Source organism: Camellia sinensis, chromosome 13, assembly GCF_055761805.1.
Source record: "Camellia sinensis isolate YWXY chromosome 13, ASM5576180v1, whole genome shotgun sequence".
NCBI classification, from domain to species: Eukaryota; Viridiplantae; Streptophyta; class Magnoliopsida; order Ericales; family Theaceae; genus Camellia; species Camellia sinensis.
The window spans coordinates 8,480,599-8,602,494 of record NC_138973.1 but is presented as its reverse complement, the minus strand read 5'-3'; the positions used below and the strand labels follow the sequence as shown (position 1 = coordinate 8,602,494).

General features: G+C 38.8%; 2 protein-coding genes and 2 pseudogenes across 4 annotated transcripts; 3 read left to right on the top strand and 1 right to left on the bottom strand.

Annotated features, from left to right (window-relative positions):
• Positions 1–17,235: 17,235 nt before the first annotated feature.
• On the top strand, positions 17,236–67,816 carry LOC114323752 (transcription initiation factor TFIID subunit 5-like; annotated as a pseudogene). Its single transcript, XR_014347817.1, has 21 exons — positions 17,236–17,644; positions 17,733–18,840; positions 57,080–57,253; positions 58,403–58,484; positions 59,799–59,877; positions 60,002–60,099; positions 60,184–60,240; positions 60,728–60,815; positions 60,937–61,043; positions 61,897–62,011; positions 62,469–62,620; positions 63,105–63,215; positions 63,308–63,377; positions 63,517–63,556; positions 64,481–64,645; positions 64,952–65,028; positions 65,955–66,071; positions 66,532–66,797; positions 67,082–67,177; positions 67,269–67,344; positions 67,437–67,816. The product of XR_014347817.1 is annotated as a transcription initiation factor TFIID subunit 5-like (transcript).
• Positions 67,817–76,328: 8,512 nt separating this feature from the next.
• LOC114307707 (putative U3 small nucleolar RNA-associated protein 7) lies at positions 76,329–93,026 on the bottom strand (annotated as a pseudogene). Its single transcript, XR_014348239.1, has 7 exons — positions 92,951–93,026; positions 81,094–81,183; positions 80,622–80,754; positions 80,057–80,175; positions 79,781–79,848; positions 78,765–78,813; positions 76,329–77,694 (listed from the first exon to the last, which is right to left on the bottom strand). The product of XR_014348239.1 is annotated as a putative U3 small nucleolar RNA-associated protein 7 (transcript).
• A 631-nt stretch (positions 93,027–93,657) lies between these two features.
• Positions 93,658–103,005, top strand: LOC114307709 (transcription initiation factor TFIID subunit 5). Its single transcript, XM_082901381.1, has 14 exons — positions 93,658–93,786; positions 94,485–94,566; positions 96,101–96,179; positions 96,264–96,320; positions 96,808–96,895; positions 97,016–97,122; positions 97,970–98,080; positions 98,538–98,689; positions 99,178–99,263; positions 99,538–99,576; positions 100,502–100,666; positions 100,999–101,075; positions 101,995–102,111; positions 102,590–103,005. Exons 2-14 carry the CDS (start codon positions 94,493–94,495, stop codon positions 102,893–102,895), a joined length of 1,458 nt encoding a protein of 485 aa, XP_082757507.1. The 5' UTR covers positions 93,658–93,786; positions 94,485–94,492; the 3' UTR covers positions 102,896–103,005.
• Positions 103,006–108,178: 5,173 nt separating this feature from the next.
• LOC114300340 (uncharacterized) lies at positions 108,179–110,224 on the top strand. Its single transcript, XM_082901382.1, has 5 exons — positions 108,179–108,298; positions 108,564–108,659; positions 108,751–108,826; positions 108,919–108,994; positions 109,688–110,224. Exons 2-5 carry the CDS (start codon positions 108,615–108,617, stop codon positions 109,854–109,856), a joined length of 366 nt encoding a protein of 121 aa, XP_082757508.1. The 5' UTR covers positions 108,179–108,298; positions 108,564–108,614; the 3' UTR covers positions 109,857–110,224.
• Positions 110,225–121,896: the final 11,672 nt, after the last annotated feature.

The following is a 121,896-nucleotide window of genomic DNA, read 5'->3' as shown; positions in this document are numbered from 1 at the left end:
CAAGTTTTCCTCAAAGCAATGGGCAAGCAGAAGCATCCAAACAAAGTAATCCTGGATGGAATAAAGAAGAGGCTGCAGGCAGCAAAAGGAAAGTGGGTGGATGAATTGCCCAACGTACTCTGGGCATATCGGACTACGCCGAGAAGATCAACAGGAGAATCCCCCTTTGCCATGGCTTATGGCACAGAAGCAGTCATCCCATTGGAGATTGGCATCCCAGGGATCAGAACCCAGGGAGTGGAGAATGGCACCAATGACATACTGTTAGCCCGAGACCTGGATTTATTGGAAGAACGAAGAGAGAAAGCTGCGATTCAGCTCGCAGTATACCAGCAACAGCTTGCCAGAGCTTACAACAAGAAGGTTAATCCAAGAGATTTTCAAGTTGGCGACCTAGTCTTAAGAAAAGTCGTCGGGAACAAGAAGGATCCCAGGGAAGGCAAGCTTGGCCCAAACTGGGAAGGACCCTACAGAGTCACTTCAGTATTAGGCAATGGAGCATATCGGCTTGAGGACAATGAGGGCAAAGCATTGCCCAGACCTTGGAATACTTGTAATTTGAAATTTTTCTATCATTAGAAAAACATCATTGTTTAGCCGATGTTATCAATAAAGTCTTTTCAGAATCCTTTCAACATGATCGATTGATAAAGTTATGCACGGATGTTTTTGAAGACATATCAAACTCAAAGCTAAGCTGATTCCTTAATCCACTTGTTGAAATTTGTAGCAATTTACAAGTTGGAATTAAGCTGATTCCTTATCTTCACTTGTTGAAATTTGTAGCAATTTACAAGTTGAAGTTAAGCCGATGTTATTCCTTAATCCACTTATTGAAATTTGTAGCAATTTACAAGTTGGAATTAAGCTGATTCCTTATCTTCACTTGTTGAAATTTGTAGCAATTTACAAGTTGAAGTTAAGCCGATGTTATTCCTTAATCCACTTGTTGAAATTTGTAGCAATTTACAAGTTGGAATTAAGCTGATTCCTTATCTTCACTTGTTGAAATTTGTAGCAATTTACAAGTTGAAGTTAAGCCGATGTTATTCCTTAATCCACTTGTTGAAATTTGTAGCAATTTACAAGTTGGAATTAAGCTGATTCCTTATCTTCACTTGTTGAAATTTGTAGCAATTTACAAGTTGAAGATAGGCCGAGGTTATTGCTTAAAGTTCTCATAGCAATATGTGGGTTGTTTAAACCTAAGGGAAGATGCTTAACACTTGTTGAAATTTGTAGCCATTTACAAGTTTATGTTAAGCCGACATATGATCACCCGCCGAGGTATAGAGTAAGTTACAGGTTAAAATAAAGACATAGTATATTGTTCATTACTTGTTAAAATTTGTAGCAATTTACAAGTAGGTAGGACTAAGATTGCCATTTAAATACTTGTTGAAATCTATGAAAAGATTGCAGGACAGTATCTTGCCGAAGTAAAAGTCTCATGGTTATACCCGAGGTATATAACCCCGAGAAGATTGCACAAAGGAAGCAACATGCAAAAGATTAAGCAGTCAACAGAATAGCGCAAGATCAAAAACATCCAAAAGAAAGAACTGTTACGGTTACATGTTGAAGAAACCACGTCGGCCAAAAGAAAGAGTTTTGCATTACCCAGAAAGTACAAAGTGCAAAGTATAGAAAAAAGAAGGAAAAAAGTACAAAAAACATTTTCAAGATTCTTCAGTATCAGCCACTGCAGGAACGGGGACCTCGGACGATTCAGGTGGAATCTCCTCGGCCACTTTCTCCGCTTGTATTTCGGCATCTATCTCTGCCAATGTTGTGTCAAGACTTCTTTCAGTCAGAAGGAGGTCAGATGATAGATACCCTTGAACAGACTCCCTGGGCACTTCCTCAGCATCATCACCCCCCTCATCTTGAATTAAGTCCATAACCAGCTCAGCGGGAGGAGGGGACTTGATTTCGGCAGCATTCTTGGGTTTTCTCACCAAGGCCTCACCATCATCTTTTTCTTCATCTTCCTCCTCGGCCTCGGACTCTGATTCACCTTCAGGAGGAGGTGGAGGAAATGGTAACGGAATAGCGTCGGCCTGACGCAATGGCGAGTCAGCAGGAAGGTCAAGTTTCTTTATCAAGGACATCCAACCAAGGGAAAATCCCCTGTTGCATGCCTGCCTGACTTGAAGCTTGTAGTCTTCTGCAACGTCGGCCATACCTTGAGCATAGGCCTTTTCATCGGCCTCTTTGATTTCGGCCTCTTTGGTGGCCAAAGCTTGCTGTAGTTCTTTCTCCGCTTGGGCCTTCTGAACCTCGGCCTCTCTTTTCTCGGCCTCAGCAACCTTTTTAACGGCCTCAGCAGCCTCGGCCTTCTCAAGAGCTAGAGTTTGAACCTTAGTTGCAGCCTCGGCTTGATCCTCCAATTTTTTCATTTTTGCTTCAAGAGACCTGATCTCTCTCTTCATAGAAGATGCTTCCCTCTTCATATCAACTAACCTTTGACGATTTTCAAAGGCTTGCATGGAAAAAGAGTGGGCATGCTGAATGGCCTGCAAAAAGAACAGAAATATGAGACAGTACTCTCAGTGAAGAACGGAAGAAATAATCACAAGTACAGACAAAAATACTTACTTGAGCAGAGTGTTGGAGCATCAGAGCGTAATTTTCATACTCACTAAACTTGGCATTTCGCTCCAAGTCATTTGGTAGAAGAAGAGCAGTGCTAAGGGCGACAGCAACGTTGATATCATCAGCACTTTCACTAGCCATGATAGGCCTGTCCTCCAGGGATAGATCAGGGGCCCAGGGGACGTCGGGCTTCTTCGAAGCCGAGGTCGCCGCAGACGATGACCTTGGCCTCTTTGTTTGTGTAGACCTTGAGGGTTGGCCCTCAGCAGACCTTTTGGTTGAAGTAGAGGCTGATTTTTTGCTTTCAGCTAGCTTCGAAATCGGCAGAGCATCCTCAGCCTCGGCATCTGTAGCCTTGGCCTTAGGCTGAGCCTTTTTTACCCTCTTCGGTTTGGGTGGAAGCATTGTTTGCGTTGGTGCGGCTTCAGCGTCAGTTGGAATGTCGGCGAGAAGATCTTGGACGACAGGCCTTGGACGAACCATTTCGGCTGTTTTTACAAGCTTTCTTCAGCGTTTACGTTCAGGAATTGGTACTAAGTAGGGGGCCGAAGTTGAGGGAAGATCGGCTGGGTCAGATGTGGATTCTTGATCTGTTCGGGATGTAGAAGCAGTTAAGGTTGTGGCTGTAGGTGGAGAGAGGCTCTTTTTCCTTTTTCTTGGGACGTCGGGTAAGGTGGATTTGTATGTAGGAATGAAGTTTAGTAATACTGGGGCTTTTCGTTTATGGATTGGGAGGCCAAGAAGTGTTTTCAGATCTGTTCCTGGGAAGAAGGATTGGCGAAAATTTTTCGGTGGCTGATGAAGATCTGCAAAGAAACGGGCGTCAGAAATAAAATATTAAAATCTTAAATAAAAACAACTAAGTGTTGACTCAGGGCTCTTACTCTTGCCCTCTGTAAGTGTTCGAGGAAGAGGGTAGAGGTGGACATCTTCATCTGGGGCAAATTCCCAATTTCCAGAAGCAATGAGAAAATCATCTCCAGCCCCCTTGTTGGAGTCTGGGAGGTCGGCTATAATTTTGTACTGAGTGGATCTCGGCTTAAGGTAATAGACAAAACCCCTATCCTTCAGATCGAGAGGGCACATGGTATAACAATATTGAAGGTCGGCTAGGGTGATTCTAAGGTTTTCTTGCCTGGCTAAGGCAATAATACCGTTAATTACCCTATAGGAATTGATAGTAAGTTGCATAGGGTTCAGCTTATAGAAATGGAGAACTTGACGAAAAAGGGGATCGAGTGGAAGCCGAAGTCCACATTCGGTAAAAGCAACTATTGGAAAGGGCATTGAATGATCTGTGGGCACGATGGTATCATTATCCCCAGCCAATTTAAGATGAACGTCGGCTGGGATCGAGAATTCTTGCCTAAAGTATTCAAGTTTTGTCGGGGTATTTACCCTATGCCTCCACATACCCATTATGTTGGATTAAACTAAGAGGAATATGTTTCAGAAGATGGGCGTTTTTCAGGTTTCCCTAAAGATTAAGGGTTCTATAGACAAATCCCAAATCTATAAGGTATGAAGATAAAAATCGAGGGCACAGATCTGGGGCAGATACAAAAAAGAGAAAACAAAGATGAAGTTTCAGATTCAAGAACAGAGGTATAGTTCTCAGAAACAATAGAAATACAGAAAAAATCAAGGACAGCGGCAAAGAGAATGATGAAACAGCATAGAAGTTCAAGGTAAAAGCCACAAATTCAAGATACAAATAAATCCAAGACCTCAAACAAGATCAGTAATGACAACAGACAGACAAAAGCACATAAAGAGAATGGAAAAATTAAAGAAGAAGATCTTACCAGGACAAATGAAGCCAAGGCTGTGCTCACCGAACTCAGAAATTGATTGCAACAGCAAAGAGGGCTTTTGCAAGAATTAAGAGCGGTTCCAGAAGAAAGAATGAGGCAATGGCAGATTCAAAGAAGAATGAGCTTTTCAGAGAGAGAAGGAGCGAGAAGATGGAATGCAAAAGTGAAGAAAAGATAGAGGCAAAAGAAAAGTTTTGTCAAAAATATGAAACGGCGGCAAAATTAGGGCAATCATTACGCCTAGGGTAACGCACGCGTCAAACGGCGCAGACGAAATGAACAGACAGCTTCAGGCGCGTCACTAACACGCTCCAATAAAGACGAAACACGTAAGAGAAACAGTTAGAGATGCATGACAGCTCATGCGCATGGGAGAATACGATCAAAGCCTTGTTCTCCGAAGAGAACACGTCGGCTGAAAGTAGATAAACTTGGCAAAATAGTTTTTGAGCCATTACTCAGGAAAGAAGCAATAAAATTTCGGAATAGGTTCCATCACCTCAGAATGCCGAGGAAATAGAACCTAGGGGGCAGTTGTGGGGATATATTTTCTGTATACCAACACGTGGCATGGTGACGCCGACGTGTCAGCCGAGGTGCCACGTGCCCTGGTAGTTAAGCCGAGGTAATCTCGGAGAAGCCGAGGTCATCTCCGAAGATATCGGAATCCGAGATATGGGGCAAGAGTCCTAAGGCACAAAAAGGATTGAACCAAGATAAGGATAAAACTCTCAAGGAGTTTATCTATATCATTTAAAAGAGTCCAGAGTAAACAGTGAACTAGAATCCATAGAAGTCATACTTCTAGTGGGACTTGGATTGAGTATATTATAAAAGAGAGGCACCCCCATGGGTCTAAGGTATGTAACTTATACTTTGAATATTCAATTTAGTACTTGATTATCTTTGAGAGATATACTGACTTGATCGTCGGAGTGCCGCCGGGTGGAAGAACCACCGCCGGAGCTTTTTCTTTCTGTTTCAGGTTACTTTAGCCATCTATTCTGCTTGTGCTCTCCAGCTGATCACTAAACGGGCAGTGTGGTCAGATTTTCACCCACACACAAACCTATAAGCCTTCGTTTAGAATCTGAGTTGGCTTTTTAGTTATTTTAGTCTGGTACTAAAAAGTTTTGTTTGGGATAGATTTTTAGGCTTTTTTTTAAACTTTTGTGATAGAAAAAATGAAATGATTATAATTTGAATGTGTCATTTTATTTTAGAGATATCTACTGGCCAATCCCATTAAATGAAATTAATTACTTATAAGTCCTGTTAACTTTTTAAATATACTGTTAACTCCTCAGCTGTCCATATTACCCTCACTTGAATATATTCTCTTATCTTCTCTCTCTCTCACACACACACACACATCTATTATCTCTCTACACCACCACCACACACCACCATTGTCACTACACCTATCGACACCATCCACCGTCGGCAACCATTGCTCACCTCAACCAACGTCCTTCTCTGTTGTCATCAACGGTGCTCGCATCAACCACTGTCCTCGTCCTCCTCCCTCACTGCCATCATCGCTCACCACACACCACTGTCATCCTCCCTCATTGATTGCCATCGACATCACCGTCGTTGCCACAATCCTTTATTACCAATCTATTGTCTTTGATGACAATTTTTGTCAATGGCTTCAGATCTAGGTATTTTCAATGTAGATCTACTATCTTCAACTTCGATATGGTACTATCCATGGTTGCTAATGAGATCAAGACTTTTTTAAGATCTCATTCCTTATCTCTTCTCTTTGTCTCTCTTTATTTTTCAAAGTATATCTACTGCATATTTCTTTATCAGTGATAAATTTATCAGTCTATTTTGTTATGTATGTGTATAAAAGGAGGTGTCTTGTGAGTAATGAGTTTGACTAAGTGAATTGGTCAGATTTGGCATATGTAATTTTTTTACAAATCACGTAGTGATAAATTTATCACTGAAATGTTTAGTGAAAATTATCACTAAATGTGTCTTTGATTATTTTCTTGATCTTGTATTGATCTATAGTGGTGAAAACTGGTTGTGAACATTTTTTTTTGTAAATTTTTTATTTTTTCTTCTCATCTGTGTGTGTGTGTGTGTGTTGTTGTTGTTGCTACCAAATCTGAGTAGATAGTGATTAAATCAGTGATAAATTGGTTTAAATCAGTGATAAATTGTAGTGTTGAATCTATGAGTAAAAATGAAAAATATTATTTTATTTTTTTGGGTAGGACCTACTGGGTAATAAGATCGGTCCATAGGATCGGCCTGTAACTCCCCCTTCATCTTATTAGCTTTTCAGTCTATTTTATCTTTTTGTGGCTATTTTAACCTAAAAAATTTATGCCAAACATAGTCTAAATATCAAAGTTTAAGTGTTGGCCATTAGAATAATTTGAAACATTTTCAACCAAACACATTATAAAAAATGTAGCATATAAACTGTCTCAGTTAAGGTTTTTTACATGTAAATTTAGTTCATTTTATTTATTCACTGTGTTTTAGTTTCCTAATTTGTGTAATATTTGGCATCTAAAAAATAAAAATAGTAGTGTCATGCTCAAATTAAGATAATGATATTAAAAAAAGAAGATTAATGCTTTTACCTTTCACTTTTTGAAATATTTTTCTAAAATTCTACATATCATTATGTCTTGCAATGATTACCAAAAATAGATTTATTTTAAGTTTAAATTTTAAACTTTCTACCGTTTGGGAAGAAGGTTTGTAGGCTTTTTTGATTATTTTAGCCACAAAAGATAAAATAGACTATTTTAACCACAACCAACAAAACATCACATCCAACCCATAATCATTATACTCTTCTCTCACAAAAAAAGTAAAAAAAGTCAAAAAATTCTTCCCAAACCAAGCTTTTTAGTCCAGACTAAAATAGCCAAAAAAACTAAAAAGCCAAAAAGCCAGCTCACTTCTCAAATCAACCCTAAAGGTGTCACTTTAAATATTATCATAATTTTTTTCCCCCAAAAATATACTGTCATAATTACATTGTCATCAATGTAATTTTTCTTTAATTATGTTAACATAATTATAATGATTTTTTATTATTTGTAAATGATTCTTAATTTAGAAAAGGAAACCTACATCTACAAAAATCAGTTTAAGAATAAAATTAATTTTAAATTAATACATTAATATGTGAGTGGAGTATATTATACTGACTTTATAATTTTCCTGTAATTATATTTCTCCAAACACTAATATGGGAAAAAAAAATTAAAATTGTATTTTAAATTCTTATATAGAAAGTACATATGTAACAAAATTTATTAACAATTATTTATTTATTTTATTAAAAATACACTTATTGGATTCGTTTGGTTTAATTTTTGAAAATTATTTTTGAATTTTCATTTTTTGTATTTTTTTTTTTGACTTTAATAATTGTTTTTCTTCATATTTTAATCAAATGCACCTAAAAAGTAAGATACTTATGATTTTTTTTTTTTAAATACTATAGACAAAAGATATACAAATTTGTCATTTTTTTTTTGTTTTTATTTTTTTACTGGTCTATTTTCATATTTTTTCACAAAGTTTATTTTTTAAGTGTATCTAGATTAAGTGTATTTAAAAAAAAAAATTAAAAACTATTGAAATTTGAAAAAATTTACAACAAAGATTAAAAAATGCAAAAAGAAAAAATTAAAAATTATATTTGAGTTTTTTTAGATGAAAAAATATATATATTTGAGTTCAAAAACCAAAGTGATTATGATCTTACCACTTTTGTTTTGTTTTGTTTTGTTTTGTCTATTTATTTGTTTGTTTTGTTTTTCTATAACAAGATTACATTATACTTATCAAAAATGACTTAGACCCCCAGCTAGGGGGAGTCCGGATCCTCGGCCGCCATACCCAGCGGCCCTTTCCAGCAGCGCCCCAAAACGACGTCGTTTTGGGGCCAATTTTCCAAAAAAAAAAAAGAAAAAAAAAGAAAAAGAAAAAAGAAGAACAGGGTCTGCTACTGGTTCATCCATATATATATATATATATATTTCCTTTGTAAATTTTCAAAAAGAAATGAAGAATGATCCAAATCTGGGAAGCATTCTTGGAAAATTTGGGGAAGCATTTAGTTCTTGAAGAATGATCCAAACACACCCGAGGTCTTTATCATCTACCAACATTCAGTTCATCTTCATCATCAAAAACGCACCTTCATCAACAACAACACAGAGGTCTTTATCATTTTTCAGATCAAAAAAAAAATAGATTGGTGACCAAATCAATTTTTGAATGCATAAAAAAACAGATCGGTGGTCAAAAAAAAAAAAACACAGAGGTCTTCAACACAGGAATCAATTTTTTTTCCCCCTTTAGATCCAGATTCAAATCAACTAGAAAAAAAAAAAAAAAAAGGTAGAGAAAGCAGAGGCCATCGGCGATCAAATTTTTTTTTGAACATCATCATCATGTTCAACATCATCATCAGCTTCATCATCTTCATCAACAATCAAATCCATTTTGAACAAATATTTTTTTTTTTTTTTGTTGATGATGAACCCAGCAGAACCCAGCAGCTCAACATCATCATCAGCTTCATCATCTTCATCAACAATCAAATCTAGATTTTGAACAATTTTTTTTTTTTTTTTTTTGTTGATGATGAACCCAACAGAACCCAGCAGCTCCTTCTTCCTCTTCTTCTCTTCTTCTTCTTCTTTTTCTTCATCTATAGATATAAAGATATATATATATATATATGGATGAACCAGTAGCAGACCTCGTTCTTCTTTTTTATTTTTATTATTTTTTTTTTTTGGAAAATTGGCCCCAAAACGACGTCGTTTTGGGGCGCTGCTGGAAAGGGCCGCTGGGTATGGCGGCCGAGGATCCGAACTCCAGCTAGGGGTGCTGGGGGTCGGCTCCTATTGGACAAAAAAAGCTTTTTCTTTTTTTTTTTTGATTTTCAACCAACCCCAGCGCGCCACGTCACTGGGGTCTGAAGCACCGCCCTATACTTATTAATGAACTTAGTTAGAATTTCAAATACCATAAATCACACCTTTATAAAAATAAATAAATAAATAAATCACATGTACGAATTTAGCAAATATTTGTGTAATGGTTTCGTTTGGGATTTTTTAGTTTTTTGTTTATTTGAGCTTAGGCTAAAATGTCCTTATTTGGGATTGACTTTTTAATTTTTTGTGACTTTTGTGAGAGAAAAAATAAAATGATTGTGGTTTGAATGTGACAACTTTTAGCCTGCAACTAAAAAGCCTATTTAATCTTTTGTGACTATTTTAAGCTCACCCCATCCCTAATCCACATGCCTTAACATTAATATTTTTAATTGCAAATGTTACAAAATTATGAGTTTGGTTCATTTTAGTTTTCTTTAATAATTTTTTTTAAGAAAATTGTACTTTTGAACTAAACAATATCTTTTGAAATAATTTATTTTAAACATTCTATCTGGTTACCTTAGGCCTTGTTTGGCCTTTACTAAAAAAGTCAAAAAGTCACTATTCTATTTAAGTCACATCATCTTATTTAAGTCACATCACCTCTCTACCACATCACTTCAAACCCAACCCATATTTCATAAAAAGTGAAAAAGTACACTTATTTAGAACATCCCAAACCACCTCTAATATTTTTTGAAATAATTGCAACTATTTTTGTTTTCATAAAAATTGCTTTATAAAGTTCAAATAAATACGATGAGTTATTTTTATTTTATAATATTTTGTATTAAAAAAAAGGGCTGGACCGTACTGTTGGGTCCGTGGAGGCCCACCACGGGTCTCGTTTTGATAATCTAAACCGTTCAATGTGTACAACTCGTCGAGTACTATAAACTTATAAAAAATCACGTTAATCGGATATCAGTAGCTATGTGATCAATTCAGTTTTGTATAAAAAAAAATGAACGGTGAATAAATTAACGGTGGACAAAAATCTGATTTGATCATATAACTACCGATATCCAATTAACGTGATTTTTTACAGGCTTATAGTACTTGACGAGTTCTACACATTGAACGGTTCAAATTATCAAAACGGGACCCGTGGTGGGCCCCCACGGACCCAACAGTACGATCCAGTCTGATTAAGGATTGGACAGAAGCCAACGCCTAAAAAAAATATGAAATTTTCATTCTATGCATAATACGAGTTTGCTATTAGTAATAATAATAATGAAGAAGCTTTTTATTTTTTACTTTTTACTATTTTTAGTCAAAAAGCTACTTATTTGGGGATTATTAAATAGAAACTAATGTTATCAAAGTAATAAAAATTGGTTTGCCTATTTATACAATTCTTTCATAAAAATCAAACTTCGGCAATACAAAACACTAACAACTTGCATAAATATCGGGTTGGGGTCGGCAATTATTTTGAATATTAAATTCTTAAAAAATCTCGATGTGGTGGTGAAAAAAAAAAAAGAAGTTGAAAGGCATACACATATATGTCTACAAACTATGATTACAATTTATAATTTATTAGTTAAAATAATATTTTTTAAAAATAGTCGATCAATAATGTTTTTTTTTTTTTTTTTTCTTCATCCTTTAGCTCTTACTCTTTGGTTGTTTGAAAGAAAACTTAAACATGACGCGTGTACATGTAGAGATGACATTTGATGCTTTTGGGACAATATTTTCAATAATCTTAGTAGCCGTTAATTCATGTGAGATAGTTGTTATATATGCATAAGGCCTAATTGAATCACGGGGCATTACTCCAAACATAGATAATGCTTTTTGTTTGTAAATTATTTTTGTAAAATATTTTATTTATACTAGGATTCAAAATTGATGGTTTTATTTTGCCAAAAATTAAAGTAAAATTTGTATCAAAATATATTTTAAAAAAAATTCACGGAGATTTATTTCGCAATGTGTTGACTTTTTGGCTTTCGAAAGTTATTTTTGTAATTGTGAGCGTGCCAGTAAGGATCAATTAGGCTTTACAGAAAATTAATTGTCAACCAATTATCAGACGATTGTGTTTTAGTTCTTTCAGCCTCAATGAAGAGGACTTTTACTGGTAGCTTAACTTAGGAGAATTAAACAAATAACAATGAATTGAAGAACAGTTGAAGTATTTCATTAAGATGAAAAAACTTACAATGATCCAAACTCAGCCTCGTAAAGATTTACAGCAAATCTACTTGGAACTACTCCTATGAAACGAAGTACAGTGCAGGAATTTTAAAGTACAGTAATGTAAAGAACCGCAAATGTAAGACTGTAAATATAAAACTGGAAAGGAAAAACTAGAAAGGAATTAAAGTAGAATAAGACTGGTTTTTTGGATCTGAGTTTGAAGGCTTTTTCTGGGGCCTTCTCTGCTATTTATACTGCTCAAGGATGACCATCGAATTGCATTTCCAACCGTCGAACTGCTCCTCCATGATCGCTGATCGTGTTGCCCCAATATTAACTCCATTACGCCATTACTTGCAGTTAGGCTTCCCTCCTAAATTTGAATTTGAAATGCGAGTAACCGTTGAAGACACATCACCTTGCATTCTCTTTGTTGATCCACTGCTACTCAGATCTCGTAATAACCAATACTAACTGCCATGTGTATGATCAGGATCGAAAACTTGAATAGTCTTCCTATATCACCCTTATTTTGCCACACGTCGAATTGTAATTGGCTTGTACAAAATATGTAACCAATATTACCCCCCGCACTAATATACCCAATACTTGGTGAGAGGGAGATTTATGATCTGGAATTGGGCCGAGGTAACGGCCGAGCAAGTTGAGAGCCTAATGGTGCATGGGGCCGAGATGACCGGCGATCCGCCTGGAGATGGGCTGCCAGGACTTGGGCCGGGCAAGAGTTGGGCCACGTATGTGCCGCCCCCGACCCTAAGGAAACTGCTCGGCAGGGCAGTGCTCGGTTGGACCGAACTGCTTGAGCAGGCGATGGTGGAGCCAGTTAAGCTGAGCGACCGGCGCCCGGAAAAGCGTGGTTAGCCGAGGTAATCGTTTGATCGGCAGGAAGGCCGACCACAAGAGGTGCCCCGGGCTAGGCTTTGCCGAGATGCCGCCTAGCCCGGTCTTCCTTGGGCTTAGCCAGTGAAGTGCTTGGGAATGAAGCATAGCACGACCGTAGATAGAGAAGCTCGGCTGCCGAGCTCCAGCTGAGAAGGCAGACAGTTGAGATTAGGTGACGTTCGGCAAGGTTTATGCTGACAGATGGGATAGCGGAGCCATGTGTCAGGAGATGACTGGGAGTGGATATGGGGCGCAGAAGGTATATAAGCATGTCTGCGCCCTCCATACGAGACAGATGAACATTCTGTAAGGAAATTCTTACACTTAAACACTCCTCTCTCTCTCTCTCTCTATCGTAAGGTGTGTGCTAACTTGATCGTTGGAGGGTTTTTCCGGCCACACACTGTCGGGCAGCTCACCGTTATTTGCTCGCAGGTGATCGGACATAAACAGAGCTTGGAAGAAAGGAGTACGGGCTTGCCGGAATATTTGCTCCCCGTACACTTGGTGATATTAGTGGATCAAGGTCTTTTTCCCACGTCTTAGAACGTGCATGGATTTTGCATTCTTCCAGAAACGCAACTATCATTCATTATCTGCATTAAACTCTCCTTCAATTTTTTGAACACCTCCACCACCTTAACATTCGAACGGACTGATACATTTTATGGCCAAATCAATTTTCTCCTCCAATGATCGAGCACACGAAAAGTCATATGACGATGCTGTTCCTCCTCGAAAGAACCTCTATGCATTAGTTAGCCACCTTTACCCCCCTTTCTATATTCAGGTCATGGATGCCTTTGCAAATTATCAACCCTTGGACTTCGAACATATTGCCCTTAATCCTTCGATTCATAAACTTACAAATATGGACATAGGAAGTTCTTCTTCTGCCTTACCCTTGGACTACGAACAAACTGCTCTCAATCCTTTGATTCAGAAAGTCGCAAATATGGACATGGGAAGTTCTTCTTCACGAACCTCTGCATGGGATAAGGCTGCAGCTTCTTTCTATTCTGGGGCTTCTGGCTGGACAAGTTGGTCAAAGCCTGCGGCCTGTGATTTGAGGGAACGAATCAACCATCACTTTGTCGAGTTTACTGACCCTTTAAAGTTCCCTTCCTATGCGCGAAGCTTGGTGGTATATCCCTACGTGCCTATCGACCATTGACGCAGTTTGGAGGAGAATCTGTTTGTGACATGGTATACATCCTCCATGCTTACAAAGATAGTGCACACTGCCCGACATCTAGAAGAGGCATAAGGGTACCATCCATCATTCTTAGCCCAGAAGGCAAAGATTTGTTCTTCTGACTGGCTTGATTATATTAATGCCTTTGTTCCTTCTGCCCTTGCTTCATCTCCTGAAATAGAAACATCCACAACTTCTCCTCCGCCCAATCTTTGCTGGACAGAGAGACTGAGGCTTGCCCTCTCCACGGATAAGGTCTTTCCACCTTACAAGCCTCCACCTTCCCCTACTTCGGTTGAGCGGAAGCAAGCTCAACTTTTGCTCGCGACTTTCTCCCACTTGCCCTTCAATGTTCTTGAGGACGAAGTCCCTCTTAAGAACTTTCGATGGGCTTGTGATATTCTGACTCGGGGTCATGTCCTCGATCCCCTCACCCAAGCAGAGCTTCACATGTTTTTGGACCAACTTCCATTGCTTCTCTACTAGCATTGGACCTCTATGGCCACCACACAATCTTTAGACCAACTCTCGTCCCTTCGAGTTCATGCCCAGTACGAAGCAGAGAACTTCATTGAAGAATTCGATGATTTCAAGAATAAAGATTCTGCGTACTGGGATGACTTAGATATAGACAAATTGGAACAAGGATTGAGAGAAACAGCTTTCGAAATAAAAGCTGAAGAGCTCTTTTACGAAGTGAGAGCACATCAACTCATGCAGCCAATGTTAGAAGAAATAGAGGACAGAATAAAGAAAGAACAGAAACTCATTGATCATAGTTGGACTAAATTTCATGATCTTGTTATTTATTCCATTCTCTATTTTTATGAGCTTGAGTTTGTACCCAAATAGGGCCATTCGATATAACTGCTTTTGCTTTAATACCATTAAGACTTTTCTTTTTTTGGTATGGTTTGATCTTGTCTCCATTTGTCTTTAAAAGCAATTTCAGAGCTTTGAACTGAACGATCTTATCCTTCGAACTTGGGCTCAATCGTTTTAAATGAACATTAACAAAAACGACCATGAACTTTTCCAATTTATGGAATGTAGTTGATAGTTTTTGATGATTTTCATTCAGGATCCATGCTTCGAATCTAACAACCTTACCCTTCAAAACTTGTTTTAATCATAACCAACATATGGTCAATGATTTAGTATGATCAATCAGTTTTAAATTGATCCTTTTTCCTTGAACAACAGTCCATACTTTCAAAATATGGAAACTCCTTTTGAGGGCTGCACTATTTTAGTTTGAAAAGACAATTTTTCTGAATATATATAAACCAACTATTGGTTTTGATGTTTCGAATACCAATTTCCATTCTTAAGGGATCTCTAGTTTTCCTTCGAAGAACATTACTTTCATTGAGAAACCTAAAACAGGTCTTTAATCCCTTTGAAGTAAATGAATACTTGAGCATTCTTGCATCCATTAGGTATGGAATGTGCTTCGAAGTCGACTTCGTAGTTTCGAAGCCGTTGTTATTTGACTTTTGGCGCCAAAATCTAGTTTCGAAGCCAAATATTTTACTTCGAAGCTGGTATTAACATATAGGCTGTGTTTTTCCCTCCAAAAGTATCAATATTGAAGGAAACTCTTCGTATTCGTACTTTTCGTACTTAACGAATTACGCGATATATTTTCCAGACACAAAGGCTTTTAAAACCCTTGTATTTCGTGCTCTGAAATCACTCGCTCATTTAAAACACAAACCCTTCTCCTCTGTTAACCTTCTCTTCCTTGCCTCTTCCTTGCTGCTTGTTACCAATGGCTTCTTATTCTCTCAAAGTGTTTGCTAGTGATCGTATAAGCCCAACCATGGCTTTGAAAAAATGCATTAATGAAGAGATCGCCAAGTTAACAACTGGTGAGTCAAGCGCCATAGACGGCCGTCTCTTCCTTCCTCGCCACAGCAACAAACAAGAATACGTCTTGGGCCCATCTCTCGAGAGGCTCCTGCTCAATTTCCAACTTTATACCCTCGGCTGGAGGACCATTTTCTTCTCTACGAAGGAGGGCTCGACTGGGGAAATTGGAAGGTGACCCGACCTCATCGCTGCTGGCCGACATTGAGAGCTGAATGGGAAGAATGGTATGACAGAGTTGTACCTGCGCGAGAAGACGACCTGCAAGAGCTTTGTATTCTCAATGCCCTCCGTCTTTCCAGATTTATCATTCATGAAGACCCTTTCTTGATTCCTGCTGCTCGTTGTTTTTGGAACATGGCCTTCAATTTTTTCCAATTTCGATGTGGCATGATGGCTCCCACTGTTCTTGTTATTTGCCATCTTTTAGGGCTTTTACCCCTTGGCTCTCCTTTCACTCCCAGTTATCCAGACCTCTCTGTTAAGTTCTCCCTTCCACCCTTAAACTCCTCCTACAGTGATTTTGTAAAGGCCGAAAATAAAAGGGTAGGTCCCGTGAGGGATAGAGAACTTTTTTCCTTCATTTTGTACTGGTTGTGTAAATTCCTTTTTTGTACATCATCTCAGAGGATTATGTCTGAGTTCGCCCCACTTGCGAATGCACTTGTTTTGAAAAAACGTATGGCCCTGGCTCCTTACCTCTTAGGCCATGTTTATAGAGCATGTTACCAATTTTGTGAGAAACCTCTCAATGTGAACCAAGGAGGTCCCCTTTGGGTGCACCAACTTTGGCTCTTCGCCTATTTCACTGATCTGCATCCCAAATGCTTAAAATTCCTTATTCAGGACCCTAGCACTTATGGGGAGAAGTATGCTAGAATTGTTCTTTATCCTGCTTCCTTTGCTTATTACCTCACATTTTTTCACTAACTCCCTATTTCTCCATCTCCCACCTTCTTTTGCCCCTTTGATGCCAGCAAAGGACCTGCTTGGCTGCAAACCTTTTTGGCTGATAAAGAGTGTTCCACCTCACCTCACAAAGATATGTGGGTTTCTATTTTGCTACCAAGGGAGCTGTTTATTGGCACTTTAAACCTTCGAGCTTATAGATGTATAGCTGAGGTGTACTGCCCTTCTCAGTTTGCCAGGCAATTTGGGTTCACTCAGGGGATTCCTGTTCCACTTTGCAGTCTCTCGAATGTCCATCTCACGGCTAGAGACTTGAGAATACCCAGATCAAAGCTAGAGGCAGCTACATTTAGACTGCTGAAAGAATTGTATGAGTTCACATTTGTCCTCTTTCTTCCCTCTGGCTTGGTTTTGAAAAGATTCCAAAACTGGTGGTCAGTCAACATGGAAGTGCGCCTATTAGTGCACCCTCACGATTTACTGATAGGGTTAGGAGTGCCTTCTAGGGCTAAATCAACAATAGCCGAGAACATGCCTTCTCTTTCCACAGTTGCCCAAACTGTTCCTGCAGCCTCACCTCCTCCAGCTAGAGTCACTAGAGCTGCTTCAAAAAAGGGTAAGTATTTTGAGGTCACTTTTCTTTTCGACACTTTTGTTTGCTTCCTTTACACTCATACATTTCGGTACAGGATCTCCACAAGAAGAATCTCCTAAGAGGGCTGAAATTCTAGCCGCTCTCAAGGACAAACAACAGCAGAAAAAGAAAAGAAAGTTGGAACTTACTCCTGAAGAATCTGAATCCCACACCAAAGAGAGGGAGATTGAGAAAGAATAGGAGGTATCATTACAGAGGAAAAAGAGGAAGCAAATGACTGTCTCTTCTGCTAATTCAGTCGAAGACCCTACTCCTGGGACGGCTACCAAAGCAGCAGAAAAAGAACTTGCCCCTGAAGAGTCTGAATCCCATCTTGAAGAGAGAAAGGTTGAGAAAGAACAGGAAATGCCAGCACCAAGAAGAAAAATAAGGAAAACGACTGTCTCTCCTTCTGACTTGGTCGAAGACCCTGTTCATGAGGCGGCTGCTAAGGCAGTGGAACAAGAACATTCCAGGGCTATAATTGTCTTTGAGAGAGCTGAAAAGAGACGGCATCAGCAATTCTTAAGAGATGAAGCTGCTTCTGTTGATGCAATCCAGAGGGAGGCTACAAGAAGGCAACACATTGCTGAGCACTACTCCCTTCGAAGCTCTCCCATTGCTGCTATCACTTTTGAAACAAGTAACTTCTTTCAAGCCTCTACTGTTTCCCTCTTATCAAATTTTTGGTGTTGAACTTGACATTACTTTGTACTTCTCTTCTTTTGCAGCAACAACTACTGAGCCTATTCTTCCAATGAGGACTCCCTCAGTTTCAGTTGAAGTTGATCAGATGCAAAATGTGAGGACTCTTCAGATAATGCTCCCACTTCCTAGGCCTACATTCAATGTATCCTCCTTGAGGCCAAGCATTCCTGCATCTCTTTCTTTTGGATTAAATCCATATCTTCCTTGCTTGTCTTTGGATCCACCTCAATTCATTTCTCTTTCGAGTCTTGCTCTTCCCCCTCCTCTTAAGGAAGTTCCACCTGTTGCTCCATCTCTGATGGTAGCTAATTCCCCTACAGAGGGTGCTGGCAGCTCTCCAACCTATGATTTATTACCTTTACCTACTTCCAGCCCTTCTTCTCTTGACCTATTGGTGGCTAGGACTGTAGAGACTGCTGAAGATGCTCCACCCATTTCTCCTATCCCTATTCAGTTCTCTATGCCTTCCACCACTGCTCTTTCTGCACCCCTCATGTCTACGGATGAGGTAGATATCTTCGAAGCAAGACTAGCCAGTCTCTTTGACATGCCCTTTACCTCTCCAATAGCTAATGATGAGACTGAGCCATTAGTTCTGGCTGATTCCTTGTTAGAAATTCTTGAGAGCTCCTCTTCCTCCAGTAGTAAGCCTTCTGCACCTCTGATGGACTTAGACAGCTGTTTGGAATTATTGATACCTTTTTCAAGGATTCCTTTCGAGGCTTTACAAAGGCCTATAATAAGAAATGGTTTTCTTCAGTGCTGTAAAGTTGTTAAGCAATCCAGTATAACTGTCTCAAGTCATCTATCTCAAGCAGCAGCTACTATTGACTTCTACATCAACATTTGTCATACTGCCAAGGTTGCAGAGGAGAAATTAGTGAGAGATCAGAGCTTTGTTTCCACCGTTCATGCTGAAGTCTCAGGGCTAATGGAACAACATTCCTCTGTCTCCCATTTTCGTACTCAACTACTGGAGAGGAAAACTCAACTTGAGGAGGAGCTATCTCTAGTAAACCAGGCCTTAATTCGAACTGACACCAAACTGCAGATCACCAACCAAGGACTGGCCGATCGAAAGCAAGAAATGGCCCTAGCCATCCAATTGGTTTCTTCATTTAAGAATATGAAGTCTGTTGTAAAAGAACAATTAAGGCACTGTAATGATTTATGGGCCAATTTATGGCAAAATGTATTTAACTCTTTATGAAAAAATAAATTCTGATTTATCATTTGAGTACTCTTGTGTTCTTTTGCTTGACATTTATTCTATTCCTTGTGCTTCCAAAATAGTTGGAAAATAAGGCTTCAAATATCTGCCATTAATCTTTTTGGGATGTATGTATCCATTCAAATTTCTCAAATGGTATGCTTTAAAAGGCAGGACTCTATGAATTTGATATGGTCATTCCCAGTTAGGTGACCATTTACCAAACTTATGGCTTTTAATTCCTATTGGGAGTATTATTTTCCATACCAAATCACCTTCATCAAAGCCAATGTATTTGACTTTTTTATTGTAATTTTTGGCTGCTTTCTTCTTTTGAAAGAGAATGCCATTTAATGCCAAAATTCTGGCTTCATCTATGCCTTCTAATTCCAAGCACATACTCTAATGATATTGCTCAGGATCTAACTGGTCTTGGCATCTTATCCTCAAAGACTTGACATTAATTTCTACAGGTAACACTGTATCATGCCCATACACCAAGGCATAAGGCGTAACCCCTGTGCTTGACCTTGTGGAAGTTCTATAAGCCCACAATACATCCAACAATAAGTTATGTCAATCCCTAAGATTGTCTTCTACAACCTTTTGTATTCCTTTCTTCAAGGACTTATTGGATGATTCAGCTTGACCATTGCCTTGTGCATAATAGGGGGTGGAATTAACAAGGCTAATTCCAAACTCTGCCACAAAAGACTTCACCATTTTTCCATCGAACACAGTCTCATTATCAACAGTTATAGTTTGTGGGATACCAAATCTGTGGATTAAATCCTTGATGAATCCAATGACCTCAGTCTGGTCTACAGCCTTGTATGGCTTAGCTTCGACCCACTTAGTGAAGTAATCAGTGGCCACTAAAATGAAACAATGATGCTTCGAAGAGGGTGGGTGTATTTTCCCCATCATATCCATGGCCTATCTTCTGAATGGCCAAGGCTTTACTACTGCATGCAGGTCGATTATGGGCACATGCCTTATTGTGCCATGCTTTTGGCATGCCTGGCAACCTTTTGCATATTCTATGCAGTCTTTAAGGATAGTTGGCCAATAGTAGGAATGCCTTCGAAGCAACTACCTCATTTTTACACTAGGCTGATGAGCACCACAGATGCCTTCATGAACCTCAGCCATAGCTGTTAATGCTTCTTTTGGACCTAAACATTCCAGCAATAAACCATCTTCCCCCTTTTGTAGAGAGCATTGTGGTATATGATGTATTGCATAGATTGCAATTTAATTTTTCTGCTGGCCTTCGAGGATGGGCCAGCCAAGTACTGCATTATTAGATGCCTCCAATCTTGTTCCTGTAAGTCATTATGATTGACTTCTAGGACCACACTCCTTTTATTTAAGGGTGGTATAGATTTCTGGTATGTTGTTTGGCTTATGTTCCCTTGAGTATTATCCCTCCTCTTGAAATTCGAAGCTTTCTGAGCCACATCATTGGCTCTATTATTCAAAAATCTTAGGACATGAGTTACATTTGCTATTTGAAATTGAGAAAGCAGATGTAATGCAACAACATAGTATGGCAACATGCTTATATTTTGACATTCGAAAATCCCTTTCACTTGGTTAACCACTGTAGACACCTCATTTTTGATCGCCCTTAAGACTTGGGCACTATTGATGGTTTACTTGGTAGAGAAAGGTGTGCAAGGCAAAGGTTCAGTTTCTTCGGCAAGGAGAGAGTCAAATCTCAACTTCATACCCCTTTTTGGACCAAAAAAATCTTGATCAAAAGATTTTAGACCTAGAAACCCTCTCTTTCAAAATGTTTTGAAAATAAAGTTCCTACGATGTTCTGATGCTCGCATTTCGTTAAAAGTTGCACTTTTCGGTAAACCGAGCAAGGACGAAGTGGAAATGAATAAAAGAGAGTTGAAATCTTTGAAAAATCTTTAAAACACCTTGTTTAGGGGTTTGGAGTTGAGGAAAATTGGAGAAGAGGGAAGAAACCAAGTTGAAGAAGAAGGTGGGTATGAATTGCTAAGAGAGAGAGTCAAGCGGTCCTCGCTAAATCACGCCTGTCTCTCTATACACTTAGATTTTAGCTATGAGGCCACCACCGTTGGAAAGCTTACTTCCGAGGCTTCATTTTGCACTTAAGAATCTCCTAAAGCCAAGTCCGGATGGGGGAGATATGGTTGGTTGAAGTAGGGCATCAATCCGGTTGGACCGAAACTGCGCGGCTTCACCAAAACAGGCATAACTCTTTTGCACAGTTGGAATTTTGATGCAATGCTGGTGCCATTGGAAAGCTAACTTCTGGGGCTTCATTTTGGACACCTGGCCGACCACTTTTGGCCTTGTCAGCCATTGGTCGACCACCTTTCTTTCCGGGAGACCACTTTTTGTCCTGAAAAACCAGAAAAAGTAGCTGGCCGACCAGAGAAAGTGGCTGGCCGACCACTTTCTCATGAAAAGTGGCCGGCCGACCAGTGAAAGTGGTCGGCCGACCACCTTTTCTGGTCGACAGTATTCCCCTTGTTTTGTCTCACTGAGTGGATGCTAGCTGTGCCAGCTGGAAGGCACAGACTGGATCCTTCATACACGTGTATGGAGGATCTTCAACCTTAGTTTTTAGCTTCTTTGAGAAGCTTTGGTCCCTTTTGGATATAAAGGAGGGCCTCTCCCTCCTTTGTGAGGGTTCAGAAATTGGTTTAAGGCAAGACAATATATCCCTCTCTATATCTCACTATTTTGAGCTCAAGAGTGTGTTATTCTTAGCCCTTTGCATCACACCTCCTAGCCTAACACCCCCACCATTGTTACTGAGTTCTTGGAGAGTCTTGAGAGGTCTCAAAGGTTGAATTTTTGGTCCAGAAGGCTGCTGGTTTTGCTGAGCTACAAGAGTAACTCATTTTCCCTCTTTTTAAGCTTTATTTTGATCCATCTCTTAGTCTTATTTGCATGCATATTTGAGCTTTATTTTCAACTGAAAAAAGTCTTTTTTTGAGGTCCTTTTGATGTTTGTTTAAGGTCATTTTGTTGTTGGGGGTCATCTACCCCCTTGCATGCTTCATTTTGCCTTATTTTGAGCCATGCCTTAAGGCCATTGTTTTGATCTTTGCTTGGCCTTTTAGCCACTGAAATCTAGTAGATTTTCAGTGGTTGGCATGCTATTTTGAGGGCCAAAATCAGATAGGGGTGACCCTCTCTCTTTTGGCCTTGTTTGTTGGCATTTTTGGCCTTACAAAGGAGCCTATATTTTCACACTTCTAAGCCTTGGTTCAGGCCCTTTTTGGTGACTTTTAGGGCCTGCCTAGGCTCTGTCCAAATTTGGTTTTGTCATCTTTGGTGTGCCTCTTGCATGTGTAGAATAATCCCATTCATAGCTTATCAAAGGAGCATGTCATTCTTACATGCATTGATCATGTTTCAGTGGCTTTTTAGTCATTATTTGGCATGTCATACCTCTATCTTTTGCTAGTTTAGTGGTCTCTTGAATGCTTCATATGCTTGTAGTATAATCCATGTTCACTAGCTCACATTGCATGTTGTTTTGACCCTTGATTCTAGCATATTTTGGCCATGTTCTAAACTGATTTTATTCATGATTTGGGCTGCCTTAGCTCTGTTTTGAGGTCCCATGGTCGAATGATGCTTGCCATGCATGCTTGTAGTGTAATACCCTTGCCTAGCTTCGAGTTTTGAAGCCTCTTGCATGCTTAACTTGAGTTGTTTTCATGTTTTGGCATCATTGAACATGCTATTTCAGAGCTTATACTTGTGCCATATTCTCATGTTTTCCACTCTTTAAATGCGTTTGAGAGTTGTGCTTGTATGTCTCATTTTTGGGCTATTGCATGAGGTTCATTTTTGTGCATTGCAAGCCATCATTTTAGTCCATTTTGTCACTGTTTTAGGTCTGTATAGGGACTGTTTGGGGTTGATTTGGTCATTTGGACATCGCTTTGCATACCTCTAGTGTAATGCACTTCACTAGTTTCGGTAATTGTGCCATCCAACATGCATCGGGTGAGTTGTTTACATGATTCGAGACCATTTTGTATGTCATTTCAGAGCTGGAACATGTGTCATTATATGCCATATTTCATCATTGTCATGCTTTGGTAGAGTTGCACTTTGCTCCTTAGGTTGGGTCCCTTGCATTTGCGTATGTTGGCATGTACCTTGTTGCCTCATTTTCATTACATTGGCCACTGATTTGGGTGTGGCCGAGGCCCATCCATCTTGGTTTAAGTCCATCTTGCATTGTGTATGTCATATAGTCCATGTTATCGCATGTTCGATCATTGCGTTGCGTATGCCTCGTTCATAACATTGCGTATGTTAGTGCATTGTGTATGCATGCCATATAATCCATGTGCATTGAGTATGCCCTTGATTAGTCCATAGCATTGTGTATGCTAGTTGCATACTTGCATGTCATCCTTTGCATGCTTACATCACTTAATCACATTACATTTAGGATTGCATACTAGAGTTGCATTTGTACATGCCGTGCCATTCTACTTGTTGCATTGTGTTTGGAATAGGAGTTAGTCCAAACACGGGGAACGAGGAATGTTTCGTACTCAAAGTGACGAAATGTGCCTCAATTCCCAATCGTCGACACTCTTGACTATCCATGATAGAGTTGTTGGTTTTAGGTATTTATATGTGAATTCATTTCACATCGAGTCATGCAATTCGACTCCTCGGCCATCATGCATCGAGATGCGCAATTGGTGGCCCGAGGATCGAGGACTACACTCCTTAGAGCTTATGCAATGACGGGGGAGAGTGGTCGGGCACACATATGTTGAAAATACCTTGCTTTCTCTCTCTCTTGCCTTTGTTGCAGAAAACACAGAAACTAGGAGAAGAAACTGGTCGGCCGACCAGGTTTTCTGGCAGGCCGACCACCTTTTCTAGTTTTCACCACCAAGGGTGGTCGGTAGGTGGTCTTCAATGCCTATAACTGGTCAGCAGCCTTGCCACAGTCTTCCAGGGTGGAGTTTTATCTCTCTGGAGCTTCACGCAAGTTTCTGAAATCAATTGCAAACAAAAGTAAGATGAGGCATCGCGATGGATTTCCCAACAAGGCGATTCGAGCACGCATGCATTCTTTGTCATCCAAAACAGAGCTGGGGCAGCCCATTTGCATGCTAGTTTATTTGCTTACTTAGTTAATTTGTTGATTAATTAGAGTTGTGTAATAATTAGCTGTAACTGTTATTCATTTTGGTTTTGTATTATCTATTTGAACCCTCCGAGAGAGGGCCAACTGTTGTAATAAGTGTGCGTGCGTGTGATGCATGTCTTCCAATCCCACGTCTTTCTCCCTTTTATTTACCAGCTTATGATGGTTAGTTTTAGGACATGTTTCAATTAGCATTTATATGTTCACATGCTTGCATTCATTCATCTGTATTGCATGCACCGGGCTCGGCGCATCATGCTAACTGCATTGTATTTCAATTCCAATTTGAATACATGTATCGATTGCTGCATCTCATAAGTCATCTTAGAATAGCCGAGCCTATTGTAATTGCATTTTTGCATGTGTTGTATTAGGCATCTCAGCATAGTTGGGATTCATGCATGTTTTCTAATTAGCTTTTTTCTTTGGCACGGAGTACTCGGTAAGTGTTTATGCTTTAGCATCCTTGCGTGCGTGTGAGTGACTGCCATGATAGCATGCTTACCATGAGGCTATGTGCTTATGTGATATAACTGCCTGAATGCCTGTGGGTGAAGGTTGGGTTGCTTGAATTGGAATAATTCGTCGAAACTTGTGTTTTAGCCTACTTGCGAGTAGCAAACTTCAATCCATTTCCAAAACAAACGGATATGCGATGCTTTGTTCCAACTTAGGCAATCTAATCTATACTTGTATGTTGTGCACATCACATAGTAATTCTAGGTTAATAACCGGAATAAGAGCACATGTCTTTTAAAAATAAGATATCATGCTTAGTAGTGGCCGATCTTTGATCGGGCGAGCGGGGGTGCTCATGAAATGACCTTCTCCAATCGTACCCAAGTTCCCGAGCCAAGACAATTTGGTGATGACATGTGACCTTAGGCACGAGTCAGGGTTTTCTAAATTCCCCCACAATAAAATATTTAGGTAGCGACTCTGTATCTGGCAAAGCAGTCCATGTTTGGCACTTCTTTCTAAAAATCAATTTTTCAAAATGATTTGCCGAATTTGGACTATTTGGTGATTTATTGATCTTGCATTGCACTTTGCGAGATTAGATTCAGAACCATGACATCGAGTCCGAACTGTAGTGAGTCCAATGAACAAAACGGGATTTTCTCGGGACGTTCAGGGACGTCTACAGTTTCTACCAATTGAGAATCTCTAAATATGTCAACTGCATGAACTTGTAATCCAATAAGAATTTTCAATTCCACTATTAAGGCTTCATATTTAGCTTGATTATTAGAACAAGTAATTTCATCCACTCTGAAACCATGTGTGGTTTCTATTCCTTATGGTGACTTAATCACTATACTAATTCCAATTAGGCCATTGGCTTTCGATCTATCGAACCACATTTGTCATAGCTCAACACTAGCCATACCAAGTTCCATTATCTCTTGGCTTTCTGTTTGAGATGGATGGTCTACTAAAAAATTGGCTAAAACTTGTCATTTCACTGCCTTTTGAGGAACATATTCTAAATGAAATTCTGATAAGGCTAATATCCATTTGCTAATTCTTCCCCTCAATATAGGTCTAGATAACATGTACTTAACCAAATCCGTGGTTGCAATTACCAAGACAGTTGTAGGCAAAAGATAGTATCTTAATTTCATTGCAGCAAAATACAATGCAAGGCACAACTTTTCTACAGCTGAATATTTACATTCACAAGAATTTAAAAACCTACTAAGGTAATAAACAGCTTGCTCTTTACCTTCTTTATTGTCTTGAGCTAAGAAAGCTCCCAATGAATCTTCTGCTGCAGCTGTGTACAACTTCAAGGGCTTATCACCCTTTGATGGCATCAGTATTGGAGGGTTGGCCAAGTAGGCTTTGATACCTTCGAAAGCAATTTGATGCTCTGCTGACCACACAAATTCCTCTTCATCTTTTAGTTTTAATAAGGAAGAAAATACTTTAGTTTTCTCTGCAGTGTTAGAAATGAATCTTTGAAGAAAATTAACATGTCCAAGGAACTTTTGTAATTCTTTTTTACTTGATGGAGGTCTGGCTTCAATGATGGCTTTGGCTTTATTCTGGTCAATCTGTATTCCTTTCTTGTGTACTACATAGTCCAAGAAGTTTCCAAATGATATGCCAAAAGCACACTTAAGAGGATTGAGTTTCAACTTGAACTTTCTCATTCTTTCAAAGGCTGCTTCTAAGTGAAACAAATGTTCCTCCATGGATTGGGATTTAACTACAATATCATCAATATAACACTCTAAATACCCTCCGATGAGGTCATGAAAGATAGTGTTCATAGCCCTCTGATATGTAGACCCAGCATTCTTCAGGCCAAATGGCATTTTAACCCATTCGAAGGTCCCAATATTCCCAGGACATCTGAATGCTGTCTTGTGAACATCTTTCTCTGCAATGCAGATTTGGTTATAACCAGAATGCCCATCCATCATTGATAAAATTTGATGCCCTGCTGAACTGTCTACCAACAAGTCTACTATAGGCATAGAATATTCATCTTTTGGAGTTGCTAGATTTAAGTTTCTGAAATCAATGCATACCCTCATTTTACCATTCTTCTTAACTACAGTCACAATATTGGATAGCCATTCAACATACTTGGCTGTGCTGATAAAGCCTGCCTTGAGTAGTCTAAGAATTTCTTCCTTAACTTTCTGAATCACTCCTGGACTCATTCTTCTTAGCTTTTGCTTGTATGGCTTAAAGTTAGGCCTCATAGGGAGCCTATGTTCCACTAATGACCTATCCAATCCTGATAGTTCATTATAAGACCATGCAAAACAATCTTTGTATTTCCTCAGAACAACCAACAACTGGTCCCTGTCCAGAGCATTCAAACAAGCACTTATATAGGTGGGCTGTTGTATAGAACCTTCCCCTAAATTTATTTCTTCTAAGGGATCTTGTGTCTGAGAACTTACTGAAGCTTCTTCTTTGATCCCTTCCGGCTTCGAAGCAATCTTCTTGCTTTGTTCTGCTCCCAGGTTCTTCAATTCAACATCCTTACCCTCCTCCTCATAGACAAAGTCTGTCCATAAGGCTTCTTCCTCTTGTATCTCCTGGACTTTTGTTTCAATGTCCAATGCACAGTATTTGTCAAGGACCAAAACTCTGGCCTGTTGTTGCTTTTGCTTGCAGCCAATTATCATGGCTTCTTTCTCTTGCTCTTGTACTCTCTGGACTATTGATTTGACATCCAATATTGAGAACTTAATTAGAGCCAAAGACTTGGCTTTTTGGACTTCACTTCTTTGCCTACAACCAGGCATCATTATCATCCTTAACAACAACCTCTTCATCAGCACTCTCCTGGACTAAGTGCTTCAAGTGTGTCACTTCCTCATCAGCTGTCATTTCAGCTGAGCCATCATGTTTCCTCAGTATACTGAGTGGTGTCACTCCCTCAATATACAATTTGGCCTCTACGAAGTCTGCACAGGCTATAAAGGGTTGAGGATCTGCATCAATTTCCTCTGTCTCTCCATTGCCCAAGGCCATCATTATTTTTTGATGCAAAGAGGAAAGCACACACTTGTTAGTGTGAATCCAATCTCTACCAAGTAAAGCATTGTACTTAGCATTGCTATCGATGATGAAGAATGCTGTCGATGACGAAGAATGCTGTCATGCAGTCCCTGGTTCCCACACTTAGGTTGATAGGCAAAATTCCCTAAGCCATCTGTTTGTCTCCGGCGAAACCAGCAATGGTTGTGCTGGTTGGGATTAACCTGGGGTTCCTTTTCCCTAATTTCTTCAAAGAAGATTTTGGTAGTAAGTTCACCGTTGCCCCATTATCTATCAAGACTCGGTTCAATTGTATGCCATCGAAGAAAGCCTTGATGTACAAAGGCTTGACATGCTGTGTCATAGAGTTCGAGGGATATTCAAAAGGATATGAGAGGTTAATGCTCACCTCTTCTTCACTCTCATATTCAGTTTCCATTGGGACAGCCATTCCGGAATCATCTTGCACCATACTCACTTGTGAGTCTTCACTAGAGACTGGAATTGGGTCAATTTCTTGCCCCTCTTGGTTCTCATCTCCAGCCTGGAATTCGTGCGGTAGTATGTGTACCATATTTACTGATACTGGACGAAACGAACCAAATTGGATGGTTGGCTGTGTCTGTTTCTCCTCTTGGCTACTTTGTTCAGTTACTTCAGAAGCATCTTCCATGCTGTATTCTGGCACTTCATTACTAACAGACTCCTTCGAATGGTCTTTTCTGACTGGCTTTTCAACCAAAAATGTTTGTTCAGCCATGATGGCTTCGAACATTTCTTCTTCAACGATTTCCTTCTTTTGGCTTAGGCCAACTTCTTTCTCTGCCTCGCTATCACTCTCCATCAACGCCTTCTCCAATCCTGCTAGACTGGACTTCTCTCTGGCTTTCAGTTCAGAGTGAACTTTGGCCAACTGTTCTCTGTTGCAACCCATTTTGCCTTGTAGAGTTGGTTTTGGAGTATGGTTTGACTTTGGATTCTTCTTCCTTTCTGTTTGGACCAATGAAGAGCTCTTCCCACTCTCTTTCAGGTCTTGCTGGTACTAAGTGTACCTACACTGAATTTTCCTCCTTTGTGATCTGGAAATTATGGGGACCATATCTGGTTCCTTTCTTTTGGGGTGTTTAAGCAATACCCAATTGTTTGGAGCCACCAAATGAGGCTTGACCATCTTGCCTTGGTTTCTAATTACATCCCTTTGGGTAAACACTTCCCTAGGTTTGTTCTGCATCACAAACCGATCTGGGACCCCAGGTACCCACGAACTTACTGACCCAGCTGTTGCACTGCTTCTTTCCTCTTTCGAAGTCACCTTCGAAGCTGGCTGTAAAGGCCACTGCTTGGCCCTGACTTCATGCTTTGGGCCTAACTCAGGCCTTTGATGAAGGTGTCCACTTTCTGTTCTGCGTGAGGCTGGTCTAGGGGGCCAATTTCTGGCTTTGATCTCATAAATTGAACCCTTCTCCAGTCTCCTTTCAGAATGACTGCTCTCCATTCTGTAATAATTAGGTGACCTGGACTCATATAAAGGCCTCTTGCCTTTAGAATGCATTTTATCAGCTATTGGTTCAACCATCAATGGCTGCTGCCTAACACCAGATGGATATAGCCTTTTATTGTAAGCATTGGTTGGTTTATGACGTCTCTGTACATCCTTGTAATATTGCTTCCCATCAATTGGGAGCCCCTTCAACCATTTGTAGCTTGGTCTGCACCTGGGACACATCCTTTGCATTACAGCTGCCTCTAAGGAATCGCCATCCAGTGCTTCTTCATCAGAGTCTTCCCTCTGGTGTGAGAAACCTTGTCCAATAGCTGGTAGATTTCCAGTGTCTTTTTTGGTAGTTGTCTGGTTGGCCACATGCATTTGCACATTGACTTCTTCCAATTCTTTCAAAGACAAGTTCTGAAAGTCTGGCATAATGACATTGGCTGCCACTTCTCCAATTTCTGGAAATGGATTACTGTCGATTCCCATGGCCTTTTCTGCTTTGGCTGGGAATTTCAAACTTCCTTTTTCGAACTTGTTCTTGGATCCTGTCTCGAAAAACAATGCAGTTCTTAGTCGAGTGAGACTAAGAATTATGCCATTTACAATATGTTTTTCGTTTAAGTTCATCAGGAGGCGGAATTTTGACTCTTTTTGGTAACTTAAGAAAGTTAGCCGCAAGCAAATGATCAAAAATGTCATCCGCCTTAGTTAAATTGAAAAAGTATTTCCTGTGAAGGTCTTTCTTTTTAAACTGGTGGTTAATTGTTGTTTCCTTATAAATTAATGCTTCACAGATTACAAGTTCTTTCCCCACAATCTCTACTGCATCGATCTCATAATTAGGATCTCTATAATATGTCTTGTACGATGCATTATTTCGATCTTGTTCCTCCTCTAGTAATGCTTCGTATCTAGACACCTTATAGGTGAGTTTTACTAAGTCTTTGAACTCAGTCGAGTCAAACTTCTTTTGAAACCTAAACTCTAAACCATTTTGAGCCAATCTCACGAATTCTGGCTCTGGAAGGATGACTCTACATTTATTTCGAGCCCTTTTAAATCTGACAATAAACTGAGTAGCCTTCTCATCAAGCTTTTGACTCAATCTTGCCAAGTCTGCCATGGAAACCTCTGGCTCTGATTGGAAGAATTGGGCATGAAATGCCTCTTCTATCTGTTGTCAAGTCTGGTTAGAGCCAGGTGTAAGGTTAATATACCATACAAATGCTCCCCAAGTTAGTGAATTTGGGAATAACCTTAACTTCATATGGTCGTTATTAGTAAATTCGCCGCATTGAGCAACAAACCTAGCAATATGCTCTACTGTTGATTGGTTTCCATTCCCATAAAAAGGGCAAAATCTGGTATCCTGAAACCTCTTGGGTACTCATGTTCCCTGTCTACCCACTCTGGGTATGGTTTCCTATACACAGGAGTCTGGGCCCCCCGAGCCATCGGTCCACACATCTCTCTAACAATATCTGTAACTTGGTCCCTAGGGACCATATTTTGCGCCTGCTGAACCACTACTAGAGGGGCAAACACAGGATTTGGTGGGCAAACTTGCGCCTGTGGTCCTCTTGGTCCATAAGGTGGTACATTTGGGATTGGTTGTCCTTGTGGTGCAGGTTGCTCTGTCCTGCGAAAGGACCTGCGAAAGGTGTTGGAACTGGTGTTTTGTCTCTTTCATTTGTAGGAAAACCTTCCAACCCCCCGGGTATAAATTCGAATAAGGGATTAGTGAACCCCCTTGTGCCAGGTATGGCTTCGAACATGGGATTTGGAACCATTCTTATGCCATTTTCTTGTACTGGGCCAGATCCACCAAATTGCATGGCTTCACTGTTAAGTACTGAGGCATTTTGACCTGCTATAGGCCTCGGAATAGGTTCGTACCAAGACTGAGGTGATGGTCTTTCATAGTTCTGATTACTAGTTTGACTATTAGAATGTCTATTAACTTGCATAGGCTGTTTATCTCTAGCCAATCTTTGCTGAGGGACATTTGAAATTTCCTCGATGTGTCTCGCCCGGTCAGCGAAAATGGCAGTCCCAAACAGGAACATGAGAAAAACGCTTGCGTATCTCTCCACAGCCTCCTGAGTCATCGGAGCCTCCTCGGTCAAAGCTGGCTGGACCCTAAACTGGACCTCGAACCAGGAATATCGAACGAAGCCGGGATGCGCAAGAGGCGGCACCTCGCCGAGCAGATGGATCTGAGCAGCCGTCCACTCATCCATATCAGTATCGAAGGGGATCGGATCACCCCCTATCCCGATGCCTGTGAGCATCGAGAAATCATAGGGAGTCATCGTCATGTCTCCCATGGCAGAAAGGTGGAACGAGTCGGTGGTGTCCCACCACCTCTCCACTAAAGCAGCAAGGAGAGGCCTGCTCGTCGTCAGTCTGGAAAGCCCTCTGCAAAATGCGCCGAAGCCGGTCTGGTCCATGATATGGCGAACCGCATCGGGTAGCTCTACATACCAATCCCAAGCGGCAATATTCCCATACCCCCAGACGGTATGGGAATCTCCTTGTTTTCAAGCAGACAATGGCGAAGAAACGCTAAAGTACAATTTTGAAAAGCATTTAGATTTGGTAGTGAACTACAACATGTGATGTGTCAGTGTGTTTGCATGGTTCGGTGTAGATACAGCATGTGTGCACATTTTCCAGATTCAAACAGATATCGGGTGCCGGTGTGCTCGTAGTGGACTACAGTGACTAATGTGTCAGTGTATTTGAGTGGTTCAGGGCAAGTGCAGTGTGTGTGCACGCGTTCAGATTCAAACAGATAACAGTTGCAAGTGTGTTCACGGTTGATTACAGTGTACAGTGCCTCAGTGCATTTGGGCTAAGTAGTTAAAGAGCATAATCAGTTATGGCAGCTAAGTGTTCTACATTGCGGAAAGTAAAGCAGAGGGAAGAATGTTACCTCGGAAGCGCCGAAGGACAAATGAGATGTAGGCTCACGCAAGAGAAGCTCTAGAGGCACGCCCCTCTCGAAGCTCCTGAACTGGCGCAGTCCATCAGGAGGCAGGATGTGAATCGCTGGCCGGTAGGTCGCCGGGTCGAACGGGCGGACGCTCAAGGGGAGGAGCTCGGCCCCGGGGTCCATCTCGTGGTCCGGGGGAGTCCCGCCCTGTGGAATATCATCGGCCATATCAAAAGTGACGAGGAAACTGGTCGGAAAAGGAAAACAAAGCTAGAATGTGAAAGGTCAACCGAAAAGTCAACCCCCGGGAGGGTGAAAAATGGCCGGAAAAGCCGGAACGTGGAAAATGTGGGAAAATCAAAGAAAACTCGAGGGGAACAAACCCCAAAAAGAGGAAATAGCAAAAGAAGCACCGAAACGAAGTTTCGATCGGGTGAAAGTGTTCGAAACGCGATAAACTTCGCGAATCAAACGATGGAACGGGCGTAAAACGCGAGAAAACGGACAAAGAAATGGGAGGAAAATCTTCTAGAGAGAGAGGGAATGTAATTTCGGCTAGGGGGGAATAAAAGAAATAGGGTGTGAAACCCTATTTAAAAGACCCAAGGCGAAAAGTCAAAACTGCCCCAAATCAGGCATTTTTAGCCGGTCGGCTATATATTTGGCCGGTGATGTGTTTTTGCGGCCGGTGGACAGCCGCTGACTTCCCCTTTTGGCCGGTGAGCCTCCTACAGCCTTGTTTGGGTCAAATTAGTGGTTTTGGACCTTTATTGTTCAAGTCAGTGCAAGAACAGTGCATTTTCGAAGCTCAACCAGCCTCTGTTTCAACCTCGGACCGTGTCTTCAGTGCGTGGCACTCGAATTTGTGCAAGGTGTATCCTTTTGGTATCCTTTTTTATCTCTTACAAGGTTCGAAAATTGCCCCACGTGGGTTACATTACAATGCTCTATCGTGAACGCACGCTGGTTTTACGTCATTTCTGTCACGTCATTGCGCACACATCTCGCATTGTCATGCACATGCATAATCATGCATTCAAAATAACAAAATTCATGCATTCGCTGGTCTGGCGAGACCTTAAATACGCTCGGTCTAGGAGACCTTAAATCCTCTAAAGGTGCAAGTCCTTCGGTGTTTGTCGTGCCCAAACGACTTTTGATAAGTTGCATTGTACGTGCATTTCAAACGACGCGCGTGGTTGCGCATTCGGGTTCACATGCATTGTCTTGCATATCAAAAGGCGTGCGTTGTCACGCACTTGCATCAACATGCATTGTCATGCATCTCAAAAGCTGCACATTGACATGCGCATGTCATAATCATGCATAATCATGCATTCAAAATAACAAAATTCATGTATTTGCCCGGTCTAGCGAGACCTTAAACCCGCTCGGTTGCATTGTCATGCATTTCAAACGACGCACGTGGTTGCGCATTCGGGTTCACATGCATTGTCATGCATATCAAAAGACGTGCGTGGTCGCGCACTTACATCAACATGCATTGTCATGCATCTCAAAAGTCGCGCGTTGCCGCGCATTTCAAAATCATGCATTATCACGCATTTTCAAAAGAAAAACAAAAAAAAGAGAGCAACATGCATCGCTACGGTCTGGCGAGACCTTAAATACGCTCGGTCTAGGAGACCTTAAATCCTCTGAAGGTGTAAGTCCTTCGGTGTTTGTCGTGCCTGAACGACTTTTGATAAGTTGCATTATACATGTATTTCAAGTGACTCGCGTCGTCGCATATTCAAGTTTACGTGCATTCCAAAAGCCGCACGTTGTCGCCCATTTCAAGATTATCTGCATTGTCATGCGTCCCAAAAGTCGCACGTTGTTGCGCATTTCAAAATCATGCATCATCATGCATTTACATTTCAAAAACAAAACAAAACAAGACAAAAAATGCATATGTCATGCATCATTGTAAATAATGCATATGTCATGCATCATTGTAAATAGTGCATGTGTCATGCATCATTGTTAAATAGTGCATATGTTATGCATTCATTGAAAATAGTGCATATGTCATGCATACCACTGTAAATAATGCATATGTCATGCATCTTACTGTAAATATTGCATTTACGCCCATCCATTGCATATTTGTAAATAGTGCATTGTAGCTTGCATGCATCGACTGCCCACATCTATGGCTTGCGCCTTTCCATGTTGAGCTTGGTCTGGTATGTGCCCACGCTTTTCACATCGAAGCACAGTTCTGCATGTGTACGCGCCTATTCCACGCTAGTATGTTAGTTTGAGTGTTGCGGCATCGTTTCTGTGTTAGATGCGGTTTGTGTGTGTCCATGCTTTTCCTAGGCAAGATTTGGTTTGGCCGCTTGCCATATCCATTGTATATATATTACATTATAGTGTAATTTTTGCATCAATCATTAGGATCATTGGTCTTTCTTCAGCGGGTCATTTCCCCACCTATGTCATTCCACCTAATTACTTGTTCTTGTGTCCGTCTACATCACTCATAGTTTTGCATGTGTACGCGCCTATTCCACGTTGGTATGTTGGTTTGAGGGTTGCGGCACCTTTTCTATGGTAGACGGACTTTGCATCTCCATCAATCTATTTGGCATTTGTGTGGTTTTGAATCGCTCATGATTTGATCATGATTCAATTGCATTGCATTTTCATTTGCATTACTATACATAGTTTTGTATATATTGCATATCATTTTGCATTCATTTTGCATATTGCTAACGATATCTGTACCTGTTAAGTATTCTTTCTCTTTCAGGCACGATATTGTATGTACGGTTCATTTGAAGCTGGTGCAACCAGATGAACCGCGCAGGTATTGTATTCTCCGAGTGAGACGTATCGAGAATTATATAATTCTCTTACATCCTTTCTGTATTGTCGTGTAGTTTGGTGTATGCTAGCTTAAAACTGTCGCATGTTATGCTTCGTTACAGTTTTCTTTGCATGATCATAAGTTGTGTTCGGCTTTGTGCATTGTCTTGCATTTTGCCCCTGCCTTCGGGCGCATGTCTTGTTTGCCTTGCATGTTTGTCTAAGTCTTCGGCCTTGTCAAAAATGGGTCGTCTCTGGGCTTTGACATTCACTCCCGTCATTGTTATGACTTTCGAGTTCTGTCAAAGAGGGGCAACTGTAGACACCCCATTTTTGACCGTCCTCAAGACTTGGACGTCACCGCTTGAACACTCGGTTCATCCATGTTTGTGTTCGTCTTGAGTTCCCGGAGGCCTCGGCTACACGCCTTGCCTCAAGATCTCTCGATTTGACCGTTTTGTGTCTGGTTTTGCACCAAACACTTGTGTTTTTGCTTTGGAGGGCAGGGAATGGCTTTTGGGACATCCCTACACTCCACCGGCCATGGCTTGAGGCCACCGGTTGTGTTCTGTTGCCATCGGCCAAATGTGATGGCCGGTTGGCCCATTTGATTGCCGGTCGGCCACTTTGATGGCCGGCCGGCCAAATGTGATTTTCAACAGATATTTCTGTAGACAGCTGGCAGTTGTCATTCTAGGCCATACCCCAGCCCATACCTGGATGTGGGAGTTCTGAGGAGCTGCAGATTGATATATTTTTATATCAATCAAGCTCTCTCACATAGGAGGATAAAAAAAAGGAACAAGAGAGGGAAAAAGAGATATACAACTTGGAGCAAAAAAAAATCTCTCTCTCTCTACATTTTCTGCCTCTCTCTCTAAGGTTTAGGGCTTGTTTGTGCTCAAAAGTGCATTTTCTTTGCACTTTTGCATACAAACACCTAGTTCTCTACTCTCTTTATTGAGATGAGGTCCTTGAAGGTGATTTTTGGGATGATTTGAAGCCTTCTCTTGGTCCAAAAGTTGCTGATTTGCTGCTGTGCTTCAAGGGTGAGCTTTTACCTCTTTTAAGCCTTGTTTTCATAGCTTGTTTTGCCATATTTGCAACTATTTTTGAGCTTAACATATAACATAGAAAAGTCTTGTTTTTGAGTGCTATAAATAGTTTGTTAAGGGTGTTTTAAGCTTTGGGGTTGTTTGACCCCTCTTAAGGCTTGTTTGGCCTTTGTTTTGTGCCATTTCGATTGAGCTCTGGGACCATTGTGTTTGGGCCTCCTCACCACTAAAATCTTGAGGGATTTTAGTGATGAGGATGGTGCCTTGAGGTCCTAGGAAGGAGAGGGCCATCCCCTCTCCTTGTTGTCCTTGAAAAGGACTATTTTTGCCTCTTGAGGGAGCATCTTGTTTAAGCGTATGTTGGCCATGCTTCAACTGATTTTTGTGCTTATTATGTCATAATATGCCTCTGTTTTTAGTTGGTTTTGGTACACTATGCTTGCTTAGCATACATGCCTTGTAATGCCTTGTTTTATCCTTAACATGTCTTATGCTTTGAGCCCTTATTCAAGCATGTTTAAGCCTAGCTTTGTGAGCTTTTATGTTTGTCTTGCCATGCCTAAGGTCTGTCCTTGGCTGTTTTGGTCGACCAAGACATGCACTGCATAGTCCCTTTGCATCTTGGATTGTTAGCCTCAAGTGTGTGAGTGTGTAGTGTGCGTTGCTTGCATCATTTTCAGTGGTTTGGAACCACTTACCATGCTATTTCAGTTCTCATAACATGCTTGCATGCATGCCTTTGATGCCTCTTTGATGCCTTAAAAGCTTGTGTTGTATGCTCCATGTTTAGCCTCTTTTGCATGCTTCCATGTTTAAGCCACTTAGATGCCATCTAGGTATTCCCTTTGCATGCTCTAGGCCTACCTTGAACCTGTTTTAAGCCTTCTTGGCCTTGTGAGGCTTGGTTGGCTTAGCCATGGTTTAAGTCTCCTTGACTAGCCCCAAGTACTTGGACCAATTGTACGCTATGTTTGTCGTGGTTAAGTTGGTTTGGCACCGTCATTAGCATGATTTTCAGAGTTTTAATTGCATGCCATTTGTCCATGATTATCCTCTTTTAAGTGTGCTTAAAAGATGTTCTTTAATGCTTAAGCATTGGGCCATTTTTGCATGCATTGTTTGTGTGTGTATTTGCCTCCATTCCATAGCATTTTGGCTCCCTATTTAGACATGGCAGAGGCTTGTCCATATTGGTCTAAGTCCACCTTTCGCATGTTGTTCAAATGTGATCACATTGCTACATGCTTGCATGCTTTGGTTGCATAATGTTTGCATGCTCATTACTTGCATTGTTGGCACATGCTTAGCTCTACTGCATTTTGTTGCATGCTTCCCCCATGTTCATATAGCATACTAGTTTGCATGCCTAGGTTGCATGCCATCTAGCATGCATGCCTTGTCCCTTGATCTAGTGATAGGGATTGGGCATTGGTTTGTGTGTGTGCATTGCATTTGAAATCAAAATGCATACTTGGTCCCTTGGGCCATCATGCATGGAAATGCGTGATTGGTGGCCCGAGAATCGAGGCCCATCCTCCTTTGAGTCATAAACATGATAAGGAGTGTGGTTGGTGCATACATTTGCTTGAAATACATTGCCATGCCTTGTCTGCCCTCTGCTGCTGTCAAACAGGTTTCAGCAGGAAGAATTGGCCGGTCGGCAGTGTTGGGTGCCGACCGGCAAAACAGGTTTGGCCGAGAGCATAATTTTGTGGCCGGTGACCATTCTCCATGGCCGGTGGAGTTCTCACTCAGCCGGTAGTGTCCCACAACACTCAGAGAAGCAACCTTGGGAGTTGTGCAATTTTCAGAGAAGCAGAACAGTCAAAGCAGAGGCAAACTTGTGCATGGCGTTGGATTTCCGAGCAAACCCAAGCACGCGCGCATTGGATCCTCTTCCCGAGGCCTTTACTGCTTTCTTAGCTTAGTTAATTTGCTTAATTAATTAGGTGGTCTGTAATAATTAATTAGCTTGTAGGTTAATTAATTTGTATTATTCTTTTGGTCCCTCTGAGCGAGGGTGAATTTGTAATAAGTGTGGGTGCGTGTGTGCATGTATTCCAACCCCCACTTCTTTCTCCCTTTTACTTACCTGCTTTTGATGGTTAGTATTAGGACATGTTTACTTTAGCATACCTTATGCTATGCATGCGTGTATCATTCATCAGTATTGCATGCACCAGGCTCGGCGCATCATACTAACTGCATAAGTATTTCAAATCTAACTTGAATTCGTGCCACTTGTGCATTTTAACATGTCATTTATAGACTAGCCGAGCCTACTCTAGTGACATTCCGTATGCGTTGCATTAGGCATTTAAACATGGACTTGGATCATGCGTGATTGCTAACATGTTCTTGTTTTGGCACGAAGTACTAGGTGAGCTCTTTATGCTTTAGCATACCGCATGCGTATGAGTGTTGCCATAACAGCATGATTACCATGAGGCTAGCTGCTTACGTGATATAACTGCTTGAATGCCTGTGGATGGAGGTTGAATTACCTAAATTGGAATAATGCATTAAAACTATGAGTTTTAAGCCCACTAGATAGTGGCAAAACCATATTTTCTAAAGCCCACTTGAGGGTGGCAAAATCTGCATTTCAGCCTACTTGCGAGTAGCAAACCATTTTCAAAACAAGCATGAAATGTTTTGTTCCAATTTAGGCGATTTGGTCTATACTTGTTTACCGTGCGCATAACATAGTAATTCTAGGCTAACAAATGGAATAAGAACACATAACGTTTGCAAAAACGGATATCACGGTTAGTAGAGGCCGATCTTCGGATCGGACGAGAGGGGGTGCTCATAGCTGACCTTCCCCAATCGTACCCAAGCTCCCGAGCCGAGGCAACTTTGGTGATGACGGACACGTGGCCTTTGGCATCGAGTCAGGGTTTCCTAAATTCCCCATAAAAAATATTTAGGTGGCGACTCTATATCTGGCAAAGCAGTCTATGTTTGGCACTTCTTTTCAAAAATCTGTTTCTCAAAACGATTTGCCAGATTTGGACTTTTTGGTTCAGATTAAGAACCGTGACAATTTGAGAGTCCGAACTATAGTGAGCCCACATACGAACAAAACGGAACTCGTCCTCCCGGGGCGTTCAGGGACGTCTACACAATGTAATATGAACAACCTAACAAGGCTAATGGCATGCACAATGCTAATGCATGCAATAGCTAGCATACACAATCCAAATATCAATTAACATGCACAATGCAATGATACAACTTAAGCATACACAATGCAAAGTATAAGGCATACACAATGCGATAAACAACATGGCATACACAATGCGATGTATAAGACATGCTCAATGGGCATAAACCAAAAGGGGTAGACCTCAGCCATGCCCAAATCAGTGGCCATTGGTGAAATGAAGGCACCGAAAGGGCAAGGCATGCAAGCATACACACTTGGCCACAAACTAGGCAACAATGCACAACACTCAAAGACACTCAAAGCATGAATGAAGTGGTAATTTGGCAATGCTATAGGCTCTGAAATGTGATGTTAAGTGATGTCAAACCATGTACACAACACAAATGAAACATGCAAAGGTGCTCAAAGCTTGAGGTAAGCAAGAGCATTTACACTACAAGTACATAAAACATGAAGCATGTGGTTAAGGCAACCTAAAACAGTCCTAGAACATATTAAAATGAGTCTAAAACATGCATGGAAGGAAGCCAAAACAAGCTAGCATGGTGGGCATAAGACATGATGCATACAAGGCAAATAAGGTGGATTACACTACACCTAATAGGACCAAGTATGGGATGACTTAACCAACAAAAATCAGAGTTATATCATGGCATAATAACCCTGAAAACCCACTGAAATGATGGCTCGCAAGCTATGGCATGAAGGCATACGCAATGGTTCATGTTAAGGCATAAATGGACAATCCCTCCAACGCATTGAATAAGTGACAAATGTGAATGCATGGACATGAAAGATGAACTGAAATCATATTACAAATGATGCCAAATCATTGAAATAGGCCAAGTAATGCATGCTAGTGGACTCAATACACAAAGCTAACAAGTTAGATTGAACCAAGGCTATACAAAGCAAGTCATGCATGGTCAAGACAACACAAATCAGACCTTAAACATGGTAAAACATGAGCAAAGTCTTCTCAGAGCTGAGCCAAAAGCATGCTAAAATGACATGTTAAAGCATGATGCATGTTAGGCTAGTTCATAGGATTGTACTACAAGTGCATGGAGCATGCAAAGGCCAACCAAACCAAACCAAACCAAAACAGAGTCATGACATGGTAAAACATCACCAAAAACATGCTGAAATGAAAAGAAAACAAGCTAGAATGACATGATACTTCATGAAGCATACAAAGCTAGTTTAAGAGATTTACACTACAAGTGTATAAGGCATGCAAGAACCAACCAAACCAACCCAAAACAGATCTGAGGCATGTTAAAATAACACCAAAAACCTACTGAGATGGCCCCAAAACAAGCTAGAAACACATGCTCAAACATGAGGCATACAAGACTAGTTTGTGTGATTTACACTACAAGTGCATTAGGCATGCATGGAGTGGCAAAACTAAGCAAAAACAGTGGTATGCCTCAGCAAAATAACCACAAATACAAGCTAAGACATGGCCAACATGAACTTAACAAAGGTGCTCACATATGAGGCATTCAAAGCAAGTAAACAAGACACAAGAGAGAGGTGATGACCCTCTCCTATTTAAGACACCAAGACCACCTTTCCACCACTGAAAATCCTCTAGATTTCAGTGGTATAAAGGTCATGCAAAGGGTTCAACAAGAGCCTAAATGGATGGCTCAAAACAAGGCCTAAGAGGGGGTAAACCACCCCCAATGAAAAAGTGACCTTAATTTACTATTTTAACCACACAAAAACAGAATTTTTTTCAGTTAAGAGTCAAGCTTAAAAATGTATGCAAGAAGGGCTAAAAGCTTAAGCAAGAAAGGGAGATTTAAAGGTCAAATGATCACCCTTGAAGACCTCCTTTACTACTGCAACTCCAGCAAGTTCTTTGAGCTTAAACCAGTCTAAGAACACCAAGAACAACCCTTAGCACCTCAGCATCCAAGGGAAGGTGTTTGAGTGTATGTTTGTGTGTTAAACTAAGGCAAAATAACACTTTAAGGCACAAAAATGAAGCAACAAGGAGATATAGATACAAGACTATATCTATCCCTCTAATGGCAATTTTCTGAACCTAGAGGAGGGAGAAGGAGCCTCCCTCATATAGAAGAGGAAAGGCAAAGCTTCTAGAAGAATCTAAGCTTCAAATAAATCCCTCCATACACATGTATGGAGGATGGCCCAAATGCCCTCTAGCTGTGCCAACTAGAGGAAAATATCTCCAAAAAGGTGTCAAAAAGCAGCCGACCACTTGAAGTGGTCGGCCTGTTACTTAAAGTGGTCAGCCGACCACTTTAAGTGGTCTTTCAAGAAGAAAACTGGTCGGCCATAGGTGGGAGAAGTCCAGGCACCAAAAACAAGCGAGTGGTGTGGTGGCCGACTAGAAAAGATGGCCCAAAGACCAAGAAAGCCAGTTGTCCGACCAGAAAACTGGTTGGCAGAAGGAAAAGTGGTCGGCAGGGAGAAAAAGTAGTCTCCCACCCTTGTACCACTTTCCAAACAAGGAAAACAAGATTTGTACCAAAAACAAACCAAAGCGGATGCAAGACGAGAGATCAAGAGGCAAAACACGCGGCCAAAAGCCTCGAAAACTAGTCTATGAGCATCAAAAGTGGTATGCAACCACAAAAGTGGTCTCCTGGACCACAGTGTCCCTCTAGGCAAAGGCAACAAGGTATGGTTCAAAAACCATGCCAAACGGAGAACGTTAAGCGGTCCCGAGACAAGGCACACGGCCGAAGGCTCCAAAAATCAGAAACTAGTCTCCAAATGGGAAAAGTGGCCTACGACCACAGAGATATAGTCTACAAGACCTCTCCCTCCCTCCGGGAAGAGAAAACAAGATTCGGTCCATGATTCGAGCCAAAGCACAAAGAGTTCAGAGGCCCGGAGGCAAGGCTCTCAGCCAACACTCCGAAACCTCTAAACGAGCACAACATGCACCATCACTGAGCGCTCAATCGATGACGTCTGAGTCTTAAGGACGGTCAAAAATAGGGTGTCTACACCTGTATATTGATATGCCACTAAGACCAGACCTCATTCCATTTTTCCTTCAATTCATTTCCAATTCATATATGCTACTCAATTCATGAGTTAAATTCATTATCTTTCAACAACCAAAATGAGACTACAACTCAATGGTTTTCCAACTATGCAAAACACACATAAACACTTCAAACCTGTCATTTTACGGATATTTCGTCCGAAGGAATCGGCACCCGTTTATATATGAAATTTCGGGTCTTTCATCCAGGACACTCCTGCCAACTTGCTTTATATGGAGTTCATCCCCTTTCTCCTCCCAAACAAAGATACATATGCAATGTAATTATAAACATAATCACATATGGAATACATCCCATTTCTCTTCCCAATAAACATACATTTACAATGTATTTATAACATGGTCATATTCAATGACACTAACAATGGATTAGCATTAAATCGCCTAATTCTCATGTAATTTCTATAACGATCATAGCTATGCTCCACCAATAGCCTAATGCAATTATTTCAAAAGAGATATTCAATATCAAAATAGATAGTTTATTCAAAACTTCCATAGGTGAGATAATACATATCCAATATCACCATTTATAACCACAACCTTCCAATTTCACATTTTCGATGTTAATCCCAATTATTTATGCAAGATAATGACTTAATCAAATTAGGGCAAAAATCCCCCTTTTACAAATCTCAACCCAAACACCAAAAACAATTATTTTGACACAACATGATCTTATATTCAAGCCTCATACTCATTTACTTCATATTCATCAAAACCCCCTCTTTTCCATATATCAGCCAAATTTTAGATTTGTCCAAACCATAACCAAATCTCATCTATACACAATAGCAAATAACTAAGCTAAAAACCATATTAGAGTGTAGAAAATCCCTACCTCAACTGTAGAAAACCCAAGCAACAAGGTGGAACATCAAAGATGACGAAACCAATTTCTTCTTGGATCAAAATGAAGCTCTTGTAGCCCTCTACCCTTTTCCAAAGACACTAGGGTGAAGAGATCTTTAGATCTAGGTGTATTGGTAGAGAGAAGTCGAGCCCTAGAGTAAGAAGGAGCTGATTTAGGGTTTTTGAGTGAAAAATGATCAGAAAAATGAAGCAAAACGGCACTGCTATGAACTGATGTACACCAGGCTCGCTCGAGCGAAGGAGTTCTCGCTCGAGCGACCAGACACAAAAAGGTCGCCTCGCTTAAGCACAAAAAGTGTCGCTCTAGGGTAGAATGCAAAGCTTCAAGTCTGCCATGGACGGAGATGCATGCTCGAGCGCAAGAAGCCTCGCTCGAGCGAAGAAACATTTTCACAGGGCTCGCTCGAGCGCAAGAAGCCTCGCTCGAGTGAAGAAATATTTTCACAAGGCTTGCTCGAGCGTAAGAAACCTTGCTCGAGTGAAGAGGCCAAAATATGGGCAACAACCATTTGTACCAAAAGACAACCAACCTGTTCCAAACTCACCCAACAAGTTCCAAAACTCAAATTCAAAGAATTAAAGGGAGGAAACAAGACATAGACAACAATATACAATCACGGAACCCGAGTCCGAAACACAATAAAGGTCGGGGTAAAACCGGGATCGCTATAACCTCCCTCTTCTTAAAGAATTTCGTCCCCGAAATTCTGGTACAAGTTTCAAAACCATGATTTTCCAATTTTCAAAATGATTACAATTCGATTCTCATTATCATGATCCGTCCACCGGTCATTCCATCATAGTCAATCTAGTGAAAGACTTGAAATTTCACCACCCATTTATATATGAGCGTACCATTCCATCATAGCTCAAGAGATCAATTTCACCAAAACATAGCTCAACATATATTACCAATATGCATCTTTCGAAATTTAGCTAATTTCAACACATACATCTCATGCTTTTCAAAACATATTCAATGTTTATGACATGTTTACAATTTCTCTAAAACTTAAGCAACATATACAATGTTCTCATTAATTTAAAACATACACAATGTTCACAGTAAACTTGCATTTCCGAAACACATGCAATCTTTACAATACTTTCATAATCCAAAACATGTACAATGTTTTTATAGCTTATAAACAAAGCCAAAATTCCGACATGCATTCCAACATCAATAAATAAGTCCAGATATTTCTCTCGAACTTCTAATTCACACTCCCATGTTGATTCCTCAACCCCATGATGTTTCCATAGTATTTTGATCAAGGGAATTGTCTTGCCTCACAAGACTTGGTCCCGTCTATCCAAGACTCTTACCGGTCTCTCCTCATATGAGGCATCCTCATCTACCTCTAAGTCGCTCCAATCTAACACATGCGATGGATCTGGCTCATATTTCCGAAGCATACAAATATGAAACACGTCATAAACCCTGAAAATTTGTGGTGGTAACGCTAAACGATAAGCAACCTCCTCAATCCGTTCAAGGATCTCAAAAGGGCTAATAACCCGAGGGGACAACTTCCCACTTTTTCCAAACCTCATCAAACCCCGTCTAGGTGATATCTTCAAAAAGACATGATCTCCCACCTCAAAAGACAGAGGTCTCCTCCTACGGTCGACATAACTTTTCTGGCGACTCTGAGCCGTAACTAACCTCTTACGGATAAGTGTAACTTTCTCCGTAGTTTCCCGAACCAACTCTGGACCTAACAAAGGTGCATCACCCATCTCGGCCTAACACACTGGAGATCTACACAGTCGACCATACAAGGCCTCAAATGGTGTCATGCCAATACTCGACTGGAAACTGTTATTGTAGGCAAACTCCACTAAGGGTAGATGTCTCTCTCACAACCCCTTAAAATCAAGGACACAACCTCTAAGCATATCCTCAAGGATCTAAATGGTATGCTCGGACTGTCCGTCAATTTGCGGATGGTAAGCCGTGCTAAAAGTCAATCTAGTGCCCAAGGCACTCTGCAAATTCTGCCACAACCGAGTAGGGAAACGCGAATCTCTATCCAAAACAATCGTCACAAGGACCCCATGCAACTTCACTATGTCCCTAATATACAGGTCGGCAAGATAATCTACCGAGTCACTTACGCGCATGGGAATAAAATGCGCCGACTTAGTCAACCGGTCTACGACCACCCAAATGGCATCACTACCCCGTTGAGTCCTCGGAAGACCCACAACAAAATCCATCGTGATATGTTCCCACTTCCACTCAGCTATGGGCAAGGGTTGCAACAAATCCGCAGGCCTCTGATGCTCGGCCTTCACTTGTTGACAAGTAAGGCACTTTGATACAAACACAGCCACATCCTTTTTTATACCTCTCCACCAAAACTGGCGACTAAGATCATGATACATTTTTGTGCCTCCCGGATGCACCGCAAGGCGTGAATAGTGAAACTCTCGGAGTACTTCCTCTCGGTAAGACTCCAGTACAAACAAGCGGTCACGGTATCTCACACTCAGGTCGGGATACACTGTTAAACCTCTTTCTACCTTCCCATTGGAAATCTTCTCTCGGAACGATTCCACCTCAAGGTCACTCTTTTGTGTTTCCAACACTCGATTCACAAGTGTAGGTTATACAACTACTGAAAACAAAGCTGCAGACTCAACAGACTCGCCCAGATATAAGTCAAACTCATTAAGAGTACCTAACATTACCATTCTCAGATGGCGATAGAAGCTACACTGCTAACTAACTTCCTACTCAAAGCGTCGACCACAACGTTGGCCTTTCCCGGATGGTAATGTAACTCAAAATCATAATCCTCTATGAATTTCATCCACTTCATCTGCCTCAAATTCAAGTCTTTCTATGTAAACAGATATTTCAGACTCTTGTGATCAGAGAACACTTCAAATTTCTCACCATACAAATAATGTCTCCAAATCCTCAAGGCAAAAATCATCGCTGCTAACTCTAAGTTGTGAGTAGGTAATTCCTCTCATGTATTTTTAACTGTCGTGAGGCATAGACTACTACTTTACCCTCTTGCATCAATACACAACCCAAACCTTCCCGTGAAGCATCGCAATATACTGAATAACCCAAACCCCTCTTCAATATAATCAATACTGGAGCAGTGGTGAGTCTAATCTTAAGCTCTTAGAACAACTTCTTACAAGTTTCACTCCACACGAATTTGATTTCTTTCCTCGTCAACTTAGTCAAAGGTGAAGCTAGTCTAGAGAAATCTTTTACAAACCGACGGTAATATCCGGCCAACCCTAAGAAACTACGAATCTTGAAAGCATTCTTAGGTTGTGCCCAATCTTACACTACCTCTATCTTGGATGAATCTACAATCGCCCCTTCCTCGGATACCACATGGCCTAAGAACTTAACTTCCCTCAGCAAGAATTTACATTTTCCAAACTTAGCATACAACTTGTGGGCTTTAAGTAACTCAAGTACTACTCGCAAATGTTCCTCGTGTTCCTTCTCGGAAGGTGAATAAATCAGAATGTTGTCCACAAAGACAACCATAAAACGATCTAAGAACTCCCGGAAGATTAGATTCATTAAATCCATAAACACCGCTAGTGCATTGGTTAGCCCAAAAGGCATCACAAGAAACTCATAATGGCCATACCTCGTACGGAATGCCGTCTTCGGAATATCTTCCTCCCTTACTCTCAACTGGTGATAACCCGATCTCAGGTCTATCTTAGAGAAACAATAAGATCCTTTCAACTGATCAAATAGATCATCTATACGAGGCATTGGGTACTTATTCTTAACAATAACCCAGTTCAACTTTCGGTAATCAATACAAAGTCGCAATGCTCCGTCTTTCTTTTTAGCAAAGAGAGCTGGTGCTCCCCAAGGCGAAGTACTAGGGCGAATAAAACCCTTATTTAGCAATTCCTGGAGTTGAATCTTCAACTCACTCAATTCAGCTGGTGCAAATCTATATGGAGCCATAGAAACCGGTGCCATGCCAGATACTAAATCAAAAGAGAACTCGATCTCTCGGTGAGGTGGTAAACTAGTAAGATCCTCAGGAAAAACATCTGAGTATTCGCAAACCACTCTTGGCAACTTAACCCGGACTTCATCATACTTATTACTCATAAAGCTAGCAAGAAGACAACTAAGTTCATTCCGCCCACGCGGATCATACCCCGCTCAAGGTACATACAGTAACCTTCTAACGGTAACAATCTATAACAGCCCGGTATGACGATAACCAGTCCATACCCAATATGACATCAAAACTATGCATGCCAAACAATACAAATACAAATGGTAATCGACGACCAGCAATCTCAATGTCACAACCCTAACATCCTTGTTTCAAGATAATCTCACCATCAATTGGTGACTTTTCACAGATAGGAGATGCTAATTGTGCCAACTCTAAATCCAAAACAGATGCAAATGTAGATGAAATAAAAGAATGGGATGCACCCATATCAATCAACATATTAGCAACTGAATTTCAAAACAAAAAGGTACCTCTCACTACAGAAGGGGCAGGTACTAGACCTGGTGCTGCAACCGTGTACATACGCCCAGCAGGTTTCTGTTCAACCTGCTCACTTCTCGGAGCATAAGCCTGATGCACTGACTGAGCTGAAGAAGCTTCCTGAATGGCCCTTGAGGCCTGTGCTGGCTAGTGACTCTATGTCTATCTCGAACCAGACGCACCAGGTGTGCCACCCAACTGTGGGCAAAACCGCTTCAGATGCCCTGCCTACCCACACTAGTAACAAGTGAGCAGTTGGCCTCTTCTTTGACTTTGGCTCTGAAAACGAGTCGTAGATGATGCTGCTTGCTGCCCTCCCCCTCTCTGAGGACAAGCTGGAGGCATGTGGCCCAACTGACCACACTTAAAGCAAGTGAAATTTCCCTGGCCGCTGGAAAAGTGGACCTCGATTGAAACCCTTGGGACTGCTGAGAGTTAGAACCCCTCTGCCTTTTACTGTCCCCCTGACTATTCTGACTCCTCTTGGAGCCCCTCATTTCCTCCTCTTCTTGCATAACAATCTCGAGATGGGCTACTGCCTCTATAAGGCGCCTAAAATCTCTAAGCATAGACCCGGCCACTCGAAGCTTGAGTCCGGTCCTTAACCGCTTCTCACATTCCAAACAACGGCGCTCCTCAGTCGCCACTAACTCCGGTGCAAACCTAGACAAGCTAGTAAAGGTTACCTCAAATTCAGCCACAGGTGTACTCAACTGCGCCAATTTAGGGAATTAATCTCTCAACCTCTCCGTAACTGTGGGAGGTAGAAACTTGTCTTGGAAAGCATTGACAAAAGCCTCCCAAGTCAACTCAATGCATCCACATACTTCCATTACTAACCTGCATCTCCCTTCAGTTGGAACGATGCCAAGGTCATCCTTAAATGATCATCCTCGATGCCAAGCATCTCGAATGTTTTCAACAACTGCTCTAGCCATTCGTCTGCCTTCAATGGCTCCCTATGATCACCCAAAAACTCATCTGGATTCGACCGGAAAAACTTCCTCTTTAAGAAAGATGGCCCTGCTTCAGCTACTTGGGTCTGGACTTGATTCTCAGCTCGGAGAATGTCCATAGACTCCCTAAATGCTCCGGCTATTTCGCGGGCTAAGGCGCCTATGGCCTGTTGATTAACCGGTTCGGCCACATTAGCTTGACCAACTCCTTCTTCCTGTGCCGGAATATCATCCGGTAAAGGCACCTCATGCCTCCTAGGCCTACCACGCCTATTACCACCACGTCCACGTCCTAACATCCTAATAAAGGTAACAACAGGATTAACACATTTATAAACGTGCCAAATTTAACTCACTCGCGGCCTAATACATTGGACAACAATAAATCATTCCATGTATGCACATAGTCACATAAATACATACGAATTTTATTCCCAGATAATGACCGTCCTACGGCGCTACTAGAGTTCCAATTAGAAATAGCAGTGATCAAGTGTTCTTCTAATAGGACTTCCACAAACCTGTAGACTCAATCAACATCTCAGGAACTAAATTTCATACCCATATAGTCACATAAACATGTTATCATATAAACATACAATACATGCTAACATTTCAATCAAGCGAGACAAACCCATTGTGGTACTAACCACTTCCCACGTACCCAAAGTATTCAAACCCGGTACACTTTGATACCAAGTTGTAATGCCCCAAAAAATAATACAATAAGGATAACTCATATGCAGAATAAATATGAGAAACAATATACTTTCATATATCATAGTTCACTGTTTAACAACTAGTTAAATGCCATGTAGGCTTACATCTTTCCAAGTCATTGCTTGGTTACACAAATTGAGTCTCGTTCATTACATCTTAAGCCCTTGGCGTTACAAATAACAAACATACACACATAAGGCATAATTAAAAAACTTTTGCTTCCCGAAAGTCCATCCATGCTATTGTCTTGGAGGAAACATCTCACCTACACCTGAAAATGGTATTCCCGTATAGGGTGAACCAACAACCCAGTAAAGATAATCTAACACAATATATGAGGTTTAACAAAGGTATAAATACTACGTGCATAAACAATATCGATACTAAAACATCCACAAGGCCTGCATATTCATATGCCACTAAGACCAGACCTCATTCCATTTTTCCTTCAATTCATTTTCAATTCATATATGCTACTCAATTCATGAGTTAAATTCATTATCTTTCAACAACCAAAATGAGACTGCAACTCAATGGTTTTCCAACTATGCAAAACACAGATAAACACTTCAAACCTGTCATTTTACGGATATTTCGTCCGAAAGAATCGACACCTATTTATATATGAAATTTCGGGTCTTTCACTCAGGACACTCCGGCCAACTTGCTTTAAATGGGGTCCATCCCCTTTCTCCTCCCAAACAAATATACATATGCAATGTAATTATAAACATAATCACATATGAAGTACATCTCCTTTCTCTTCCCAATAAACATATATATACAATGTATTTATAACATGGTCATATTCAATGACACTAACAATGGATTAACATTAAATCGCCTAATTCTCATGTAATTTCTACAACGATCATAGCTATCCTCCACCAATAGCTCAATGCAATTATTTCAAACGAGATGTTCAATATCAAAATAGATAGTTTATTTAAAACTTCCATAGGTAAGATAATACATATCTAATATCACTATTTACAACCACAACCTTCCAATTTCGCATTTTCGATGTTAATCCCAATTATTTATGCAAGATAATGATTTAATCAAATTAGGGCAAAAATTCCCCTTTTACAAATCTCAACCCAAACACGAAAAACAACTATTTTGACACAACATGATCTTATATTCAAGCCTCATACTCATTTACCTCATATTTATCAAAACCCCCTCTTTTCCATATAACACCCAAATCTTAGATTTGTCCAAACCACAACCAAATCTCATCATCTATACACAATAGCAAATAATTAAACTAAAAATCATATTAGAGTGTAGAAAATCCCTACCTCAAGTTTAGAAAACCCAAGCAACAAGGTGGAACATCAAAGATGATGAAACCAATTTCTTCTTGGATCAAAATGAAGCTCTTGTAGCCCTCTACCCTTTTTCAAATACCCTAGGGTGAAGAGATCCTTAGATCTAGGTGTATTTGTAGAGAGAAGTCGAACCCTAGAGAGAGAAGGAGCTGATTTAGGGTTTTTAAGTGAAAAAGGATCAGAAAAATAAAGCAAAACGGCGCTGCTGTGAACTGATGTACACCATGCTCGCTTGAGCGAAGGAGTTCTCGCTCGAGCGACCAGACATAAAAAGTCGCCTCGCTCGAGCGCAAGAAGCGTTTCTCGAGCGTAGAAAGCAAAGCTTCAGGTCTGTCATGGACGTAGACGTACGCTCGAGCGCAAGAAGCCTCGCTCTAGCAAAGAAATATTTTTACAAGGCTCGCTCGAGCGCAAGAAGCCTCGCTCGAGCGAATAGGCCAAAATCTGGGCAACAACCATTTGTATCAAAAGACAACCAACCTGTTTCAAACTCGCCCAACAAGTCTCAAAACTCAAATTCAAAGAATTAAAGGGAGGAAACAAGACATAGATAACAATATACAATCACGGAACCCGAGTCCGGAACACAATAATTGTCGGGGTAAAACCGGGATCGCTGTAGCACATGTAATGGTAGTTTGTGACATTGATATGGTGGTATTTATAGTAATAGTGGTTGTTATCTTGATAACAATGGAGATGGTGATGGTGCGGGCTGGTTTTAATGGTAAGAATGATAGTATTGGGGTGATGTGAAGAAAATGGTATGTTGTAACAACAGTGATGGTGAAGGTAGATGTGGTGGTTGTGGTTGTGGTAGTGGTAGTGGTAGTGGTAGTAGTAGTGGTGGTGGCGATGAATGGATAATGGTAACACTATGATGATAAATAGTAAAGTGATAATAGTTATAGTGATCTACAAAATAAATAAATTTTAAAAAATATATATTTGTATGACATTTTTTGTAAATTTTTTTGAAAACAACCAATAGTCACTATTAATTGTCACATATAGATATATGTAATATAATTTACTTTTGAGGTATTTATTTATAAGTCTAAATTATTTTCTTATGTTTAAATAAATTTTATAGGTGACATAGTTACAAAAATATCTCTAATAATAATAGGGTAAAATATGCATTACTGTTCATTTTGATAGTGTGAAAAATGTCAAATTTATTCAATATGAATATTCACATCACCTGGTTACTAAGGATTAAAAAAAACTTGCAAATGTAAAATTGTCTATAAAATACTTTAAATATGAGAATTATGAATTTGGTGGATCAAGAGCTCAAGGTGACATTAATAATAATTATGTATAAGTCATAATTGAAGATTATAGATTTCTCAAAAAGAAAATAATTGTTGCCAACTTGCTATTGAATCCTAGTCCACTAAGAATCTCAATCAGTGTGTTTATTTGAGTTTTTTGGATTAAGTTTTTTGAAAATTGAGTTTTTTGATTTTCGTATTTTTTTGTTTTTAGTAAATATTTTTAAAATTTTAAACATTTTTTTTTACTTTTTTAGATGCACCTTACTTAGATGTATTTAAAAAGTAAAAAATTTGTGAAAAAATATTTTAAAAAATTAATAAATACATAAAAATATAAAATATGTATGGAATTTTCGGTTTTTTTTTATATTTTTGGTATTTAGTGAATTTTTAAAAGGTTTCTTTTACAAATTTTTTACTTTTTAAGTATATTTATGTTAGGTATGTCTAAAAAGTAAAAAAAAATTACTTAAAATATTAAAAAAATTCAATAAAAATAAAAAAATACAAAAAATAAGAAAATAGGATTTTTTTAAATTTTTTTTTGAAAAACTCTAACCAAACATGCTGAATGATTCTGGAGCTCGACTTAACATTAATAACACTTCTATATGAGTTGTCATTGAAGACTGCAAATTTCTCAAGATGTCTTTTTGTTTCTTTTCTTAAAATTGGAAAAGATAAAAAGAAAAATGAGTTGACAAAATTAAGAAAAAAATGTCGACGCATATTAACAATGAACAAAATTATGATGAGAGTTGATAATGACAAATACACAAAATAATGGTAAAAATAAGTGTAAAGAAAATTGAAGAGAGACAAAAAAAAAAAAAAATCTTATCCAACTAAAATAAATATAAACTACAAAAAAAAAAAAAAACAGTTATATTATAATTGAACGTCTCTTGTTAATTAATTTCATTCAAAATTTTCAAACGAATTGATGTTTCTTTCATTTTTATTTGATTTATTTATTCTTTCAATCTTTTATGGTTTGTCCTACTTACTATTTTCTTATTTTGTTTGGAAAAATTACACACCAGCGGATTTCTACAAAATTAATTACATATTAATGATAGACTTTCTCAATATTAATTATTAAAATTATAAGTTTTTCAACAAATGTGTAATTATTTTTCTAAAAGTACATTGAATGGTGGTAATTTTTTTTACTTTGCAGGTCCAGTTAATCTTGATATACTAAAAAATTATAAAATTTATACAAAAATTTTAAAAAAATTATTTAAATACAACAAAATACAAACATATATTATTTTTCTACAAATAATATATTTTTAAGTGTATCTAAACTTGAAAAAATTCACTAAAAGTAATAAAAAAAGTAATTTTCAGAAAAAAAAACAGGGATAACCAAACAATGCCTTCATTTGGGATGTGGGTTGACTTTTTAATTATTTTAGTTCAAGGCTAAAAAGTCTCTGTTAGACTTATTTATTTTGATGATTTATTTAATTATGTTTTAATTTATTTGAAAGAGAAAAGTATAATCCAAAATTTATTTTGATGATTTATTCGAAAGAGAAAAATATAATCAAAATTTATTTTGTCCCATTATTTTTCACCTAAACCTTTATCCTAAATGTTGTTAGGATGTATTTAATATTTGATTAAATCTGGAGTTCAAACAACCCAAAACAGAGGTTCAAACAGCTCAGCACAACAACAGTTCAAAAGGTTCAAGTGGAAGATATTCAAATTAGTAATGATGGAAGTACAACGGCTATAAAGATTCAAAAGGCCAAAAGGTTTAAGTGGAAAATATTCAAATTTGTAATGATGGAGTGGAAAATATTCAAATTGGTAATAATAAAAATACAACGGTTATAAACGGCTATAAAAATGACTACAACGGCTATAAATTCAAATGACTACAACGACTATAAACGGCTATAATTTTCATTATATATACCAAAGCCTCTAATGTAAATAAGTTACAAAAAACTTGAAAATATTCTTTGATCTATAGTCACTCACATCTATTCTCATAAATTATATACTGAGCCTTATAGCTTTAAACTCATATTTCTAGTGTGAGGTTTACAGAAAAATCAAAGTTTCATTTTATATATCTATCTTTGAGAGATATTTATTGTAAGTTTTTTTTTAAAGTAAAAATACCATTTTATCTTGTAAAAGTGTTGCAAACACTGTGTTCTTGAAATCTTGATAGTGATTGTGAATCACCTAAGATTTGCAAAGGTTTGGACTTGTGAAGTCTGTGTAAAATCCGTGGAGGATTGCTCCATTTGTAAAGAGGTTGCTAGCACCCCTGTGAAGCTAGAAGATAGTGGAAAATCTCAAATGAAACTTGAGGAGTGGATGTAGGCTTGGTTAAAGCCGAACCACTATAAATCTGTTTGTCTCCTCTTCCCTAATCTCTTTACTTTCTTACTACTACTATAGCTATCTAATATTCATGTATTAATAATTTGATTTACCCTATATGTTAGTTATACTTCATTTTATTTTGCTTGATCATTTACTGCTAAGTTCATTATTGTGCTTGTTAATAATTTGTTGTACTATTAGTTAATTTTATTGGGGTATTATTAATTTTAATTTGTAGAAACCTAATTCAACCCCTCTTAGGTTGTTTTTTGGATAACAATCTCATTTGTAATGAATTTTTTAATTTTTGTAATAAATAAATAAAATGATTATAATTTAAATGTGACATTTTATCTTATTGAATTAAAAAGTCTATTAGGTCTCGTTTGAGAATATGTTAATTTAGGAACTTTTTGACTATTTGGTTAAAATATGAGCTAAAAAAAATTAGTATGTTTGGGATGACTTTTTGATTTTTTATGAAAAGACTACAAAAAGTAAGAAGAAAATAGAATTGTTCACTTTTCCATATGAGTTGTTGACTTTTTAATTTTTTTAATAACTTTTTAATTTTTTGACTAAAAAAATTACTTGTCGAGGCGTTAATAATTGAAGGGTTTCAATGTAATTAGACTTTTATTTATAGTTCGGGTGCGGGGTACCCGAACTTGTGTCGTCTAGCCCGTTTTGAAAACCTAGTTACGACCAGTGTCTGAGAGAAAGAGAGAGATAGATGGACGAAGAAGAGATAGAGAAAGCAGTGATAGGGGGCTTTTCCCAAACTATTTTGCATCTTATTTTCCAAACTAAGCCTAGTTTGGAAGGAATTCCCAAACTAAGCTAAAACGCTATTACAAATCGCGCTTTCATTGTTTGGAGTCCAAAATGTGATGAATAGTGAAAGTACTATTAAAAATCGCGCTTTTAATTAATAAAACGCTGTTGAAAATCACACTTTTAACATAATTTTTTTTTTGAAGAAAACGCTATTTAAAATAGCGCTTTCACTGTGCTTTCTTAGAAAAACGTTTAAAATATATTAAAATGTGACCAAACTAAAACACAAATGCTTTGCACCACAAATGGTAGTGTGCTTGTCTTGCCACCACAGTGGCGTGGGTTCAATCCGTGGGAATTGCTACCTTTCAATTAAGTTCAACTTTTTTTTTTTTTTTTTTTTCTTCACTCACTCTACACTTTATATATTTATTATGTAATTTTTTTGTCAAAAAAAAGTAAAATGTTTGTTTGGTTAGCTAAATTTTTTTTCTATAAAATACAATTTTTTTCAAAATGTCAACATGATTATTTAAAAAGTATTCAGTGTATTTGGTTTGAATTTTTTGGATTTAGTTATTTGAAAACTGAGTTTTTTTATTTTCGTATTTTTTTGTTTTTAGTGAATATTTTTAAAATTTTAAATATTTTTTTTTAACTTTTTCAGATGCACCTTAGTTAGATATATCTAAAAAGTAAAAAAATTGTAAAAAAATATTTTACAAAATTAATAAATACATAAAAATATAAACAATATACTGAAAAAATATTTTTGTATTTTTAGTATCTTTTCAGCAAATTTTCATTTTTTTCAGCAAAATGTACTCAAAAAAATATGCACAGTGAAAGTGTATTCCAAAAATATTTTTTCAGCAAAATGTACGCTTTAAAAATATTTTAGTACATTTTAAAAGCGTACATTTTTTTTTTATTTTTTCATAAATATATAAAGTATAGAGTGAGTGAAAAAATACAAAAAAATGTACTGAAAAAATTAATACAAAATATTAATTTTTTGCAGCAAAATGTACTAAAAAAATGTACGCTTTTAAAATATTTTGGTACATTTTAAAAGTATACATTTTGCTGAAAAAATATTTTTTGAGTACGCTTTCACTGTGCATAATTTGCCGAAAAGATACTAAAAATACAAAATTATTTTTTTCAGTACATTTTTTGTATTTTTATGTATTTATTAATTTTTTTAAATTTTTTTTCACAATTTTTTTACTTTTTAAATACATCTAACTAAGGTGCATCTAAAAAAGTAAAAAAAATGTTTAAAATTTTAAAAATATTCACTAAAAACAAAAAAATACGAAAATAAAAAAAATCAGTTTTCAAATAACTAAATCCAAAAAATTTAAACCAAATACACTGAATACTTTTTAAATAATCATGTTGACATTTTGAAAAAAAATTGTATTTTATAGAAAAAAAATTTAGTTAACCAAACAAAAATTTTACTTTTTTTTGATAAAAAAATTACATAATAAATATATAAAGTGTAGAGTGAGTGGAAGAAAAGAAAAAAGAAAAAAAAAAAAGTTGAACTTAATTAAAAGATAGCAATTCCCGCGGATTAAACCCACGCCATTGTGGTGCAAGACAAGCACACTACCATTTGTGCTACAACGCATTTGTATTTTACTTTGGTCACATTTTAATATATTTTAAACGTTTTCCTAATAAAGCACAATGAAAGCGCTATTTCAAATAGCGTTTTCTTCCGAATACGAATGTACAATGAAAGCGCTATTTCGAATAGCGTTTTTTCAAAAGCGTGATTTTCAACAGCGTTTTATTAATTAAAAGTGCGATTTTTAATAGCACTTTCACTATTCATCACATTTTGGACTCAAAACAATGAAAACGCAATTTGTAATAAGTTTTAGTTTAGTTTAAGGGTTCGTTTGGCAAGAAGAGTTTGGGGCTTTTTTGGCTATTTTAGTCCCAAAAGACAAAATAGACTATTTTAGCCACAAAAAACAAAACATCATATCCAATCCATAATTATTACACTATTCTCTCACAAAAAAAGTCAAAAAAGTCAAAAAAACCAAAAAATCCTTCCCAAACCAAACTTTTTAACCCAGACTAAAATAACTAAAAAAAGTCAAAAAACTAACCTACTTTCCAAACGGTAAGAATTCCGACTAAACTATATCTAATTTAAAAAATAAGATGCAAAAGAGACTTTTGGAAAAGCCCAGTGGTAGCGTATCTGAAAAAGAAGGGTTTCAAGCAGACGGAGCTCGCTTTCCAAGAAGAGCAGCAACACCACACCAAAAACGCCTCTTCCAACTCCTCCTCCTCCACCGACCCCGACATTGCCAAACACCTTTTCTCCTTCTCCGAGTACGTTTCTCTCTACTTTTTTAAGATTTAGCTTCAAATTTTTTGAAATTTCAACTCCTGTACTGTAATTTGCTGCATATGCCTTTTAAATTTTGTTACTTTTGTGGTGTCTGCTGGTTAAATATGTATGCTTTTTACAAATTCTGGGCCTTTTGGGGGAAAAAAAGAAAATTGAAACTGTTGATTTTTTGGTATTTAGTAAGATAATTGTGATTCTTTGGTTCATACTGTGGATTTGATGTTTTGATGCATTTATGGGTAGATTATTTATTTTCAATTGGTTTTATAGTTCGTAGTGGCATTGGGTGATACTAATTTAAGAACATAATATAGATTGATATGAATTTGCTTAATATTTTTCAGTGTCAGAGAATTAACATGGTACATTTGGCATTGCCTATGTTTATGAGCAGTGGGGACTCGATGAATTTTTTATCAGTTGTGATATTCTTATCTTTTTTTTTTTTTAGATAGGGGGCAGTTGCATGAAAGCTCAGAAGCTGCTGCAACTGAAACACTTAATTCTTAAAAAATTACAACTCCTAATAAATCAAGCAAAGCACATTTGAAAGTGCATTATATATAATTTTTTTTTTTATATTGTTATTGCAATTACTGTTTGTCTATTATCATCTTTTAAATCTTTTTATTTGATCTATATTTTGCGCATGCCATTTACAAGATTCTAGTTTTCTTTTGCTTGTTCTTACTCTGTGTTCAAGTTGGTATTTTACTGTTTGTTTGTTTATTTTGGTCCATATTTATGTTATTATTACCTTTTGCAAACTGAAATATGTTTTGGATTACACTTTTGAATTTTCCTCTTGCTTCATTTGCTGGCATTTGGAATCAGGAAAATCTTTGTTTTCCAACTACAACATAATAAATGCATTGTTACTAAGTGGACTTTGTATTTGACTAACATTGACATGGTTACCTTGTTTCTGTTCGTAGAACAAGTTAATATGTGATGTGGGTATTATTGTCTTGACTCTTGAGTATTTCTAACATGCATATATTGCTTTTCCTCGTGATGAAAAATGCTAAATGGCTATCTCCTTGTTTCGTAGATTGTCATATGCTACTTTCTGGTTTCTTGTCCTTTTGGAGTGTAAATGCTTGAGTGTAATGAGTGCTTTTGCTTTTCAGATCAGATAATGTTCCAGCACAGTACCATGATGGATACAGCAAGCTTAGGTCATGGACTTACAGTTCACTGGATTTGTACAAGGTAACTATTCATTGAGTTGCATGTCTTCTAAATTAATGTATTAATTTTGTGGCTTTTGCGTTTCTTCGGAAATTTTACTGGTCACTTTTCAATTGGTCTGGTGGCATTTATCATATATGTGGGGATGTGGAACCTCTACCCCTTACCTATCTTGTGGAAAGTGTAACACTTGCACCTACATGAGAGAGGATTGATTGGGCCTGTCCCTTGTCCCTTTGGGTCAAAATGCAGGTAATGTTCCTGTACCTAGCTAGTTTGAGTGATCCCCAAACCATTTCCAGTAGGGTGGCGTAGGTTTCATGTTTTCTTGGTTATATTGTCATCATCACTCAAATGAAATATGGAAAGTTTACATGACCATAGCTAAAATTCTATGTAACAGACACTTTGACTCAGATGGTTGTTTGCATTGTCACTTTTTGGACTAGTTATTGTAGTACAAATTTGGTGCCTGCGGCATTGTTTGAGGTGCATTTCCCATTCAAACCACCGTTGGACATGCCATTGGCTTGTAATAACACCTCCATTCTGACTCCCTGTCCCAGAACACCTGGCTATTTCCCAGTCACCAATTTCTTACTTTCATAATTCTCCAAGTTTCTTCCGGTGACATTAACTCAAAAAAGGAAGAATGCCCCATTGAGCTCCATTATGAAAACTCATGTTGGTACCATCCACTGCTTATCCACATATGCTTGAACAACCTTCTTCTCTGTCAGCAGCAAACCCATCTGCCAAAGGGGCCCACTATGCAACTCTGTAAACATAAGATCAAACTTCTTTATGAGAGGATTCCCCCACTTCAGCAACACAATCTCTCCTCAAACCCTTCAACACCCTAATAATATAAGTTTCATGCATTATCATAAAGTTAATCTCAAATTCTCAATCACTAGATTTGTACACTGGGTGCATGATCAACTAGACATATCGCAATCCTAATACGTCACACATTTTGAAGAGAAGAGTCTATGTAACAAAGGTTAAAACTATTGAACTTTTATTTCACAGTAACTTTTTGGACTTTTATTTAACCAACTCAGAACTTGTTTCCTAAATTCCTAATATTGCAACTGGTGTACAATTTCATTTCACCTGAATATGGCATAGTTTACCCTTGCAAATACAGATTGTTCATCGATTTTATTTTACTTAGTTAAATAATCCGACTAAGTGTCGTCTATTGATTTGATCAGAACTTAATGTTGTGACCTTCTGAATCCAATCAAGCTAAGTTATTTTTATCACTTTATGAAGTTCTTTTTCTAGTATACCTAACTTATATTCACTTGGCATTGTATTGTAACAATGCAGCATGAGTTAATCCGTGTCCTCTATCTAGTATTTGTCCATTCTTTCATGGATCTTGTGGCAAAAGGTCATATTCAAGAAGGTATGATTCAGAGTTGCTGTGTTTCAAACTATTCTCTGCCTTAGGCTTGTATGCTGTCCAAATCAGCCCATTTATGCGGCAAGTATGTTGAACTTACTATTGATACCTATGTCTGAATCTTCAACTCGAAATTTTTTCAATAGCTTTCGCGAAGACCACGAGATGATGCACTTACGGGACCTCCAGAAATTGGAAGGAGTTCTTTCTCCGTGTCATCTGGAGGTTAATTACTATACTAGTCTTCATGTTACATTTTGCACTTATGAATCTAACTGCTTCTTGATAAACTTTGTTTACACCTTGCAGGAAATGGAGTTTGCTCATTCTTTGAGGCAGAGCAAAGTGAACCTTAAGATATGCCAGGTGATTTCTTGATTCACATTCAGTTAGCAATCAAGCCACTTGGATTGACTTTAGCTTAAGACTAAATAGTTGGATTGGAGCCAATGGAAGGAAGATTGAGTTTTGGGTTTTACAAAGGTTGATTCTCTGATGTTCTTGTCTGTGTACTATAGGAGAGGACTTCTGTCCTTATTCAACTTAGTTCTTCAACAGCTAGGAGAGTCAGTTCTTTGTTTAATATATGAACTAACATTGTGGTGGACTTCCTAAACACTCACCTGGTTTGCTTGCCATTGCTTGCTTTCTTCATATATGTAAGCTTAGAAGTTAGAATTTTATTGGCTAGAGCCCAGTTATTGATTCAGATGGGTACCTTTTTGTAATTTTTATTTATTTATTTATTAGTAGGTTAAGATGGGGCTATACAAGGGAAAAGCAAATCATTTTAAAATAATTTAAGGGATTATCTGAAAGCTAAATGTCATTTTTCTCCCACTTTTCCCTCCAGTATTCTTATGAGCTTCTGTTGCAATATTTACACAAGACACAATCCATTACAATGCTTGGGGTTATTAATGAGCATATTAACTTTCAAGGTACAGCTCCCTGCTCGTTAATTGCATGTTTTTCATCATGATAATATTTTTTTTTCCACTGTATCTCGGTGTTTTAGTTAATTTTTTTCTTTTTCATTGAGCTAATAATACCTCTTTGCAGTTTCGCCTGGACAACCAAGCTTAATTTCTGATGTTGAAGGTGTTACACTTGTTGGGAGTGGTCAGGGTGCAGCAAATCTGATAAATCAGAAAGAAATACACTGGGGGGTAAGTTACTCATATTTGTGCAGTGTTTCTTAACTGAAGATTCAAAAGAATTATAGTTTATTTATTATTTGCATAGCTGCATACAATAGGTATTAATTCTGGCATCTGCTGGATAGCATTTTTTTTTGGATGTATTTCCCTTTCTTTTGAAAACAAAAAATGTGACTTTGTTTTTAAAATATGTTAAACCAGCAAATCTACATTGTTGTAGCTGCTGGTCAGTGGTTTTTCTGGATGTATACAATTGTTGTTATATATATATTTATATATATAAACTAAACTAAACCAAACCAAGCCTTGAGTCCCATCAAATGGGGAAATGACAAAGGCATAGAAATGAGATGTATAGGCAATTTGACTCCAATGGGGAAAAAATGATGGGGAAAGAGTTTCGGTGGGTTGATACTAATTTCAAAAACTGATGGTCATTGGTGTATCTAGAATTAAGCGATGGATAGAATGGAAGTTAGTGACTTTTGCTGTTGGCACCTATTTAGAAAGGTAAGATCTTTCAAATTGTTTGATAAATATTTGGTGTTGCAATCCTTTTGCTGTCTGTTTTGAAGGATTTTAAGGAATTTATGCAAGGTTCCTATGTCTAGTAGTTTACGGTTTCAGAAATTACTCTGCCAAGTTTGTTTTGGGTAGTTTTTGTGTATGTGATTCTCACCTTTTAGGTTGTTTTGTCTCCAATATCTATATAATTTAAAACTTCTTTTTTTTGTAGACTTTGTACTAGATTTTCTCTTTGTAATGAAGATGTCCTTATTGTTATCTATTGTGATATAGCTTAAAAAAAAAACCTTAACCCTTTTTTTGTCTTTGTTTTGTCTTACCATTTCATTTTCAGCAGTTACTGGAAGACTCGTTAGAAGAAAGGTTGGAGAAGGCAGGAAGTTTGCTTTCAGATTTGGAGAAGATAGACGGAGTCACGGAGAAAGTAAGGAAGGCAACTGGATGAGAGTAAGGTAGAAAATATGCCTTAGAGGTCTATGCTATGCGTGTCATCGATTTTTTTTGTTGCGGAATAAACCATGCACACTCACACAATAGCAAGAAGAATCAATCACAAACAAGACAAGCACCTAAGTAAACAACAATATATATGCTAACAGTATATATGCTAGGGATTACATCAGCAAATTACCGTAATGCACTTAGTACAATTCACCTTGAGGGCACAGCTCCCAAATCCTGTCCTTCAGGCAAGGGAGCACTACAGTATTAATCAGGCTTCACAAACCCAATATTTTCATCATCATATCATAATCCTTGATCGCTGATATTTTATCAATTTTTGTAATTCTATGTTTTCTTGGCTTGACTTTGATATATTCACATACCTATTCTGGCCAATTCACTTGAGTTTAGATACTAGTTTTTCGGTTTATTTTTTAAAATAATTTTTTTTGCTGCCATTCTCAGAAGAGAGCAGTGGAGGGAGGGAAGCAAGGTGCTTCTCTCAAAAAGTTGAAAAAGGACAAGGTGGTTGGTGCAACTGGGAAAGCTGTCCGTATTGAGACCAATACTGTGCCTGCAGCACCACGTGTAAAATCTGAGCTCACTTTGCCAGCAATGTATTGTTCAGAATCCTTGGTTCGGATTTCCTGTTTTAGTTATGTATTTTTAATTACTTTCTGTGATTTTTCATTGGGATATATTGGTATCTACTGATAAAAGCTGTTGGTGCATCCATATTTTGAGGACCTCTATTCACCTATTATTGAGTTTGGTACCCACAGCACATTAACCTGGTTGTGCACGTGTATACTTTTGCATGTAAGCACTAGCTATTCTGCTTTAGGAGATTTCTGTAGTAGGCTAATGAAATCTGCTGTATTTAATGGAAGGGACATTCTTTTGTTATAAAAAAATATAGAATTTCATCATAATGTACAACATGTTTTTTTTTTTTTGTTGTTGCTATTATGCCATCTATAGTGAGGGAATTTTTTCACATTGGTTTCACACGGGACTAGGGATTAGAATCAGTGATGTGCTTATTTAGCCAATTTTTTTGTTGCATGTTACTCAGTAGTGTTTTAATTCTTATCATCTCAGGCCAACAGAGGTCGAACATTCTATTCTTGAAGACTTACGAAACCGGGTACAGTTGAGCAGCTCTGCTTTGCCCTCAGTCAGCTTCTGTACGTTTATTAACACACATAATGGGTATGTATTTCACCTGTTCAAATTTTTTCTATGAGTTAGTACTTCACTGCTGTTTTGGGTTTTGTTGCTGTTCTTTGTGTCAAATGTTCTAGCCTAAACTGTTCATCAATATCCCATGATGGATCATTGGTTGCTGGTGGATTCTCAGACTCATCACTGAAGGTTGCGTATTGTGTGTCAAATATTGCTTTTTTAATTTTTTTCCCTCAATTCTTTTTTTCTTTTCCCGTAGTCTGATAGTGGCTTAGTTGACTTGTTAATAGCACTTGTTGTTTGCTAATTTCCAAACTGTTTTCTACAGGTTTGGGATATGGCAAAGTTTGGACAACAAACTGGCAGTTGTAAGTGTCTTATGTTAACTTTTGTAATTCAATGTTATGGTGTTGTATTTTATTGTTTGGCGACATCTTTTGGAACAATGAAACATACTGTTCCTGCTTTACGTCATAAATGTGATAAAACGTCTATCATTTTAATGAACAACTATATATAGCATGAGGCTTGTTACTTTCTATTGAGAAGCTGTTTCTGTGAACATAAGTCTACAACTCATTGCATTAAAAATCTAAGCAATTTCCCTTCCTATGTTAATGGGTAAGTTATGGCTGTACTTGCGCTGTATGATTTAATCTCTAGTCTTGTAAAACCTCAGAGAATCATGTTGTGTTCCCCACAATCTGTTTTATGAGTAGTGTTGCTCCAGCATTTCATAGCTGTAAGGCCTTGGAAATTAATCTTCAGTATTTTAAGTTTTATGGATGGCCTTTATTTATCAATATTGAGATCAGCCATGGGAATGCAACATGAATTTCTGATGTTCATTTGGAATCCTTCAGTGGTGTTATTGTGTCTCTGTTGATCTGCTGATGAAATGATATTATTTTAGCCATTTAATATTGGCCTTGGCCAATGATTTTGTTGGCCTTTCTGCAACTTTTCATTTGCGTTTTGGCAGGGTATCCACCAATGCTATGACTGACAAAAATAGTGTTAATATCATATCTATAAGATTTTGTCAACAACATAAATAAGTAACAGACTTATGAGACCACCAGATGTGTTTAACATGCAGTTTACAACAGTAACAAAGTTTGTTTATTCTGGATACAAATATGTGAAAAAAAGTTACTATCAGCATAATATGTGTTTAACATGCAGTTTACTCATGCATAACTTTGTTTGTTGTCTGATCTAAGTATAACAGTAGAAAAAAGGTTTGTTGCTTTTGTGGGCAGGGATCTGTTGTTGAACAATGTTACTATCAGCTATTTTGCAGGGTGAGAATGATTTTGCTACTAGTGAGCATGTACTTGGGGCAGATGGCGGGAAAAGATCTTACACTTAATTCCGAGGTCACTCTGGGCCTGTCTACTCAGCTAGTTTTAGTCCTTTTGGGGATTTTCTTCTATCCTCTTCATCAGATTCAACAAGTATGTTTCCCTTACCCGTCACGTTTCACTCTTTTCTTTTCTTTTCTTTCTTTCTCTAAAGATTTGTTTCAAAAAATTGTTTCTTTTGCAAATCAATAATGCTACAATGACCATGTTTGTATACCATATTTGGTTTACTGACATACATGAGTTGTGGGACCTATTCAACTAATACAATTATGACAGATGAGATGATAAACCCAATATGAAATATAAAGATGGTCATTGTAGCATTCTCTCTGCAAATTTCATCCTAAGTGAGTTGTAGTTGCGGAACTACTGTCTTGAAAGATTGCTCTATTGCAGTTCGATTGTGGAGCACAAAACTAAATGCAAATCTCGTTTGCTACAAGGGTCATAATTATCCTGTATGGGAAGTTCAGGTATAGAATCTTTGATCTCTAATTTTTCATGATTATGTTATATATGTGATAGGGAATGCAAAGGATTTGGATAAAGATATAATTGAAGATTTTGTATTTTTATGTTTAATTTAATCAGGATTTTATTTCTTAGGATTTGTTTACTTTATGGGATTTTATTAGTTTAGTTAGCCTATATATATGACTTCGGTGTAATGAACTAATCAGATTTTGAGCTTTCCCAATGTTTACAAAATGATTCCAACCTTCGCGCTTCTAATATATTGTAGTCCCCGTAAATCAAATGTTCGCCAATTGAGCAAGGTCATCATACATAATAATTTCAGCAAATCTCCGAAGAGGTCAATGATTTTCTAAATCACCAGGGAGATGAGCATATCTGATATCTCTAACTACATAATTAAGATATTTATTTTGTCTCACTTTCATGGACCTGGAGGTTTTATAATGCTTAATATGATAGTCTGTCGGAGAATAGCTATACACGTCTTTGTTTGAATTATGAAAAAAATCACTTGTATTAGAAGATTATGTATGCCTCTTATTTAAGGCATAAGAGAGCTCTAAATGCTCCTTTGAGGTAGAAACTGTTGAACTCATGGTGTGCTAATTGATATTTTAATCCCCTTTGTTTATCATTTTTTTTTTTTTTTTTTTTGGGATTGAACTGCAAGTAATTTTGAGACATCTTCCAATTTACAGATAATGGTGCATATAGGATAAAAAATCTTTTGTAGCCACCCTCAATAGTCAATAGTTAATCACCATAAGTTCTTTGTTAACTTTATTGTTATCTACTAATTTATGTCATATTTATGTTTTAATTAATACATATGTGGATGCATGCATGTTGGCGTACATGCACATATGCACATGCTTATGATATATGCTGATGTCTTATGTTTTCTAATGCTATCTTAATGCAGTTTAGTCCATTAGGACATTATTTTGCTAGTGCTTCACATGATCGAACGGCAAGGGTTTGGTCTGTGGACAGAATACAGCCTTTAAGGATAATGGCGGGGCACTTATCTGACGTGGATGTGAGTAGTTTATCTCTGCCTCTCTCTCTCTCCCACACACAGACAAACACACACACACAATCTCAATCTCAATGTTATCTATATAATTTTTCCATCAAAAGTGATGTGATTTAAGTGCCTTCCGGCATAGCCTACAAATCGTTGTTAGTCTACTGAGTGCCACATTATCGAAACCAAGTAAAATTAATTGGAAAATCTCTGCTTTTGTCTAATGAATTATTAACCAGGTGAATTACCGCCCTAAAAAGAAGTTTTGGAACTTTTCTTTTTCTAGGGTGAACAATGAACTCAGTTGTGGTGAGGAGCTATAGTTTTTTTTGGTTGTTTCTTTGCTTTGTGTATACCTCTTACTGTACCTGGTGTGACATCCTCTTTGGCGTCTTTCTAAAAAGTGCTTTTATCTTATTGAAAACAAATTTAATCCTAATGAAATGATTTATAATGTTGCATTTCTTTTCAGTGTGTAAGGTGGCATTCAAACTGCAATTACATTGCTACAGGATATAGTGACAAAACAGTTAGATTATGGGATGTACAGAGTGGGGAGTGTGTTAGAATTTTCATTGGTCACAGGAGTGTGGTTTTATCTTCGGCAATGTCACCTGATGGCCGGTACATGGCATCTGGTGATGAAGTTGGCACAACTATGATGTGGGATCTCTCAAGTGGTCGTTGTGTCACGCCTTTGGTGGGTCACACCTCCTGTGTCTAGACTCTCGCTTTCAGGTGAAAATCCTTTTTCTCTAGATGAGACCCATAAAAAACTATTGGGTAAATTACACTTTTCATCCCTATAGTTTGATCCAAATTTCACTTCGGTCCCTATTGAACAATTTGGTACCTGCACTTTAAGTCTAGTTTTATTTTGTTCAATAGGGACCGAAGTGAAATTTGGGTTAAACTAGAGGGCTTAAAAGTGTAATTTATCCAAAATTATTTAATCTGCCGAAGTTATCAGACTGGGGAAACCGGTAAATTTGTTTTGTTAATCATCTGGTTTGTCACATCAGTTGTGAAGGTTCGCTTCTTGCATCTGGGTCTGCTGATTGCACTGTAAAGTTATGGGACGTGACGGCAAGCACGAAGGTGCTAAAAACAGAAGAAAAGTAAGTTTTGCTCAAAATGTAAATTGGCTCAATTTGCTGCACTCTTTTTTAGGAGTATTTAAAGATTTTACTGTGTATTTTTCTTGATTAGCAAAACTGGAAGTACAAACAGACTCAGATCATTGAAGACTCTACCTACCAAGTCCACTCCAGTTTACACATTGCAGGTAAGCACTGGATGCTGAATTCTCAGTAATTTGTATTATATGCTAAAATGTTTTCCAGATGGTTAAATGCTCAATCCTTGTTCTGGCAATAGTTTTCTCGAAGGAATCTTCTCTTTGCTGCTGGGGCTCTTTCAAAAAGTGTATAAAACACGAACTTCACAAATACAGGTCAGATTGCTTTGACATGTGCAAAGTTTGGTGCTCCATGATTCTTCAACCGCCCTATTGAAATATCTTAGTTATGGTAAAAACAAGCATGTTGTATGATATTATGTGATTGTTCTAATTTACCTTTTTCCCATTCTCCTTAGTAATCCAAGTGACGTAAATTTTTTTTGTTCTAGTGGAGTCTTGGAACACATTACAAACTTCTATATTGTGCTCCTTCTTGTAATTTTCTTGCACTGCTGGATGTACATGCTACATGAAACTTTATTGTAAAATTGTCAAAATATATCATAGTTTCCATGAATTAGAACTGTGCCTTGAATTCACAAAATCTTGCTATATTTATCTTCACTAGCATTTGCTTTAGAGGATGAATTCGTTATGTACATTTGCCTCATTTAAGCTGTGTGCTTGGTTGCAACGTTTGCTTCCTTAGGGCCACCTGCCTCTCCTGTGAAAAAAAAAAAAATCCAATTGATTCTATTCTAGATGCTATATTCGATAAATTACTATTCAATAACAATTTGAATAAGTTAGGGGTGACCATTGATTCAATGGTAAAACCTTAGCCTAATAATCCCGAGGTTGTGGGAGTCCAAGTCTTGGGGCAACCACTTTGTGTACTATGCCAAAGATTAGGTGTGTACCCAATCTTTTCTCTCCCAAACACATTAATGTGTACTATTTGAGCATTGTTTTTAATATTTGGAACAAGTTAAATTATGCTGTCTCCGGTATTCTTAAACATTTGTTTATTAGCAATATTTTCTTGATTTTTTTGTTCCTTCTTTCTTTCTGTACGGGGAGCAAATATTCCGGCAAGCCCGTACTCCTTTCTTCCAAGCTCCGTTTCTGTCCGATCACCTGCGAGCACAATAGCGGTGAGCTACCCGGCGGTGTGTGGCCGGAAAACCCCTCCGACGATCAAGTTAGAACACACACAGGGGATAGATAGAGAGAAGGGAGAGTGTTTAGTGTTTAGTGTATGTCTCACCAAATGTTCATCTGTCCGCGTATGGGGGGCGCAGATGTGTTTATATACCTTCTGCGCCCCAAATCTACTCCCAGTGTCCTCTCAACACGTGGCACTACTATCCCATCTGTCAGCATAAACCTTGTTGAGCACCACCTAACCCAACTGCCTGCCCATTCTCCTAGGAGCTCGGCAGCCGGGCAGTACCATCTCGGCCATCGTCTGCCATGCTGCACTTCATGCCCAAGTACTCCAACAGCTAAGCTCAGATGAGGACCGGACTCGGCGGCATCTCGGCAAAGCCGAGCTCGGGACAACTCACGCTTGTCTGCGGTCGACCTTCCTGCCGAGCAAAAAGGTACCTCGGTCCAACCTTGCCTTTCCTAGTGCTGGACCTTTCACCTGACCGGCTTCGTAACCGCGGATCCTTGCAGCTCGGTCAATCCACGCGCTGCCTTAACCGAGCAGCTTCCTTCAAGGCTGGGCCACACAACTTGGCCCAACACCTGTTCGGCCCAAATCTGTCTGGCACAACTCTGTCCTGCCCAAATCTGTCCGGCCCAATTCCACGGCCCAATCCAGATCATAAATCTCCCTCTCAATTGTCCCTTAATTCCGTCCGCTCAAGCGTGACTGGGATTACCTATCTGACCGGGGTAACTCTTCCTCAGTTCTTAGTCTGCAAGACGGTGACCGCACTAAGAAGGCGAGCAAGGTTCGCTCCGTGACTTCCTTCTTCGCGAGCAACATCAGCTCGGCAAGGAACTCCAAGGAAGGTGAGCAAGGTCCGCTCCGCGACTTCCTTCTCGGCGAGCTACATCTGCTCGGCAAGGAACTCCAAGGAAGGCGAGCAAGGTCCGCTCCGCAACTTCCTTCTCGGCGAGCAACATCAGCTCGGCAAGGAACTCTAAAGAAGGCGAGCAAGGTCCGCTCCGCGACTTCCTTCTTGGCGAGCAACATTAGCTCGGCAAGGAACTCTAAAGAAGGCGAGCAAGGTCCGCTCCGCGACTTCCTTCTCGGCGAGCAACATCAGCTCGGCAAGGAACTCCAAGGAAGGCGAGCAAGGTCCGCTCCGCCACTTCTTTCTTGGCAGACAAGAACAGCTCGGCCAAGGAGCTCCAAAGAAGGCGAGCAAGGTCCGCCCCGCCACTTCTTTCTTGGCAGACAAGAACAGCTCGGCCAAGGAACTCCAAAGAAGGCAAGCAAGGTCCGCTCCGCCACTTCTTTCTTGGCAGACAAGAGCAGCTCGGCCAAGGAACTCCAAAGAAGGCGAGCAACATCCGCTCCGCAACTTCCTTCTTGGCGAGCAACATTAGCTCGGCTGAAACTTCGGAGTTAAACAAATCATCAACTCTTCAGCCGGAGTAAGACATCTCGGCTGGAACCTCGCAGTTGAGCAAATCATCAACTCTTCAGCCGGAGTAAAACATTTCAGCTGGAACCTCGCAGTTGAGCAAATCATCAACTCTTCAGCCGGAGTAAGACATCTCGGCTGGAACCTCGCAGTCGAGCAAATCATCAACTCTTCAGCCGGAGTAAAACATATCGGCTGGAACCTCGCAGTTGAGCAAATCATCAACTCTTCCAACCGGAGTAAACCATCTCGGATGGGAATCCGAAGTTGGACAAAACGCCAACTCTTCCAACCGGAGTAAATCATCTCGGTTGGGAATCCGAAGTTGGACAAAACACCAACTCTTCCAACCGGAGTAAACCATCTCGGTTGGGAATTCGAAGTTGGACAAAACACCAACTCTTCCAACCGGAGTAAACCATCTCGGTTGGGAATCCGAAGTTGGACAAAACACCAACTCTTCCAACCGGAGTAAACCATCTCGGTTGGGAATTCAAAGTTGGACAAAACACCAACTCTTCCAACCGGAGTAAACCATCTCGGTTGGGAATCCGAAGTTGGACAAAACCCCAACTCTTCCAACCGGAGTAAACCATCTCGGTTGGGAATCCGAAGTTGGACAAAACCCCAACTCTTCCAACCGGAGTAAACCATCTCGGTTGGGAATCCGAAGTTGGACAAAACACCAACTCTTCCAACCGGAGTAAACCATCTCGGTTGGGAATTCGAAGTTGGACAAAACACCAACTCTTCCAACCGGAGTAAACCATCTCGGTTGGGAATCCGAAGTTGGACAAAACCCCAACTCTTCCAACCGGAGTAAACCATCTCGGTTGGGAATCCGAAGTTGGACAAAACACCAACTCTTCTAACCGGAGTAAAGCATCTCGGTTGGGAATTCGAAGTTGGACAAAACACCAACTCTTCCAACCGGAGTAAACCATCTCGGTTGGGAATCCGAAGTTGGACAAAACGCCAACTCTTCCAACCGGAGTAAACCATCTCGGTTGGGAATCCGAAGTTGGACAAACCCCAACTCTTCCAACCGGAGTAAACCATCTCGGTTGGGAATTCGAAGTTGGACAAAACGCCAACTCTTCCAACCGGAGTAAACCATCTCGGTTGGGAATCCGAAGTTGGACAAAACCCCAACTCTTCCAACCGGAGTAAACCATCTCGGTTGGGAATCCGAAGTTGGACAAAACACCAACTCTTCTAACCGGAGTAAAGCATCTCGGTTGGGAATTCGAAGTTGGACAAAACACCAACTCTTCCAATCGGAGTAAACCATCTCGGTTGGGAATTCGAAGTTGGACAAAACACCAACTCTTCCAACCGGAGTAAACCATCTCGGTTGGGAATCCGAAGTTGGACAAAACACCAACTCTTCCAACCGGAGTAAACCATCTCGGTTGGGAATCCGAAGTTGGACAAAACGCCAACTCTTCCAACCGGAGTAAACCATCTCGGTTGGGAATCCGAAGTTGGACAAAACACCAACTCTTCCAACCGGAGTAAACCATCTCGGTTGGGAATTCGAAGTTGGACAAAACGCCAACTCTTCCAACCGGAGTAAACCATCTCGGTTGGGAATTCGAAGTTGGACAAAACGCCAACTCTTCCAACCGGAGTAAACCATCTCGGAAGGGAATCCGAAGTTGGACAAAACGCCAACTCTTCCAACCGGAGTAAACCATCTCGGTTGGGAATTCGAAGTTGGACAAAACACCAACTCTTCCAACCGGAGTAAACCATCTCGGTTGGGAATCCGAAGTTGGACAAAACGCCAACTCTTCCAACCGGAGTAAACCATCTCGGTAGGAACAAAAGAGTAGGCCCCTCATCCACTATTATTTCGGACACAACAAAGCTCTTCAGCAAAAGTAATTCACTTCTATTACATTGACAAAAAGAGTATTTGCATTCAGAAGTGTAGGGGAAACAAGTCCCTCAAAAAATTACATAAGGCCGCATTCCATGGCCGGGGTACGCCTTTGCCATCCAAATCCTCTAAGTGGTATGCCCCCTTGCCCGGTTATCTTGTAAGGCTCTTCCTAGTTTGCCCCTAGCTTGCCTTCACCCGGCACTAGTGCGTTGCCCATGACCTTCCTTAAAACCCAGTCGCCCACTTGCCCGTTGCCATTGAGGTTGTCTCCGCGGTGGACGTCGCTGCATCATCCTCTACTCGAATGTGCTCATTGATGCGCTGCATTAGGTGCCACATGGATGTCTGCTGGCTCATTGTAAGCGAATCCCTCAGCCTATGTCCGAGCGGGAGACCGCGCTTATATTGGGTGATTGCCAGGTTGACTGGGCAATCTAGGATCTCATTGTAGGTATCCTAGTACCTGGAGTTGTACGCCTTGAGAGTGTCGCTCGGTTCCATCCTGACACTGAGAAGGTGGTCAACTTCCTTTGGCGTTTTGGTGTTGGTTTTGAAACGCGTCACAAAGGCTTCGGCCAACTGATTCCATTGTTGTATACTCCCTTCTGGCAACCTCTCGAACCACTTCAAGCCCAGCTCGCCTAAACTCGACGGGAAGATCAGGCACATAAGAGCGTCATTTCGCCTACGTCCGGCCATGACCTGTCGGAAGTGGCTTACATGCATATACGGATCGGTCTTTCCGTCATAAAGCGTGAACTTTGGCTGGTGGAAGCCCGCGGGAAGCGGTGTTGTTTCTATCTCCAGGGAGAAAGGGGTGGCGCTCAGCCTCGTCAAGTTTGTATCTACAAGGAGTGGCTCCGCTAGGCGGGGTGGGGGCATTCCGGCCTCCTCGCTGGCATGAACCCTGTAGGATAGCCGCTGGAACGCCGGCACCCTTTGAGCCTCCCGCCGGCGAGCCCGTTCCTTCAAGACTGCCCGCAAGTCCTCTGAACGAGCGGAATAGGAATATCTCGACGTCGTCACCGGACGTGAGGGCTGGTAAGTGCTATCTTGCGCGCTGGACTTCTCTGAACGGCGGGATGGGATGCACTCTCTGTGGTCTACCACTCCATCTACACCCTTCCCTTTGACATGCCGCTTCAACTCCTCCATCTCCGCTGCCATTCGCCGGATGACAGCGTCTTGGTCCCTCAACTTGTGTTCCAGACGTCGGGCATGTGATTCTCTCCGCCGCCGATGACCGTCTGGACTTCGTGAATGACCATAACTTCTTCCGCACTTATCCCGCGCGTCTCCTGACTGTCCTCCAGTGAACGTATCCAAGTTCGCCATTGGAAGGATGACAGGATGTCCTTCTCTCCGTCGGGTGAACTCCGGGGTAGCTCCATCGATGGCGGACAACGGAATCTCGTCTTTGTTCACCATGGACGACGATCAGATGAGCCTGGAAGACAAGGTTTTATCTGTCAAGCTTCCCACAGACGGCGCCAATTGTACGGGGAGCAAATATTCCGGCAAGCCCGTACTCCTTTCTTCCAAGCTCCGTTTCTGTCCGATCACCTGCGAGCACAATAGCGGTGAGCTACCCGGCGGTGTGTGGCCGGAAAACCCCTCCGACGATCAAGTTAGAACACACACAGGGGATAGATAGAGAGAAGGGAGAGTGTTTAGTGTTTAGTGTATGTCTCACCAAATGTTCATCTGTCCGCGTATGGGGGGCGCAGACGTGTTTATATACCTTCTACGCCCCAAATCTACTCCCAGTGTCCTCTCAACACGTGGCACTACTATCCCATCTATCAGCATAAACCTTGTTGAGCACCACCTAACCCAACTGCCTGCCCATTCTCCTAGGAGCTCGGCAGCCGGGCAGTACCATCTCGGCCATCGTCTGCCATGCTGCGCTTCATGCCCAAGTACTCCAACAGCTAAGCTCAGATGAGGACCGGACTCGGCGGCATCTCGGCAAAGCCGAGCTCGGGACAACTCACGCTTGTCTGCGGTCGACCTTCCTGCCGAGCAAAAAGGTACCTCGGTCCAACCTTGCCTTTCCTAGCGCTGGACCTTTCACCTGACTGGCTTCGTAACCGCGGATCCTTGCAGCTCGGTCAATCCACGCGCTGCCTTAACCGAGCAGCTTCCTTCAAGGCTGGGCCACACAACTTGGCCCAACACCTGTTCGGCCCAAATCTGTCTGGCACAACTCTGTCCGGCCCAAATCTGTCCGGCCCAATTCCACGGCCCAATCCAGATCATAAATCTCCCTCTCACTTTCCATGAGAAATCTACACCTTTTTTATTCAACCTCCATCCTCTGTACAGTGATAGGGGCTGCTCGGGAAATTCAATAATCAGGTTAGTTGCGGACAAAACTAACTGGTTTCATGCTTGTGTTCGGTATATCTACTTGTTTCTGAATTGCCCTTTACAGAATCAGGTTAATCCCGAGTCTCCTTTTCTCCGCCATCCAGCTACGTTGGGTTTTGTGTGATCCAGATCATAAAATCTGGTGGGATCTATTCTGAACCGTATCTTGGGATTTCCTAACAGCCCCTCAAGAACACCAGTCTAACAATGGAGTTACAGAATGAAGATGTTAGTTTGGTGTAAATTTTATGTTTCTATTTGTTCACTAGGATTTAGATGTGTCTATTTATTTGTCATAACATTTTGATACAAAAGCATGTCCCAATTACAGCCAGCATCAGAAAATGTAGGATGTATTGTTGACTTAATTTTTTCTTTGTCGTCATGGATGATGCAGTACTTAATAGAGACCAATGGTGGGTGGAAATGTTATGCATTTGTAATTTTACATTTGGACAATTTGAAATGAGGAAGATAGGTTAAATCTGAAAACTATTTAGCATTTACTATAACGGTTTAGCAGTTATTTGATGGGCATTATTGAAAAAGAAAACTGGGTTACAAAGCTCACCTATTTTCAGAGTTGTATGCTTTATATGTGTGATTATGTTTGTTGGAGGGCACTTTCTCAAAGCTCATACGCGGTTGATGGTTTTTCTTCTTTCTTTTGATTCCCAAATAATAGGAAAGAAAAATCACCAGAAAAAACTCAGGATTTCATTAAACTCTTTAATAAATTAAATCTTAAAATTTAATTTTTGCAACTGAATGCATTACAACTAAATACCTCTATTCATGTTTGTCACAACCGCTAATAAATGCCTATTGTCATAAACCACTAATAATGTCTAGTACATGTTTGGTAGTTTTTTTGGACAATTTCCTTATTTACTAAAACCTTTTTGAGTCCGGATCCTCTCCAGCTATTCTTCCTGTCAAGGGTCAGGATTTAGCCACGTCACCAAAGCTAAAGTCTACGGCTCAGATCAATGCTGGGTAATACATAAATAAAAAAGTTAAATTTCTTTTCATTCAACACAGCAACAGAACTTCTCCTCCTTTCACTCTCTTCGAAGCTCTGGTGAACGATGATCAGCGGCAAATCGAAGTCGGCGATAAACATCAACGGTCTGTCCCTCTCTCCTTCTGTCTTACTCCGAAGATTTCTGAATTTGGTAAGAGTTGAAGGTTGAAAATGGGAAAGGAGTTTGCAGTTTTTTTTGTTTGTTTGTTTTTCTTAGTGAATTTCTTGTGATGAGAATCTCAGTTTTTGTATTGCAACTGCCATTTTCATTGTTTAATAGGCAGCAAAAAAACTTTAAAAAAAAAAAAAAAAAAAAAACGTAGAGAAGAGAGTGAAACCAGGCAAACCAAGAATCATGAAATTTGTTTGTTTAGTGTAATGTTGGTACGTGTTCAACCACAATTGCACAATTCGCAAGGTTTCTCCGATTACGGTAACTCTTATAGACTTTCTGGACCTTAACCGCTGCAGCATCAAGCTCACTAACAGGTCTTGGTGAAAACAATATTGCTGGCTCAGGAAGCGAAATTGAGGGCACTGATTTATTAAATTCAAATTCCTTACGTCTTGAACTAAATTCTTGAATGAAAGTGTTGTTTTGAGCATTACTTTTATGGGTTCACAGTTCAAGTTTATAGAATTCTTATTACTTTTCTTAACAAACCCATTACAAAGCTTCTGAATCTGTTGCTCTGTTGAATGAAAAGAAATTCAATTTTTATTTTTATTTTTATTACCCAGCATTGATCCGAGCCGTAGACTTTGGCTTTGGTGACGTGGCCAAATTCTGACCCTTGATAGGAGGAATGGCTGGAGAATTTGGCTGGAGAGGATCCGGACTCAAATTTTTTTAGCAATAATACTAGGGTAAAATGACCAAAAGCGTGGAGTCCGCAATTTTATAGACTCCACACTCATGTGAAACATTTGATCATTTATTTGATAGAAAATTTGAGATCTATATCATTTTTCATAATATTATTTCTAATAAGTAACACAAAAAAAAAAAAATTGCAAAAAATAAATGTCAAGCCCAACTTGATCGATCAGGCAACAACTAATAAGTTTAGTTTCCAAAAAAAAAAAAAACATACGTAATTTTTTTAATAAATCATGTTCTAAAAAAAAATGACAATAAATCGAGTCCAAATGACGGCTTGATCTATAGGCCACAAGACAATATAATAATTCCTACTACTTTTAGAGGTTCATTTTGAGAGCAAGGAGATGAACAAAAACCCTGCCTGTAGCTGTTTAAAAATTTCTTGTATGAAGTTCTTAACAGTACTTAAACCGGAAAAGATAAAAGAAAAGGAAAGTGAAAAAACAAAATCGACAACACCCTTCTCAAATGGCCGCCATCTTTGCTTTGTTTTCTTTTCTTTGTTTTTCTTCTTCATATCTCCGTGACGTGCAAGGGGTTGCGGGGGAGGACTAGCAAAGAAGAAAAAGGCAGCTGAAGTAATCCTTCAACGGACTGAAGCATCTCAGACTAAGTTAGATAAGTCTCCTCTCCAAGATTTCTGTTCCATGATCTAACACAATCATGAAGTAGCTTTCTTGCGAGCAAACCGCTGCAAAGATTTTGGTAATTCACTTTCCTCACCGATCTTCTGCTTTTTATTTTTAGATGATTCTTCTTCCTCCATTTGTTGCTCCAAGAAAGGCTTTTTGGCTCTCTCGATTCCTTCCTGTCTCTTCTTTGCTTTCTTACTCGGCTTGTTCCTGCCTTTGGTTTTATTCTTTTGGGTAATGCTTTTGGCAGCTCCAATGGCCGCTTCCATCTTTGCTTCTCTCTCTTGTTTGCTTGGCTTCTCTCTCTTCCTCGTTGGTTTCACTGTACCAATCTTTGTGGGGTCCAGCAAAATTGTCTCTGGTGGGAGCTTGTCAAGAAGAGAGCGCACTTCTTTCTCTCTCTGCTGTTTAGATGTTTCAAACAGATTTGCCACCCAAGAATCGAAGTTGGGCTCTCTAGATCCAGGAATAAGAATCGATGACCAACCCATGGAGTGCCCTATGCCCAAAACATCTTCGTATGGTCGGAACAACACTTTATTTACTTGGTAACCTTTTGCCATGGAATGACCCATATAACGGCTATAATTTTGAGATCCAGAGAAATCTCCCAAAATCTGTACAAAAGAGCTGGTGGCAGTAGCAAGCAAACCTTTCTGACTGAAATCCAATGTCTTGGCATGGCCAGGTAAAGTTTGAAGAACCTCAAACTTCCTCAAATCCCAAAGCTTTATTTTCCTATCCATACCAGTCGTTGCCATGAGATGGCCGTTAGAGTGAAAGGCTAAAGCTGAAACAAGCCCGTGATTAGCCAGCATCTTGACAAGGGGAGTGGGACTTGTAGGCTTTCACATGGTTACTGTACCATTCGAATGGCCCAAAGCAACAACACTGTTGAAGGGATTCACTTGCATCACATCACAACAGCCTAGACGAGTCCGGTAATTACCTACCATCTCACCAATAGTAACATCTTGATAGTGGAGCTGCCCAAATTTGTTTATGGAAGCCAAGAGGAAATGGTTCTTCACAAATTGGAGTTTTAATACTGCACCATGCTCCTAAAGGACACAATGGTAAAGAACAAAAAAAGTTCAGGTCCACAATGTATTTTAAAAAATCTCAATTAGGTACAAAGCATTCAGGAAAAAAAAGAAATCAGAGGCAGCCCCATCGCCCCAATCAGATTGACGCTTAAATTTCTGTCATCTATATCATATTAACACAGGCATTCCACCTAGATTACGAGTATGGTTTGTCACTGAGGTACTTGAGGCCTGTATATGCACTAACATGGACAGGTAATACAAAGGAGCACTATATGAGCCCATCAATAACATGTTTTATTACCAGTGCAAAGATAGTAAAGTGGTCTGTGATAACCAATATATTGTATGGTAAGATTAGACCTCAACTTCCTACTAAAGCTTAGACTAAATGAACTATGTTAATTAAAGGTATCAAAGTAGGTACAAATTGCTTCTGATTTGGATAGCATTCAAGTTCAATAAAGAAAAGCAAACTGCTCTGAAGTATTAACAGCTTCTACCAAATATCTTACTCTGAACCATAACATAACTTTGACAGGTTATAGCGGTATCCTTACTATTTCATAGTGGAAAATGAGGGATAACAAAACCACTTCAGCGGCTTGACATCAACTTTCAAGGGTATAAATCCTATCTTTGCTTGCTCTAAACGGGAAATAACAAAAGCTCTAGGAACTTATAAGGATATTTAGAACCATGTCAGACACTAGAACAATATCACCGTCTCCAGAAAGTGGGAAGCAGCCAATGAAACCAATTCATTCATGCTTGTGGAACCACATAGACTTAGTATGAAGTCCACAACAATTATGAGATATCTAAGCATAGATTGATATTAAGATAAAACTTTTTTTAAAGACCTGCAATTGTATTTTAAAAGGAAGGTTTTCCCAATTATTATCTAGACAGACTATAATATATGTTCCTCTCGAAGGCATAATTCAGACAGCCATGAAATATGGAAAGAGAAACACAAGGTGAAAAATGCACTGCAGCTAGTTTCCAGCATGCCACAAGAATCATAAAAACCATAGCATAGTCAACAATGGCACATACAAGTAACTTCAGCCCAGAATACTGACCTTCAGACAATGAAGTTCCGTGCCTTGCCAGTTATAAATGTACAAGTACCTGTCACAGGACAACATTCTTTATGGCAAAGCACTATTGACCATGTAACATACATTACTGTTAGAGCAAAATAATCCTTGCAACAACTTGAGTAGATGTTTTTTATTAACATAGCTGGATTTGGCTTCTAAAATGAAAAAGAAAAGAAAAGAGAGAAACAGATAACCCTGGATGGCTTCCTTTAGAATGTGTTTAAAGGATGAAAAGTAGGGAGGAAAGGCAAGGGATATTACTTTATTTTACCATCATACAAATACATATCAACATAACAGGGTTATATAAGGGATTGGCTGATCAAAAAAGTCTTACAAGGGGTTAGAAGGTCCCTTCTTCACTTCCTTCTATTCCATCCACCTTAGGGCAAAAAGAAAACCATAGGCCAAGTATACTTCCCTTGTAGTTTTTTTTTCCCTTGCCATTTTCCTCATATGAATTACAAATAAAAGAGTTGAAAATTACATCAAATGCTACCACAAAGATGGATCAAGAAAAATAAATAAGCATTTTAAATTCCAACTAGTCTATATGGGGAGTCCGAGATTGACATATTCGTTAGTTCTTTGAATGGAAAATTATAAGCAATTTTGTTGAAGAAGAAGAGGAAGAAAGCAGATGTGTGGGTCGGGAAAGCATTAGACTGGAAGGGTTTCCGTTTTTTAATCCAAGAGTAACCTGTTTGAGATTTCAACATTAAAAAGGATTAGAATATAATCAGCAGTTTCATAATCCTCGGAAAATGTAACAATGATAACCTTTTTCTTTTGGATGATAGAACAATGATGACTTCTAGGTGTAAATTCTTTGTTTACATACAAAGTGACATCCAGCAAATTAGCAGCACAAATAATGAGAAATTCATGCATCTATAGCTTGTCATACAAACACCTGTAAATCTTCAAAGAGTCATTTCTACAAATGACATTTCTATAATCACATAACGTTTTTTGTCAAGAGATTGGGGCCTTACTTCTTTTGGGCAATAGCAAAGAACAGTTCATTGTGCAAGAAGGCCATATCACGCACTGTTTCCCAAACCTAGAAGAGCCAAGCATTAGAAACTCAAATTTGTATATATTGATACAGATAAGCACCTCAATGACTCAGAATCACAATCAATAGAATTGTATTAGATGCATTAAAAAAATAAAAAGCAATATTTATAGTATTATTAGAACTCTAAGATTCTATATCAGATCCAACCACTATGAAAAGATTTAGCTTAATTTTGAGGGCGGTGACATACTTGAAATTCTTTAATAAGGCCCATATTTTTCATGTCAATGATAGCCAAATGGCCCTTATGTCCTCCAAGTGCCATATACCGACCACTTGAGGTAAAATCCAAAGTGTATGGACCAAGATCTGTGCAAACAGATTATTGATGTTAGGTTTCTGTTATAAAATGAAAATTTAAAAAAAAAAAACATAAAAAAATTAGCAAATGTAATGTAAAAAGATAACAATTCTATATGTCCGGGATAGTTTATGGACAACCATAAGAGAGAGAGAACCAAAACTTTTGCTCATCAGAGACTGGCCTCACAAAAGATAATGGATCGCTATAGCTAGAAGGGAACGGTGAAACAGGATCCATATAGCCAACCCAAATGGTTTTGGGACAAGGCTTTCTTGAATTCAGTTATGTCTATTTCTTGAATCAACTAAATGCCAACATACACAGCCTTAGTATTCTATAAGGACACATGAAAGATTAATATGCAAAGGGTTTCTAACTAATAGGTTCATCAAAAAAATTTTGAATGATGCTTGAGAGAGTATTTTGAAACAATTAGACTGAAGCTGTCAACCTGGTAAGACAATATCATATTGATTCTTTGAACTTAAGATATCTACTTCACGAGCAATTGCCTCCTGTTTGATCCTCCATGTTTTCTCTATACCTTCAGCCTCTAAATAGCCCCCCTCACTTGGCATCAGCCACTACACAAAACAATCACACATCAATATATATTTGCACTACAAATATGGTACAATCTAACGTCTACTGAAACCCAATTTTTTTTTTCTTTGTGAGTTTGGGAATGATGATCAGAAAGACTGCAACACAATTGTATAAAATACCATCAGAGCTTAGTACCACACAACATGGTTTTTATAAAAAGAGTTACCAAATGAAACAAGAAAAAAAAGAGAAGAAAAAAACACAGCAGATGCCATTATGAGAATTAGATGAACGTGAACCTACAAATTATGTAAGACTTAAAAAGTAGAGAAAAGAACTTAATCAATTGGTTGAACATCAAACCACATAAAATTCACCTTCTCAGCCTTGGCAGCAGCCTTTGCAGATTTTCCATATAATTCTTCTCTAATAGCAAGCTGACCTTTCAATTTTTTATCTCGTAAACCCTACAAATGTATATGATTTTCAGGGCAATAGAAGAAGAAAGAAATATAAGTGCCTAAGAATCTCAAACACAAGTGTCATACCTCCAAACTAGCACCTTCACCTCTAAGGTACTTTTTTACTTTCATATTTATCTCGTCATTAATCTCCTGCAAACCAAAATTTGTTCATGCATTCTATAAATTTGGGCATTATCATGCTAAACAAAAGTAAACATGGAAAAAATTACTGAGAGGTACATAGAGATCTTGTGCTAGACTCTATTAGTCAATCAGAATGACTCATAAAATGTCCAAAGATAATCAACCCTAACACCTAAAAGTTAAAAGAAATAAAAACAAAAGGCAGAAATAACAAATCTGCTGGACATCTTACATGTACTTAAAAAGTGAAACCAAAGTGAAAGAAGAATAGGCTGCAAAAGTAGGTTAATATGAAGAACCCAATATCTATGAATATTTGTCCTGCAAAATTGGTTGTGGACTCACTCTTTGGAAGTACAAAAGATGATGAGTACAACAAAGATTACAATCAATTGATTTTTGTATAATCATTACAACAAGCATTTTTATAGCTGCAAGTAGATATTAAAACAATTACCTGTTCTATAGGAGGCATAATCTTGGTAAGAGTACTATCCTCTTCTTTCACTCCCATCTGTACTTGTTACAAGATGTTGAAGATATAAAATGCAAAAAGTTCAAATAGTTAATAATTGACATAATACCGACAATACTTACCCAAAGCAAAATGCAAAACATAAATCAATCAATAAATATGTAATGACCCAACAATGTTTGGAAGCCCCAGTAAGATAAATTGTATCTAACGCTCCGTTTGTTTGGGCAAAAATATTTTCTGGAAAATTTTTTTGTATTTTCTGATATTTGGTACAATAAAAAACGAAAGTTAATAGAAAACATTTTCCATGGTCAACAGAAAATAAGGTTATATAGGCAGAAAATATTTTCCATTTTACAAGGCGGAAAAAGTTTTCCGGACTAAAGCTTTACCAATATCACCACACCACCATCCACCTTCATTTCACCACCACCACCACCAAATATAGAAAAATATTTTCTTAAAAACATTTTCTGAAAAAGTGTTCTATAGAAAATGTTTTCCATTTGAGAATTTTTTCCACCCAAACAAACACCGCGTAAAGGAGTAAGACATTTTAATTTTTAAGGCAAATTCATTCCTAATAACATAAACAATGAGAGTAATATCCTTAAAATTTAATTCCAAATCAAGAAAATGTGCCTACTACATCAGTTTTGCACACCAGCATAAGGAACAATTACTTGTACGACAATCCTCCAATTCTATAATGAAACACACAATTGAAGTGAAAATAATTTTTATTTTTTAGTATTTTATTTTATGAAATTAATCTATAATTCAAAACAGCATCGCTTTTGTTTTCTAGGCTTTAGAATGGTGTATCAACGATTGTGCCCTATCTCTCTCTCTCTCTCCGACTATCGTGGCCTCTCTGTCTTTGTGCTCCTTCTCTCTCCTCCTTCAACATCTCAGTGCCACCACCGCTGCACTAATCACCTCCGGAACACTGTCGCAACGCCGTTTCCTCCATCTCGGTATCTCTCTCTCTCCAACTCTCGCGGCCTCTCTATCTCCTCGCTCTTTCTTTCTCCTCCTTCAACATCTCAGCGCCACCGCCGCCGCACTAATCACCTTCGGAACAATGTCGCAACGCCTTTTCCTCCATCTCGGTAAGTCCACACCATGTCTCTCTCTCTCTCTCTCTCTCTCTCTCTCTCTCTCTCTCTCTCTCTCTTTCTCTATGTCACAAGCACACACACTGTATGGCACACACATATCTAATTAAACAGAAAAACTTGAAGTTGTTGATTGCAAAACTTCAAATTAAGATTTAACTTTGCAAGCTTTTGATAATAGATAGTTGTGTGCTTCATTATAGAATTGGAAGATTGTCGTACAAGTAGTTGTTCCTTATGCTGGTGTGCAAAACTGATGTAGTAGGCACATTTTCTTGATTTGGAATTAAATTTTAAGGATATTACTCTCATTGTTTATTTTATTAGGAATGAATTTTCCTTAAAAATTAAAATATCTTACTCGGTGTTTGTTTGGGCAGAAAAAATTCTCAAATGGAAAACATTTTCTATGGAACACTTTTTCAGAAAATGTTTTCAAGAAAATATTTTTCTATATTTGGTGGTGGTGGCGATGAAACGAAGGTGGATGGTGGTGTGGTGATATTGGTAAGGCTTTAGTCCGGAAAACGTTTTCCGCCTTGTAAAATGGAAAATATTTTTTGCCTATATAATCTTATTTTCTGTTGACCATGGAAAATGTTTTCTGTTAACTTTCGTTTTTATTGTACCAAATATCAGAAAATATAAAAAATATTTTCCAGAAAATATTTTCGCCCAAACAAACGGAGCATTAGATACAATTTATCTTACTGGGGCTTCCAAACATTGTTGGGTCATAACATATTGTGTGAGTGATTTTTTGACCACACTGCCAACTTAGTGTTCAGCTGGAGAACACTAGCAGAATAAATGACACCTGGCTAACCTACAACAGAAAGAGAAGATTCCGGCGATGGTTTGTCCACCCGGGGGCACTCCGACGATCAAGTCAGTATATCTCTCAAAGATAATCAATAGTGCTAAATTCATTGTTCAGAATATAAATTGCGTACCTTAGACCCATCGGGGGTGCCTTTCTTTTATAGTTAACTCAATCCTTGTCCCAACAGAAGCCTGACTTCTATGGACTCCTATTCAGTGCTTACTTTGAACTCCTCAAGAGATAAGGATAGATTCCCTAAGAACATTATCCTTATCCATCTTGAAGTCTTTCCTCATTCTAGGACTCTTGTCCCCTATCCGCTTATCTCGGATTCCGATATCTTCGGAGATAGCCTCAGCCACGCCGAGATCATCTCGGCGTTACGACCAGGACACGTGGCACCTCGGTTGATACATCGGTGTTACCTTGCCACGTGTTGGTACTCAAAAATATATCCCCACAACTACCCCCTAGGTTCTATTACCTCGGCATTCTGAGGTGATGAAACCTATATCGGTACCTCCTTCCAGTACTTCGGCTTAAATCATTTTAGCCGAGATCATTGTTTAAGGCCGACATGTCTCCCTTAAAGAACAAGCATTCCAGTGAATTCCTTCACTTGTATGAGCTGTCATGCATCACTATTCAATCGCTTCATTCACGCGTCTTATCCTCATTGGATCGTGTCTGTGACGTGCCTGTAAGCCGTCTTGCGCCTGCGTGCGCCGTCTGACGCATTCGCTGCTCTAGGGGCATTAACTTCCCTTTTTTGTCGTCGTTTCAAGTTTTAACAAAAAACTTTTCCCTCTTCTTTCATTTCTTCACTTTTCATTCGATACTCTTGCTTTTTCTCTCTCTTACTTTTTTCTCTTGAATCCGTCATTGTTCCAGACTTCAAGCTCTGCAACTGCCTTCATTCCTCCCTCTTTGGTGAAGTTTTCGCCGTTCTGTTACTTCTATAACCGTCGCCTGACTTTGGCGATCTTCATACTGTAGACGTCCCCCGAACGCCCCGGGGAGGAACGAGTCCCCCCCGTTCCGTTCGATATTGGGCCCACTACAATTCGGACTCTCAAATTGTCACGGTTCTAAATCTGAACCAAAGAGTCCAAATCTGGCAAATCGTTTTGAGAAAACAGATTTTTGAAAGAAGTGCCAAACTGGACTGCTTTGCCAGATACAGAGTCGCCACCTAAATATTTTATTTTGGGGAAATTTAGGAAACCCTGACTCGTTTACCTAAGGCCACGTGTCCGTCATCACCAAAGTTGCCTCGGCTCGGGAACTTGGGTACGATTGGGGAAGGTCACTTCGTGAGCACCCCCGCTCGCCCGATCAAAGATCGGCCTCTACTAACCATGATATCTATTTTTGAAAACATTACGTGTTCTTATTCCGGTTATTAGCCTAGATTTACTATGCGATGCGCACAACATACAAGTATAGACTGGATCACCTGAATTGGAACAAAATATTTCATGTTTGTTTGTTTGAAAATGGTTTGAGGGTGCTACCCGCAAGTAGGCTAAGACGTGGATTTGCCACCCTCGGGTGAGCTTAGAAAACATGATTTTGCCACTATCTAGTGGGCTTAAAACTCACAATTAATGAATTGTTCCAATTCAAATAACCCAACCTTCACCCACAAGCATTCAGGCAGTTATATCACATAAGCACATAGTCTCATGGTAAGCATGCTATTCATGGCAGTCACTCACACGCATGCAAGGATGCTAAAGCATAAAACTTACCGAGTACTCCAAGCCAAAACAGAAGCTAATTAGAAATCCATGCATGATCCTAAATATGCTGAAATGCCTAATGCAACACATGCAAGAGTGCAACTATAGCAGGCTCGGCTATTCTAAACATGGCATATGAAATGCTACAGCTAACATGTATTCAACTTGGAATTGAAAATACAATGCAGTCAGTATGATGCGCCGAGCCCGGTGCATGCAAAACAGATGAATGAATGCAAACATGCTATCATACTGTATGCTAATGAAAACATGCCCTAATCTAACCATCATAAGCGGGTAAATAAAATGGAGAAAGACGTGGGGTTGGAAGACATGCATCACACACACGCACACTTATTACAACATTGCCCTCGCGCAGAGGGTCCGAATAAATAATATACAGTCCCGAATAATTACAGCCCAAATAATTACAAAAATCCTAATTAATTACCAAATTAACTAAGAAAACAATAAACTGGCATGCAAGCCAGGGACTGCCTTGACTCTTCTTCAGATGATGGATGATGCATGTCCGGGTCGCCTTTGCACGGAAATCCACTGTGACGCCCCAATTAGTCTCTGTTTTGCACTGTTTTTTGAAAAGCGTGCCAAACCCCGAAAGACTGCTGATTCTTGATTTGCTGCAACAGAGAGCAGGAAAGGGGCATGGCAATGTATTTTCACACATGTATGCGTGATTACTCTTCAAGGAGTGTAGTCCTCGATCCTCGTGCCACCAATCACGCATATCGATGCATGATGGCCGAGGAGTCGATTTGCATGACTCAATATGGAATGAATGCACACATAAACACAACAAAACCTAAACTCCATCATGGATAATCCGGAGTGTCGGTGACTGGGAATTGAGACACGTTCCGTCACTCGAAGTATGAAACGTCTCTTGTTTCCCGTGCTCAGGCTAACTCCTATCCCAAGCACAATGCAATATGCATGACATGCATGAATGCAACTAATATACAACCTAGCATACACAATGCTATGAAATGAAATGGCATACACAATGCACGAGATAACATGGCATACACAATGCGCTAACATACAACCTAGCATACACAATGCTATGAAATGAAATGGCATACACAATGCAATATGGGCTTACACCAACATGAGTGGACCTCAGCCACACTCACATAAGAGGCCATGAGATGAAAATGAGACAACTCGGAATGCGTGCACACATGCACGCAAACCGAGGACCGAACCTAAGGCATGAATGCCACTCTAACAAGACATGGCAAGGCATGGAATATGACATACTAGCATGCAAATTTCAGCACTAAAATATGACCCAAAACAGCCCCGAATCATGGAAACATGGCACCCGATGCATGGAATGAACCCGAAACACGAAACTAGGCATATGCATTGGCCTATAGCTATACAAAACATGCATTATTTGATCATGAAATGTGAAGAAAGATTCAAGGCAGCCCCAAAAAAAGTATATTTACAGTATTAATCAAGGCCAAACAATGAACAAAAATAGGGCTATACTAGCATGCAAAAATGGCCCCGAAAAGAGGTCCAGTGAAGGACCTTCTGTAGAGATGTCCTTCTGCTGTCAGACTGAATCTTGCCGACTTCAATCTGATCTTGTGTGCCTCCTTGCGGTCATCTGGCAGCTTTCCTTCTTTTAGGAATACAACAATTGCGTCCATCCAGCTTGGTCCCATGTCTATGCACATTGTTTCACGCTCTGTGGTTACTGGTTCAATGCTCGGGCCCGACAAGTAGTCAATCATTATTGTCCTTGCTTTTCCAGGTTGTACTGCACTAGCTAGGTTGGCCAATGCATCGGCGTGGCTGTTATCATCTTGGTTTACCTGGAGTAGTCGGCAATTCTGGAATAAGGCCGCCAACCTGATGACCTCCTTTGCATATGCCGACATTCTTTCATCTCAGGCTGCATATTCTCCTGTTGCCTGATTGACTATCAGTTGTGAATCACAAAAAACTATTACCTCATCTGCTTGTACTGCTGCTGCCAGCTTTAGTCCTGCAATGAGTGCTTCGTATTCTACTTCATTGTTTGAAGCCTTGAACCCCAAATAAATTGATTGTTCTAGTACCTGCCCATCTGAGGATATCAATGCTACTCCTGCCCCCGCTCCTTGTCGGTTTGAACTCCCATCAACAAACAGTCAAAAAGAGTCGCCGATGTAAATGCTGCAGGGTCTGAGTTTGTTCTCTTTCCTTTGTTCTTTTGTCTTTGACTAGGCTTCTCCTTGCTTGTTTGGACATTGTTTATCTTGGCTCAACGGAGCCCGATGTTTGATGGATTCTGGCATGAACTCGGCCACGAAGTCGGCCAAAACCTAGCCTTTGATTGTTGTTCTGGGCCTGTACTCCAGATCATACCGGCCTAGGGCGACTGCCCATCTGGCTATTCTTCCTGCTAAGTCTCCTTGCTGCAATAGGGACTTCAATGGATGTTCTGTCAATACCACAATTTTATGGGCCGGGAAGTAATGGTTCAACTTCTTTGAAGCTATTACTAAAGCCAGTGCCAATTTCGCTAAGGGTAGATACCTCGTTTCTGTGTCGGCTGGGGTTTTGCTTACATAGTAAACTGCCCTTTGCTCCCCTTTTTCTTCTTGGATTAGTACTGCACTTATCGCATGTTCTGAAATTGCCAAGTACAGGAACAACTCCTCCCCGGGTTCTGGATTCGAAAGAACTGGAGCTGTGGTCAGGTACTTCTTCAGATCGGCTAATGCTTCTTCACACTCTTCCGTCCAAAGAAAGGCTGTGGCTTTCTTCACTAAGTTGAAGAAAGGTTTGCACTTGTCTGAGCTTCTGCTTATGAATCTGTTCAGGGCTGCGGCCTTTCCAGTTAGCATCTGCACCTGTTTTGCCGACGTCGGCTCTTTAACTCTAGGATGGCCTTGATCTGATTTGGGCTGGCCTCAATGCCCCTTCTGGTCACCAGGTATCCTAAAAACTTACCAGATCTAACTCCAAATGCACACTTCGATGAATTGAGTCAGAGCCGATATGTTTTAAGGATTTCAAAGACTGCTTTTAGATCGGCGAGATGACCCTCAGGCTCCTTGGTCTTAACGACCATGTCGTCGATGTAGACTTCTACTGTTTGGCCAATCAGGTGTTTGAACATTTTGGTTACCAACCTTTGGTAAGTTGCTCCTGCGTTTTCCAACCCGAAAAACATTACTCTGTAACAGTACAAGCCTTTTAGGGTGATGAACGCAGTCTTCTCTTCATCTGGGGGGTACATGGCTATCTGATGGTACCCCCTGTAGGCATCTAGGAAGCTCATTCTTCCATGCCCTGAAGTGGCATCTACTAGCTGGTCAATCACCTCTGACTTCCTCTATCCCATGCTCTGTTGGGAATCACGATAATTGATGCAATGTTGAGGGAACTACCCCCATCACATGCAACCATGGCCTTCCCAAGATGATGTTGTAAGGGGAGGGTGTGTCGATGATGGTGAATTCTGTCTTGATCTTCCTGGTGCCAGTCTACATCTCCAAGCTTACTACTCCAAGTGGCCATGTCAGCGTTCCATTGAACCTAACCATTGGGCCATTGGATTGTTCCATATCATCTGGGTGAAGGCCGAGCTCCTTGTAACATTGGATGTACATGATGCCACAAGAGCTGCCTTGGTCAATCAGGATGCGTTTCACTTGGCACTCCCCAACCTGGAGGGATACTACCAAGGCATCATTATGCGGATGCTGGACCATCTCTAGGTCGGCTTCAGTAAAGGTTATCATTGGTCCCTGGCACTCTTCTGCTCGATGTCTTTTCTCCCTGACTTGGTAGACATGTTGTAGGTGTTTTACCTTCTGGGTCTCTCCTCGGATTTCGTTTTCGTTGACCTTCGAGTGGATTACGTTGACTACCCGAGGTCCTCCTGCCTGCGGCTGCTGTGCTGGGGGAGGTGGGGCTGCTGGTGCCTGAGGCAATCTTACCCGTTCTTCCGTTGTCCTGGTCTCATCGACAAGGTCTCTCAAATGTCTTTGTCTCACCAGGTCTTCCAAGTGTGTTTTCAGGGCTCTACAACCCTAAGTTGTATGCCCATCTTCATTGTGGTAGGCACAATGCCTGCTAATGTTTCTTCCCATGAACTCTCCTGGAGTCCTCTCTGGCGTTCTGAAATAGGGCTGGTTCCGAATTTGATCCAGGACTTTGTGAATTGGGATTCGGAACACAGTTGTCACTGCCTGCACAGCCCTCAGTTTTGCCTCTTGTTTGAAGGATCCGTTGTTGCCTCGGCCTCGCTTCGGCGAGCCGTTTCCTTTCTCTTGCTTTGTTTCCTTGGTCCCCGATATGTCTTCTTCGGCTCTGGCATACTTCTCGATTCTCGTCATAAGCTCTTTCATGCTTTTTGGCAATGTCTTTGCCAAAGACTTCCGTAATGAACAGTTGTCTTTTAGGCCGTTCTTGAAAGACACGACCGCCACTTCTTGATTACACTTGGGTATTCGGTTGAACACCTCATTGTATCTTTTTGCATAGGCCCTAAGGCCTTCATCCTTGCTGATCTTCAGAGCCATCAATGCGTCCACCCTTAATAGCTGCAGCTTGTTTGTCACGAACCTGGCCACGAACATCTCGGCCAGGCCTTCCCAAGTCTTCACGCTTCCCTTTGGTAGTTTGTGGAACCAATCTGATGCAATCTCTCCGAAGGATGAGGGGAACACTTTGCAGAGTAACGGCTCGTTCCCACTATACAATGCCATTGAGTTCAAGTATAATCCAACGTGGAAGTTGGGGTCTGACTTACCATCGTATATTTAGAACCTCGGTATACTGAATCTCTTTGGTGCCTCGAATTTGTCTAATTTCACCGAGAATGGTGTTCTCGGCTTAACAGGTGAAGTTACCTCGGCATCGGCGTTCTGTTGCTTCCTCTTGAGGTAATCTCTCAAGTCTTCTTTGCTCCGCCCAGGAGCTCGGTTATCTTTCAACTTTAGTCTTTTTGGTATACTACTCTCGGCCTCATGGTGAGCCCTTTTCGATCTTTCTCCATGAGTTGTGTCGAAGCATAGTGCCTGCCCTTGAACATGCCGATGTTCTTTGGGGTCGGCCTTCTTGATGCGTTGTGTCCTTTGTGACTCTTCCTTCCTTGACTCCCCTCTTCTAACCTCCCTTGAAGGCTGGTGAGAGTGTCTTTCACTCCTGGTGTGCTGGAGGGCTTCTGGGATTGCTTTCTGCCCTCTCTTCTGGGTATTGGCCGCTGGAATCGGCGTGTCCTGCAGCGGGTATGGTGGCTGCATGACATTATTTTGCATCACAAAATTGACGACCGATTGCAGGTCTGCCAATTTGTTTGCCATCTCTTTTACCTCTTTGTCCCTTCGTAGGCACCTGTCCTTCCATACCTGGAGGTCGCCTTCGTTGTAGTACCCACTTCGATCAGGTTTCTTTGGTACGTCGCCAGTCTGACCGACGTCTTTTACTCCGTGAGTTTGCTCATGAGTTTCTGCGTTGGACCTGTCTCCTTCGACATCAAGGTCAATAGGTCTCCCACTCCCAGCAGGAGTGTCGTCCCCAATCTTTTCCTTCTGTCTGTTACTGGTCATCTATTCTACTTTCTTTTCCACAGACGGTGCCAAATTGTGTAAGTGATTTTCTGACCACACTGCCAACTTCGTGTTCAGTTGGAGAACACTGGCAGAATAGATGACACCTGGCTAACCTGCAACAGAAAGAGAAGATTCCGGCGGTGGTTTGTCCACCCGGGGGCACTCCGACAATCAAGTCAGTATATCTCTCAAAGATAATCAATAGTGCTAAATTCACTGTTCAGAATATAAATTGCGTACCTTAGACCTTTCGGGGGTGCCTTTCTTTTATAGTTAACTCAATCCTTGTCCCAACAGAAGCCTGACTTCTATGGACTCCTATTCAGTGCTTACTTTGAACTCCTTAAGAGATAAGGATAGATTCCCTGAGAACATTATCCTTATCCATCTTGAAGTCTTTTCTCATTCTAGGACTCTTGTCCCCTATCCGCTTATCTCGGATTCCTATATCTTCGGAGATAACCTCGGCCACGCCGATTACGACCAGGACACGTGGCACCCCGGTTGATACATCGGTGTTACCTTGCCACGTGTTGGTACTCAAAAATATATCCCCACACATAGTTATTGATTGATTAATGTTTTGCATTTTGCTTTGGGTAAGTATTGTCGGTATTATGTCAATTATTAACTATTTGAACTTTTTGCATTTTATATCTTCAACATCTTGTAACAAGTTCAGATGGGAGTGAAAGAAGAGGATAGTGCTCTTACCAAGATTATGCCTCCTCTTCTTTCACTCCCATCTGAACTTGTTACAAGATGTTGAAGATATAAAATGCAAAAAGTTCAAATAGATTAATTTTGAATTATAGATTAATTCAAAACAGCGTCGTTTTTGTTTTCTAGGCTTTGGAATGGTGTAACAGCGATTGTGTCCTATCTCTCTCTCTCCAACTCTTGCGGCCTCTCTGTCTCCTCGCTCCTTCTCTCTCCTCCTTCAACATCTCAGCCCCACCGCCGCCGCACTATTCACCTCCGGAACACTGTCACAACACCGTTTCCTCCATCTCAGTATCTCTCTCTCTCTCTCCAACTCTCGCGGCCTCTCTGTCTCCTCGCTCCTTTTCTCTCCTTATTCAACATCTCAGCGCCACCACCGCCGAAAATGTGCCTACTACATCAGTTTTTCACACCAGCATAAGGAACAACTATTTGTACGACAATCCTTCAATTTTATAATGAAACACACAACTATCTATTATCAAAAGCTTGCAAAGTTAAATCTTAATTTGGAGTTTTGCAATCAACAACCTCAAGTTTTTCTATTTGATTAGATATGTGTGTGCCATACAGTATGTGTGCTTGTGACATAGAGAGAGAGAGAGAGACATGGTGTGGACTTACCGAGATGGAGGAAACGATATTGCGACAGTGTTCCGGAGGTGATTAGTGCGGCGGCGGTGGCGCTGAGATGTTGAAGGTAGAGAGAGAATGAGCGAAGAGACAGAGAGGCCACAAGAGTTGGAGAGAGAGAGAGAGAGAGAGAGAGAGAGAGAGGGCACAATCGCTGATACACCATTCCAAAGCTTAGAAAACAAAAACGATGTTGTTTTGAATTATAGATTAATTTGATAAAATAAAATACTGAAAAGTAAAAGGGTGATGAGTGAGACCCCCTCCAATCACCACCTCCACCACCCCCACACACGTGGCGGGTGGTGATTGGAGGAGAAGGAAAAAAAAAAAATGGCCAATCTGGTGAAGAGGGGGTCAAGGGGGTGGGAAAAAAAGGGGGTCCAAGTCATTATTGAAAATAAAAATGTAAACCCTGCAAATGTATATGATTTTCAGGGCAATAGAAGAAGAAAGAAATACAAGTGCCTAAGAATCTCAAACACAAGTGTCATACCTCCAAATTAGCATCTCAAACACAAGTGTCATACCTCCAAATTAGCACCTTCACCTCTAAGGTACTTTTTTACTTTCATATTTATCTCGTCATTAATCTCCTACAAACCAAAATTTGTTCATGCATTCTATAAATTTGGGCATTATCATGCTAAACAAACGTAAACATAGAAAAAATTACTGAGAGGTACATAGAGATCTTTTGCTATACTCTATTAGTCAATCAGAATGACTCATAAAATGTCCAAAGATAATCAGCCCTAACACCCTAAAAGTTAAAGGAAATGAAAACAAAAGGCAGAAATAACAAATCTGCTGGACATCTTATAGGTAAGTGAAACCAAAGTGAAAGAAGAATAGGTTGCAAAAGTAGGTTAATATGTAGAAACCAATATCTATGAATATTTGTCCTGCAAAATTGGTTGTGGACTCATTCTTTGGAAGTACAAAAGATGATGAGTACAACAAAGATTACAATCAATTGATTTTCGTATAGTCATTACAACAAGCATTTTTATAGCTACAAGTAGATATTAAAGCAATTACCTGTTCTATAGGAGGCATAATCTTGGTAAGAGTACTCTCCTCTTCTTTCACTCCCATCTAAACTCGTTACAAGATGTTGAAGATATAAAATGCAAAAAGTTTAAATAGATTAATTTTGAATTATAGATTAATTCAAAACAGCGTCGTTTTTGTTTTCTAAGTTTTGGAAGGGTGTATCAGCGATTGTGTCCTATCTCTCTCTCTCCAACTCTCGCGGCCTCTCTGTCTCCTCGCTCCTTCTCTCTCCTCCTTCAACATCTCAGCGCCACCGTCGCCGCACTAATCACCTCCGAAACACTGTCGCAACGCCGTTTCCTCAATCTCGGTAATTCCACACCATGTCTCTCTCTCTCTCTCTCTCTCTCTCTCTCAAGCACACACACTATATGGCACACACATACATGATGGATCATTGGTTGCTGATGGATTCTCAGACTCATCACTGAAGGTTGCGTATTGTGTGTCAAATATTGCTTTTTTATTTTTTTTCCTTAATTCTTTTTTTCTTTTCCTCTTTTCCTTTATTTGATCTATATTTTGTGCATGCCATTTACAAGATTCTAGTTTTCTTTTGCTTGTTCTTACTCTGTGTTCAAGTTTTTATTTTACTGTTTGTTTGTTTATCTTGGTCCATATTTATGTTATTATTACCTTTTGCAAACTGAAATATGTTTTGGATTACACTTTTGAATTTTCCTCTTGCTTCATTTGCTGGCATTTGGAATCAGGAAAATCTTTGTTTTCCACCTACAACATAATAAATGCAGTGTTACTAAGTGGACTTTGTATTTGACTAACATTGACATGGTTACCTTGTTTCTGCTCGTAGAACAAGTTAATGTGTGATGTGGGTACTATTGTCTTGACTCTTGAGGATTTCTAACATGCATATATTGCTTTTCCTCATGACGAAAAATGCTAAATGGCTATCTCCTTGTTTCGTAGATTGTCATATGCTACTTTCTGATTTCTTGTCCTTTTGGAGTGTAAATGCTTGAGTGTAATGAGTGCTTTTGCTTTCAGATCAGATAATGTTCCAGCACTGTACCATGATGGATACAGCAAGCTTAGGTCATGGACTTACAGTTCACTGGATTTGTACAAGGTAACTATTCATTGAGTTACATGTCTTCTAAATTCATGTATTAATTTTGTGGCTTTTGCGTTTCTTTGGAAATTTTAATAGTCACTTTTCAATTGGTCTGGTAGCATTTATCATATATGTGGGGATGTGGAACCTCTACCCCTTACCTATCTTGTGGAAAGTGTAACACTTGCACCTACACGAGAGAGGATGGATTGGGCCTTTCCCTTGTCCCTTTGGGTCAAAATGCAGGTAGTGTTCCTGTACCTAGCTAGTTTGAGTGATCCCCAAACCATTTCCAGTAGGGTGGCGTAGGTTTCATGTTTTCTTGGTTATATTGTCATCATCACTCAAATGAAATATGGAAAGTTTACATGACCGTAGTTAAAATTCTATGTAACAGACACTTTGACACAGATGGTTGTTTGCATTGTCAATTTTTGGACTAGTTATTGTAGTACAAATTTGGTGCCTGCGGCATTGTTTGAGGTGCATTTCCCATTCAAACCATCGTTGGACATGCCATTGGCTTGTAATAACACCTCCATTCTGACTCCCTGTCCCAGAACACCTGGCTATTTCCCAGTCACCAATTTTTTACTTTCATAATTCTCCAAGTTTCTTCCGGTGACATTAACTCAAAAAGGAAGAAGGCCCCATTGAGCTCCATTATGAAAACTCATGTTGGTACCATCCACTGCTTATCCACATATGCTTGAACAACCTTCTTCTCTGTCAGCAGCAAACCCATCTGCCAAAGGGGCCCACTATGCAACTCTGTAAACATGAGATCAAACTTCTTTACGAGAGGATTCCCCCACTACAGCAACACAATCTCTCTTCAAACCCTTCAACACCCTAATAATATAAGTTTCATGCATTATCATAAAGTTAATCTCAAATTCTCAATCACTAGATTTGTTCACTGGGTGCATGATCAACTAGACATATCGCAATCCTAATGCGTCACACATTTAGAAGAGAAGAGTCTATGTAACAAAGGTTAAAACTATTGAACTTTTATTTCACAGTAACTTTTTGGACTTTTATTTAACCAACTCAGAAATTGTTTCCTAAATTCCTAATATTGCAACTGGTGTACAATTTCATTTCACCTGAATATGGCATAGTTTACCCTTGCAAATACAGATTGTTCATCGATTTTATTTTACTTAGTTAAATAATCCGACCAAGTGTCGTCTATTGATTTGATCAGAACTTAATGTTGTGACCTTCTGAATCCAATCAAGCTAAGTTATTTTTATCACTTTATGAAGTTCTTTTTCTAGTATACCTAACTTATATTCACTTGGCATTGTATTGTAACAATGCAACATGAGTTAATCCGTGTCCTCTATCCAGTATTTGTCCATTGTTTCATGGATCTTGTGGCAAAAGGTCATATTCAAGAAGTTATGATTCAGAGTTGCTGTGTTTCAAACTATTCTCTGCCTTAGGCTGTATGCTGTCCAAATCAGCCCATTTATGCGGCAAGTATGTTGAACTTACTATTGATACCTATGTCTGAATCTTTAGCTCGAAATTTTTTCAATAGCTTTCGCGAAGACCACGAGACGATGCACTTACGGGACCTCCAGAAATTGGAAGGAGTTCTTTCTCTGTGTCATCTGGAGGTTAATTACTATACTAGTCTTCATGTTACATTTTGCACTTATGAATCTAACTGCTTCTTGATAAACTTTGTTTACACCTTGCAGGAAATGGAGTTTGCTCATTCTTTGAGGCAGAGCAAAGTGAACCTTAAGATATGCCAGGTGATTTCTTGATTCACATTCAGTTAGCAATCAAGCCACTTGGATTGACTTTAGCTTAAGACTAAATAGTTGGATTGGAGCCAATGGAAGGAAGATTGAGTTTTGGGTTTTTCAAAGGTTGATGCTCTGATGTTCTTGTCTGTGTACTATAGGAGAGGACTTCTGTCATTATTCAACCTAGTTCTTCAACAGCTAGGAGAGTCAGTTCTTTGTTTAATATATGAACTAACATTGTGGTGGACTTCCTAAACACTCACCTGGTTTGCTTGCCATTGCTTGCTTTCTTCATATATGTAAGCTTAGAAGTTAGAATTTTATTGGCTAGAGCCCAGTTATTGATTCAGATGGGCACCTTTTTGTAATTTTTATTTATTTATTTATTAGTAGGTTAAGATGGGACTATACAAGGGAAAAGCAAATCATTTTAAAATAATTTAAGGGATTATCTGAAAGCTAAATGCCATTTTTCTCTCACTTTTCCCTTCAGTATTCTTATGAGCTTCTGCTGCAATATTTACACAAGACACAATCCATTACAATGCTTGGGGTTATTAATGAGCATATTAACTTTCAAGGTACAGCTCCCTGCTCGTTAATTGCATGTTTTTCATCATGATAATATTTTTTTTCTACTGTATCTTGGTGTTTTAGTTAATTTTTTTCTTTTTCATTGAGCTAATAATACCTCTTTGCAGTTTCGCCTGGACAACCAAGCTCAATTTCTGATGATGAAGGTGTTACACTTGTTGGGAGTGGTCAGGATGCAGCTAATCTGATAAATCAGAAAGAAATACACTGGGGGGTAAGTTACTCATATTTGTGCAGTGTTTCTTAACTGAAGATTCAAAAGAATTATAGTTTATTTATTATTTGCATAGCTGCATACAATAGGTATTAATTCTGGCATCTGCTGGATAGCATTTTTTTTTTGGATGTATTTCCCTTTCTTTTGAAAACAAAAAATGTGACTTTGTTTTTAAAATATGTTAAACCAGCAAATCTACATTGTTGTAGCTGCTGGTCAGTGGTTTTTCTGGATGTATACAATTGTTGTTATATATATATATATATAAACTAAACTAAACCAAACCAAGCCTTGAGTCCCATCAAATGGGGAAATGACAAAGGCATAGAAATGAGATGTATAGGCAATTTGACTCCAATGGGGAAAAAATGATGGGGAAAGAGTTTCGGTGTGTTGATACTAATTTCAAAAACTGATGGTCATTGGTGTATCTAGAATTAAGCAATGGATAGAATGGAAGTTAGTGACTTTTGCTGTTGGCACCTATTTAGAAAGGCAAGATCTTTCAAATTGTTTGATAAATATTTGGTGTTGCAATCCTTTTGCTGTCTGTTTTGAAGGATTTTAAGGAATTTATGCAAGGTTCCTATGTCTAGTAGTTTACGGTTTCAGAAATTACTCTGCCAAGTTTGTTTTGGGTAGTTTTTGTGTATGTGATTCCCACCTTTTAGGTTGTTTTGTCTCCAATATCTATATAATTTAAAACTTCTTTTTTTTGTAGACTTTGTACTAGATTTTCTCTTTGTAATGAAGATGTCCTTATTGTTATCTATTGTGATATAGCTTTAAAAAAAAACCTTAACCCTTTTTTTGTCTTTGTTTTGTCTTACCATTTCATTTTCAGCAGTTACTGGAAGACTCCTTAGAAGAAAGGTTGGAGAAGGCAGGAAGTTTGCTTTCAGGTTTGGAGAAGGTAGACGGAGAAAGTAAGGAAGGCAACTTGGATGAGAGTAAGGTAGAAAATATGCCTTAGAGGTCTATGCTATGCGTGTCATCGATTTTTTTTGTTGCGGAATAAACCATGCACACTCACACAATAGCAAGAAGAATCAATCACAAACAAGACAAGCACCTAAGTAAACAACAATATATATGCTAACAGTATATATGCTAGGGATTACATCAGCAAATTACCGTAATGCACTTAGTACAATTCACCTTGAGGGCACAGCTCCCAAATCCTGTCCTTCAGGCAAGGGAGCACTACAGTATTAATCAGGCTTCACAAACCCAATATTTTCATCAGCATATCATAATCCTTGATTGCTGATATTTTACCAATTTTTGTAATTCTATGTTTTCTTGGCTTGACTTTGATATATTCGCATACCTATTCTGGCCAATTCACTTGCGTTTAGATACTAGTGTTTCGGTTTATTTTTTAAAATAATTTTTTTTGTTGCCATTCTCAGAAGAGAGCAGTGGAGGGAGGGAAGCAAGGTGCTTCTCTCAAAAAGTTGAAAAAGGACAAGGTGGTTGGTGCAACTGGGAAAGCTGTCCGTATTGAGACCAATACTGTGCCTGCAGCACCACGTGCAAAATCTGAGCTCACTTTGCCAGTAATGTGTTGTTCAGAATCCTTGGTTCAGATTTCCTATTTTATTTATGTATTTTTAATTACTTTCTGTGATTTTTCATTGGGATATTGGTATCTACTGATAAAAGCTGTTGGTGCATCCATATTTTGAGGACCTCTATTCACCTATTATTGAGTTTGGTACCCACAACACATTAACCTGGTTGTGCACGTGTATACTTTTGCATGTAAGCACTAGCTATTCTGCTTTAGGAGATTTCTTGTGTAGTAGGCTAATGAAATCTGCTGTATTTAATGGAAGGGACATTCTTTTGTTATAAAAAAATATAGAATTTCATCATAATGTACAACACGTTTTTTCTTTTTTTTGTTGTTGCTATTATGCCATCTATAGTGAGGGAATTTTTTCACATTGGTTTCACACGGGGCTAGGGATTAGAACTCAGTGATGTGCTTATTTAGCCAATTTTTTTGTTGCATGCTACTCAGTAGTGTTTTAATTCTTATCATCTCAGGCCAACAGAGGTTGAACATTCTATTCTTGAAGACTTACGAAACCGGGTACAGTTGAGTAGCTCTGCTTTGCCCTCAGTCAGCTTCTGTACGTTTATTAACACACATAATGGGTTTGTATTTCACCTGTTCAAATTTTTTCTATGAGTTAGTACTTCACTGCTGTTTTGGGCTTTGTTGCTGTTCTTTGTGTCAAATGTTCTAGCCTAAACTGTTCATCAATATCCCATGATGGATCATTGGTTTCTATGAGTTATTTTTTTCCCTCAATTCTTTTTTTCTTTTCCCCGTAGTCTGATAGTGGCTTAGTTGACTTGTTAATAGCACTTGTTGTTTGCTAATTTCCAAACTATTTTCCACAGGTTGGGATATGGCAAAGTTTGGACAACAAACTGGCAGTTGTAAGTGTCTTATGTTAACTTTTGTAATTCAATGTTATGGTGTTGTATTTTGTTGTTTGGCGACATCTTTTGGAACAATGAAACATACTGTTCCTGCTTTACATCATAAATGTGATAAAACGTCTATCATTTTAATGAACAACTATATATAGCATGAGGCTTGTTACTTTCTATTGAGAAGCTGTTTCTGTGAACATAAGTGTACAACTCATTGCATTAAAAATCTAAGCAATTTCCCTTCCTATGTTAATGGGTAAGTTATGGCTGTACTTGCGCTGTATGATTTAATCTCTAGTCTTGTAAAACCTCAGAGAATCATGTTGTGTTCCCCACAATCTGCTTTATGAGTAGTGTTGCTCCAGCATTTCATAGCTGTAAGGCCTTGGCAATTAATCTTCAGTATTTTAAGTTTTATGGATGGCCTTTATTTATCAATATTGAGATCAGCCATGGGAATGAAACATGAATTTCTGATGTTCATTTGGAATCCTTCAGTGGTGTTGTTGTGTCTCTGTTGATCTGCTGATGAAATGATATTATTTTAGCCATTTAATATTGGCCTTGGCCAATGATTTTGTTGGCCTTTCCGCAACTTTTCATTTGCATTTTGGCAGGGTATCCACCAATGCTATGACTGACAAAAATAGTGTTAATATCATATCTATAAGATTTTGTCAACAACATAAATAAGTAACAAACTTATGAGACCACCAGATGTGTTTAACATGCAGTTTTACAACAGTAACAAAGTTTGTTTATTCTGGATACAAATATGTGAAAAAAAGTTACTATCAGCATAATATGTGTTTAACATGCAGTTTACTCATGCATAACTTTGTTTGTTGTCTGATCTAAGTATAACCGACGAAAAAAGGTTTGTTGCTTATGTGGGCAGGGATCTGTTGTTGAACAATGTTACTATCAGCTATTTTGCAGAGTGAGAATGATTTTGCTACTAGTGAGCATGTACTTGGGGCAGATGGCGGGAAAAGATCTTACACTTTATTCCGAGGTCACTCTGGGCCTGTCTACTCAGCTAGTTTTAGTCCTTTTGGGGATTTTCTTCTATCCTCTTCATCAGATTCAACAAGTATGTTTCCCTTACCCGTCACGTTTCACTCTTTTCTTTTCTTTTCTTTCTTTCTCTAAAGATTTGTTTCAAAAAATTGTTTCTTTTGCAAATCAATAATGCTACAATGACCATGTTTGTATACCATATTTGGTTTACTGTGTGATGTGTCATCACTGTATTGGTAACATACATGAGTTGTGAGACCTATTCAACTAATACAATTATGAGAGATGAGATGATAAACCCAATATGAAATATAAAGATGGTCATTGTAGCATTCTCTCGGCAAATTTCATCCTAAGTGAGTTGTAGTTGCGGAACTACTGTCTTGAAAGATTGCTCTATTGCAGTTCGATTGTGGAGCACAAAACTAAATGCAAATCTCGTTTGCTACAAGGGTCATAATTATCCTGTATGGGACGTTCAGGTAGAGAATCTTTGATCTCTAATTTTTCATGATTATGTTATATATGTGATAGGGAATGCAAAGGATTTGGATAAAGATATAATTGAAGATTTTGTATTTTTATGTTTAATTTAATCAGGATTTTATTTCTTAGGATTTGTTTACTTTATGGGATTTTATTAGTTTAGTTAGCCTATATATATGACTTCGGTGTAATGAACTAATCAGATTTTGAGCTTTCCCAATGTTTACAAAATGACTCCAACCTTCACGCTTCTAATATATTGTAGTCCCCGTAAATCAAATGTTTGCCAATTGAGCAAGGTCATCATACATAATAATTTCAGCAAATCTCCGAAGAGGTCAATGATTTTCTAAATCACCAGGGAGATGAGCATATCTGATGTCTCTGACTACATAATTAAGATATTTATTTTGTCTCACTTTCATGGACTTGGAGGTTTTATAATGCTTAATATGATAGTCTGTCGGAAAATAGCTATACACGTCTTTGTTTGAATTATGAAAAAAATCACTTGTATTAGAAGATTATGTATGCCTCTTATTTAAGGCATAAAAGAGCTCTAAATGCTCCTTTGAGGTAGAAACTGTTGAACTCATGGTGTGCTAATTGATATTTTAATCTCCTTTGTTTATCTTTTTTTTTTTTTTGGGATTGAACTGCAAGTAATTTTGAGACATCTTCCAATTTACAGATAATGGTGCATATAGGATTAAAAATCTTTTGTAGCCACCCTCAATAGTCAATAGTTAATCACCATAAGTTCTTTGTTAACTTTATTGTTATCTACTAATTTATGTCATATTTATGTTTTAATTAATACATATGTGGATGCATGCATGTTGGCGTACATGCACATATGCACATGCTTATGATATATGCTGATGTCTTATGTTTTCTAATGCTATCTTAATGCAGTTTAGTCCATTAGGACATTATTTTGCTAGTGCTTCACATGATCGAACGGCAAGGATTTGGTCTGTGGACAGAATACAGCCTTTAAGGATAATGGCAGAGCACTTATCTGACGTGGATGTGAGTAGTTTATCTCAGCCTCTCTCTCTCTCTCTCACACACACACACAATCTCAATCTCAATGTTTCTATATAATTTTTCCATCAAAAGTGATGTGGATCTCAGTTAAAATAACTCAATGAAATCAATTTAAGTGCCTTCCGGCATAGCCTACAAATCGTTGTAGTCTACTGAGTGCCACATTATCGAAACCAAGTAAAATTAATTGGAAAATCTCTGCTTTTGTCTAATGAATTATTAACCAGGTGAATTACCCCCCTAAAAAGAAGTTTTGGAACTTTTCTTTTTCTAGGGTGAACAATGAACTCAGTTGTGGTGAGGAGCTATAGTTTTTTTTGGTTGTTTCTTTGCTTTGTGTATACCTCTTACTGTACCTGGTGTGACATCCTCTTTGGCGTCTTTCTAAAAAGTGCTTTTATCTTATTGAAAACAAATTTAATCCTAATGAAATGATTTATAATGTTGCATTTCATTTCAGTGTATAAGGTGGCATTCAAACTGCAATTACATTGCTACAGGATATAGTGACAAAACAGTTAGATTATGGGATGTACAGAGTGGGGAGTGTGTTAGAATTTTCATTGGTCACAGGAGTGTGGTTTTATCTTTGGCAATGTCACCTGATGGCCGGTACATGGCATCTGGTGATGAAGATGGCACAATTATGATGTGGGATCTCTCAAGTGGTCGTTATGTCACGCCTTTGGTGGGTCACACCTCCTGTTGGCATATTATAATCACCGAAAGTCACTTAGCATATTATATTAGCCGAAAGAGTCTGTAATCATTTTTTATGCACTCAGGGATCATCTTGTAATTGTCTACCTTGTAAACCCTAATCTTTATTTATAAATAAGGGATGATATCTCATCATACCCTAAGCTGGTTACTCAAGCTTCATGGTATCAGAGCCGAACCTATAGGGTTTCAGTTCACCCTCGTTGGTAGACCTTCTTCACCAACAACACTCTAGGGTTCGAAGCTTACCTGGGTGGATCGTCTTCCTCAGCCGTCTTCCTCAGTCGATCTCCGCAACTCAGTCGATCTCCTCAGCCGTCTTCCTCAGTCGACCTCCTCGCCTTCCTCTGTCGATCATCACTCAGCCGTCAGCTCCTCAGCTCGGCGATCTCCTCCAGCCATCTCGGCGATCTCCTCCAGCCATTTCGTCCCTCGTCTTCTTCGTCACTCGCCTTTCTCAGACTCTGATCTCACTGTGGTATATATAAATATATATATATATATATATACATATATATCCTAATATTTATATAAATATAGCCTGATATAGAGATATTTATATATATAAAGACATGTATCCATAAATAACTCAATTTAAAAAAATAATAATAATAATAATAATAATAATAATTAATTAATTAATTAATTAATTAATTCAAAAAAAAACAAAAAAAAACAAAAACAAAAAAAACAAAAAAACAAAAAAAACAAAAAAAAAAAACAAAAAAAAATTAAATGGTTTCGTAATTTTGTTATGTCTTTATAGTGGTCATTGTACCTGATATCTCACTTCCACCTTCTGGGTTTGTGATTTCCACTAGTTTGTTGCGGGTTTGGTAGTATTGTATCCATGACAGATTCCACTAGTGTGTCCTCTTCGTCTCAAACACCAAAAAGTGAGAGTCTCATTCTACCTACTACCATGACTGAGAACTCCAACCCTAGTCTGAAAATCACCACCTCTCTATTTAATGGTCAGAACTACCTAGCATGGTCTCAAAGTTTGACTTTATTTTTGAAAAGCAGAGGGAAGATGGGGTATGTTGATGGCAGGATACAGGCACCTAGTACCACTGACTCAGGTTATGACCAATGGGAGATTACTAACTCTTTGATTATGAGTTGGCTTATCCATTCGATGGTTCCAGAACTTGGTGAGGGCTACTTGTCTATGGAGACTGCCCAGGACATTTGGGAGGCTGTGGCTGTTACCTATTCCTGCAAAGGAAATTTTTCACAGGCATTTGAGTTGCGTCGCTCTATTGAGAGCACACTTCAGGGGGAGCAGACTGTTCTTCAGTACTTCACTTTCCTCACCAACGGCTGGAAACGCCCTGACCACCTGGAAGACTATAAGCCCGTTTGCCCTACTGATTCTGTCGGGTACAAGAAGTTCATCGCACGGGAACGGGTCTTTAAATTTTTGGCCGGCCTAAATATGGAGTATGATCCAGTTAGGGGTCGAGTTCTGAGTATGGACACTCTTCCTTCACTACAGGAGGCATTTGCCTATGTACAAAATGAGGAGAGTCGTCGGTCTGCTATGATGTCCCCTGTCTCTACTGACCGTTCCGCATTACTGTCTACTCCTCGAGATGGCCTCAGCCTACCTCCTCCATCTGCTGCTAAGGAGTCTGTATTCTGTGATTATTGCAAGAAGCTGCGGCATACTCGTGAGACATGTTGGAAGCTTCATGGGACTCCATCTGGGAGTCGAGGTGATCGGTCTGGTTCGCGAGGAGGTCGGTCAGGCCACTCTCGAGGACGTGGTTCCTATTCCCGGGCTCATCAGTCTAGTGCCGTTGATACCCTTGATTCTAATTCCACTTCTGTTACCCAGGCTTCTGATACTGAGCTGGAGGATGCTTTGCGCCAATTGTTGGACCGCCGATCTTCTACTACTCTCAGTACCGCTTCCTCGTCCTTTGCCCGCTCAGGTAACTTAGCATCTTCTCCTTGTACTTTCCTTGTCATACATCTTTGCCTTGGATTATTGATTCTGGTGCCTCAGATCATATGTCTGGCTCCTCTGATCTTTTCTCTGCCTATAAGCCCTCTTCAGGTCAGGACAAAGTTAGGATTGCCGATGGAACTGTTTCTTCCATTTCTGGAAAAGGTTTAGTCCAAGTCACTCCTACCATGCATCTATCTTCTGTTCTCCATGTTCCCAAGTTTTCTGTTAATCTGTTATCCTTAAGTCGTCTTACCCAGGATTTGAATTGTTGTGTGACGTTTTTTCCTGATCATTGTCTTTTTCAGGACCTTGTCACGGGGAGGACGATTGGCAGTGGTAGTGCAGAAAATGGTCTCTACTTCCTAGATCAACCGGACAAACTTGCTTATTCTTCCACCACGTCTTCTACTACCCCCGCTGATGTATGGCTGTGGCATCGGCGTCTTGGGCATCCCTCATTTCATTTACTTAAGCATTTATTTCCTTCTAGTTTCGCAAATCATCATGTGTCTGACTTTCTTTGTGAGTCTTGTCAACTTGGAAAACAACATAGAGCTTCTTTTGCTCCCAGTTTGAATAAAAGCTTAGTTCCTTTTTCATTAATACATTCTGATGTTTGGGGTCCCTCTCGTGTTCTGTCTGTGAAAGGTCATCGCTGGTTTGTTACATTTATTGATGATTTTTCTCGTGCTACTTGGGTGTATCTCATGAAAGATAAGAGTGAAGTTTTCTCTGTGTTTCGCACTTTTCATAAGATGATTTGTACTCAGTTTGGGGCCACTATCAAAATATTTCGTTCTGATAATGGCGGGGAATACATAGATTCTGGGTTAGGGCAATATTTCTCTACTCATGGCATTATCCATCAGACCTCTTGTACCAATACCCCTCAACAAAATGGGGTGGCTGAACGCAAGAATCGGCATCTTCTTGACATAGCTCGGTGCATGTGTTTTTTTATGAACGTGCCTCGACCCTATTGGGGCGATGCCGTTCTCACCGCTGCCCATCTTATTAATCGTCTCCCTACCCAGGTCTTGGACAAACAGGCTCCACTTCACGTCCTCCTCGGTTCTCAGTCCTTGTTTTCTATTCCTCCCAAAGTATTTGGTTGTGTCTGTTTTGTCCATAATTACTCTCCCTCTCGTGGTAAGTTGGACCCTTGCTCCCTCAAGTGTGTTTTCCTTGGTTATTCTCCTACTCAAAAGGGGTATAAATGTTACCACCCTCCTTCTCGTAAGTGGTTTGTGTCCATGGATGTCATTTTCTTTGAGTCCCAGTCCTATTTCTTGTCTTCTCCGGTGTCACCGTCCTCATTTCCGGGAGAGCCTTGGTGTGAAGTGAGTCCTATGCCTCCTATGGTAGAAGTGAGTCCTGTGCCTCCTATGATAGAACCAGTTGTTCTTGCACCCCCCTCTTCTACTGGAACTCCCTCTTCTACTGGAACTATAGAACCCACTGTCACCAAGAATAAGGATGGCCATGTTTATGTCCGGGACATCGACAGAAAACAAGTTAACTGGATACACGGGACCATTTCTGCTACTCCACTGCCATCTCCTGCTTCTGATGAGAGTCAAGGTAACTTTGAATCTCGTGAGTCCATTGATCTTGATGTTCCTATTGCCAAAAGGAAGGGTGTGAGATCTTGTACTCAACATCCTATCTCCCAGTTTGTATCATACTCTCATTTGTCATCCTCATATAGAGCGTTTGTGTCCAATATTTCCTCTGTTAGCATTCCTAACCATTTTCAGGATGCTCTTGCTATCTCTGAGTGGAAACTAGCCATGATTGAGGAAATGAAAGCACTTAGGAAGAATGGCACTTGGGAATTGACTGAGTTACCTACGGGCAAAGGACCTGTGGGCTGTAAATGGGTATATACTGTGAAACACAAAGCAGATGGGTCTATTGAGCGTTACAAGGCAAGACTTGTGGCAAAAGGGTTTACTCAGACATATGGCATTGATTATCAGGAGACCTTCGCACCCGTGGCTAAAATGAATTCAGTCAGAGTACTTCTCTCTCTAGCAGCTAATCTAGATTGGCCGCTTTATCAGTTTGATGTCAAGAATGCTTTTCTCCATGGTGACCTCGAAGAAGAAGTATATATGGACATTCCTCCGGGTTTTGAGGATCATCAAACAGAAGGGAAAGTATGCAAACTTCGGAAGTCATTATATGGTCTCAAACAGTCTCCAAGGGCTTGGTTCGAGAGATTCACTCAGGCTATGTTTAAATATGGCTTCAAACAAAGTCAGGCAGATCACACATTATTTGTGAAACATTCCTCATGCGGTAAGACTACAGCACTTATTGTTTATGTAGATGGCATAGTTCTTACAGGCAATGATAGTGGGGAAATACCTCTGTTGAAGAAATATTTAGCCAAAGAATTTGAAATCAAAGACTTGGGAAGCTTGAAGTATTTTCTGGGAATTGAAGTTGCTCGCTCTAAGGATGGGATATTTATCTCACAGAGAAAATATGTGCTTGACCTGTTGAAGGAAACTGGGATGCTTGGCTGCAAGGCATGTGCCACCCCACTGGAACCTAATCAGAAATTGGGGGATGATGAAGGAGGAGAAGTTGTGGATAGGGAGAGCTATCAACGTTTAGTGGGTAAGCTCATTTACCTATCTCACTCCCGTCCTGATATTGCTGTTGTTGTCAGTGTAGTTAGTCAGTTTATGCATGCTCCTCATCAGATTCACCTTGAGGCTGTCATGAGAATCTTGAGGTATTTGAAGTCTGCTCCTGGTAAGGGTCTGTATTTTTCAAAGTATGATCATCTTCGTGTAGAAACCTATACAGATGCTGACTGGGCTGGGTCAGTAACTGATAGGAGATCAACTTCAGGGTATTGTACATTTGTCGGCGGCAACCTAGTTACTTGGAGGAGTAAGAAACAGAATGTGGTTGCCAGGTCAAGTGCAGAAGCTGAGTTTAGAGCTATGGCACAAGGTGTGTGTGAACTTTTATGGATCAAATTATTGTTGAGTGATCTAGGTATTGCTCAGACGGACTCCATGCGGTTATACTGTGATAATAAGGCCGCCATCAACATTGCTCACAATCCAGTTCAACATGACAGGACAAAACATGTTGAGATTGATCGCCACTTCATTAAGGAGCAACTCACTAGTGGTACCATTTGTACTCCTTTTGTTCAGTCTGGTGACCAACTTGCTGACATTCTCACCAAGGGAGTTGGGAATAAACCGTTTCACGACATATTAGGCAAGCTGGGCATGAGAGATATCTTCGCACCAGCTTGAGGGGGAGTGTTGGCATATTATAATCACCGAAAGTCACTTAGCATATTATATTAGCCGAAAGAGTCTGTAATCATTTTTTATGCACTCAGGGATCATCTTGTAATTGTCTACCTTGTAAACCCTAATCTTTATTTATAAATAAGGGATGATATCTCATCATACCCTAAGCTGGTTACTCAAGCTTCACCTCCTGTGTCTGGACTCTCGCTTTCAGGTGAAAATCCTTTTTCTCTAGATGAGACCCATAAAAAACTATTCGGTAAATTACACTTTTCATCCCTACTTCGGTCCCTATTCAACAATTTGGTACATGCACTTTAAGTCTAGTTTTATTTTGTTCAATAGGGACCGAAGTGAAATTTGGGTCAAACTAGAGGGCTTAAAAGTGTAATTTATCCAAAATTATTTAATCTGCCGAAGTTATCAGACTGGGGAAACCGGTAAATTTGTTTTGTTAATCATCTGGTTTGTCACATCAGTTGTGAAGGTTCGCTTCTTGCATCTGGGTCTGCTGATTGCACTGTAAAGTTATGGGACGTGACGGCCAGCAGGAAGGTGCTAAAAACAGAAGAAAAGTAAGTTTTGCTCAAAATGTAAATTGGCTCAATTTGCTGCACTCTTTTTTAGGAGTACTTAAAGATTTTACTATGTATTTTTCTTGATTAGCAAAACTGGAAGTACAAACAGACTCAGATCATTGAAGACTCTACCTACCAAGTCCACTCCAGTTTACACATTGCAGGTAATCACTGGATGCTGAATTCTCAGTAATTTGTATTATATGCTAAAATGTTTTCCAGATGGTTAAATGCTCAATCCTTGTTCTGGCAATAGTTTTCTCGAAGGAATCTTCTCTTTGCTGCTGGGGCTCTTTCAAAAAGTGTATAAAACGCGAACTTCACAAATACAGGTCAGATTGCTTTGACATGTGCAAAGTTTGGTGCTCCATGATTCTTCAACCGCCCTATTGAAATATCTTAGTTATGGTAAAAACAAGCATGTTGTATGATATTATGTGATTGTTCTAATTTACCTTTTCCCCATTCTCCTTAGTAATCCAAGTGATGTAAATTTTTTTTGTTCTGGTGGAGTCTTGGAACACACTACAAACTTCTATATTGTGCTCCTTGTTATAATTTTCTTGCACTGCTGGATGTACATGCTACATGAAACTTTATTGTAAAATTGTCAAAATATATCATAGTTTCCATGAATTAGAACTGTGCCTTGAATTCACAAAATCTTGCTATATTTATCTTCACTAGCATTTGCTTTACAGGATGAATTCGTTATGTACATTTGCCTCATTTAAGCTGTGTGCTAGGTTGCAACGTTTGCTTCCTTAGGGCCACCTGCCTCTCCTGTGAAAAAAAAAAAAAAAAAATCCAATTGATTCTATTCTAGATGCTATATTCGATAAATTACTGTTCAATAACAGTTTGAATAAGTTACGGGTGACCATTGATTCAATGGTGACCATTGATGCTGTCTCCGGTATTCTTAAACATTTGTTTATTAGCAATATTTTCTTGATTTTTTTTTCCCTTCTTTCTTTCCATGAGAAATCTACACCTTTTTTATTCAACCTCCATCCTCTGTACAGTGATAGGGGCTGCTCGGGAAATTCAATAATCAGGTTAGTTGCGGACAAAACTAACTGGTTTCATGCTTGTGTTCGGTATATCTACTTGTTTCTGAATTGCCCTTTACAGAATCAGGTTAATCCCGAGTCTCCTTTTCTCCGCCATCCAGCTACGTTGGGTTTTGTGTGATCCAGATCATAAAATCTGGTGGGATCTATTCTGAACCGTATCTTGGGATTTCCTAACAGCCCCTCAAGAACACCAGTCTAACAATGGAGTTACAGAATGAAGATGTTAGGTTGGTGTAAATTTTATGTTTCTATTTGTTCACTAGGATTTAGATGTGTCTATTTATTTGTCATAACATTTTGATACAAAAGCATGTCCCAATTACAGCCAGCATCAGAAAATGTAGGATGTATTGTTGACTTAATTTTTTCTTTGTCGTCATGGATGATGCAGTACTTAATAGAGACCAATGGTGGGTGGAAATGTTATGCATTTGTAATTTTACATTTGGACAATTTGAAATGAGGAAGATAGGTTAAATCTGAAAACTATTTAGCATTTACTATAACGGTTTAGCAGTTATTTGATGGGCATTATTGAAAAAGAAAACTGGGTTACAAAGCTCACCTATTTTCAGAGTTGTATGCTTTATATGTGTGATTATGTTTGTTGGAGGGCACTTTCTCAAAGCTCATACGCGGTTGATGGTTTTTCTTCTTTCTTTTGATTCCCAAATAATAGGAAAGAAAAATCACCAGAAAAAACTCAGGATTTGATTAAACTCTTTAATAAATTAAATCTTAAAATTTAATTTTTGCAACTGAATGCGTTACAACTAAATACCTCTATTCAATTTATATTTACAAAAATTTTAAAAATTATCATAAAAACTTGTTTAATAATTTTTTTAATTTATAAATGGTTGTCTCAGTTTGTAAATTTGAGGAAAAAAAGGTAAATTCAAAAAATGAGTTTACGTTGATTTTTAAACGAAAATTTAAAAATTTGACTAACAAAATTTTTTTCAATTAAATTTTTTTTTCAATGATTTTTTTTAACTAATATTAACCGAGAGGGCAATTGATAATGCTACTTTAAACTTTGGGAAGGGAATTGTAATTTTTAAAATGTGAGGGGTGTCAATGTAATTTACCCAGTGAGGGCAAAATTGATATTTAAAAAAATTAAATTGCTAGAGGGAGCAATCTGTAATGAAACTTTAACCCTTAAAGAGGGAGATGTAATTTTCAAAAGGTGAGGGGAGAAACTATAATAAACATAAACTTCAGAGGTGTTAATGTAATTTACCTTATTATTTTTAATAATATATAATATATATAGGAGTGTTTTGAGAAGTTGGTAAAAAATTGACTTTTTAATTTTTAAATTTTTTTGATAATTTTTTTGACCAAAAAATTGACTTTTTTAATAATTTTTTTTGACTTTTTGTATGAAATTAAAAAAAATTAAGGTTGCGTTTGGTAGAGTTTTGTAAATATGATTTGAAAGTATGAATTGTATTTTGAGTTTGTGAGTTGTGAAATTATAATTTGAGTGTAGAAAATTTGTTTGGCTATGGTTTTTGGTTAGAGTGTTGAATTGAGTGTGGAATTGTGTTTTGAAAGTTTGATTTGACATGTAAAGTTAGAAAATTTGTTTGATTATGAGTTTTGGAAAGAGTTTTCAAAACTTAATTCAAATTATTATAATTGATAACAAAACATACTACTTTCACACTATTGAAAACTCTTATCAACACTAATAACCAAACTCTTTTTAAAATTCAATTAAAAAAATTATTATTAACAGAAAATAACATTAATCAATTTTTTAATTGAAAATACTACAAAGGAAATAAATTTTTTTCAAAATAAATATTCAAAAATTTTAAATCTTAAATATTTAAATAATTTAAATAATCTAAAAAATTTAATAAGTAAAAAATTTAAATAAATATTCAAAAATTTTAAATCGTAAAAATTTATATAATTTAAATATTCAAAAAATTTAAATAATTTAAAATGTTAATATTTTAAATTTAAAAACAACTCTACACTCAAATCGTAACCAAACACATAAAACAAAAGTCAATTAAGAAATTATTTTTAAAACTCATAACCAAACGCATAACTCGAAACTCTATACTTTTTTCACAACTCTACACCCAAATCGTAACCAAATACATAACAAAAAAATTAAAATATTTAAAAATATTTTTATAAAATAGAGTTTGAATTTATTTTTATAAAATATTTAAAAATTTTAAAAATTAGAATCGTAATATTTTGAAATTAAAATATTTAAAAATATTCAAAAAAGCATAACATATTTAAATATTAAAATATTCAAAATATTTAAAAAATTAAAATATTGATTTGAATTGAGTTTTGAAAAGAGTTTTGAATTATATGTTTGGTTATGAGTTTTGAAAAGTAATAATAATGTTTTAAATTGAGTTTTGAGAAATGAGTGTAGAATTATGATTTGAAAACTCCAAACAAACAACACACTTAAATCAATGGATGGAACCATATTTTGAGAGGCTTTCCAAACGGAGCCTAACTTTTTTATTTTTTTTACTTTTTATCAAATTCCAAATTGGTCCAACTTTTTCGTCACCCACTCCCTCTCTCACTCTCTCTCTCTCTCTCTCTCTCATATATTACAAAAATCAAATCATTTCTCAGATTAGATTTCTCCCTTATATAAACTTTCCTTTTTTTTTTACGCGTCACCCACTCTCTCTCCGTCTCTGACTCACTCACATATATTACAAACATCAAATCATTTATTACAAAATCAAATCATTTCTCATATTAGATTTCTGGGGCATTTCTCCAAATAAACCAAAATATTAATTCAATTCCTAAACTAAGTAAAGTTTTGAAAGAATTTTCAAAATAGACTAAAACGTGGTTCACAACCACGCTTTCAACGTGTGTGCGGCTGTCTCGCGTGAAAATTGGGAAGTCTTAAAAGCGTGGTTACAAAACGCGTTTTTGATTAAGAAAGCGCGGTTACAAAAGGCGCTTTTAATTAATTTTTTTTTCTTCTGAAATCGCTGTTCTGAACCACGCTTTTATCCAACAAAAATTTTTGTCTGAAATCGCTGTTCTGAACCACGCTTTTACAAAAAAAAATTTCTTCTGAAATCGCTGTTCTGAACCACGTTTTTTGGCAATTTTTTTTTCATTAAGTGAAATCGTGGTTCACAACCACGCTTTTAAAACTTGTATATAATCTCCCCAGCCCCGTGTTTTGCATTCACGCTTGTTGCAGTTTCACTCTCTCGCTCCCTGCTCTCTCTGTCGCTCCCTGCTGTCTCTCTCTCGCTTTTACTACTCTCTCTCTGTCTCTGTGCTCGAGCTCCCTCTGCTTCTCAGTACTGTCGGTACCTCTCTCTCGTTGGTATGGCTTCTGTCATCTACTTTAATGCGTTTTTTGTGTTTGTGAAAATGTGAATAAATTAGGGTTAGGGTTCATGAATGTGGGTATAATGTTGGTAGAATAGGGTTCATGAATATGAAAATGTTGTGAAATCAGAAATAATAAATTAGGGTTAGGATTTATATTTGTGAAATCTGTTTAGAAATCTCTTGAATGTGAAATCTTAAATCTTAAATTAGGATTAGGGTTAGGGTTAGGGTTAGGGTTAATATTTGTGAAATCTGTTTAGAAATCAGTTGAATGTGAATGTTGAATGGTTTATATTTATCTTAAATCTGTTTATAATTGCGAAATCTTAAATCTTAAATTAGGGTTAGGGTTAGGGTTTATATTTGTGAAATCTATTTAGAAATTTGTTGAATGTGAATGTTGAATGGTTTATATTTATCTTAAATCTGTTTATAATTGTGAAATCTGTTGAATGTGAAATCAGGTTTCTGTTCAATGTGACATCTGTTGAATGTGAAATTTGTTGAATGTTGAATCTGTTTAAAAAAATTTAAATATTATGTTTGAAATGAAAAAATGAGGGTTATGGTTTTCTATTGAATGTGAAATAAGAAATGAGGGTTTTGGTTTTGAATTAGGGTTTTGAATTGATGAATGTGAAATCATTTTTCAATCAGGGTTAGGGTTTTGAATGGATGAATGTGAAATCATTTTTCAATTAGGGTTAGGGTTTTGAATTGATGAATGTGAAATCATTTTTCAATTAGGGTTAGGGTTTTAAATTGTGAAATCAGAAATGAGGGTTATGGTTTCAGAAATTAGGGTTTAAGAAATTTATGATAAGTTAAATTTTTTTAATAATGTTATATGATTTTTTTTAGGAACAAATAGTTTTTACATAATCAATAAATAATTATCTATAATAATAATAATTTTCTTGTATATTATTATCGTAACTAACTTTATAATTTATTGGAAAAAAAATGGCAAAACACAAGAAAATCTAATTTTGTCTATAAAAAAATTATTTATAATTAAAATTTCAAAATTTTCTATCCCTTTCTTTCAAAATTTCGAAATTATTATTTTTTTTTCTTTCACTCTCACTTTCCACAAATTTTTCTTTTTAATTAAAACATATTTAAGGAATAATCATGCCATTCCCTTTTATTTTCATTCCAATAAATTAATCACAGCCTAACAATATTTACGATATATTAAAAAAAAAATAGAATCATGTAATATATATCAGTGTCATACAAAATTGAATTACAAGGAACTATGTTTAAAGTTGTCATGGTTAGTCTAGTACTAATTATCCCGAGTCCATAGATCCAACTGATCATTAAATCATTTTTTCTTTCTCTATTATGGAAAGTATAAGGGGATGTTTGGCATAAAAGAAAAGCAAGTTCAGTCAAAAGAAAATGAGGAGAAAATTAAGGGGAAAGGGAGAAAATTTTCAATTGTGAGAGGGTGGCCGTGTCCTTTGCCGCGAATAGTCTGAGTGAAACCCAAGATGGTCGTCGACGACGTTCTTGTGATTGTGAATTGTAAATATATTTTATAGGGTTTTCAATTGTGAAATCAGAAATTAGGGTTATGGTTTCAGGAATTTGGGTTTTGAATTGTGAATCCTGTCTATATTTATTGCATTGTGAATTGTGAATCCTATCTATTTTTTTACAAATTAGGTTTTTGAATTTTGAATTGTGAATTCTGTCTATATTTTTTGAATTGAAAATATAATTTCTAATTGCTTCTTAGTGTTGTCGATATGGTTAAATCTTGTTATTCTTTCGCTTATCTGTTCAGCTTCATCATTAGGCCACTATAACTAGTAGAAACAATTTTTTGGGTTGTTTTAGGAAATAAGTTAAAAGCTAATTTTTTGTATTTTATAATTTTTTTTTTGGAAAAACGTGTAAAAAAATACTGAAAATACCTTTTTACCTCTTTCTCAAAAAATTACCAAAACATTAGAAGTCAAAAAATTTGATATAAATAAATGACTTTTTAGAAGTGATCCACAAAAAAATGGATATAAATATTAGAGGTCAAAAAATTTGATCCACAAAAAATTAGAAGTAAAAAAATTACTTTTTATCTCTTTGCCAAAAAAGGCCTTTCAAGTCGTCATGGAAAATGCTATTATCAAAACATTTTATATAAAAAAAAATAAAATTTGTTTAAGAATTATGTTTGAAAAAATTAAAATATTTGATTTATAAAATGAGTTATTCTCAATAATTTTTACCCACTTGAATTGTCCAATTGACTTATCCTCTATGCGCTTGCATTATGTTTATTCAATTAAGTTTTAACTTTTTATAATAGTCAGATGTCTGAATCATTTTACGTATTTATCGACTAATCTTACAATCCACACCAAACGTCCCTTCCACGTAGATCCGATAAATCTCAATTAATACCTATAAACATGACACATACTGAGAGTTCAACTTGAGATCTGAAAGGAGCATACCTAATTTTTAACACATAATGACAGCTCATTAATATTAATGAAACTCAAGTTTGACTCGATTCAGGTCGATAATTTTTTTGTTATATTTTTTATATTGCTTAAAATTATGAGAGCTCATTAATTTTTTATTTATGTTATTTCTTACGTTATTTTCCTAAGTTATTTCCTATGTTATTTCGTATGAGGTTATTTCCCTAAGTTAGAGAATAATCTCATAGGAAATAACCTACCTAATAACTATGTCATTAAGGTCCCTATTGGCAGAAGCTTGAGGAAATAAAAGTAACTTCTCTTTAATTATCCATAAATCTCACTAATTGGACCACCAGTTTTAAAAAATTACGTGAACAATGTTTGAAATAAAAATTAAGGACAAGTCATACAAAATCAGTCGAGTTATTTCAACTCAATGAAAAAAATAATAATTTCATAGAAAAAGTTACACTATGATTTAAGATTTTTGTATGACTTGTCCAATTTTGTCCAATCGCACTGAATAAATACAATACTTGATACAAATTATATTATAAAATTATATGAATAGAAAAATAAAAGAAGAATCTTTATAATGTCTTCATATTCAAAATTATTGATATATCTGTCTAGTTTATCGAAATACTAATGTCTGAATAGATCAAAATTTATCAAAATATCCTGAAAATAAGTGTTTTTTAAATTGTTACCATTTACATGCGTACGATTAAATCATTGCCCAAATTAGGGACTTTTCCCAAATTAAGGCAAAATAGTAATTTATTTCCCAAAGTAGGCTTAGTTTGGACAAAATTCCTAAACTAAGCTAAAACGTGGATACAAACCACGCTTTCACCGTTTTTGTGGCCCTCCCGCGGACAATTTGTAAAATCTTAAAAGGGTGGTACAAGCCACGCTTTTAATTAACAAAACGTGGTTACAAATCACACTTTTAAGGAAATTTTATTTATACATAAATTTTTAAGTAATTATTTTTTTAAAGTAAATCTGATTAAGGAAATTTGATTTATACATAACCATGCTTTTGTTAAGTAATTATTTCTATCTTCAGAAAATGTGGTTGCAAACCACGGTTTTACTGTTGACCCGTGGATAATAACCACTTTAAGCAAAATGTAAAAACTCAACAAAAAATTCAAAACCAGCACTCATTCTTATTTCTCACAGACACTCACAAACACTCTCTATCCCTCTCTCTAACACACACACCTACAACACTCACACTCATATCAAACATATATAATTTTTAATATATATAAATTTTATTTTGTAAAATTCAGACCAATATTAAATATATATAATAATAATTGATAATAGAAAATAATAATCAACTATATAAAATGATTATTTTTTTACTTTAATTCTTAAAATGTAATTTTTTTATTTAGGTAAATTACACTGACACCCTTGAGGTTTATGTTTATGGCAGTTATTACCCCACCTTTGAAAAAAAAAAATCATTGAAAAAAAAAATTAATTGGAAAAATAAATTATTTCAAAAGAAAAATTAAATTAAAAAAAAATAATTGTTCTGAATTTTATAAAATAAAATTGATATATATTAAAAATTATATATGTTTGATGTGAGTGTGAGTGTTGTGGGTGTGTGTGTCAGAGAGAGAGATAGAGCGAGTGAGTGTGAGTGTCCGTGACAAAGAAGTGTGAGTGTTGGTTTTGAATTTTTGTTCAAAATGTGTTTTGAAAATACGTTTTTACATATTTTACTTACAAGCGTGGTCATGAATATGTATAAATCAAATTTCTTTATGTATAAATCAAGTTTGCCAACACTTTATAATTTATATAAAGTCACAACCTACACTCATAATTTATGTAATGATTAGAAATTTAGGTAAATTAGAAATATTGTTACTTTGATGTATGTTGTTACTTTGATGTAAAGTTAGGTTTACCTACACTCATAAGTTTACCTACCTCATAAGATTGTTGAATTCTCCTACACTCATAAGTTTACCTACACTCAAAGTAACAAGATTAACAACTTACACTCATAAGTTGATGTAAATTACTTAGATTTAAAATTTATCAATTACCTAAATCAACTTACATCAATTATATTTATTTAATAATTACAAATGTTGTTACTTTATAAGTTATAATCATTTTTAACTCATATGTTAATTTTGTATGTGTTGTAAGATTTGTTTCTTAAAAAGTTAAAAAATCTAAAGCATTATCATTATTTTAACTCATATCTTAATTAAAAAATCAATAATGATTGTTGGATTACAATTGCTGATTACTTAAATAAAGTTTTTGCATCATAAGTAATTGTAATTGAATGAGTTAAAATTTATATAATTCTTTTACAAGTACAAGGAGATATAAGTATATTGTTGCTATTTTAATATTTTTTGTCTTAATTGAAGCAAGTATATGCAGACTGTTCCAATTATTTTCTACTGGGGGGAAACATAATTCGGGATCCCGATGAAGGCGTATCATATGATGCTGAGCCGAAAGGGATATATGCGGTGCAAATTGGCACCACGCTTAGCAATTTGGAGGAGATGTTTACGTCAAAAGTGGCAAGTTACGGGGAAAGTGTCCGATTGACCTTCAAATGTAAATATCCTTATCGCCAGTGGCAAGCACACAACAAATACAAGATACTACCGATCAATGACGATGAGGCGTTGAACACCATATTAAGTATCGGTGCAATTTTTCAAGCACCAAATTGTTTGGAAGTCTACATTGATAAAGAGGTTATACACAATATCCCGAACATGACACAGATGAATTCTCATCCGTTCACTACATTGCTGACGCATAGGATTGACACAACAGCGTTTCAGTCTCCTATGTATGAATCAGATCAATGTTATCCACTGTGCTACATACAACAGTCATTTCAGGGCCATGGTGTAGAATCAAGTTCACATGGTGGATATGATTATGAATTTGACAATAACACACAAGATGTGCCTACATGCAGCCATCATACCACTCCGGTTGAAGTTGCTGGTAATATGGCTGAAACAGTGAACGAGGTGCAGTTTACTGACAGTGACATGTACGGTCCTGATGTCGCCCTAAACGATGATGACAATGAAATATGTTGTAGACGTCCCCGAACGTCCCGAGAGGAAATCCCCCGTTTTGTTCATTGGGCTCACTACAGTTCAGGACTCAAAGTCACGGTCCTGTATCTAATTTCACAGAGTGCAATGCAAGACCGATGAATCATCAAAAAGTCCAAATCCGGCAAATCGTTTTTGAAAACAGATTTTTTTGAAAGAAGTGCCAAACATGGACTGCTTTGCTAGATATAGAGTCGCCACATAAATATTTTATTTTGGGAAATTTAGGAAACCCTGACCCGTTGCCTAAGGCCACGTGTCCGTCATCACCAAAGTTGCCTCGGCTCGGGAACTTGAGTATGATTGGGGAAGGTCACTTCGTAAGCACCCCCGCTCGCCCGATCAAAGATCAGCCTTTACTAACCATGATATCTAGTTTTGAAAATATTATGCGTTCTTATTCCGGTTATTAGCCTAGATTTACTATGTGATGCGCACAGCATACAAGTATAGACTGGATCGCCTGAATTGGAACAAAACGTTTCATATTTGTTTTTGAAAAGGGGTTTGCTACTCGCAAGTAGGCTAAAAATACAGATTTTGCCACCCTTGGGTGGGCTTAGAAAACATGGTTTTGCCACTATCTAGTGGGCTTAAAACTCACAGTCAATGCATTATTCCAATTCAGATAATCCAACCTTCACCCACAAGCATTCAGGCAGTTATATCATATAAGCATATAGCCTCATGATAAACATGCTATCATGACAACATTCACACGCATGTAAAATGCTAAAGCGTAAAAACTTGCCTAGTACTCCGAGCCAAAACAGAAACTAGGTTAGAAATCCATACATGATCCTAACTATACAGAAATGCCTAATGCAACACATGCAAGAATGCAACTACAATAGGCTCAGCTATTCTAAAATGACATGTGAAATGCTACAGCTAACAAATATTCAACTCGGAATTGAAATACAAATGCAGTTAGTATGATGCGCCGAGCCCGGTGCATGCAAGACAGATGAATGAATGCAAACATGCGAGCATAAGTATGCTAATTGAAACATGCCCTAAACTAACCATCATAAGCTGGTAAATAAAAAGGAGAAAGACATGGGGTTGGAAGACATACATCACACGCACGCACACTTATTATAACATTGCCCCCCTCGGGGGGTCCGAAAGAATAATACAGTCCGAATAAATACTTAAATATTACAAAACCCTAATTAATTAACAAATTAACTAGGAAAGCGGATAAACTAGCATGCAAGCTTATGGACTGCCTCAGCTCTATTCCGAATGATGAAAGATGCATACTTGAGTTGTTTGGCGCGAAAATCCATTGCGATGCCCCGATCCGCCTCTGTTCACACTTAATCTCGGAATGCTGTGCGAAGCTCCAAAAGACTGTTGATTTCTGATTTGCTGTAACAGAGAGCAAGAAAGGGGCATGGCAAAGTATTTTCACATATGTATGCATGACTACTCTTCAGGAAGTGTAGTCCTCGATCCTCGTGCCACCGATCATGCATCTCGAGGCATGATGGCCGAGGGGTCGAATTGCACGACTCAATGTGAAATGAATGCACATATAAACACAACAAGACCTAAACTCCATCATGGGTAATCCGGAGTGTCGGCGACCGGGAATTGAGACACGTTCCGTCACTCGGAATATGAAACGTCCCTCGTTTCCCGTGCTTGGGCTAACTCCTATCCCAAACACAATGCAAATGAGATGGCATACACAATGCGACTAACATACAACCTAGCATACGCAATGCTATGAAATGGCACACGCAATGCTCGATGTAACATGGCATACACAATGCTCTAACATGCAACTCAACATACACAATGTGTAGACACCCCATTTTTGACCGACCTTAAGACTCAGACGTCACTGATTGAGCGCTTGGTGATGTTGCATATCGTGCTCGTTCAGAGGTTTCAGAGTCTCGGCTGCGAGCCTTGCCTCCGGACTTTCGGACTCTTTCATGCTTTGCCTCGGTTTGCGAACCAGGCTCTGTTTTCTCTATTTTCTCTTCCCGAAGGGAGGGAGAGGTCCCGTAGATCATCTCTCAGTGGCCGTAGGCTACGTGTTGTGGTCGTAGGCCATTTTGCCCGTTTGGAGTCCGGTTTTCGATTTTTCAGAGCCGTTGGCCGTGTGCCTCGGTTTGGGACCGCTTAACCACCTCCATTTGCTTCGGTTTTTGGAATACTTCTTATTTGCTCCCTTTTGAGGGACACTGTGGCCCGAGAAACCGAATTCGTGGTCGAACATCACTCCCGGTGCCTAACAGTCAGTTTTCGGGGCCTCGGGCTGCGCGTTTCGCCCCCTGAACCTTCGTTCTGCATCGGTTTTGGTTCATTTTTGGCAGGGACCTCTGTTTCATTGGTAAGAAGGCCGTAGAAGGGTGGGAGGCCAGTAATTGTTCTGTCAGCCAACTTTATCCCTTCATCGCCCTCCGTCGCCTAATTTTCCTCACTTCAAAGCCAATGTTGACCATCCTTGGGTCATTTTCTTGCACCCTAAACCCCATATTTGTGATGTACACATCTGGGAGGCCACCAATATTTGGTGGCCGGCCAGTAATTGTTGTTGAACCTTTTGAACCCCTTTGAAAAGTGGGTTGTTCTCTCTCCTGGTTGACTATTTCCAGTGTTTAACCACAGGGTTATGTTGTGCACATATCAGAGGCTCTCTTTTTGGGGTGGCTGGCCACTAATGCTTCTTGACCCTTTTGACCCTTAGCCGACCGGCCATGGGAGGTAGCCGGCCGGCCACCTAAACCCTAGATAGCTGGCTGGTCATGATCCTTGCACCCTGTTCCTTACAGCTGTATATTCTGTTTCCCCCCAGATTGTGTATCCGGGGGGGTGCATTTTTGGGGGGAAACTTGATTCATTTCCCTCCATTTTTTCCCCCCTTTTGTCTATATAACAGCAGCCCCAGCTCTGTTATTAGGGTTACAAAATTTCCCTTTGAGCTCCCTTGTTGTGTCTCTCTCCCTCTATACCTCCAAGCTCCAAAACTCTCAAGTTCCTACACCCCTCTCTACACCACCACTTAGCACCATACCTCCAACCTCCATTGCAGCCACTTGAAGTTGTTTTCCAGAGCTAAGAAGCCACCAAACTCAAGCCAAGAAGCTGTCAAGGCATAGTCTTCAAGGGTGAGTTCCCTTTTTCCCTTTTCTAGCCTTTTCTTGATTTATACATTAGCCATACTTTCTTGCTGTTTTGGGCTCCGACCCTAACTGGAACTAGGCTTATTTTGAGCCATTTTTCA

Coding starts and splice junctions, on each gene's coding strand:
- LOC114307709 (XM_082901381.1), top strand. CDS start 94,493: ATGTTCCAGCACTGTACCATGATGGATACAGCAAGCTTAGGTCATGGA. Junction 96,896..97,015: donor TGAGCATATTAACTTTCAAG/GTACAGCTCCCT, acceptor ACCTCTTTGCAG/TTTCGCCTGGACAACCAAGC. Junction 102,112..102,589: donor AGCACTTATCTGACGTGGAT/GTGAGTAGTTTA, acceptor ATTTCATTTCAG/TGTATAAGGTGGCATTCAAA.
- LOC114300340 (XM_082901382.1), top strand. CDS start 108,615: ATGGGACGTGACGGCCAGCAGGAAGGTGCTAAAAACAGAAGAAAA. Junction 108,660..108,750: donor GTGCTAAAAACAGAAGAAAA/GTAAGTTTTGCT, acceptor TTTCTTGATTAG/CAAAACTGGAAGTACAAACA. Junction 108,827..108,918: donor CTCCAGTTTACACATTGCAG/GTAATCACTGGA, acceptor TTCTGGCAATAG/TTTTCTCGAAGGAATCTTCT.